This window comes from Macaca nemestrina, chromosome 3 (genome assembly GCF_043159975.1).
Source record: "Macaca nemestrina isolate mMacNem1 chromosome 3, mMacNem.hap1, whole genome shotgun sequence".
Taxonomy (NCBI): domain Eukaryota; kingdom Metazoa; phylum Chordata; class Mammalia; order Primates; family Cercopithecidae; genus Macaca; species Macaca nemestrina.
Genome location: NC_092127.1, coordinates 146,180,285 through 146,302,180, shown reverse-complemented (window position 1 = coordinate 146,302,180; position 121,896 = coordinate 146,180,285). Strand labels below are relative to the sequence as shown.

Here is a 121,896-nt window from a genome sequence, read left to right as displayed (position 1 = left end):
TATTTAAAATAGAATACCACAAATTTAACAGAGATGAATATTATTGGATCCCAATTAAAGCAAGCAAGCACATCCTTCTGAAGCAATCAACCCTATAATTAACATGATTCTAATATAGCAGCTAAAATGTTTGTCTTATTTTCATAGTTATTCTTCTTTCTAAATTTTTTTTAAGAGACAAGGTCTCACTCTGTCTCCCAGGCTGAGGTGGCACAATCAAAGCTCACTACAGCTTCAAGCTCCTAGACTCAAGCAGTCCTCCCGCCTCAGCTTCCCCAGTAGCTGGGACTACAGGTGTGCACCACCACACTTGACTGATTTTTTATTTTTTGAAACTGGGTCTGGCCCAGGCTGGAGTATAGTGGCATGATCTCAGCTCACTGCAACTTCCGCCTCCTGGGCTCAAGTGATCCTCCCACCTCAGCCTCCTAAATTGCTGGGATTACAGGTGTGGGCCACCATGCCTGGCCAACTAACTCTTTTATTTTATTTATTTTTTATTTATTATTATTTTTTTGAGTCAGAGTCTCACTCTGTTGCCCAGGCTGGAGGGCAGTGACACAATCTTGCCTCACTGCAACTTTGGCCTCCTGGTTTTAAGCAATTCTGCCTCAACTTCCTGAGTAGCTGGGATTACAGGCACATGCCACCTACCTGGCTAATTTTATATTTTTAGTAGAGACGGGGTTTCACCATGTTGGCTAGGCTGGTCTTGAACTTCCGACCTCATGTGATCCACCTGCCTTGGCCTCCCAAAGTGCTGGGATTACTGGCGTGAGTTGGGATTATAGGCATGAGCCACCACACCTGGACTAATTTTTTGTTGTTGTTTGTTTTTGTTTTGAGATGGAGTCTTGCTCTGTCACCCACGCTAGAGTGCAGTGGTGTGATCTCGACTCACTGGAACCTTCGCCTGGGTTCATGTGATTCTCCTGCCTCAGCCTCCCAAGTAGGTGGGATTACAGGCACCCACCACCATGGTCAGCTAATTTTTGTATTTTTAGTAGAGACAGGGTTTCATCATATTGGCCAGGCTGGTCTCCAACTCCTGACCTCGTGATCCACCCATCTTGGCCTCCCAAAGTGCTGGGATTACAGGCATGAGCGACCGCACCTGGCATAATTTTTAAAAAGTTTTTGAAGAGACAGTCTTGCTATGTTGCCTAGGCTGGTCTCAATCTCCTGACCTCAAGCCATACTCTCTGCTCAGACTCCCAAAACACTGGAATTACAGGCATGAGTGACCGTGCCCAATCTTTTTTTTTTGAGACAGATTCTCTGTTGCCCAGGCTGGAGTGCAGTGGAGGGATCTCGGCTCACTGCAACCTCCACCTCCCAGGTTCAGGTGATTCTCCTGCCTCAGCCTCCCAAGTAGCTGGGATTACAGGCGCATGCCACCAGGCCTGGGTAATTTTTGTATTTTTAGTAGAGACGGGGTTTTGTCATGTTGGTCAGGCTGGTCTCAAACTACTATTTCAGGTGATCTGCCCACCTCAGCCTCCCAAAGTGCTGGGATTATAGGTATGAGCCACTGTTCCCGGCCAGGTATTTATAGCAGTGCAAGAAGGGACAAATACACTCTCCCATGAGTCATTCTTTAGCATACAAAAACCAGTAAATTCCTAAGGTTTTAGAAGCTTCCACGCCAGGAACTCAGGACAAAGATTAAATATTTATTTTCTTTTTTACTATACTACAGACAAATCCTTGATCTTTGACCACTGATTCCTTTTGGCAAAGAATTATAAGAGTTAAAAGACAGTGGCACATTTCTAAAACCCCATTCAATCACTAATAATCTGTCCAGTCCATCAGCCTATCATATGAAAATGTCTCCCAGGGTGTAGCCACTCAGGCTTCCATTTGATCTTTTCAGGTTTCAAAAGCAGAGTTCTTAGCAATATATATCTTCATTATTTCAGGCATCTGATATAATTAAGCTAAGAGACAATATCTTGAGTTTCTTTGGAGATCTTAATGAATATTGGATTTCCCTCATTATATAACCCATTTACTTATTCCTTTACTCTCATCTACTATTTCTCCTTATCTCCACTCACATCCAAGCTTTTTTGGCTTTGGAAGGAGTATTTGGTTCAGCTACTGTGCTGCTCTGGGTTGCAGGCAGTAAAACTAGTGATGTGGTTCAGGACACACTACTCCAAAATATAGCACCTGAGCATTTGAGAGATCATTTTCATCTTCACCTCACTCCTTTTCCTCCGAAGCAGGTCATAAACCATAGAAAGAATACTCTGGCCATTTCCCTTGAGGCAGGTCATAAAACCCGGTGTCCTTCCCTGAAGTAGGTCATAAGACCGTCATTTGAGAGGTACTCTCCCCTTCCATAGAGAAAAGGAACATCCTTACCTCTGAAGACCCCAGGACACAGAGAAGAAAGAACCTGAACAAACAGTCCATTCTAAGTTCCCCCAGTTTGTTACCATTACATCACACTCCCTTTGTGTAATCATACTCCTGCACGACTGTCCACTCTTTATCAACGCTATGACAATTGTCTTCCACCCCTTCATTGAAATTTCATTATCTACTGACTGCAGCAAGAAGATTGAAAGTCAAACATCAAACCTAGAGTACAGAGGAACTTTGTCGGAAGCTATTGACTTCTGCTTGGGCTCATCCAACTTCCACAAAGAATCCTTTGCAAGCAATCGTCCATCTCTCAAGCTCATCCAAAGAATCATTTGTGACCCTCAAAATTACTTACATTCCTCCATCTCCCTCTCCCTTACGAAAAAGTGTACATAAGCATCTGAACCTAACTGGGTTATGGGGTAATCACTCTACTGTGATTTTCTCCAGGGCACATTAATAAATTTATATGCCAGCCAGGAGCACCTGTAATCTCAGCACTTTGGGAGGTCAAGTGGGGGGGGGGGGGGGCAGATCACCTGAGGTCAGGAGTTCAAGACCAGCCTGGCCAACATGGTGAAACCTTGTCTCTAACAAAACTACAAAAAAAATAAGCCGGGCTTGTTGGCATGTGCCTGTAATCCCAGCTACTCGGGAGGCTGAGGCAGAAGAGTCACTTGAACCCGGGAGGTGGAGGATGCAGTGAGCTGAGATGGTGCCACTGCACTCTGGCCTGGGTGACCGAGAGAGACTCAGTCTCGAAAAAATAAAAAATAAAATAAATTCGTATGCCTTTTTCTTCTCTTCATCTTTTATTTCACTCCAGTGAACCTTCAGAGGGCAGAGCTTTCCCTTCACCGCTACAAAATGAAGGCAAGAAACTCAATTTTAGGGAAAAATATATAATCATTATATACGTATGTACTGTGAGTTATGCAGCCACAGACAACTGCTGGACAACAAAACCCACAAATGTGCCACACTAATTCAGTAGTCTGTTATTACGCTTTCAGTCATGTAAAAAACATAGGTTTACGTGTGCGTGTATGTAAAATATATTTGCTAAGCCCTGGTCCACTCATCTTACCATTTACATTAAATGAAGCAGCACACTATGATTATGCCCATCATTAAACTGTCAGAACATTAAAAATCCATGTATTGTTTAAATTAGGCTTAAGTTTTCTAAAAGCAAGGGACCACACACACGCACGCACACACACACATATACACACAAAGAGCATGGCTTCAGAGTTCTAGCAGAGACAATACCCAAATGGTTATTAGTATTCTAGAAGTTTCAGTGAGTGAAGGGCGCTAAAATGCAGTTTGAAAACCAAAACCGTGGCATATCCAATGTGGTATCGTAATGTTGCTCCTCAACTCTTTAAATCTTGTAATCATTGCTGGCCTTAAAACGATCCTGTCAACCGTGTTCATTTTGATAGCGTTGCATCTTTGTGAAAGGTCGCTCAGCAGCCGCAGGACACCAAAAGGCAATTCGCGGCCCTCTGCAGTAGTACCGGCACCGAGCGGCCTTCCGGGAGAGGTAGGCAGCGGACTTGAAGGAGGAGCCGAGAGCGCGGCTGGGGACCCGCCCACGCTAGCCCTCAGCCCCCTCGCCCGGCCCCTCCGCGGAGCGTGCAGCAGCCCGTGCGCCGGCGCAGGCCCCGCCTCCTCGCTGGGCCCCGCCTCGCCGCCACCACGGGATCCGGGCCCCGGGTACCCCGCCCTCGTCCTCTTGTGGAGCCGGAGGCGACGGTAGCATGGAGGGGGAGAGTACGTCGGCAGTGCTCTCGGGCTTTGTGCTCGGCGCACTCGCCTTCCAGCACCTCAACACGGACTCGGACACGGTGAGCCGAGGGACGGGGCGGGGTCCGGCGTGGCCTGGGGAGAGCCCTGCGCGCGGCCTGCCTCCCCGCTGTTGCCCCGGTCCCCCGCCCGCTCCCCCGACGCCGCCGCGCCTCCTCCCTGCCGTCGCGGCTCTGCCTTCTCTCCCCCTCAGCGGTCCCTAAGGTGCCTCGTGCCCACGAAGTCTTCTCCAGCATTAGCCCTCCCTCTGCTATCCTCCGTTGATTTCCCTTTTCCGACCAGTGTCCCACACGCTCCCATCTTTCCTCGGCGCCCCTTTCGCTGTGGAAACTTGGGCGTGAAAAGATGGAAAGTTCATGGAGCGTCTTCCCGCTGCTCTGCGGAGCCTGCGGTCAACTTTCCGTTTCTCGCGACGTCCGACAGGCGTTTGCAAAGCCAGGCGGACTTTGTCAGGCAGAGCAGCGCCTGTGCGTGTTTGTTGAGATGGTAGGATGGTAAGGGAATAAAAATAGATGTTAGTGGATGGAACAGCTTAATCTGGTATATCAGATATCTTTTTATTTGCGTTATTAAATTTGTAAAACAGTTTTAAAAAGTACGTTGCCTATTTTCTAAAAGTTCTATGAAATTAAAGGAACACTGTAAAACGTTGAGCTCGGAAGTAGTTAATGTCCTGTAGTACTTTCAGTAACTTGCAGAAAGAACGTCTAAGCATCTAAAATAACCTCCCTGCTGTGTGGTACAATTCGGAGAATACCCTGCTGAACAATGCCTAGTAATTTCTGCTAAGTACATTTTAAGATAACAACACCTGTTTTACTCTCAAAATTGCCTTAATATAGGCCGGGCGCGGTGGCTCACGCCTGTAATTCCAGCACTTTGGGAGGCCGAGGTGGGTGGATCACCTGAACCCACGAGTTGGAGACCATCCGGGACAACCTAGTGAGACCCGGTCTCTACGAAATCTAAACACTACAAAATTGCTTTTTAGCACAATCCTAATAAAAGTCGGAATTGATATGTTTTATGTATATAATTTTAGATAACCTTACACATTAATACCTAATAAAAACAAATATATGACCATATAAAATATATGTGTAGCTGTGGAAATTATTTTGGAATGTCTTTAGTGTAGATAGAGTGGGACCTTAATTCCTCGGTAGCTGAAAGGATTAGCCCTTGGGAAATACCTGGGTGCTAAGGAGGCCCCTGTTTCTCAAATCTTTTTCCTAAAGTCTTTATAGGGTGCACTTGGGTTGCCCCTGCTTCCCTTCCCTGAGTTCGTCTTTGGGAGTATCAAAATCAAGAACACTAGATTCTGGATATTCCCCCGCGTGATTCCAGTAAAGACTCACATTATGGAAATAATCCTTTTTTACTTTTAGGGGAAAACATTATTAATTATTAAGAATATAAAATATTCCTGTAATCCCAGCAGTTTGGGAGGTGGAGGTAGGAGGATCATTTGAGCCCAGGAGTTCAAGACCGGCCTGGGCAACATAAGGAGACCTCATGTCTACAAAAAATTTTAAAAATTAGCCCGGTGTGGTGGCACATGCCTGTAGACCCAGCTACTTGGAAGGCTGAGGCGGGAGGATTGCTTTGAGCCCAGAAGGTCAAAGGAGCAGTGAGCAGTGATTGCACCACTGCACTCCAGCCTGGGTGACGACAGAGCTAGACCTCTTCTCAAAAAAAAAAAAAAAAAAAAAAATATATATATATAAATATATATATATATATATATATATATATATATATATATATAAAATCTTCATTGTCAAGCACATTGGGTCTTTAAGTGTACCTAGAGAAATTGAATTCTCCAAAACTCAGATGAATTACCACTGGGGTGGCAGAATACAAGTAGATTAAAAGAATTGGGCTCACAGCACTCCTTTTAGAAAAGAGACTCTGAAATTGAATTTTAATCTTTCATATTGTGCATGAGTTTTAATCAGAAAACACTAATCATGTCATTTCGTACCTTAGAAGCGTTCTGTAACTCCCAGAAGCACATGTGGTTAAATCCAGAGTAGTCATTCAGGGTGTCCCATTATTGGCTCGCTCTAATTTACCTTTGATTTCCTTCTGCTCCAAGGCATAGTGCTTTACTCATTCCTTGGTGTGTGCTCATTTCTGGCTTTAAGTCTTATATGCTTCCAAGTGTGCCGAGTTCTCCATGCTCTGCTTACACAAATACTGCCCACCGCTTTAGTCTAATCTGTACTTGCCTCCCCAGGGCCAACTCTAATTATTTCAGGCCAGGCTAATCTCTCCCTTCCTCTCCTCTTTATTTCTTTATTTTTGTTTCTTTTGAGGCAGAGTTTCACTCTATGGCCTGGGTTGGAGTGCAGTGGCATGATCACAGCTCACTGCAGCCTCAACCTCCTGGGTTCAGGTGATCCCAAGTAGCTGGGACTACAGGCATGTGGCACCATGCCTAAATAATTTTTCTCGTATTTTTTGTACAAACGGAGTTTTACCCTGTTGCCCAGGCTAGTACTGAACTCCTGGGCTCAAACCATCTGCCCAGCTTAGCCTCCCAGTGCTAGAATTACAGGTGTGAGCCACCGTGCCTGGCCTCTTCTCATTTTTATTTAACTCTTCATCTTTCCCAAGTAAACTAGAAGCATCTCAGATCTTTCTTGTGCCCCCCGACTGGTAGCACATACTTGTATACATAGTAAAATACTCAGAAAATACTGGTTAGTTAAGTGTCTGAACAGTAATTCTATCAGTGTATTCTATATACTGCCTCTTTATCTTCATAGGAAGGTTTTCTTCTTGGGGAAGTAAAAGGTGAAGCCAAGAATAGCATTACCGATTCCCAAATGGATGATGTTGAAGTTGTTTATACAATTGGTGAGTTATTTATTTCTCCTATATTTGAGTCATTTGTGTCTCCCATATTTGATAGTGTATGCTGAAAGGGGTCAGCATAAGTTATTGTTTTTAAATTAAGAAATATAGATGCTGGCCAAGGTGGCTCACACCTGTAATCCCAGCACTTTGGGAGGCTGAGGTGGATTACCTGAGGTCAGGAGTTCGAGACCAGCCTAGCCAACATGGTGAAACCCGTCTACTAAAAATATAAAAATTAGCCAAGTGTAGTGGTGCATGCCTATAATCCCAGTTACTTGGGAGGCTGAGGCCCAAGAATTGCTTGAACCCGAGAGGCAGAAGTTGCAGTGAGCCAAGATCGTGCCACTGCACTCCAGCCTGGGCAACAGAGCGAGACTCTGTCTCAAAAAAGAAAAATAAATTAAGAAATATATATTGATTTTAAAATAATTTAAAAGGATATGTTGTACTCATTTTGCAGTTAAAGTTATGGCCATCGACTGGTCTAAAGTAAGAAATAGTATGAGAGTTAGGAAGCAGATAAGATTACTGCCAGGGAAACAAGGATGAAACACTTGCTGTTTAGTTGGCAGGAAGATGACCCAGCAATAGGAAGACCAAGGAAAAAGATAAAATGTTAAATGCTGCAGAAAAGTTGGAAGATGAGAACTGAGAAAATGCAGTAATTGGATTATTAGATGACTGAAAACCCTCAGTAATTTCTGGAGTGTAATGGGGAAGAGACCAGGCTGCAAAGGGTTTGAGGGGTGGGTGGTAAAGCAGTTATAGCTGGTGGCAGCTTTTCTGTCAGGGAAAAGCAGGGGAGAACCTTTAAAATGTATAGGGAAAAAAATGTTTAAAAGAAATAAAATGTATAGGGAGTTTTCTGATTGTCTAACATAGTTTTTCTCTATATGTGTATATATATTTTTAAACAAAATTGGTAGTGTACCTTATAAAAGGTTCATCATATTGTGTCATGTTCACTTTCCAGTGTTGCATAATGCATAATCCTCTACAATATCATTTTTCTTTTTTTTTTTTTTTGAAGCAGAGTCTCACTCTGTTTCCCAGCCTGGAGTGCAGTGGTGCGATCTCAGCTCACTGCAACCTCTGCCTCCCGGGTTCAAGCGATTCTCCTGCTTCAGCCTCCTGAGTATCTGGGATTACAGACGTGTGCCACCACGCCCAGCTAATTTTTTGTATTTTTATTAGAGATGAGGTTTCATCATGTCTCAAATTCCTAGGCTCAAGCAGTCCTCCTGTCATGGCCTCCCAAAATGTTGGGATTACAGGCATGAGCCGCTGTACTGGGCCCATCATTCTTTCTGCTAGCTGCATATATCCTATTGTATAGATGTACCATAATTTATAATTTATTTAACCGTCTAAGAATGATTTTCTGTGTTTTTGTTAAACAGTATTACCATGAACATTTAGTATTGTACGTATCTTTGTGCCTTTGAGTGTATATTTGAAAGTCACATTCCTGGAGGTAGACTAGCTGATTGCCTTTTGGAAAACTTAGGCCATTTTAGGCTTCTCCACAGTATCTAAAAGTGCCTAGGTCCCCATACTCCTTATTTTTTTTGAAATGGAGTCTCACTCTGTCACCCAGGCTGGAGTGCAGTGGTGGGATCCCTGCTCACTGCAACCTCTGCTTCCCGGGTTCAAGTGATTCTCCCTGCCTCAGCCTCCTGAGTAGCTGGAATTACAGGTGACTGCCACCATACCCAGCTAATGTTTGTATTTTTAGTAGAGACAGGGTTTCACCATGTTGGCCAAGCTGGTCTCGAACTCCTGACCTCAGGTGATCCGCCCGCACCGGCCTCCCAAAGTGCTGGGATTACTGGCCTGAGCCACCATGCCCGGCCCCCATGCTCTTGCCAACACTAGGTATTATCAAATCTTTTAATCGTTGCCAATTTGATAAGTGAAAAAATAGCATTTTAATTTGCATTTCGTAATTACAAAAGAGGTTAAGTATTTTTTCACACTTTTTACTTTTTTTCTTGGCCTTTTTATTTGAAAAGGATAGGCCTATCCTATTCTTTGGCTGCATTTGTACTATTTTGCTTTTAGTGATTTGTAATCACATTACTTAAGGAAACTGGGCTTTTGTCATATGTTTTATACATATGCTAATGCAGTTTATAATTTTTTTTCTGCCAATAAATACTTTAATGAGAACCGAGGTCTATAACATATATAGCAGTAACCACCCTGGCCTATGCCTTCTGCTCTAGCCCAAGTCTGGGGCCCAACCAATTACATTTAACCCACATTTGGAAAGCAGGCCATTTTCAGTGTCATCCGTCAGTATCCATCTTCATAGAACGTACCAATCTGAGGCTAGAGTGTCAATGTTAACACTTTCTCTCAGGGAAAAGTTAACATGGTAACCCAAACATATAAATAACTTTGAACCATCCTACTGTTCTTCCATCAGGAGGCCCTTAGGAGACCAACAGTTTGGTAAACACTTAAAACTTTGCCAAAATACATTAGAACACGGGAAAAGGGAAAAGCAGTAGAAAGGCTGGCAGGGCTGGGCTCACATATAATTCAGTCCTTAGAGTTAAAGCCTCTTGAGCTGCTCATATGTAATTTAAAAAATAATGTTCCAGGGTCCAAGCCGAAGCCACTTTGGCCAAAATCCTTTATAGAGTGCAAAAAAGCCCTCATGTTTCCACATCTTTAAAATACCATCCAAAGTACACTTACAGAGATCCACATATCCCACGATTGCCCTCTGGTTCATCATACGAGTGCCTACCACATCACCCGGATTAGAGGTAAGAGCTCCAGCTAAACTACACGTAAAGCTGGAAACAAAGCAAGTTAAAGTTGTGTCTTCCATCATTCCTGACAATATTAAATACTTCTTAGTAATATCATAGACTGTAGCTCTACTCCCACAACGATGGCAGCATGCTCAACAGTTGGAACCACACCCCTCCACAGAGCCCTGGTGCCTTTCTGTTGGTACATATCAATGAAGCTGCCAATCATGTTCCCTTGGAACAGACTTCCTTGAGCCTGCATTCGAATCTTTAGAACATTGGTGGGATTGGCTATATTGGAAAATACCACTCCTGACACCAACCCACAGATCATGTTAATTGAAAGAGTTTCATCTTCTAAACGTTCTACAAATAATTGCTTCAAGCTTTGGTAAATCCCAATTTTAATGGTGCCATATGATGCTTGTCTTCGCAAACAGAAGCAATTCCTTAATACAGAGCCAATACACCTTCCTCTTTGTAGATCCAAAACAAAGCTTGAAACATCCGTCTATATTTTATTTCTTTGAAACAGACATCAGTGCTTTGGCCTTGAACCTACCTGAAGTGTGTTTTGGTAAGGTCCATGGGGAATGTTCCAAACTCAGCAATGATAGAGGCAAGGCCGCCATATACAAAGGGTTTCCAATTCAGATCAGGCATCTCTTGGCTGTGGTACTTTGCTGCTGCTGCTCAGGCTCATCGGGCGACTGGGAAACTGAGGCTCCTACAGTCAGAAATGCCACTGCAGTGCCAACCCGGAAGCACTGAAACCCTGTAGTTTATAATTTTACTGTAGTTTTTTTTTTTTTTTTTTGGTTCAGACACTTGAGTTTTAAAAGCAAGCCCTTTATAGCAATACAAGATTATTTTTTAAAAATTAAAAAATAAAAGCAAGCCCTTAGAGCGTATTTTTTTCCCCCTAATTGAAATTAGCGTGCCACCCAAAGTGTCTAACATAGTTCTAGGCATTCGATTTAATTAAGCAAATGTTTACTGAGCAACTACATTGTGGTATTAGGTACAGTGCTAAGCTCTAAGGTATTTGCTCAAATTATTTTAAATGTTGGATTATCACAGATGTTTAAACACGTAAAATCCAACATCAACATATTATTCCATTGCTTTGGTTAAGAAGATTTTCATCATTTTAAATTCCTTTAACAGGTGATTTTATTAATTGGGTAAATTTAGAGCACAGCATTTTTAGAACTCAGTGAAAATGTGGCAACTTTGAATTTATCTTTTGTGTTGGACTTGTTAGACCATTATTTAGAGGAAATATAGTATTGTGGTTCCAGGTGAGGTTCTGGGTTTTGAACTCTGGCCCTACCACTGGATTGGGCAAGCCACCTGTCTCTCTTTGCCTGTTATATCATCTTTGAAAGGGGAATAATGATAGTATATGTCTCAGATTTGTTGTGAGGATAAACATCAGATGATCAGTGGTAAGATACTTCCTGGCATGAGGTAAAGGTTCAATATGCAGTATTCAAATGATTGTGAATTGAATTAATGTAATCATAACTAAAAAATCCTTTTCTTCCAGACGTTCAGAAATATATTCCATGCTATCAGCTTTTTAGGTAAGTAGTAGTGCTAGTAAGTAAATGATCCATTGTGAAAATTACTCTCTGCAAGTGAAATAGTTTTTAAAACTAACAGATTATCTTAGTTATCACCTATACATGGTGGTACTGAGTAGAATGGAAAGTTTTTTTTAAATAGCTGAAAAAAATCACTTGTGTATTGTCCACCCTAGTAGTTCTTTCTCTGTATTTATATTACTTTAAGCTGATCTTCATTACCTTTCCCAAGCACCAGTTTACCTTGAGAATTGCTTTTCCTTCTCACACCCAGTCACCTCATTGCATATTATAAACTCAGTAAATGAAGTGTTCTTGTATATCATCAATAGCAGCCCTTTTTTCTACCCTTTTATTTCAGCATATTTTAGCAACTGGTTCCTTATTTATATTTTTTAGTGTTATCTTTTATCTGTTAGCTGGTCATGTTCTTTTTCTTTTTGAGACAGGGTCTCACTCTGTCACTCAGGCTGGAGTGCAGTGGCGTGAACACAACTCACTGTAGCCTTCATCTTCTGTGCTCAGGTGACCCTCTCCACCTCAGCCTCCCAAGTAGCTGGGACCACAGGCACCAGCCACCACACTCGGCTGATTTTTGTATTTTGGTAGAGACAGGGTTTTGTCATGTTGCTCAGGCTGGTCTCAAACTCCTGGACTCAAGCCATCCTCCTTCCTCGGCTTCCCAAAGTACTGGGATTACAGGCGTGAGCCACTGCACTCAGCTGGTTATGTTCTTTAACCTGTTTCCTATTTTCTAGGATGAACGCTTGCACTCAGTCCTACAGATAGTCATAGTACTGTTAACTCTAATACATTGTGTATTTTTTAGCTTTTTATTGAGTATAGCGTACACGTAGAAAAGTACACAAATAAATGAATTTTCACAAAGCAAACACATGTAATCATGTAACCATAGCAATGTGTAATTTTAATGAAATAGTTTTATGATTTATATAAACTATGCAAGAAAAATCAGCACAAACAGCCTGGGCAACGTGGTGAAACACTGTCCGCACTAAAAATACAAAAATTAGCCAGGAGTGATAGCATGCGTCTGTAGTCCCAGCTACTGGGGAGGCTGAGGCAGGAGGATCACTTGAACTCAGGAGACAGAGGCTGCAGTGAGCTGAGGTCATGCCACTGCACTCCAGCCTGAGTGACAGAGGAAGACCCTGTCTCCAAAAAAAAAAAAAAAAAAAAAAAAGATCAGCATAACTATCTTACAGACTACGTACTATACACATCTTTAAAGTTATGTAAGAATTACAGTGGAGCATATGGTTAAGGTGAGAAATAACTGTAGGAGGAGAGCAGAAAAAAGGAGCTTAGCGTGGTCTTAAACTGCTATACCAAGAAAAGGTATAGCTTCTACACTGCCTTATGTGTAATGGATATGCAAAAATATTTGTTAGATAACTGAGGAACTCTTAGTGGAGACTCATAAAAAGGACTTTATTGAAGGATCTTCTGGACCAACAAAGGATTTAAAGGAGGAGCAAAAAGTGATTCAGTACCTTTTTCAACCACATTAATAATTAGACTAACTTAATAGAGGCTGAGACGTGAAGAAACCATCTATTTCAGTGATGAGAAACCAATGCCTGAGTCTTTTAGCTCTTACAGGATTAAAGCAGAGTGGAAAGGCATTAGGAGAGGCATGTGAAATACTTCTCATTCAGAGGGTAACTGCATATGTCATTAAACAACACAATAATAGGCCTGAAAAGTTCATGATTTAACCAAGGCCACAGATCTAGTTAATGGCAGGGCAAAAATTAGAAGAATAAGGATTTCTTGAGCTCTAATCCAGCATCATACTATGCAGTTTCTTCCTCTTCCTGCTCTGATACAGAGGTTGCTAAAATAGAGCCCCATGATGTATTTTTATATAGCCCTCAATCTGAGACTGTTTACTACTGTGTTTTTTTTTTTTTTTTTTTTTTTTTTTTTTTTTTTTTTTGGAGACAGAGTCTTGCTCTGTCGCCAGGCTGGAGTGCAGTGGCTCAGTCTTGGCTCACTGCAACCTCTGCCTCCTGGGTCCAAGTGATTCTCCTGCCTCAGCCTCCAAGTAGCTGGGACTGTAGGCGGGTGCCACCACGCCTGGCTAATTTTTTTGTATTTTTAGTAGAGACAAAGTTTCACCATGTTGGCCAGGATGGTCTTGATCTTTTGACCCCGTGATCCGCCCGCCTCGGCCTCCCAAAGTGCTAGGATTACAGGTGTGAGACACCCATGCCTGGCCTTGTTTACTACGTTTTTTAAGGGTTGTAAAAAAGGAGGAAAAATATGCAATAGAGACTGGATGTGGCTGTCAAAGCCTGAAATATTTTCTATATGATCCTTTACAGAAAGTGTGTTAACCTTGCACTAAATACATTGTGATGCAGACTTTTCCACTGAAATACACTGATTTGGTTACCTCAGAAATCTGGAGGAAGTACCTCCGAAATAGCCTACTGAAACTTAGTGTATGGATGGATAGATAGAGTTTTTTTTCTTTCTTTCTTTTTTTTTAGACAAGGTCTCTGTTGCCCAGGCTGGAATGCAGTGCTGTGATCTCAGTTCACTGCAACCTCCCAACTCCAAGGTTCAAGCGATTCTCCCACTTCAGCCTTATGAGTAGCTGGGACCACAGGTGTGCACCGCCACACCTGGCTTTTTTTTTCTTTTTTGTATTTGTAGAGATGGGGGTTTGCCATGTTGGCCAGGCTGGTTTCAAACTCCTGACCTCAAGTGATCCACCCACCTCAGCCTCCCAAAGTGCTGGGATTATAGGCATGAGCCACTGTGCCCAGCTTCTGAAACTTAAAGTCACTTTTTAAAAAATTATGCAGGTGGGTCACGTCTATAATTCCAGCACTTTGGAAGGTGAGGTGGCTGAATCACTTGAGCTCAGGGAGTTGGAGACCAGCCTGGGTAACATGGCGAAACTGCCTCTCTACAAAAAATACAAAACAATTAGCGCGGTGTGTTGGCGTGCCTGTAGTCTCAGTTTCTAGGGAGGGTGAGGTGAAAGGATTGCTTGTGAACCGAGATCCAGCCCAGGTGACAGAGCGAGACCATGTCTCAAAAAAAATTATGCAGTTTGACATGACTTCTGCATGATACATCAGTTTCTACATAAAATGCCACCCCATTCATCTTCTCCCCAGAAACTTCACATAAACCTAGTGCTTCCACAGATGATGTGCACTGTTATCCTGTTGCTAATCTTACCCTAATATACTGCTTTATGCTCCGATTTGAGCTCAGAAGTGGACCATTCTAGGGAAATATAGGAATAAATTCTTGTATTTAGAGAATAATTTCTTGTATTTTGATATTGGAACTGTAAGTAGGCAAATACTGGAAATACAATTAGATGACAGAGTCTGCTCTGTTGCCCAGGCTGGAGTGCAGTAGAGCCATCTCATCTCACTGGAAACTCTGCCTCCCAGGCTCAGGTGATCCTCCCACCTCGCTCCCTCTAGAAACTGGGGCTACAGGCACACACCACCACGCCCCAGCTAATTTTTGTATTTTTTTGTAGACAGGGTTTTGCCACATTGCCCAGGTTGGTCTTGAACTTCTGGGCTTGAGCCATCCACCCCCCTCAGCCTCCCAAAGTGCTGGGATTACAAGTGTGAGCCACTGTGCCCTGGCAAAAATTATTTATAAAGGATTTTGTATAACATATTTAACCATCATAGAAAATATTGTTGATCTTAATGAATGGTAAAAAGAAGAAAATATTATTTGCAGTCTCTGTTATTGGAAGAGAAAGAAAGCTGGAAGTAGACTCTTTTATCTTTTAATTCTTCCTACATCTTGGATATTCCAACTCCTGAACAAAGACTACTATTCTAAACCAAACAAAACCTATTCCCTTCCCCCAGCCCAAAAAACCCAGCCACCTCCTAAAATACATAGCTTTTGTAACTAGCAGTGAATAATAAATTGACCTTTTGTTATTGTGCTTCATTACTGGTTATACATTCTTTCATATGTATCAATGTTGTAAAAAATATAAATGAGTAAACTGAATGAATTGTGAACCGGCTATGTGAACTTACATTATAATACCTGTATTTCATGGATAGTTTATTGTTTTAGGTTCAAAAAAAAAACGATTCCCAAAACTTGTCTCTTAAGTTACACCTTTTTCCTTTTCATTGCTTTATGGACTTTATGTTTCTACCACTTTAAGTCAGTTAATTTGAGAACTTTCTCTACTATTTGTTTTAGGACTTCATCTGACGAGCAAATAGGTATATGGGCTTTGGGTATTGGGTTAGGAATAACTAAAATTTAAAATACTAATAAAATTATTTATATTTTTAGCATATTTGAAATACCTTTAATTTTGGCTTTTACAGCTTTTATAATTCTTCAGGTGAAGTAAACGAGCAAGCACTGAAGAAAATATTATCAAATGTCAAAAAGGTATTCTCTAATTTATCTTTCCTTTTTTTGGTATTACTTGCTTTGTTTTTGGTTCTTAAAAACACACAGTACTTTGACAGAATTTTTAAGCAGTGTTTGACACCATGGTATCCTGTAAAGTCGGTAAGAAAAGGTTTGTTCTTCCCAGAAATTCAAAGCGGTTGCTCTGAAAATAAAATTAGTAATTACAAATATTAATTTTGTTCTCATCCTTTGACTAATATAGTTAACATTTATCTCTTTCTCTTGTGTTTCCACCATACCCCTTCCCGCTACCATTTATTCTGTGACCTAATCAGTTCTGTTATTTTACTTGGCTGTAGTTTTTTGGGTTTTTTTGCTTTGTTTTTTTGAGATGGAGTCTTGGCTTTGTCACCCAGGCTGTAGTGCAGTGGCATGATCTCGGCTCACTACAACCTCTGCCTCCTGTGTTCAAGCGATTCTCCTGCCTCAGCCTCCCGAGTAGCTGGGATTACAGGCACTCACCACCACACACTGTGCCTGGCCTCAGTTATTATTTTTGATAGATACTGCAGGGATGTTTCCTGTATAGCACTGAATTTGGATCCTCTACAACATACTTCGTGTTTGGTTAAAAGTTGTTGAATGATCAAAATGGATTTTTCCCCCAAATACAAAATTTTTTCAAGGCACTACTTTTTCTCTTAAAACTTTGATTTGAAAATAAAAATAGATTAATTGAAAGATGTTTCTTGGCTGGGCGCAGTGGCTCACGCCTTTAATCCCAATACTTTGGTTGGCTGAGGAGGGTAGATCACAAGGTCAGGAGTTCCAGACCAGCCTGACCAACGTGGTGAAACCCCGTCTCTACTAAAAATAGAAAAAAAAAAAAAAAAAAAAGCTGGGTGTGGTGGCGCATGCCTGTAATCCCAGCTACTCAGGAGGCAGAGGCAGGAGAATCAGTTGAACCCGGGAGGCAGAGGTTGCAGTGAGCTGAGATCATGCCATTGCACTCCAGCCTGGGCAACAGAGCCAGACTCTGTCTCAAAAAACGAAAAAAAAAGATGTTTCTTTCAAAAAATGTGTTTGGCTGAAAATGATTGTTCCCCCCCCCCAATCAATTTGAGTATTTAAAAATGTACCTATAAAAATACCTTATTTTTAAAAACTAATTTTAATTTCCTCAATTTAAATGTGCAGATATAAAATTTAGTTGCTGAAACTCATAGATCTATAAGCAAAGTGGTTGGTGTTCTCTTTGTCTTAAGTAAAGGAGAATTATTTTCCGAGTTAAAAAAAGGTCTAGTAATATAAACACATTTGCTTAGTATGTTGTAGTTTACAAAACCCTTTAATCTGATCTTAATCTTGAAACCAATTTTGTCAGGTAGGTGATATCATTCCCATATAAATTTTAGGTAAAAGCTGTAGGGTTCAGTTTAACTTATTTAACAAACCAAGTGTCCATCCAGGCAATTAATTTGTTTTCAGGGAGTGATTGCCTTTTAAGTGAATCATTGGCATTGATATTTTTTTCATTTAAATTTTGGCTAAAGATTAAGATTGCAAGATAGCAAATGCCATAAAAGAAACTACAGGAAGTCAAGAATTTACTTCTCCCTTTTAATCTATATTGATCAAAATTATACGCTTTTAAATGAATGGAAAGTAAGTCAGTTTGTATATTTTTTTAAGCATATGATTAAGTGTATTCTTTGTTTATATATGCCCAAAATCTTTCTAAATATTAAGAAAACCATTTTAAGGTTGTTTATTTTATTTAATTATAGTAGTAAGACATATTGTAACTATTAAGATGTACATTCTTTTTTTTTCTGTATTTCAGAATGTGGTAGGTTGGTACAAATTCCGTCGTCATTCAGATCAGATCATGACATTTAGAGAGAGGCTGCTTCACAAAAACTTGCAGGAGCATTTTTCAAACCAAGACCTTGTTTTTCTGCTACTAACACCAAGTATAATAACAGAAAGCTGCTCTACTCATCGACTGGAACATTCCTTATATAAACCTCAAAAAGGGTAAATGTTGGCCAGTCATTGGCTGTATTAAACTAATAGAAAAATATATCTAGTATTTAGTAGTTTTTGCAGCTTACAAAGTGTTCTCATATATTGTTGCATCAGATTGTCATAATAACCCTCAGAAGTAGATCTTACCATCTGTTACTTTATAGGTGGGAAAATAATGGTCAGATAAGGAAATTAGAAGCCTAGTGTGGAATGATGACTTGTATTCTGGCACTGAAGATTTGCTCTTATTTACTATTTAAGGTGGAAAAAAACTTTATATTGATTGATAAAGGGTATAATTTAGAATTTAAGCCTAGATACTTGAGTAGCTTTTCTATAACTGAGCAAAGAAACAAAGTAGCTCTTGATGGTCCACTAAAATGAGTCTAACCAGGGACTCCCTACAGGTTGTATATAGTAAACTACATTTTCATAGAATATGAGAATTACATTAAAAGAGTACCAACTAAGAATAATTTTATTGTTCATGGAAGATAGGGTAAATCTCAATGTTAATACTGCCTATTTACACATGTACTAATCCAAGGAGCCATTAAACTGCTTTTCCACACCATTATACTAAGCACATTTCACAGCTTTACATGTCACCTGGGCCCAGTGTGGTGACTCACACCTGTAATCCCAGCACTTGGGAGGCCAAGGCAGGAGGATCACTGAGCAACATAAGGAGACCTCATCTCTACAAAAAACTTAAAAATTAGTCGTGTGTGGTGATGGGCACCTGTAGTCCCAGCTACTTGGGAGGCTGACGCAAGAGGATTGCTTGAGCCCGGGAGGTTGAAGCTGCATTATTGAGCCATGATTGCACCACTCCATTGTAGCCTGGGAGACAGAGTGAGACGCTGTCTCAAAAAAAAAAGAAAAAAAAGCAGTTGTCTCAAGTCAGTAAATTCTATTTTGGATAAGCAGTAAAGAATGGGTTTTGGGGAGCATATTTTTTAAATCTTGTAGGGGACAAGTAGTCTATTCTAGCAGGTAGATACTAATCTTTCTTTTCATTCTAAATTTATAAAGTTTTATTTTGTCAGACTTTTTCACAGGGTACCTTTAGTGGTTGCCAATCTGGGCATGTCTGAACAACTAGGTTATAAAACTGTATCAGGTTCCTGTATGTCCACTGGTTTTAGCCGAGCAGTACAAACACACAGGTAAGATTCAACTGCTTTCTCACAAAACTTCTATTCACCTTTGAAATTAATTTTCTTATTTCTCAAACAACAGCAGAATAAAAATGAAAGGGAAAACTAATCCATTACTCAAGTAAACTAGGCTGTTTTTTTGTTTTTTGTTTTTTTTTTTTTGAGACGGAGTCTCGCTCTGTCGCCCAGGCTGGAGTGCAGTGGCACGATCTCGGCTCACTGCAAGCTCCGCCTCCTGGGCTCACGCCATTCTCCTGCCTCAGCCTCCCGAGTAGCTGGGACTACAGTCACCCGCCACTACACCCCGGTAATTTTTATTTATTTTTATTTTTTTATTTTTTTGTATTTTTTTTTTTAGTAGAGATGGGGTTTCACTGTGTTAGCCAGGATGGTCTTGATCTCCTGACCTCGTGATCCGCCCGCCTCGGCCTCCCAAAGTGCTGGGATTACAGGTGTGAGCCACCGCACCTGGCCAACTAGGCTGTTTTTACCTTCCTCATCCCCTCCTGTTAGTGCTTGTCTACTTACAAGATACAAAAAAGGTGGTGGTTAGTCCAGGCATGGTGGCTCACACCTGCAATCCCAGCACTTTGGGAGGCTGAGACAGGAGGATCTCTTGAGCTTAGGAGTTGGAAACTAGCCTGGGCAACACAGCGAAACCCCATCTCTACAAAAGAAATTAAAAAAAAAAAGTACTGGGAGGAGCTTGTTGCATATCCTGTTAATTTTAGCGTATCTATTCTAGGTGAGAATAAGTATATAGCCTAAAAATTATAATTTTCTAAGGCAGTGGTTCAGATTAAAGGCTTCGAAATTAGATATTTGTAAAAATCAGACTTCACCCAAGACTTACTCATACTATAGGCTGCTTAGATATAACTTTCTTTGTGGCCATTAAAGAAGTAATGTCAAAAACAGCAATACTGGTAGTATAGGATACCTACTAGAGTGTAAACTTCGAGATTAAGGGGTTAGGTTTTACTTACTTACTTTTGTGTCCCCACAGTGCTACCAGTTTAAAAACTGAATACCATATTTCTTTGATTCTGAGGTACACATTTTCCTGTTTTTTTTTTTTTTTTTTTTTTGAGACGGAGTTTTGCTCTCGTTGCCCAGGCTGGGGTGTAATGGCATGATTTCAGCTCACTGCAGTCTCTGCCTCCCAGGTTCAAGCGATTCTCCTGCCTCAGCCTCCTGAGTAGCTGGGATTACAGGCATGCACCACCATGCCCAGCTAATTTTGTATTTTTTTAGTAGAGATGGGGTTTCTCCGTGTTGGTCAGGCTGGTCTCAAACTCCCGACCTCAGGTGATCTGCCCGCCTCGGCCTCCCAAAGTGTTGGGATTACAGGCGTGAGCCACCACACCTGGCGAGATGCACTTTTTTCATATTTATCTCTGACATTGGGATGTCTTACGAGTCATGCCTTCTTAGAATTACTTTTTTCCTTATTTCATGGATAATAAAATAATGATGTCTCTTTCAAGTAAAGGTAACTTGAATTCAGTAAAATATTTAAAAAATTGACTCTGGTTCCCATTGCCAATAGAGACCTTTTTTCCTTCCTTCAATTTTTACCTATTTTTATGCAATCTTCCCCCATCCCCTGCCCATCCTCGCCTTTTTGGGAGACCTGTCAATAGTACTTAGGAGGCTAAAATGTTTGCTAATGTGAAGATCAATGAAGTAGGTTTTGTGGTTGGTTTTTCTGCATACACATAGATTGACAAAATTATGGTTCCTACAAAACCAGTAAAAAGAATCTTCCATTGCTCCTTGACAATAAGTTTTTCACCTTATCATGAAAATGAGTTTTGTGTATTTGCCTGAGGAAATGGTAATTTTTTACAGCTCTAAATTTTTTGAAGAAGATGGATCCTTAAAGGAGGTACATAAGATAAATGAAATGTATGCTTCATTACAAGAGGAATTAAAGGTAAGTTAACAGATCAAACACTTCACTTCTAGATAGAGTTCATATCAAGTTAATGACTGACATTTTTTAGGGATAACCTGACATCTTGATTAGATTTATACAGTTATGTGTTGCTTAACGAGGGCTATACCTTCTGAGAAATGTATCATTAGGCAATTTCATCATTGTGCAAACATATACTTACACAAACCTGTATTTTTACTTTTTAGTTTTCACAGGGAAAACCAAATGTCCCCAAATTATTGAATATCAATCATTTCCCCTATTTGATCTGTAATGCCAATATCACGTGCTGTATATCAGCTTTCTATATGTGCTCCATTATAATCTTGTGAGACCCCATCATAGATGCTGTCCCTTGTTGAACAAGATGTTGTTATTCCTTTAGCTTCATTGACTGAGACATATTTCTTTAGCTGTAGTAACAAAGATTGCAATCTCAGTGGCTTACAACAACCATGGTGTGGTCTTGCTCACATTATATCTTGGCTGTAGCTCTATTCCTTTTCTGAATGTCACCTTCATCCGGGATCCAGGCTGAAGGAGCAGCCCTTATTTGGGACATGTTCTCATGGCATAAGGCAAACAGTAAGAAAGGTAGTGGAGCCAGGCATGGTGGCTGACGCTTGTAATCCCAGCACTTTGGGAGGCTGAGGTGGGCAGATCACGAGGTCAGGAGATCAAGAGCATCCTGGCTAACACAGTGAAACCCCATCTCTATTAAAAATACAAAAAAAATTAACCGGGCATGGCTGCGGGCGCCTGTAGTCCCAGCTACTCGGGAGGCTGAGGCAGGAGAATGGTGTGAACCCGGGAGGTGGAGCTTGCAGTGAGCCAAGATCGTGCCACTGCACTGCAGCCTGGGTGATAGAGCAAGACTCCATCTCAAAAAAAAAAAAAAAAAAAAGCTAATGGAAATTCACAACAGCCCTGAAAACTTTGCTTAAAATGGCCATGTCACTTCCACTCACATTTCATTGACCTGAACACATCACATGGTAATAGGCAGGGATATATAATCCTTCTTACAGAATAGAGGGAAGTATATTTGATAACAGTATATACTTCCCTCTACTTCATGTATCAGTTCTACTTCATGTGTCAGTTCAGGTCCTTTGAGAACTAGATGTCAAGATGGGATTATAAGTGCAGGAGATTTACTGGACCTGAGAAGGATAAAGAAGAGGAAGCAATAACAGGCATGAAGAGCCTTCAGACAACACTGCAAGTCTGACCCCTGCGAAAGGAGAGGGGGTAAGAGGACAAGTAGTTAGGAAGAGCCTCAGACTGCAGTGCCATTTTAAGGAAGTTCCACTAGGCTGATGGGGAGTGTTTGAGCAAAGTTGCCCAAAAATTGTTCTATAGGCATGGACTTGCACTAATACCTGCACTGTGCTTAGTCATTGGCTAGGAACAGCCCAGGGGAAGTGTGGCTTAAGAGCAAACACACTGGTAGATCCAAAGCTGGGGCTGTTAAGTCGACTATGCTTTCCCCAGTTGGAGATCTTAGTAAGGAGTATATTTCCATGGCCACCATACTCATCAGTAGAGCACACTAACAGAAAAGCAGTTAAAATATTTTGATTCGTATTACACTACTTTTTTCATATGAAACAGGAATTTTAGATGGTGAAAACATCCAGAATCTCACCCTTTTATTTATTTTTTAGAGACAGTGTCTTGCTCTGTTGCCCAGGCTGGAGTGCAATGGCATGATCTCAGCTCACTACAACCGCCACCTCTTGGGCTCAAGTGATCCTCCTCTCTCAGCCTCCAGAATAGCTGAGACCACAGGTGTGCACCACTATGCCCAGCTTTTTTTTGTACTTTGTGTAGAGACAGGGTTTCACCATGTTTCCAGGCTGGTCTCCAACCCCTGAGCTCAAGCAAGGCACCCTCCTTGGCCTCCCAAGGTACTGAAGTACTGGGATTACAGGTGTGAGCCACCACATCCAGCCTGGACTCTCACTATTTTAACATAACTATTTTCACTCTGCCATGTGCTCCAGTTTTTCCTTAATATATGTATACTTTGATATAGTTGACAGTCACAGTGACATAAATTTGTGTCATGATTTTTAAAAAATTTGATACATCAAACATTGTTCCTGTTGCTACATATTCTTTAGTTGTTTTGTTTTTGCATTTTTTTTTTTTTGTTTTTTTTGAGACAGAGTGTCAGTATGTCACCCGGACTGGAGTGCAATGGCGCGATCTTGGCTCACTGTAACCTCTGCCTCCCAGGTTCAAGCGATTCTCTTGCCTCAGCTTCCCAAGTAGCTGAGATTACACACACACACCACTATGCCAGGCTAATTTTTGTATTTTTAGTAGAGACGGGGTTTTGCCATGTTGCCCGGGCTGCTCTCGAAACCCAGACCTCAGGTGATCCACCTGCCTCGGCCTCCCAGAGTACACAGGTGTGAGCCACCATGCCTGGCCTCTTTATTTTTAATGGCAATATATTTCATAGAGCAATGTTATGGAAAAATATCAACTTGGGCTAAAATAGGGAATGTAACGTAGAGGTATATCATAAGAACTGTAAGCAGAAAGCAGCTGAACTTTAGGAAGGAATTGTAACCAGGAGCTAGAAAGCCAATAGAACTTTCTGTCTGCACATTGTTATCCTGCCAGACCTTTTTGTTTCTTCATCCACTGGCAGGCCAGAAAACAGCCAACCTATAGCTCCTGCATTTAGATGTCTTCTAGAGCATAAGATTTGCCAATTGGCTATGTGATACCTCCAGATTGCCAGGCAAGAATCTAATTGGTTCTGTTTGGGTCAGCTCGGGTGAAAGATGGGTACAGGGGTAACTGGCAAAACTCTTATGTCAAGGCAAAAAGTTTGTAAAAAGTAGGCTTGGCAGACATCCTAAAAAGTGTCCACTAAAACTGGCAAAACAACTATTAGCCTACAATTGGAAATTAGTTTTTTTTTTTAAAATGTTCTCCCCTCCCCCAGTTGTTTTATGTTATACTAAGAAACATCATCTTATATTTTTGTTGTTATTAAGATATATTCCCGAATAGAATTATGGCATCAAAAGTTATTGGTATTCATACTTTTAAAACTAAAGACACACAGAACTGATCTGCTTTTCAAAAGTAGTGTGTCTTACAGGAAAAACTCTTCAATAGTATCCTTTCATAATAGTAAAAGTCACTTTGTTTTCACTTACTGTGAGTTTCTTAGTGTTAAATGTATGCAGTAACTCTGCATCTGTATTTTTTGTTTCAAAGTTTTTTTGTTTTTTTTTTGAGACAGGGTCTCACTGTATTGCCCAGGCTGGAGTACAGTGGTGTGATTTCGGCTCGCTGCAACCTCTGCTTCCTGGGCTCAAGCAATTCACGTGCCTCAGCCTCCCGAGTAGCTGGGACTACAGGCATGCATCACCACACCTGGATAATTTTTTATATTTTTAGTAGAGACGGGGTTTCACCATGTTGCCCAGGCTGGTCTCAAACTCCTGAGCTCAGGTAGTCTGCCCGCCTCACCCTCCCAAAGTGTTAGGATTACAGGCGTGAGCCACTGCAGCCTGGCCCATGAGTTCATATTTCAGTTTATTTCTGTGTATTTTCAGTGAAATTAACTGGCATGATAAAAACTGTATAAATGAGAAGTTACTACCTCTGAAAACGCATTTTATAACATATAAGGCTTATTTATAACCTACAAGTACTTGTTACTGAGGTCCTCCAGAAAATAAAATGTATATAAAAGGCAAATAGTTTTCGGTATTATATACCACCAATGACTTTATATTATTTGTGAATCCAGACTATATTAGTACAGAGCTTGAAATCTTAACCTATGCCCTTAAATTATTTTATTTTGCAGAGTATATGCAAAAAGGTAGAAGACAGTGAACAAGCAGTAGATAAACTAGTAAAGGATGTAAACAGATTAAAACGAGAAATTGAGAAAAGGAAACGAGCACAGATTCAGGCAGCACGTAAGTAAACAACACGTCTCTACTTTCTGTGCTAAAAATTTTTATTTTTTATTTTTTTGAGATAGAGTGTCGCTCTGTCACCCAGGTTGGAGTACAGTGGTGTGATCTCAGCTCACTGCAACCTCTGCCTCCTGGGTTCAAGCGATTCTTCTGCCTCAGCATCCCAAAAAGCTGGGATTCCAGGTGCCTGCCACCATGCCTAGCTAATTTTTTTGTATTTTTAATAGAGACAGGGTTTCACCATGTTGGCCAGGCTGATCTTCAACTGCTGACCTCAAGTGATCCACCCGCCTCAGCCTCCCAAAGTGCTGGGATTATAGGCGTGAGCCACTACGCTCGGCCCTTCCTGTGCTTTTAAAGAACATAATACTACAGTAGCTATATTGCTGACATGAAAGAACACAACTTTAATTTTGTCTTAGAATACTGTGGCATATAAATTAGAATTCAGAATTATGTATGTTATTCTCACTTTAGATAATAAAACTGTTAAAATCTTTTTGACTTAATTTTACAATAGTTAATTATAAAAGCTTTGTAGAAGAAATGTTGTATGTTGAACTGTTACTCTATTTTGTTTAGGAGAGAAGAACATCCAAAAAGACCCTCAAGAGAATATTTTTCTTTGCCAAGCATTACGGACCTTTTTTCCAAATTCTGAATTTCTTCATTCATGTGTTATGTCTTTAAAAAGTAGACATGTTTCTAAAAGTAGCTGTAACATCAACCACCACCTCGATGTAGTAGACAATCTGACCTTAATGGTAGAACACACTGGCATCCCTGAAGCTAGTTCAGCTAGTACACCACAAATCATTAAGCATAAAGCCTTAGACTTAGATGACAGATGGCAATTCAAGAGATCACGGTTGTTAGATACACAAGATAAACGATCTAAAGCAGATACTGATAGTAGTAACCAAGATAAAGCGTCCAAAATGAGCAGCCCAGAAACGGATGAAGAAATTGAGAAGATGAAGGGTTTTGGTGAATATTCACGGTCTCCTACATTTTGATCCTTTTAACCTTAAAAGGAGATTTTTTTTATTTGGCCGATGGGTAAAGCCAAACATTTCTATTGTTTTTACTATGTTGAGCTACTTGCAGTAAGTTCATTTGTTTTTACTGTGTTCACCTGTTTGCAGTAGTACACAGATAAGTCTTAGTGCATTTATTTCACAAAGTGCTTTTTCAAACATGAGATGCTTTTATTTCCAAACCTTTTTTTCACCTTTCACTAAGTTGTTGAGGGGAAGGCTTACACAGAAACATTCTTTAGAATTGGAAAAGTGAGACCAGGCACAGTGGCTCACACCTGTAATCCCAGCACTTAGGGAAGACAAGGCAGGAGGATTGAGGCCAGGAGTTAGAGACCAGCCTGGGCAACGTATTGAGACCCATCTCTATTAAAAAAGAAAAAATTGGAAAATCAACAATAGCCTTATTTTCACAATATGGAAGGAAATTTATATGAAAAAAGTACGTTATGGCTAGAGTTGCCAGATAAAATGCTGGATACCATGCAATAAATTTGCAAAACATCATCTAAAATTTAAATTTGTCCTACATTTGTACTTGCTAAATCTGGCAGCCTTAATTATTACACAACTATAATGCAACACAAACAGTAATCTCTCCCCTAGAGTCCTTTGCACGAAATTTAGCAAATCCATCATTTTGAATACAGTACAAGCCTGGTAATCAAGTGTATTTGGGATAGGCCAGTGGAACTCAGAATTGGTACATATATACATACATGTCTATCATATTCAATGTCTATTAGGTGTAAATCATCTTTATGTAAAAGACACTACTGGTTTGAGGATAGACTTGTCTAGGAATATTTTGTCCTCCTGTGACAACACCACTATCCATCCCAATGTAACATTTCTACAAAGGGAAGATACCTTAACCAAGCATACTTACATTTGCTAGTTGGAAAATCATTCTGAGCAGTTTTAATTCCATTCAATTGAATGGATTATTGTATGAGCTATTTGGGAATCAGATATAAATGAAAATCACACAGAACCACTTTTATTCAACATATGTAAAATGTGATGAGTGTTAACATTTTAAATAAGCAATCTGCTTAATGGACATTGGTATGAAGGGAAGTGTCATTTTTTTTTTTTTTCTTTGAGACTCAGTCTGGCTCTGTCGCCCAGGCTGGAGTGCAGTGGCCGGATCTCAGCTCACTGCAAGCTCCGCCTCCCGGGTTTACGCCATTCTCCTGCCTCAGCCTCCGGAGTAGCTGGGACCACAGGCGCCCGCCACCTCGCCCAGCTAGTTTTTTGTATTTTTTAGTAGAGACGGGGTTTCACCGTGTTAGCCAGGATGGTCTCGATCTCCTGACCTTGTGATCCGCCCGTCTCAGCCTCCCAAAGTGCTGGGATTACAGGCTTGAGCCACCGCGCCCGGCTGTAAGTGTCATTCTTTACCTCACTCCTCAAACACTTTTCTATCCAAAGTTTGGTTTGAGTCAATATTGGCATCATACAACCACTTACTGTAAAATAAGTTTATTGGTGGAAATGTGATATAATTTATTCTCGATATCTGATGTTACAAACTTTAGGGTCCTTGAGATATGCAGGATCCTTGTATGTAACTGGCATAAACCCTGTAAAGAGATAATTAAAGTTCTTGAGAAAACATAATGAACAAAACTTCAGCTAGCTCAATTCAGTTGTTGAGGTGTTCTTTCTTACCCAGTATTTGAGCTCTCTTAATTGCTTTTGTGATTTCTTTCTGTTTCTTCCCACAAAGACCTGTAAAATAAAAAGCTTTCTTATTCATAAAAAATGTCAATATTTAAAGTTTGCAATTTTTTTTTTTTTTTGAGACAGAGTCTCGCTGGAGTACCTCTGCCACCCAGACTCAAGCAATTATCTTGAATCAGCCTCCTCAGTAACTGGGATTACAGGTGTGCCCCACCACACCCAGCTAATTTTTTTGTATTTGTAGTAGAGACAGGGTTTCACCATATTGGCCAGGCTAGTCCTGAACTCCTCACCTCAGGTGATCCGCCCACCTCAGCCTCCCAAAGTGCTGGGATTACAGGCGTGAACCACCACACCCAGCCTCAACAAGTTTTTAAGTCAAGGGTTGGTAAATCATTTTTGTCAAGTGCTAGAATAATAATATTCTAGGATTTCTGGGCCATACAGTCTCCATCACCACCACTCAACTCTGCTGTTGTAGCTCGAAAACCACCATATGGCACTATGTAAACAAAACTGCAAAAACAAGTGGGGTTGGGCACAGTGGCTCATGCCTGTAATCTCAGCACTTTGGGAGGCCTAGGTGGGTAGATCACCTGAGGTCAGGAGTTCAAGACCAGCCTGGCCAACATGGAGAAACCCCATCTCTACTAAAAATACAAAAATTAGCCAGGCATGGTGGTGCATGCCTGTAATCCCAGCTACTCGGGAGGCTCAGGCATGAGAATCGCTTCAACCCAGGAGGCAGAGGTTGCAGTGAGCCGAGATTGTGCCAGTGCACTCCAGCCTGGGTGACAGAGTGAGATTCCATCTCAAAAAAAAAAAAAAAAAAAAAAAAAAAAAAAAAAAAAGGTGGCATTTGTATATGATGAACCTAATCAAGATAAAAAGGGGGCAGGTCGGATTTGACCTATGGGCCATAGTTTGCTGACACCAAGTTTAAGTATCAATCTAGGAATGATTATAGGATCTTCCCAAACACCAACAAGTTTTGTAAAGCCCAAGTTTTCTATATAGTTAACTCTGCATAAGACAGCAAAATAATAATCCCCTTGGCCTAGGAGGCTTTTTCATAGTAACTAGCTCTAGTCCCTGTAGTATCTGATCTAGTAGTAATTTATAGCACAATTTGAAAATTTGACAGTTTTCTTAAATGACAGAAATACATTGATATAATTCTTATCTACATATATATTCCCATGATAAAAAACAAAATACCTGTAATGTGCCTTCCATAAATGCATCCAGTAAATGGAGAAACAAACTGGGACAAAAGCTGTTTTGGAGTTTTATTCGGAGGGGAAAAAAAAGTATTTGTTATTTATTTCTGAATATGTAAATTTCAAAAAACAACCTTCAAGTTATATAAAGCTTTACTACATTTCAGACATATTTCATGAAATATGAGAAAAAATAGTTATCCATCCTGTTACCTTTTAAATATTTTCTAGTGTGTCAAAAGTCTATATATAATTAAATAGCAGATTAATCAGCATATTCATTCAATGTTAAATCTGTTTTCTTGACCTCCACAGATACTTTTCTAAAATATTGCTTGAAACAAGCTACTAAAAAACTTCATCTATCATGACAAGCTATCACATTACCCTCTGATAATAATTATTAAGATAAATTATCAGAGGGTACTGAGATTTTCCAGAGGTACAAGTACACCAGGCATTTGCTATAATTTATGTTTTATTTAAATACTTATTTAGAACTTTCTAGGTGCCAGTCATTATTCTTGGCACTTTGCATAATCTTCCTAGTATGTGTGTTTCTGTAATTTCTTGGTTCTCTCTCAAAGGCAGCTATCACCTTATACTATTATCAATATACAGAATTTTTTTTTTTTTTTTTTGACAGTTTCGCTCTTGTCACCCAGGCTGGAGTGCAATGGCACGATCTCGGCTCATTGCAACCTCTGCCTTCTGGGTTCAAGCAATTCTCCTGCCTCAGCCTCCCAAGTAGCTGGGATTACAGGCATGCACCACCACACTCAGCTAATTTTTGTATTTTTAATAGAGATGGGGTTTCACCACGTTGGCCAGGCTGGTCTCAAAATCCTGACCTCAGGTGATCCGCCCGCCTTGGTCTCCCAAAGTGCTAGGATTACAGGCGTGAGCCACCGCGCCCGGCCAACATACAGAATTGTAGCGCTATTCACTTGCCCCAAATTTGCAACTTCTAACTTGCTGAGAGTTAGACAAGAGATAAGTAATATGTGAATCAGTGATATGGGTGGTGAGGTAAAGAGATCAGCTTCACCATATGAGCTTTTTCCAAAGTTCTGACCCTCTCCAATTGAGAATTTTGACAGAATTGTAACTCTGTCAAAAAAAAAAAAATTACAGTGAGCTATTAAGATGTTTGGTGTAGTGAAAAACACAGAGTGGAAATAATAGTAAGTGGGGAGAGCCAAGGTGCTTTTACTTGAATAAAACAGAGATATGCTTATACATAGAATTATAACCAAATTTGAAATTATGAAGCTGCTAAAACAGTTACCTCTACAAAAGCCTGCTATAAACTGACTTGATTCTCTTTAAGCAGATCTATCAGAAGAAAAACCCTAAAATATAGTGAAGTAAAACCAGATCTCACCTGTACATTCTTATAATCTACACGCTTTCCACACAAGATACATTTCTTAAGAGGTTCTTTATAAGGATTTTCCATTGTAATGGGCTAGGGAAAAAAACGAAAAGTGTGATAATAGGATGTGTTAATTCTGAATTTTAAAAGGTTACTATTCTACATTCAAATCCATTCAAAGGATTAGTTATACCTTTCTTACTGTGTACATATTTTATATAAGCACTTTATTTTGTTTCAGTTTAGCCTACAAATGAACTCATGGGAAGATTCTGGAATAAAGTACAATCTTTGTAGAATAAAAGAGTTTACGGCAGAACAAAAATGATGTCTGATAAGAAAGTGATTGTTGCAATGCTTTGCTCAGATTGTAGATAATGAAAAAATTTTTAGATTTAAGAAAACTTGTAACACAATAGATAACATACGGCATTCTTAAATGAGTGCAATCCCTAATTTATCCATCTCCATGTCTCTATCAAGTATTTTTTCACTATTTTTATACATAATGGCCCATGACTTACTGTAATAAAAGGTTGTTTTGACTTTATCACCCCAGGCTACTATATAAGTTTGCATTAGCCTTTCTGGCTTTTCTGTTACCACCACTGCCCTAATGCTTCTGCTACAGTGCCTCCCTCCTACTGTCAGTATGGCTGTCTCCAGGATAGAGGTTCTTAATCTAGAAATGGCTCTGAAGCCCATGACTCCCTGTAATCGTATGCAAAAAAATGAATGGAACTTTGTGCCTTTTTCTGTGGAGAGGGTCCATAACTTTGATTAGAGACAAAGTGGGATTTATGAACTAAAAAAGGAATAATGTCCCTTTACTTTCTTAAAGTATGGTGCATGGATTAGATTACCAAGACAGATGCTCAGAGAAACTAGACAAGTTCTTTTGTTTTTTCCAATTCTTCAAACTTTCCAATTTACATTCAGCTCACGTGACTACTATTCAGCTCTGTGCCAAGTGCTTTGTATGGTCTGATTAGTGTCAAAGTACCTTTGCATGTAGTAAGAACCTGTGCTTTCAAGTCCATGCTAATACTATAGCCAACCTATAGCTAAGCTTTGTACAGTCTCTTTTCAGTTATCTAAAATTCTACTCACCCAAACTACCTTTTAAAATTCCCAAATCATTTGCTTATAAAGGGCTATGTAAAGAAACCGATTCCCAAATCACATATCCTTAAATTTAAGATCTAGGAAGAAAAATATGGTATTATAGCAGCTTTGCTTCTAATCTAGGAATTCCCCTAGTTCAAAACTCAACTGACTACAATCAATTCATCATCATTTCTGAACTCAGAGTAATTATCTAATTGTTTTGTCCTACAGCAGAACTCTATTCAAGTAGCTAAAATAAAAGATGTTAGAGTCTAATACCAGTTCTCGTTTTAAAAAGAAAAAAAAATTTGGTCATATTTGCAAATGCCTTACTAATAGAAAAAAAAATTCTTACCAGGTCCTCGTTGCTGGATACCTGTTTATATTGTGAACAACCTCTTCTCCAAAGCACTGTGATTAAACAGAAACAGCAATTAACTTTATTTTTCATAGCTGAATAGCTAAATATTTTTGTTTTTATGGAGACAGGATGAACTAAGGGACACGATATTAAAGGTTTTGTATTCATTATATTCAGAATGACTGGTTAAAAACCTTTATATTTGGGACAGAGTAAGACTCAACATGGGTGTGCTTTCCAGGGCTTTGGGGCAAAAGCACGTATTTTCCCACCCATACCTGCTCTCTTTCTGACATTGATTTTCCCTTCATTCCATGGTTAGAGAAAATTCTTAATGCAAATTCTTACAGGAGAAGCAACAGGCACTATCATACAAAAAGAAAATGAGTAACAGACCCGTCCCAGAGAGAATTTATAGAGAAACACAGAGAAGATAAAATGGCAAAAATTACACAATTTTGCTCTGTTTGGGGACCTTAGACAACTGGAATTTGCTACTGGGCGACTCTGGAAATGCCCCTTCCTCACTAAGATTATCCGGAGATCTTAGGAAAGTCTCTGCTTTTTAATTAAGAACCACTCTAGCTTCCTCATACGTTTAAAGAAAGGAGTGGATTAGACGACTCTAAAACAGTCAAAGGCGATTACAGATTCCCAACCATCTTGGAGAAAATTGCCTAGAAACTAGAGTCGTTTTGCTAACAGGGACGACTCCACCAACCATTAGGACTAAGGTTAATGCCTGCAACGCTACAACGGAGCATAGAATATGGAGACTTTACCCGTTTGAGTCCCGAGATGTGTAAGGCTGACAGCAGCCGTTACCAGGCGTGTCAACTTCTTCCTCCCTAGACCACCGCAAACAGCAACCATAGCCGCCATGGTTCCGCGTTTGTTCCACTTCCTTTCGCTCCGAATCGTTCCGAAAGGCCCCTTCCTCTGCTTTTCCGCTGTGGACTCGAGTACGCGGTTCAAAGGTTCCGCAGGAGAACGCTGAGGACCCGCGAGAGTAGGTGAGGTTTTTCAATACGCATGCGCAGCACCTTTCTGTTCTAGCCCTCGCTACGCTGCAGGTCACGTGAGGCTTATGATTGGAGAAGGAGAACGTAGAAGTTTATGCTTGCTTCCGGTCCGCGAGCCCAGAGCACTAACTTGGGGTCTTTTCCCAAGGTGGATGTAGAAGCGGGCGCTGGCCTCCCACTCTCCTTTCCATTTGGGCTTAGCTTCTGGGTCACTGAGAACGACGTCTGAATAGGGCCCTGGATCCTTGCCATGGATGAAGGTGGTTCCCGCATCCGCCGGCGGGTGTCTCTCCCCAAAAGGAACCGTCCAAGCCTGGGGTGCATTTTTGTCGCTCCCACCGCGGCCGAGCTCGAGCCCGGAGATGAGGGGAAAGAGGAGGAGGAAATGGTGGCTGAGAACAGGCGGCGGAAAACCGCGGGCGTACTGCCGGTCGAGGTACAGCCCCTTCTACTCTCAGATTCCCCCGAATGTCTCGTCCTTGGAGGTGGTGATACAAACCCGGACCTCCTACGTCGCATGCCCACTGACAGAGGGGTGGGAGACCAGGTACGAAGGGCTTGGAACTTGAAACTGCAAACTTTTGACATCCTTCCCAGATGCAAAGAGTTGACCAGTTTTATCGCCTTCGTTTACTTTTCTCTTCTTTACCACTGTTAATCGGCACTTAGGAGGTATTGATTGCCTCTATATAAATATGAAATGTAAACCCCGAGACATAAAAGTTGTACACGCAGCAAATAAGTGGCTGACGGAAACACAAATCTAGGCTTCCAAATAACTGCAGCTCCTACTGTACAAATAAAATCTGCTGTTTATTGAAGACCCATTATGTTAAACTAGTTACATTGTCTAGATTTTACAATAGTAATCAGGCCCTGAAAAGTTGAGATACTACAGTTCTTGCTCCAAATCCTGTTGTAATCACTTTACTATATTGCTGCCTCCAGGTTTGTTTTTCTAATGTGTAGTAGACCACTCCAAGTCAGTATTCAGATTATCAGTCTCAATTCCAAATTCCTAGGAACTCCTTGGAGTGTCTAGGGGTACAACCATGTTTCTGTTACAGGCCAGTCTCTGTAGATTGTAGTCTGAGAGGGAAGCGCTGCAGTTATCAGAAACTTGGAATGCACTGACATTTCAGTAGACGTCTACCAGTCTTCCTGCTGTTTTAGTATAGCTTTAACAATTAGAATCTGGCCAAGTGCGGTGTCTCATGCCTATAGTCCCAGTGCTTTAGGAGGCCGAGATGGGAGGATCACTTAAGCCCAGAAGTTCGAGTTCAAAACCAGCCTAGGCAACAGAGACCCAGTCTCTATTAAAAAAAAAAAAAAAAAGTTTTTTTTTTAATTAGCTGGGTGTGGTGGCCTGCACCTGTAGTCCTAGCTACTTGGGAGGCTGAGGCAGGAGGATCACTTGAGCCCAGGATGTTAAGGCCTCAGTGAGCTGTGATCTTCCAGCCTGGGTGACAGAGCCAGACCTTGTCTCAAAAATTAGAATCTCAGTATCATCGTAACACTCCTAAACCTGCTGTTTAGCCAAGTAATTTAACCTCTTTGGGCCTCTATTTCTTCAGCTGTAAATTGGTGATGATATCTATTTACATATAGGTCTATGATCCATATGTGACCATATAATTATATACTTGGTACAGCCCTAGGCTGAAGTGTTTTTTGGGTTTTTGTTGTTGTTGTTGTTGTTGTTGTTGTTGTTGTTTTTGAGACAGAGTCCCACTCTGTTGCCCAGGCTGGAGTGCAGTGGCACGATCTCGGCTCACCGCAACCTCTGCTTCCCAGCAATTCTCATGCCTCAGCCTCCAAGTAGCTGGGGCTACTGGAGAGTGCCAGTGTGCCCAGCTAATTTTTATATTTTCTGTAGAGACTGGGTTTGACCATGTTGGCCAGGCTGGTGAAGCTTTTATTCTTAATGAAACTGGAATTGACCATAAGCGTGTTTGTTCTCTTTGCAGCATAATGACAGTGAAGAGGACATGTTTGGTGACTATGATAGCTTTACTGAAAACTCCTTTATAGCTCAAGTTGACGACCTGGAACAAAAATATATGCAACTTCCTGAACATAAGAAACATGCTACAGATTTTGCCACTGAAAATCTTTACTCAGAAAGTATCAAAAACAAACTCAGCATTACTACCATAGGCAACCTTACTGAATTACAAACTGATAAGCACACAGAGAACCAGAGTGGATATGAAGGTGTCGCTGTTGAACCTGGAGCTGATCTTTTGTATGATGTACCTTCCTCACAGGCCATATACTTTGAAAATTTACAGAAGTCTTCAAATGATTTGGGCAATTGTTCTATGAAAGAAAGGGATTGGAAGTCATCCTCTCACAACACTGTGAATGAGGAACTGCCCCATAATTGCATAGAGCAACCCCAGCAAAATGATGAGGCCTCTTCCAAAGTCAGAATTAGTTCAGATATGAACAGGAGAAAAAGTATTAAAGATCATCTAAAAAGTGCCATGACTGGAAATGCCAAGGCCCAGACACCAGTATTTTCTAGAAGTAAACAGCTCAAAGACACTCTCCTATCTGAGGAAATTAATGTTGCTAAGAAAACAATTGAGTCATCATCAAATGACCTTGGTCCTTTTTATTCATTACCCAGCAAAGTGAGAGACCTTTATGCCCAGTTCAAGGGAATTGAAAAGTTATATGGTAATGCTTTTTGCTGGAATAAAAAAATTTTTTTCCTATCATTACCATAATATTGGTGCAAGTCAATAGAAGCGAATGCTTTCATGGTCCATACTAGTTCTCATTTTGAAAACAAAATACTAGTCATCTCTCAACCCCTTCCATTCCTACCTATCCTGCTACCACTGAACCTCTTTCCTTCCCTCACAGTCACATTTATCAAACCAGTTATCCTTTCTGTCTGTTTCCTTACCTCACATAATTCCTCTAATTCCTCATCTATAAGAAAGGGATAATAAATTGTTAGGCAAGTTAGATTCTGGTTCAAAGACATGCCAAATTAGATGTTGGTAATGATTTCCAATAATTATGTTGGTAGCTTCTAAGTAAGAACTTTAGTAAATTACCCCACTCTAATTCTGGGTTCTGTGCTCTCACTTAAGATCTGATGACTAAGACGTGTTACTTTTAATGTTTACCTTACCTGACTTCTCAATAACTTACCTGACGCTGTTGACTACACCCTTCGTGAAATTGTTTCTGGATGTCCTTACAACCACTCCTGTTTTTTGACTCTGATTGTCTAGTAGATCCTCAGTTTTCTTAGCTTGTATTTCCTTGGCTGGCTCTGTCTTCTCTACCAAAACTTAGCTGTTGCAGTATGTCTTGGATACTCACATGTCTTGAGTGAAAGAAATCCATATTAGTAATACTGTTGATTAAACCAAACATCATTCCCCCCTCACCAGCAGCCGCAGCCACCTCTCTCCACGGGCACAACCCCACCACCACCCAGATGCTCTGCCTTGTGCTGCCTCTCCCAAAACTAGACATCGTTAAAGACAGCTGCAATTAAGTTTTAAGTCAGCGATGTCCAATCTTTTGGCTTCCTTGGGCCACATTGGAAAAAGTATTGTCTTGAGCCACAGTAAAATACACTAACGATAGCTGATGAGCTAAGAAAAAAAATTGGAAAAATAAAATCTCATAATGTTTTACAAAAGTTTACAAATTTGAGTTGGGCCACATTCAAAGCCATTCTGGGCCTCATGAGGGCTGTGGGTTGGACAGGCTTGTTTTAAGTGCAAAGAAACAGTACTATTAAGAAGGTATCTTGTTTTTAAAAAATCCAGGGTCCTTGCATATATTTCAGAAACGTGTCATTTTAGACAAATAAGGGACAGTTGCTGCCATACTGGAAAGTCAGCCCATCAGCCTTCCACTTCATGAGTTTTATGGAACTCCTGTTAGGATCTTTTGAATGATATGAAAACTTGGGTTCTTAGGGAGAAGACAGTCAGGTTGGAGCAGAGCTACAGGAAACAAAGTCTGATAAAAGACTCTACAAAAATCTAAATTGTGAGGTTCATGGTTTAAGAGCTAATGGTGTGTATTACCCTGGAAGTAGATGTTAACTTTCTTCTCTCTGCTTTTCTCCTAGCACCTTGCTTTTTGTTTAGTCTGCCAGAATGAACACCCTGAGGACAGGGCTCTATCTAACTTACCTTTTTCTTAACTAGCACTGTGCCTGGTACACTCTGGTAGGTTCTTAGCTGCTGGGGGTTGTCACTTAACAATGCAACTTTAGCACTCTGGGCCTAGTTCCTTGTCTATAAAAAGGGATAAATTTTTTTGCAAGTTAGAGGCTGTGTTAAGGACATGCCAAATTAGATGCTGGTAATGATTGTCAGAAATTATATTGGTAGCTTCTAAGTAAGAACTTCAGTAAATAACAACTTTTAAAATCTTTTTACCTTTAAATCTGGCTTAATAACATGACAGATTAAAGCATAAATACATGTGCTACTTTTTATTAAGCTAAAGCAGTGGTTCTCAAGTGTGGTTCCTGGACTGCAGCATCAACGTCACCTGGAAATTTGTTGAAGCGCGTGTTCTCAGACACTTCCCCAGACCTACTGCATCAGAACCTCTAGGAGTATGGCCTCGCAGTCTATGATCATGGCTCACTACAGCGTCAACCTCCCAGGCTCAAGCAATCCTCCCACTTCAGCCTCCCAAGTTGTGGGGACTATAGGCATGTGCCACCCTAGCCGGCTAATTTTTTTGTATTTTGTAGAGATAGGGTATCATTTTGTTGCCTAGGCTGGCCCTGAACTCCTCTCAGCCTCCCAAAGGGTTGGAATTATGAGCCATTGTACTTGGCTAATTTATTTTTTTGATGTGAAGATTATATTCATAAATATTATTTTGTCATGTTATACTTAAAAATCTGAATTGGATAAAATGTGGCTATGGTTACATTATATTTTGGCATAAACATCTAATTTGATAATTAGGGTGATACCAATCTGAAGTATTTTTCAATATTTATTCAATATTAAATTTAAGTATTTTTGAAATATTTTTGAAGAAAACATATTCACAGTCACTTGTAGTATTTGGGAATCACCCAAAAGCACAGTAAGTTAAAGTCACTTTTAACTGTCTTTCAGATATAACTTTCTTTTTTTTTTTTTTTTTTTGATAGAGATGGGCTCATCTTGAAATCCTAGTTGCAAGTGATCCTCCTGCCTTTGGCTCCCAAAGTGCTGGAATTACAGACGTGATCCACCACTCCGGGCCAATGATCTGCTTTTTTTTATATATATATATACTTACCTGTATATTGAACATACATAGATCCATCTAGTATTCATTTTTAAACTGCAGGGAATCACATTGGATGATTATACAATAATTTATTCAGCCTTTACCCCCGCCACCATGGCACTTTGTCACCTACCAACAATGCTGTGTGAACATCCTGCAAATAATCTTTATATGCTTTGGCTTCCGTTCTGTAGATGTAGAATCCCAAAAGTAATACTGCCAGATCAAAGGCAATGTGCAGTTCTATTTTTTATACGAGGTTACTTTCCACAAGGATTCTAGCAGTTTATGTTCTCACAACCATACATGAGAATGGCTGTTTTCCCCCACGTTAGTCAGCTCTGGATTTTACATGTGTGAGGCTTTTTCTTTTTTGGTAGTTATTTGTTTTTTATTTTAAAAATTAATTTTGCCAACCCAGTAGAGAACAGTTGAGCATCTTCTCATGTATTTATTGGCCATTTGCATTTCTGCTGCTTATTGACCATCTATTTATTGGCCATTTGCCATCTGCTGTGAGATGTCTTAAATTTTTTGCTCATTTTTCTAGTGATAAAACACTGAAGCACATTTTAAAAGACTTTTGATGATTTTTATTGTCAAATTATCGTACAGAGTAATTAATACTAGTTTTTACATAATATCTTGGATCTGATCTATTTTCATGAATCCTGCCTTGCCTAGTTGTGGGAATCCTAGACGTGCCAGTTAATAATTCTAGTCTTTTGCGGTTTAAACAGTCTTAACCATTTAAAATGGTTTGGACCCATTCAAAATTCAGGTCTCCATGAGAGCTAAAGTTTTTATTGGTTTGTGTAAAACCTGATAGGTTTGTTTCCCTCCTCCCCCTACTTCTCTGAGGTGGCTTTTGGCTGAATGAGGAAGGGAAGCTTACATAATCTCCTTGCAGAACATAAGAGGAAGACATTAGAATTCACATAGGTCCTTGTACTGTCCGTTTGTTCCTCTGATATCCCAGATGGCACTCCTTGTCCACGAGGCTGCTACCTGCCCTGCTGTAATATTGGACCCACGTCTGCAGCTGGTGAATAAATGGACTGGTTGCCCACCTTGTTGCCTAGGCCTGAACTAGGTTCACTGGCTGTACTACTTGCACATTTGGGATTTTTGACATGTGCCATTGGTTATAATTACATTTATCTTTATGAGAAGATTGCCCCACAGGAAGGGATTTGATTTTTTTCTTAGAAAACTTTTGAGTTTCAAAGTTTGGAAGGAGAAAATAATGCCTTTTTTTTTTTTTTAATTCCACAGAATGGCAACATACTTGTTTAACATTGAATTCTGTGCAAGAAAGAAAAAATTTAATATATTCATTGCCAACAAGTGGTGGAAAAACCCTTGTGGCTGAGATTTTAATGCTACAAGAACTGCTTTGCTGTCGGAAAGATGTTTTAATGATTCTTCCATATGTGGCAATTGTCCAAGAAAAGGTGTGTGTGTGTGTGCACGCGCGTGTGTGTTTTAAAACATGTTATTTGCTAATACTTTGACATTAAGATCTGAAAACTAGCCTAAATGTAGTAACTTTGTATTGTTGGGAAGTACCTCTTTTTAAAAAATTTTATTTATTTATTTATTTTTTGAGATGGAGTCTTGCTGTGTCACCCAGGCTGGAGTGCAGTGGCACAATCTTGGCTCATTGCAACCTCTGCCTCCCAGGTTCAAGCAATTCTCCTGCCTCAGCCTCCCGAGTAGCTGGGATTACAGGCCTGTGCCACCATGCCCAGCTAATTTTTGTATTTTTAGTACAGATGGGGTTTCACCATGTTGGCCAGGCTGGTCTCAAACTCCTCATCTCCAGTGATCCGCCCACCTCAGCCTCCCAAAGTGCTAGGATTACAGGCATGAGCCACTGCGCCCGGTGAGAAGTATCTCTTGATGGAGAATTAATATTTTTAGGATATATAAAAGTAGTATACACTACTTAAAATCTCTTCAAATACTAATTACCTGTTGCTGAAAGTTTTACATTTTCTGAACTATTGGATTAAACATCATCTTAAATGTTCTGTTACTATTTACCCTGCTTTTTCTTTTTTGAGATGGAGTCTCCCTCTGTTGCCCAGGCTGGAGTACAGTGGCACAATCTCTGCTCACTGTAACCTCTGCCTCTTGGGTTCAAGTGATTCTCCTGCCTCAGCCTCCCAAGTAGCTGGGATTGCAGACGTGCGCCACCGCACCGGGCTACTTTTTGTATTTTTAGTAGAGATGGGGTTTCATCATGTTGGATGGGCTGGTCTCGAACTTCTGACCTGAATTGATCCTCCCACTCTGGCCTCCCAAAGTGCTGGCATTACAGGTGTGAGCCACTGTGCCTGGCCTTTCCTTGCTTTTTCAAGCAGAAACTATTATTAAAATGAGTTATTCTGATCCTTTTTTTTTTTTTTTTTTGACAGAGTCTTGCTCTGTCGCCCAGGCTGGAGTACAATGGCGTAATCTCAGCTCACTGCAACCTCTGCCTCCCAGGCTCAAGCAATTCTCATGCCCCACCCCCCACCCAGTAGCCAGAATCGCAGGCACACGCCACCACACCCGGCTAATTTTTGTATTTTTAGTAGAGATGGTGTCTCACCATGTTAGCCAGGCTGATCTAAAACGCCTGACCTCAAGTGATCCACCTGCCTCAGCCTCCTAAAATGCTGAGATTACAGGCATGAGCCACCATGCCCCTGATGCTTTTTGACATCAAAGGAGACAGTTGAAATTTATTTTCATGTGTATTTTAGAAGTTGCATTTGTTTTACAAAGATCAAGACATTACATCATTTCTTATGTATGTGTTACCTGTGACCTTGTTCCTGTTGATGGGTATTAAACACTACTTGATGGGTATTAAACACTACAAGCTTTTTTGAACCCCATGAACATCTAATGGAGTTTTTATATGTGTTTTTTGGTTTTATTTATTTATTTATTTATTTATTTATTTATTTATTTATTTATTTTTGAGTCAGGGTCTTGCTCTGTCGCCCAGGCTGGAGTGCAGTGGCATGACCAAGGCTTACTGCAGCCTCAATTCCTTGGGCTCAAGGAATCCTCCCACCTCAGCTTCCCGAGTAGCTGAGACTACAGGCCTGCGCCACAACGGCCAGCTAATTTTTTATTTTTTATAGAGATGAGGTCTCACTGTGTTGCCCAGGCTGGTCTCACCCTCCTGGGCTCAACTGATCTTCCTGCCTCAGCCTCCCAAGGCACTGGGATTACAGGCATTGGCCACAATGCCTGGCCTGTTTTTCTTTATTGTAACTAATATTCTAGATTTCAGGTTTGTCAAGTTTTGGTGTAGAACTCGGTTTCTTTGTTGAAGAATATGCTGGAAGCAAAGGAAGATTTCCTCCAACTAAAAGAAGGGAAAAGAAATCACTATATATTGCCACTATTGAAAAAGGACATAGCTTGGTGAACTCGTTGATTGAAACTGGAAGAATTGACAGTCTGGGTCTGGTTGTTGTAGACGAGGTTGGTTAATACTTTTGTAATTTGTCAACATTTTTTTTATACTAAATATTTATTATTCTGGTTATTGTGTGGATCTGCTTAGTACCTTAGAACCTCTATAAAAATAAATTTATTTTAACATATAGACAATATAGGTGAAGACATTCTATGCTTGATAATCTTAAATTTGGTTTTGTGTCAAGTGTTTCTTAAAGTGTGAACACGTATATGTGTAGTATAAAATTTTATAGGCCAGGCGTGGTGGCTCACACCTGTAATCCTAGCACTTTGGGAGGCCGAGGCAGGTGAATCACTTGAGGTCAGGAGTTCAAGACCAGCCTGGCCAACAGATGAAACCCTGTCTCTACTAAAAATACAAAAATTAGCTGGGCGTGGTGGTGGGCGCCTGTAATCCCAGCCACTCGGGAGGCTGAGGCAGCAGAATCACTTTAACCCAGGAGGTGGATATTGCAGTGAGCCAAGATCGCACCATTGCACTCCAGCCTGGGGGTCAAGAGCCAAACTCCATTTCAAAAAAAAAAATTTTTTAATAGTACTTATGAATCCCAGATTTATAAGGATTTTGTACAAAAAGCTCATTATCCTAAATACCAGTGAAATAATATACATGTATTATAGTTGTTATATTCAAAATACTTGAGAGTTATAAGCAACTCTTTACAAACAAATTTTATATGAATATATGCATGTTTTATATGAGCATTATATGAAGATTTACTTCTCTGCCTTTTTTTAAAAAATCTCGAAGTTGCACATGATTGGTGAAGGAAGCCGTGGAGCTACACTGGAAATGACCCTAGCAAAAATCCTCTACACTAGCAGTAAGTGTTTTTTAAATGAGGTCATGAATTGATTTATAATCAAGAGACTTATAAAACACTTAATTGTATCACTGGCTGCATTATGTAACCTAAAGCAAGATACTTAAGTTTTTTGCCTTTGTTTTAAAATTTCTAATGAATAGAATTTTGAAGGTAAATGAAATTGGTATTTGAAGAAGTCCTCTATTATTATCTGCCACTTAACAGCTATGTGTGCCCAGGCACATCTCTCAACCCCTGTGTTTCTAAAACAAGGATAATAATGGTACCAGCCTGATGGAATTGTTGTAAGGATTGTGTGAGTTAACACATGTATTGCATTCAGCAGTGCTTAGCACACTGCATTCAGTAAGGGTTTGCTGCTGCTACTGTGGCTATCTTCATCACCACCATAGTAATATATATAATATAAATATAATAATAATATTATAAAGCACTACACTTAAATAGGTCACTTTAAGGAGCTATTTTACAGCATCAAGTAGTCTTTAAAGTATATGAAAAATTTATTCTAAATGTCATAACCTACTATTGATATGCTATTGCAATATTTACCATATATATGGAAAATTTAACTATAAAGGTCAAATCTTAAAAAGTATTTAAAAAATTTCAACAGCAATAATATTTAAGCAGGTTATAGCATTTTGTAATTGTTCATTCAAAAAAATATTGATCACCTACTGTGTGCTAGGCACTATTTTAAGTGCTAGGGATACAGCAATGAATAAAACAGTCCCTGCTTTCATCAAGCCTGTATTTTAGGGCATTCCTATTTGACTATTCTATGAACAACTAAGCCTAACTAAGGCTTAGTCTGAGCCCAACTCATTGCCTTCAAAGCCATTCTTCAGCCTGAATTCTCAACCACCACTCTCCAGCCAGCCAAGCCAGGATCCTACATATTCTATCAGCAACCAAATCCTATCTGGTTTACCTCATAAATATATTTTTACTTCTCTCTCTCTCCTATCCCTCATTACCACTAAGTCTTTAGTTCAGTACCTCATCCTTTCTACCTGAATTGCCACAGAAATCACCAAGTTCTTCTGTCTACCCACTGCCCTTCATCCACCAAATCCATCTTTCTTTAGCGCAAGTAGAATGATCTTTCCCAAAATATAAATCCTATTAGTTTATTTTACTGTTTACCATTCTTTAATAGCTTCCCTTTGCTTTCTGCATAAATCCCTAATTTCTTAGTACAGCCTTTCTTGATTTGGCCCCATGCCCACCTCTTCAGCTTCATAGTCTATCCTTATGGAATGAGAAGGATATTCCCAATTATTTCTCTTTCAGCCAGTTTCTTGAATGACTATTTCAAGACATAGGAGCAATGAAGAAACATTTGCAAAGAAGGCCTATTTGGGTGTTCATTCAATAGCTAAGTCTATAGAAAATATCCATTTTATATTGCCCAGGATGTCATATGGCTTCATAAGCTTCACTCCACCTTTATTTAAAGCAATAGCATCACCAAAAACTGTAGTCCCAGCTACTCGGGAGGCTGGGGCAGGAGAATCGCTTGAACCCAGGAGGTGGAGGTTGCAGTGAGCCGAGATCCTGCCACTGCACTCCAGCCTGGGCAACAGAGCAAGACTCTGTCTCAATAAATAAATAAATAAATAAAATTAAAAGTTAGCTTGATAGCAAGATCTCATAAAGGACTTTTCATGGGCCAAGAGTTGGAGACTCATTTAGCCCTCTATCCTACTAACTGTACGTCTGTCTATAGCCATACCTGTGGAACATATCATGCTTTTCGTAAAGGGGATCCAGATAGACAGTTAAAAGCAAATTTATACTCATTATTATTGTTTAGAAGCCTTAATATCCTACTTCTTGCGAAGTTTAAAACTCGATAAACTTCTAAGTAGTAACTTTCAGGATACCTGAAAAATTTCATTCTTCAAATGCCAGATTAATACTCTGGTAATATATTTGTAGTTTTCTTTTTTTAAGAGGTCAGGTCTCACTGTTGCCCAAGCTGCAGTGCAGTGACACGATCATGGCTCACTGCAGCCTTGACCTCCTGGGCTCAAGCAATCCTCCTACCTCAGTCTCGTAAGTAGCTGGGACTACAGATGTGCACTACCATGCCGAGGTAATTTTTAAGTTTTTTGTTGAGATGAGGTCTTACTGTGTTGCCCAGGCTAGTGTTGAAGTCCTGGCCTCAAGCGATCTTCCCAGCTCAGCCTCCCAAAGTTGGCACCCAGCTATTTGTATTTTTCTTACTTACTTCTCCCACCCCTTTCCTAAATCACTCAGGAAGAATTCAGAGCACAAAAGATTTGCTAAAATTACTTTATGATATATTACATAATATATTTTCCTTAACACTTTGGCTTTTGTTTGTTTGTGTTTTAGGAACAACTCAAATTATTGGTATGAGTGCAACATTAAACAATGTTGAAGACCTACAAAAGTTTCTTCAAGCAGAATATTATACCAGTCAATTTAGACCAGTATGTACCTAAGGTTTGCACTGTATTGATTTGTTTTGTATTCATCTAACTTAGAAATGAAAGTAGTAAACATAGGATTTAAATAATTCTATAGAGTACCAAAGGGGCATATTTTACTTACCATGACGATATACCAATAAGAGGTTGTGTATAGAGAATTTAAGAGTTTGTGTCTAGGTCAGGGATCTTGGGTTGGGTCACTAATGTATCTATAGCCTGGCCCACAGGCCCTCAGTGAACATTCATTGAATGAGTTTTCCCAGACCCCCATTTTATTTTTTCACTCCTTATTCTTTAAACTACATTTTTTTATTTGGCAAAATTTTAGTGAGACATGTTTTGAGTTATTGGCACATTAAAAAATTTATCTTAAAATTTAAATATTTTAAAATATTTATATGTTAGTAGTTATAATACTTTTTTTAAAAGTAAAGGCTTCACATGGATTTACGTGTAAACTCCTCAATAGCAGCATTCTCAAAATGCTCGAAGAAAGTAAACAAATGTAATTTGTAGTTATTTGAAAATAGCTTGTAATGTGTATATATTTGTGTGCAGTACTAATGTGTATGTTTTGTATCTAAATAGGTTTTCAGTGTCTAAGTCGGTTTTCAGAAAATAATTTTTTTTAATTGCCAAATTTTAATTTGAAATTTGATGTTTTAGCCGGGTGCAGTGGCTCAGACCTGCAATGCCAACACTTAAAGAGGCAGGGGCAGGAGGATTGCTTGAGTCCAGGAGTTTTAAGACCAATCTGGGCAACATGGCAAGACTCCCATCTCTACAAAAAATTAAAAAATTAGGGCAGTTGGGTGCAGTGGCTCACACCTGTAATCCCAGTACTTTGGGAGGCCAAGGCAGGCGGATCATGAGGTCAAGAGATTGAGACCATCCTGGCCAACATGGTGAAACCCCGTCTCTACTAAAAAGTACAAAAATTAGCTGGGCATGGTGGCGCATGCCTGTAGTCCCAGCTACTTGGGAGAGTGAGGCAGGAGAATCGCTTGAACCTAGTGGGGTGGAGGTTGCAGTGAGCCAAGATTGCGCCACTGCACTCCAGCCTTGCGACAGAGAAAAAAAAAAATTAGGGAATAGTAGTGCTCACATATAGTCCTAGCTACTTGAGATGCTGAGGTGGGAGGATCACTTGAGCCCAGAAGGTCGAGGATACAGTAAGTTGTGTTTGTGCCACAACACCCCAGCCTGGACTACAGAGTGAAAAAGTTTTATCTCCAAAAAACAAAAAGAAAAAAAAGGTGTTTTTACATTTGTACCAGATATGAACATTTTCGAGAGAGATTTTTTGAACTTAATTGCCACATTAGACATTGTTATTGTTATTAATAAAATGCAATGAGCTGTGTTTACAAACTGTTTTTGTCTACAAATACTGAAAATGATGTGGTGGTATTTAGAATTAAAACTGATTTTAGAATTAAAACTGATGAGTAATAAGTAATCCTTGCACTTTGAAAGGCTGTGGTGTGAGGATTGCTCAAGCCCAGGAGTTCAAGACCCGCCTGAGTAACATAGAGGCACCCTATCTCTATAAAAATTAGCCTGGTGTGGTAGTGCATGCCTGTCATCCGAGCTACTCGGGAGGCTGTGGGAGGATAGCGTGAGCCCTGGAGGTTGAGGCTGCAGTGGGCTGTGATCATGCTACTGTACTCCAGCCTGGGTGATAGAGTGAGACTGTCTCAAAAGAAAAAAAGAAAAAAGACGAAGTTTTAGATCTTGAGACATAAGACAGGTAACACCTTAGTAAAAGATAAGAACACCAAGACTGACACTTTTCGTGACAAATACAGAAGTGTGTGGTTTCTTTTTGGATATGATGTTTACTTAATTCAAACATATTTCTTCAAGGATATTGATCCTATTTTGATTTAAAGGGAAAAAGAGACCAAAAAAGAAGAAGAACAAGAAATGCTAAAGCAAGAACTTTTAAGTTGAAGCATGTTTTATATATCTTAGAAAAGCTAAAATCTTTTATAGCTGTCCTTTTTTAACCTATTTTATAACATTTAAAACTCTGGAAAGAGGAATTTATATGTGGTATTAATTGCAAATGTCCTTTTAATTCAAGGTTGAATTAAAAGAATATCTGAAAATAAATGATACAATATATGAAATTGACAGCAAAGCTGAGAATGGCATGACTTTTTCACGCCTCCTTAATTATAAGGTAACGTTGATAACCTTTAAATTCCAGGTTACCAGACTTTGTGTCTGGGGCACCACAGAAGTTTCCAGTGGGTTCCGTAGAATAGTTTAGATTCTTGCAAGACACAGCTGATGCTTGACATTTGTTGGACACCATGCAGACTACCAGTTCAAGATAGCTCATTTCCAATTTTAACATTAGATCACACCATATTCTTTTCTATGACATCATATCTTTGTGAAGTTGGGATTTTTGCGGTTGCTGTAAGTACTGTGTGACAATCAATCTGGAACAGAAAAGAGTAGCTGTGTCCAGTCTTATTCCAGAGTTTGAAAGACAGTACCAAGTTGTGCACACATCCCATTAGTGAGCTGTTGTGGTTATTTAAAAATGAAATAAAAATATTTTTTCATTCAACTGATATGTATTATTTATTCTAACAGCTACTAAGTTGTGATGAACTACATATTTATTAAGTTGTTTGGACCTCACTATTTAATTAACAAAACTGTTAAGTATTTCTTTTGGCATTGGGGCTGTGAACCAAGAAAATTTGGAAACCTCTTCTGTAAATGCTTATTCATTTAACAACAACAGAAGAATAATTTATGGACCATGTGGTTCAGATATTGGTGTATTAAAATGTTAATGTCTACTATGTAAATTTTAGTGTTTTATGACTTATATGAAGGATATTACAAAGGGGAAGAAGAGATTATATAGTAGTTTTAGAATTCTCTGAAGGTATGTTATTCTAAAGCTATGTCTTCATTAGTTTTTAGTAAAGTTGAAGAAACAGATTTTAAATAACTTCACATTTTTTCTTCATGTTCTTTGTGTTCCTGGTGTCACTACAAAAATTGTTATAATTCAATAGTATGATTGAATCTGTGTTTTTGAAAACAGGCTATTATTAGGACCAATTTGTGTTTCTCTCTGTGGGACTTTTTGTTCTGCTGTGATGGAGATGGGCATGTAGTGAGGCTATTAATAACTAACTATTTTCACTTCTTTAATTTTCTTTAATTCACTTCTTTAATTCTAGTTTTTTTAGACTAACTAGACCTAAGAAAATCATAATAACCTAAAAAAAAAGTGAGATTGAACATTTTGATTCTTAATATAGATTTCATCTTTTAAATGATCAGATTATTAAATTAGAAGTTTAGAATTATAGATGGTTTATTTACCTTCAAATCACACTGGTAAAAAATTGACAGGGTTTCATGTTTACTAACCACCTTGTTCCTACATCCTGTTGTTTTGCAGTATTCTGATACCCTAAAAAAGATGGATCCTGATCACTTGGTAGCATTGGTTACAGAAGTTATTCCCAATTATTCCTGCTTAGTTTTTTGTCCTAGTAAGAAGAACTGTGAAAATGTAGCAGAAATGATATGCAAATTTTTAAGCAAGTATGTTAATTTTTTTTAATATCCTGTTTTATTTTTATTATGAATTACAGACTGTGTATTATGTTGATTGGGCAAACACTAATTATGCCTCGCAAAACATCATATTGAGTTGTTACAGTATACTAAAGGCCTTGACCTTGAAGAAAGAAATTTTAACTGTGAAAATCACATGTGAAATAGCCAGAGAAATGGGTTCTAAGGTAGCTGGGTGCCGTGGCTCATGCCTGTAATCCCAGCACTTTGGGAGGTTGAGGCGGGCGGATCACTTGAGGTCAGGAGTTCAAGACCAGCCTGGCCAACATAATGAAACCCCGTCTCTACTAAAAATACAAAAAATTAGTTGGGTGCGGTGCCTTGCACGTGTAATCCCAGCTATTGGGGAGGCCGAGGCATGAAAATCTCTTGAACCTGGCAGGCGGTGAGCTGAGATCGCACCACTACACTCCAGCCTGTGTGACAGAGCAAGACTCCATCAAAAAAAAAAAAAAAGAAAGAAAAAGAAAACTCTAAGGTAACATGTAAGAGAATGTTAAGTAATATAATGGCTTAGGTCAGAGGTTCAAAACCTTGGCTGCATAGTGAATCATCATGGAGGCTTTTAAAAATTCCAAAGCCCAGGCTACATCTTAGATAAATCAGAATTTCTGGGAGTGATACCCAGATATCATTTTGTAAAGCTCCCCAGGCAAGTCCAACATATAGCCAAAGACAGGAACCACTGGTTTAGTCAGTCAAAGGACTAATCGCTGTTTACCACTGTGGAGATGAATTGTATCTTCCATTGCCTTTTTTTTTTCTTTTCCTTTTTTTTTTTTTCCTGAGACAGAGTTTCACTCTGTCACCTATGCTAGAATGCAGTGACACAAACACAGCTCACTGCAGCCTCCATTTCCTGGGCTCAAGTGATCCTCCCACCTCAGCCTCCCAAGTAGCTGGGACTACAGGCACACACCACTACTCCCAACTAATTTTTTGTAATTTTGGTAGAGATAGCATTTCACCATGTTGCCCAGGCTGGTTTTGAACTCCTGAGCTCAAGCAATCCGCCCCCCATAGTCTCCCAAAGTGCTGGAATTACTGGCGTGAGCCACTGTACCTGGCCTGCCTTTGTTTTCTTAGTAAACTTCACACTTAAGTTGTATGGACATTTGGATATAATTTCCTGAGTAAGAAATGTGTTGGCTTGTAATTTTGTAGTGTCTTAATATTGGCTCTGTCATATTCATAGAGATAAGTATGAAGTTACTTTAAGTACTAACAGTTCAGTTTTTTATGCACCTGTTTGTCTCATGTGTGGTTTTATCATCTTCTGAAATTTCTTTCATCTCCTTAGCTAATGCTGTATCACTATTCATAGTCTATTAACCTGAATGCTAATCTTGTCAACCTCTACCTCCTCTTTCAATCCTACTGTCATGGATTGGTCTAAGATAGACTTAAATTTATTGAATAGCAAAAGATAAAATTGTTTGGGATAACAGGAAGGAGTCATTCATTTTGGTAACAGTCTGCTTTTACAACGATTTTGATTATAAAAGCTTAAGGACATTAAATTATTGAAAAAAGTATTCTCAGTAAATCATTCATTTTCTTAGAATAATTCAAGGTAGTAAGATGGAGACACTGGCTAAGTGATGGAAACATTGCAGGATATGAATGAAGTTTCTAAAGTGCTAGTGTTTAGACAGTGTTTTACCATAGAAGTATGATTTAATAATATATATGTTTCCATCTTCAGAGAAGAAAATTTATGTCTTAAAAAAACTATTCCCTATAAAGACATATATTATAAAGAAAAAACAGCTATAACATCCAGAGCAAAGGTCTAAACCTGGTGTCCATGGATTCAAAGGAAGTACAGGAATGAATTTCGGGAAATCCACAAACCCTCTGAAATTATATGTAAAGTGTTATATTTATGTAAATTGTTGTATTTTTCCTTTTTTTTTTTTTTTTGGACAGGGCTTTGGCTTTGCTCTGTCACCCAGGCTGGTAAGTTCATAGCTCATTGCAACCTCGAACTCCTGGGTTCAAGCAATCATCCCACCTCATCCTCCCCTGTAACCTGGGACTACAGGTGCACGCACCACCGTGCCTGGCTAATTTTTGTTGTTTTTTGTTGGGAGGTGGTCTCACTTCGTTACCCACACTGATCTCGAACTCCTGGGCTCAAGCAATCCTTCTGCCTCCACCTTCCAAAGTGCTGGGATTACAGGCGTGAGCCATCGCACCCCACTTTTCCTTAGTTTTGATAAGATTTTCACAAGGTTCTGTAATCCACAGAAAGATTGAGAGACTGCCTAGTAGTTAATGAAGTCAGAATCAAAATTCTAAGAACATTTAATGTACTTAATGAAAATAGTACATTAAAGAATGTTTACATTAACATCTACTAAAATGAAAATGGTAGGAATTTTGTCACTAAAAGATCAAGGGTTCATATTTCTAACAGATCTTTTTCATAGGGAATATCTGAAGCACAAGGAGAAAGAAAAATGTGAGGTAATTAAGAACTTGAAGAATATTGGCAATGGCAACCTGTGTCCTGTTTTAAAGCGCACTATCCCATTTGGAGTTGCCTATCACCATAGTGGCTTAACAAGTGATGAAAGGAAACTCTTGGAGGAGGCCTACTCCACAGGAGTGCTCTGTCTTTTTACCTGCACATCTACCCTAGCAGCAGGTGTCAACCTACCAGCTCGAAGGTAAGAGATAAGTAAATGTTGACCAGGCTCAGAACTTTTCCATCTCTAGCTTGCAAGGAGTTTTGTTGTTTTATGCTTTCTCCATAGTGGCTGAGAATTTACCAAATGTTCTTTTAGCATATGCTGAGTTGATTGGTTGGTTTATTTTCTTTAATATTTTAATGAATATTTAATGAAATATGTGATGAAAAATAATGTTAGTAGATTTCTTGATTTAGAATTCCATCCTTTTATGCTCTTTATATCTGGTTTTGATGTTAGGGTTTATTAATCTGGTTGTGTAGAAATAGTTGGCAAATGTTTCACCTTTTTTATAATCTGAAAGAGTTTATTTAACGTAGAGATTTCCTTGAAATCTTGGAGAGCTGATCCATAAGGCAATTTGAGTCTAATATATATATTTTAAAGCAGACCCTTGATTACGTTTTCAGTTACTACCAAAGGTATGGGCCTGTGTAATTGACTTATACCCTTTATAGTTTATGATCCTGGGGTATTTTGCTAATAAATGATCAACTTTTATAAACTTTCCATGAGTGTTTAAAAAATATGTATTTTCAGTTGAATATGCAGTTTTATACATCTCATTGAGATCACAGTTGTTCATTGTGTTTTCAGCTTCTCTATTTTCCTACTATATTTGATTCCTTGGTCTATCAATTTCAGAGAAGTGTGTTAGTTTCCTACTTAAATTATGTAGTTGTCAGTTTCTCCTTTTTGCATTTCTAGAAGTCATTACTTTTTATATTTCAAAACTATTTAGATATACAAAGGTTTACTTCAAATATTGCTGAATTATACCTTTTATCAATACAATAAGTACTCATTTTGCTCATTTAATAATTTTGCTTTGAATACCAGGACTTATTTTTTTTTTGCCAAGTATGTACCTTTTTCCACTCTTTTATTTTCAATTTCTGTCTCTGATTAAGTTTTCCATTTTTCAGACAATCGAATAAAAAAATGAAAGTTACATATCCTATTTCTGTTATTCCAGTGGTTACTCTTAAAATTTTAAGTTGTAATCAAACATTTGTTATTACTTTAGAATTAATCAATAACTATCCTCTCCTGAACATAACAAGAGGCTTAGCATGTCCTTAATGTGTTCTACTCTGCCCCATGAATGTTGCAATTACCTGGAATTTTAGTGCCAGGTTTTAAAATTTTCTTCCATCTTATATAGTGATTCTTTAAACTTGCCTGTAAATCATACTTGTTTTTTGCTTACCACTGCCTCTTATATCCCACATCTTTCTTCTCTGATTTTTTTTTTTTTTAATTTTGCCTTCCTTGAGTAATCCTTTTTAGAATGCTGCTTTGGGGTAAAACATTTTGACTCTCTGCATAGTTGAAGATATCTGTATTTTGGCCTCACACTTTAACACACACTTCACTAGCAAAAGAATTCTAGATTCAATTTTTTTCCTTTAGGGACTTTGTAAATATTGTTCCATATTTTCTAGAGGCCAATGTTGCTCATTTTTGTCTCTGCATGGATTTGCTGTTTTGCTTTTCCAGAAGCTTTTAGACTTTTCTCTTTAACCTTCCAATTTCCTCATGGTGTATAATAATAGTTGTAGTTACTACATTCCCCTCCCCTTCATGTAGTAACAACTTTACATGCATTGACTTCAGGAAGCTTCACAACAACTCTGAGAGGAAGGTCATATTTTATTACATACCTATTATAGAAGGGGAAACTGAGGCACTGAATAGTTAAATAACTTTCCCAACTTTATATGCAACAAATGAGTTTTAAAGCCAAGGTTTGAACCCAGGAAGTTTGATTTTACAATCCCAACATTACTACTTTTCATTCATAGGGCTTTACAATCCCAACATTACTACTTTTCATTCATAGGGCTTAGCACTTGGGTGGATACTTTTAATCTAAGCTTTTTGCCTTTCCTCTTTGAGTAATTTTTTTCGATTATTTCTTTTTCTTCCCATTATCTCTGTTCCTTGCTTTTATAATTTCACTTAGACAGGATTGAGGCCTCTTAGATTCAGCTTTCATATCTTTTCTTACACATTTTTCATAGTGTGTGAGAATGTAAGCACATGTTTGTGCCATGTGATTTTTTTCAACTTTACCTTCCATATTAAAAAATCAGTTTTTGTAATCCCAGCACTTTGGGAGGCAAAGGTGGGAGGATCACTTGAGCCCAGGAGTTTGAGACCAGCCTGAACAACATAGCAAGAACCTCATCTCTATTAAAAAATTAAAAAAATTAGCCGGGTATGGTAGCATACACTTGTGATCCCAGCTGCTCGAGAGGCTGAGGTGGGAAGATTGCTTGAACCCAGGAGATTGAGGCTGCAGTTAGCTGTGATTGTACCACTGCACTCCACCCTGGGCGACAGAGAGACCTTGTCTCAAAAAAAGAAAATCAGTATTTAACTGTATCCATGAACTATTCTCATTCATTATTCAATTCTTCAATATAATTTTCTTTTTTCTTTTCTTTCTTTTTTTTTTTTTTTTTTGAGACAAAGTCTCGCTCTGTTGCTTGGTGCCCAGGCTGGAGTGCAGTGGTGCGGTCTCGGCTTACTGTAACTTCCACCTCCTGGGTTCAAGCGATTCTCCTGCCTCAGCCTCCCAAGCAGCTGGGATTACTGGTGCCCACCACCACACCTGGCTAATTTGTGTGTTTTTAGTGGAGACAGGGTTTCACCATGTTGACCAGGCTGGTCTCGCACTCCTGACCTCAGGTGATCCACCCACCTCAGCCTCCCAAAGTGCTAGATTTACAGGTGTGAGCCACCACACCCGGCCCTTCAAATTTTTTATGAATTTTTAAATTAATTTTTTTATTTCTAAGAACTCTCTTTTGTTCTTTCCTTGTAATAGTCTACTTGGTTTGTTTTTTTTTTTTTTTGGATTTTTTGAGACAAAGTCTCACTCTGTCACCAGGCTGGAGTGCAGTGGCATGATCTCAGCTCACTGCAACCTCCGCCTCCTGGCTTCAAGCGATTCTTCTGCCTCAACCTCCCAAGTAGCTGGGATTACAGGTGTGCGCCACCTCTCCCAGCTAATTTTTGTATTTTTAGTAGAAACGGGATTTCACCATGTTGGCCAGGATGATCTCGATCTCTTGACCTCGTGATCCACCCGTCTCAGCCTCCCAAAGTGCTGGGATTACAGGTGTGAGCTACCGTGCCCAGCCAAGTCTACTCTTATATTGTGGATATAATACTCTTTGGAATTTTCTGTGAATGCTAATTAGGATTTTTTTTTTTTTTTTTTTTTGAGATGGAGTCTCGCTCTGTCGCCCAGGCTGGAGTGCAGTGGCCGAATCTCAGCTCACTGCAAGTTCCGCCTCCCGAGTTCACGCCATTTTCCTGCCTCAGCCTCCCCAGTAGCTGGGACTACAGGCGCCCGCCACCTTGCCCAGCTAGTTTTTTGTATTTTTTAGTAGAGACGGGGTTTCACCGTGTTAGCCAGGATGGTCTCGATCTCCTGACCTCGTGATCCGCCCGACTCGGCCTCCCAAAGTGCTGGGAAGGATTTTTAAAAGTTCTCTTCTGTTCCCTATAGTATCTGGTTTTTGTGGTCATTTATTCTGTATATTCATGTTATATTTCTTTTATGTTATTAGTTTTCTTCAAGTATTTGGTAATCTTTTCTGCATATTGAGATTTATAAATAAAGAGGAAGTTGATTAGTATAGGTAAACAATAGATTTTTTTTCTTCCCTTTGGATAGGAAAGCTGACTAGCTGACTATAGACTTCTGTATATATGAACATAGTTGAAATCACGCTTTTTTTTTTTAAGAGATGGGGTTCCACTCTGTTGCCCAGGCTAGAGTGCAGTGATGTAATCACGACTCACTACAGCTTCAACCTCCTTGGCTCAAGTGATCCCCCCACCTCAGCCTCCCAAGTAGCTGGGACTACAGGGGCACACCACCATGCCCAACCAGTTTTTTGTTTTGTTTTGGTTTTGGTAGAAACTGCATCTCACTGTATTGCCCAAGCTGGTCTCAAACTCCTGGACTCAAGCGAACCTCCCACCTCAGCCCTCCAAAGTGCTGGGATTACAGGCATAAGCCACTGAGCCTGGCTGAAATCACCATTTTTGTAGGTCAAAACCAGCTGAAATCTGCAATTTTATATGGTTCAAAATAACAAGAATTCATAAATAGTTATGTATAGGTTAATGGTGTATGGTCACTTTTTTTATTTATGAAGTATAAAGTCAAAACACTTTGAAGACTACTGCTACAGATTGATCGTAGGCATTGCAACTAGGCAGACTTGAGTTCAAATGATAGCTCTGGTAATTACTGATTTTTTAGTTTAGGTTAAGTCACTTAACTGAGTTTCATTTAACTCCTTTATAAAAATGTAATTAAAAAGTATATTATTACTATGAGTTTTGTAAGAATTATAGATAATATATGTAAAAACCTAAGAAATCATAGATTCTTCATAAACACTAATTACCTATTATTTTGTGTTAGTATGTCATTAAATTTAATATCACAAATATATAATGAAATTAAGAATTTTTCAAATTGGTGCTGTTTATTGTAGTGTTACTTTTAATTAATTTTATTAATTCCACAGAGTTATTTTAAGAGCTCCCTATGTTGCTAAGGAATTTTTAAAGAGGAATCAATATAAACAGATGATTGGCAGAGCTGGTCGTGCTGGAATAGATACTATTGGGGAGAGTATCCTCATACTGCAAGAAAAAGACAAACAACAGGTAATACTCAGTTTGGTTGGTTGGTTGTTTTTGTCTTTTTCTTGGTCTTTGGTCTAGCCCTTTTATGAAATAATCTTTTAAAAATTAATTATTAATTTTCTTTAAATGATGTTTTCTTTCCTATATGGTTAAGAATTAGAAAGAGTGGTTTGAAAATGTATATATTTCAGACAATGAAAAAATATTTTTCCTATTTGTTTCTCATCCTTTTTTATGAGGACAGATGTTAAATTCTTTTGTCTTTATTTTTTTGGTCTTCTTCTGGCTCCACAAGATTTATGTAAAGTATAAAATATTTATATTAAATGCCATTTATTTTTAATAATAACACAAAGCATGGTGTTGCTTTGACCTTTATAGGTATTGGAGTTAATAACTAGACCATTGGAAAACTGTTACAGCCATCTTGTTCAGGAATTCACCAAGGGAATCCAAACATTATTTCTCTCTTTGATTGGTTTGAAGGTATTTTTTTAAATTTTTTTGTCTTATTACTGTTATCTGAGATAATCGAAGTGAAAAAGTTATGCAGTAACTTTATATGTACAGCTGCGTAGATTTTACACTAATTTTTTATTTAATCTTTTTTTTTAAATTTTGTTTGTTTTCTCATCCACTTCAGTGATTAAGGTAAATAATTTTGAAAAGATCATGGAATGGTCAGGTGTGGTGACTCACACCTGTAATCCCACCACTTTGGGAGGCTGAAACAGGAGGATTCTTTGCGCCCAGGAGTTTGAGACCAACCTGGGCAACACAGCAAGACCCCATCTCAAAAAAAAAAGATTACTGAATCCTAGTGCTTGGCATGTGGTTGGCACTTAATAAATACTTGAATTAATGAAATTGGCTTTTTTTTCTTAGCAATGGGGTCTTGCCATGTTGGTTAGATTGGTCTTGAACTCTTGACCTCAAGCAGCCCTCCCACCTTAGCTTCCCAAAGTGCTAGGATTATAGGCATGAGCCACTGCGCCTGGCCTGTTTTTGTTTGTTTGTTTGTTCTTTAACCTGGGATATGGTGATGAAATTAACTTTGGACTGAGCGTGGGTGAACTTACAAGTTGGGGCATCAGTGGAGATCTGGCTTTGAGAAGCCAAAAGCAGAGGCTGGCCCAGTGGGTTTCAATTACTATGTCAAAAACTTTCTCAGGGAGGGATAGAAAGATGACATGATGGTAAATAGAGGGATCAAGTAAAGGTTCCTCTGCCCTCCTGCACTCTTCCAGTGTTAACTCTAATCATTTAGGTAGGAAATAGTACAAAAACTAAGTACATTAATAATCCAAAAACCAAGTATCACTTCTTAAATATCTTAAAAGTATAATTTTAGCTTAATTGAATACTATATTAAGAATGATTTTTATTAAAGTGAGAAGAAGAAATAGAAAATGTCTGTGCCACATAATATTTTTCTTACCCCTTATATTGGTTTAACATGAAATTATGACTTAAATTTTCCAGCTGAAATAGCATCAGAATTGTAAGAGAGAGAAAGATACTTATTGATTGACTATATTTTAGTATAACATGCTGATTTCATTGAAATTGGCTAATAAAAATTATTCTAATTCAGAGCCAACTCTACATCTGAATACTAAATGGAGGGTTAAGTATTCCTTATGATTGCCATTGTAAGTTGTAAATAGCGAATAACAGCGGGAGAGAAAAAGGCAGTGAAAGAACAAGAAATGGAGATAGGAATATGAGAGACAAAATTAGGTAGAGATCAACTATTTTTAGGTAACATTTTAGGCAAAGTATTGTCTGACCCTGTTTTAGTGGAAATTGTTGTATTTTCCATGCTTTTTTTTTTTTTTAATGCAACTTTTAGAGCTAAAGGATGTTTTCACAGGTGGGTGGAAAGCAGTGCAGGGAAGAGGCTGAGTGAGAATTAGTGAAAATTGGTTGGGGAGTAAATAGCACAGTTTTGGAGATATTGTGAAAAATTATTTAAAGACTTATTCAAAGGAGTTTTGGAATGAAAAATGTGTACATATTTTCATAAAAAGCATGAATATATTAACTATCATCCCCCTATATTTTTTGTTAATTTTAAATTGCTATTATCAATTTATATATGCAACTGTGTAGATTTAATACTAATTTTTTATTTAAATAGCTTTGAGGTATGGAAATGAGTTATCATCTTGATTAATATGCATTCAAGGTGATGCCTTGAGTTAAGGAAAATGCTCCAGTGACGTCCTGAATTGTTTCAGATTGCAACGAATCTTGATGACATCTATCACTTCATGAATGGTACATTTTTTGGTGTTCAGCAAAAGATTTTATTGAAAGAAAAAAGTCTTTGGGAAATAACTGTTGAATCACTTAGATACCTGACAGAAAAAGGACTCCTACAAAAAGACACTATTTGTAAGTCTGAAGAGGAGGTCCAATATAATTTTCATATTACAAAGTTGGGACGAGCTTCATTTAAGGGTAAGAGTTTACCTAAATCTTATTGATCACAGGAAACACATTGGAAAAAATGAAAATTAAATTCTACTTTCTTTAGGCTGGACAGAGTGGCTCACGCCTGTAATCTTAGCACTCTGGGAGGCCGAGGCAGGCAGATCACCTGAGGTCAGGAGTTTGAGACCAGCCTGGCCAATATAGTGAAACCCTGTCTCTACTAAAATACAAAAATAAAATTAGCCAGACATAGTGGTACATGCCTGTAGTCCCAGCTGCTCGGGAGGCTGAGGCATGGGAATCGTTTGAACCTGGGAGGCAGAGGTTGCATTAAGCTGAGATCATGCTAGTGCACTCCAGCCTGAGCAACAGAGTGAGACTCCGTCTCAAAAATAAAAAAATAAAAAATTATACTTTCTTTAAGTTGCATTTATAATTTTATATTAATTGCAGTAATCTTATTTTGTAAGCTGATAAACAACTTCAACTTTCAAAAGTTGAAAAATGTTTTGAATTATAAGTAATTAAAGTACTACAGAAGTATATAGAGAATAAGGTGGGCATCCCTCCTTCATGCTCCCCTCCCCAGCAACCATACACCATGCTCTGTTGCCAAGGCTGAAGTGCAGTGGCACACTCTCAGCTCACTGCAACCTCTCTCTCCTGGGCTCAAATGATTCTCCCACCTCAGCCCCCCGAGTAGCTGGGACTACAGGCGCATGCCACCATGCCTGGCTAATTTTTGTCTTTTTAGTAGAGGTGGGGTTTCACTATGTTGTCTAGGCTGAGGCTCTTTTTTAATGAAAAATAATACACGTCTGCTGGTAAAAAAAAAAAAAAACAACCTAAGAACTCAGAATTATGCTAAGGAAAATGCCATACTCCTCTCCCATTTCTATTCTCTCAGGAGCTACTGCTACCAGTTTGATATGTATTCTTCCAAATATTTTTATGCATGTATTTTTCAAATGGAGTCATCATTTAAATATTTTTTTCCAAATTGCTTTTCTCATGTATAAAATATCATGAACATCTTATCAGATGAATCTCTTTAAACCTGTCTCATTTTTCTTTTAATACTGTAGTTATCTGTAGTGTGGATGTACCATAATTTATTTAACCATTCGATGTTGATGGACATTTGCATTCTTTCTGATTTTTTGTTTGTTATAAACAAGGCTGCATGGACATCTCTATATATTTTGGGGTACATATGGAAATGTTTCTCTGGGTTAGAGTCCCCAAAATAGTTGGATCAGAAGATATGTACATATTAAATGTTGATGAGTACTATCAAAATGACCTCCAAAATAGTTATATAATAAGATGTTATAAGAGATTTTGAAGACTTTTTGCTATATTTAAGCAATTTCTACACAATACTTTATTTAAAACCATGTCTTTGCCCCTCTGATAATTGTGAAAGATTGAATATTTGTATCTTTCTTTTAGGAACTATAGATTTAGCTTATTGTGACATTCTCTACAGAGACTTGAAGAAAGGTCTTGAAGGACTTGTGCTTGAAAGCCTTCTTCATCTAATCTACCTAACAACCCCCTATGATCTGGTTTCACAGAGTAACCCTGATTGGATGATATACTTCAGGCAGGTGAGAATATAACGTTTTTCAACTTAGGCTACTTCGTTTGTTAGTTATTACATGCTGTTTTGTTTTGTTTTGTAGAGATGAGGCTTTGCCATGTTGCCCAGGCTGGTCTCAAACTCCTAGGCTCAAGCGATCCTCCCACGTTGGCCTCCCAAAGTGCTAGGATTACAAGTGTAAGCCATTGTGCCCGGCCTATTATATGCTTTTTATCAAGTGATTATTCACTTTTTTTCTCTCTTAAAATATATTTGGAATTGGATATTTTTTCTTTCAGTTTTTAAAAATTGTAATCTGGCAACAGCATTTATGGTTTGTTTAACTGAAATGTTACTTTTCTCTTAAATATAAACATATTTGTTATTGAAAAAATAAAGGTTAAGAAAAAAGGATTATCGATGGTCCTGTTTCCCCACAGAAAGTTAACGTTATGATCACTGCATTTTATAATGCCTAGAATGCAAAGAAAACAGTGAAAACCATCTCCGCTGATTGAGAGTTTAATTATATGAGAGCTCGGTCAGAGCCAGGTATGATAATACATTAAACCCAATGATATTAATAACTGAAAAGGAATATTTATTTTACAACCCATCACAAAGTAGAACTGTCCATACTTATTATAAAGCCAAGTGGTAACATACAGTATATTATGATTTTACTGTGAACAGGCTAGCTGTATAAATGTACATTAGGGCTGGGTGTGGTGGCTTATGACTGTAATCCCAGTACTTTGGGAGGCCAAGGTGGGAGGATCACTTGAGGTATGGAGTTCGAGACCAGCCTGGCCAACACGGTGAAACCCCGTCTCTACTAAAAGAATACAGAAATTAGCTGGCCATGGTGTTGCACACCAGTAGTCCCAGCTACTCAGGAGGCTGAGGCAGGAGAATTGGCTTGAACCCATGAGGTGGAGGTTGCAGTAAGCTGAGATCACACCATTGCACTCCAGCCTGGGTGACAGAATGAGACTGTCTCAAAAAAAAAGCAAAAACAGAAACAAAAACATTTATTAGGCAGAGGTAATGTACATCTTTTAATTGCAGGAAATTAACTTTATTTTTAATGTCATATTTTTAAATCATTACTGTTTGTTTTTTTTTTTTCTTCATCTCTTCTCAACTTGCTGAGTTTACATTACTCAGGAAGTTGTTTTTAAGTGGTACTATATAATGCAATTACTCTCAAAACCTTTCCTTCTCCTTCCCCTCAGCCATCCGTTATTAAACATAATCACATAGTCCATGGAAACCAGTAGTTGTGGCCATGCCTTTAAGTAATTCTAGAGTATGTTATATTCTAATGATACAACTTTAAAACTTGCAATATTTACAAATATATTTATCTTGTTTTTTTGTGTCCTGAATCATGAGAATGTGATATCAAAAGAAATACTGGATTTGGTTCACATGATGGATTTTTTTATGTTTCCATCTATTTGCTCTTTTTCCATGTAGTTTAGCCAACTCAGTCCAGCAGAACAAAATGTAGCTGCCATTCTTGGAGTCTCTGAAAGCTTTCTTGGGAAGAAAGCATCAGGTCAAGCCATCAGAAAGGTACCACATTCTTTTTTTCTTTCTACATAATAAGTTCAATCAACACTTAGTTCACTCACTAAGTTCACTCAACAAAATTAATACCATGATATTGATCTTTTTTGGTTTACATTTTTTCCTTTAAATTAGTATAATTCTCATTTTACTACTTAAAACATACCTGAGCACCCAAAATGTATGAATATTTTTAAACAACATTTATTTCTGGGTGGTGTGGTGGCCTTTTTTTGGGTAGCATGAAATGTTTTCATAATATTACACAATCCTGATATAAGTTCATTTCAAAGGAGGAAATACATTTTCTAGAAACTTCATGTTAGGCTTTCTATTTGGTATCAAGGATTCTAAGATATGGCAGGTCTGGGTTTTTTGTTATTGCTTTTGTCATCCTCAAAGAACTCCTAGTCTAGTACTTATATTACATAAAGCATTTTAGAAGGTTAAAGGGGATAAGCTAATACTCATATATTTTGGTGTTTTGAAATTCAGCCAGCAGGCATGAAGCAAGTTATCAAATGCATACACTAAGAGAAGTTGAAGTAATTCTTTGGTAACCATATCTTCAATTTCCTTAAGAGAATGTTTTTTTCTCCCTTGTAATACACTTTTTTTTTCATTTAAAATTTTCTTTGGCAGTTCAACTTACATTGAAACCTAATTAGCTACCATTTTCCCCCACACCTGTTTTTTTTTTTTTTTGAGATGCAGTCTCACTCTGTCACCCAGGCTGCAATGCAGCAGCGTGATCTTGGCTCACTGCGACCTCTGCCTTCCAGGTTCAAGAGATTCTCCTGCCTCAGCGTCCTGAGTCACTGGGATTACAGGTGCCCGCCACCACACCTGGCTAAGTTTTGTATTTTTAGTAGAGACAGGGTTTCACCATGTTGGCCAGGCTGGTCTCAAACTCCTGACCTCAGGTGATCCACCCACCTCGGCCTCCCAAAGTACTGGGATTACAGGTATGAGCCACTGCGCCCAGCGTCCCCTATACCTTTTAAATTTGCATAGACAGTACAGATTTCATTTTGTAAAATGGGAAGATGACGTTTACTTACACTTAAATTGATGGTGCGGTGTCCCATGCATCACTGTGTCATAAAATCAAAAATATCCTGCCGGGCGCAGTGACTCACGCCTGTAATCCCAGCACTTTGGGAGGCTGAGGAGGGTGATCACAAGGTCAGGAGTTTGAGACCAGCCTGACCAACATGGTAAAACCCCGTCTGTACCAAAAATATAAAAAATTGCCGTGTGTGGTGTCGGGTGCCTGTAATTCCAGCTACTTGGGAGGCTGAGGCAGGAGAATCACTTGCACCTGGGAGGCAGAGGTTGCAGTGAGCCGAGATTGCGCCATTGCACTCCAGCTTGGGCAACAGAGAGAGACTCTATCTAAAAAAAAACAAAATGGAAAAAACCCCACAAGCCCAGCACAGTGGCACACACCTATACTCCTAGCTTCTCAGGAAGCTGAGGCAAAAGATTTACTTGTACTCAGGAGTTTGAGGCTAACCTGGGCAACACAGTGAGACCCTGTCTCAAAAATAAAAATAAAAGTATCTGTAGTACTTAAGCATTCACATTATCACAATTTTTAGATTGGGTCTTTTACTTTGGAAATGGCTGTGTTGTTTAGACCTTCAAAATACTGAATAAAAATATTTCTTAAAACAAACCTTTTATATCAAACTCTAAAATGTAAAATAAAAACAATATTATTAATTTGGAACTCATTATCAAATAATAAACATGCAAAAATCTTATTAGAATAATGCATCTTTTTAAGCTTGAATCCAGAGTTTATTTATGTTACATTTAATGTAATATAGTCAACAAATATTTGCCAAATTGATACATATTTAAAATAGTATGAATATGAATTTATCTTTATTACAAATGGATCGATTACTAGTTTAATGTTTTGGAGGTATAATTTTTTAAAACTCTACAGAACATATTTAAATGCTTAAAATCTAATTGATTTCTCCACATTGAAAAAGAGCCCCCCCATCCATCTTTTTTGAACATTTCTTGATTTCTTGCAAAAGCTTTGTTTTTTTTTTGAGATGGAGTCTTGCTCTTGTCGCCCAGGCCGGAGTGCAATGGCACGATCTCAGCTCACTGCAACCTCCACCTCCCAAGTTCAAGCGATTCTCCTGCCTCAGCTTCCCAAGTAGTTGGGAGTACAGGCGCCCGCCACCACACACAGCTAATTTTTGTATTTTTAGTAGAGACGGGGTTTCACCATGTTGGTCAGGCTGATCTTAAACTCCTGACCTCAGGTGATACGCCTACCTCGGCCTCCCAAAGTGCTGGGATTATAGACATGAGCCACCTATAATGCCCTGCCACAAAAGATCTTGAAATTGGCATAAAGCATTATGTTTTGCCATATAATAATTATATCATTTTTCTTGGCTTAGGAAATACATTCTAAGCAAAAACCTACATTGACTCAAGTTATAGTTAGTACTGAATATGCATTAAAATTGGGAAATTAAATAGCTTTCTTTTCCTACTTGATATTCAACTGTCATACTTTTTCAGCTTAATGCTTTTAAAAAAGTGATCCAGTATCAACCCGCAGAATCTGTAACTCATACATCCTTCAATATATCACCGTAAGTTCTCATCTCATTCTTTTACTATGATGGAGGATATAATTTTATATTTTATTGTATTTTTTATTATTTTACAATTTTTTAAAAAATAGAGACAGGGTTACACCATGTTGCCCAGGCTGGTCTTGAACTCCTGAACTCAAGAGATCCTCCTGCCTTGGCCTTCCAAAATGCTGGGATTACAGGTGTGAGCCACCACTCCCAGCCTCTAATTTTATTTTTTATATCTGCTTTTTCTAAGTTCATCGTTTTTTCCTCAATTTTAAGAATTAATTAGTTTCTAAGCTTGATACTAGCTATGAAATCCTTTATGCACAAATATGGTCATTAGGCACCACAGGCAAAAGCAGGTACACAGAATCAAAATCATCAACTACAGGAAGCATTTTTCTATCTCTTTCAGGTGTTTTAGCTTGGACCATGTGGAAATAATAGGATCTAATATTTACTCTTAGTTTATAATATAGACAAGCTTATTAACATATTTATCTAAAGTGCATTTGTCTAGTTTATACTAATAATCACACACATATACAATTTACAAATACCAAGTAACTGTAAAGGTCTCTGTCCCCAATTCCCTCCTGTCCTGTATTCATTTCCTACAACTGCCGTAACAAATTACCATGAGTGGTTGGCTTAAAACAACAGAAATTTATTCTCCCACACTTCAGGAGACGAGAAGTCCAAAATCAAGGTATTAGCAATGTTGATTCCTTCAGGAGCCTCTGAGAAAAAAGCCATCCGTGCCTCTCTCCTAGCTTCTGGTGGTTACTGGCAGTCCTTGGGTTCCTTAGCTTATAGATGCGTCCCTCCAATCTCAGCCTCCATCTTCACATTGCTGCCTTCTCTGTGTCTCTCTGTGTCTTCTCCTCTTATAAGGACATTAGTCATTGAATTTAGAGCCCACTGTAAATCCAGGATGATTTCACCTAGAGATACTTAACTAATTGTATCTGCAAATATCTTGTTTCCAAGTAAGATCACATTCACAGGTACCAGGGGTTAGGATTTGTACATTTCTTTTTGTGGAGTGATGGAGAGGGGGTACAATTCCTTCCCTGTAGAAGGAAGTATAATTTATATTGGAAATAATTTGGTTTATCTTTTAACTTTTATTTATTTTTATTTTTATTATTTTGAGACAGGGTCTCACTCTGTCGCCCAGGCTGGAGTGCAGTGGTGCTATCTCGGCTCCCTGCAACCTCTGTCTCCTGGGCTCAAGTGATCCCTTAGCCTCCCAAGTAGCCAGGACTACAGGTGCGCACCACCACACCCGGCCACATTTTTTGTTAGTTTGTCTTTTTGTAGAGACAGATTTTTGCCATGTTGCCCAGGCTGATCTCAAACTCCTGGGCTCTTGCAATCTATCTGCCACAGCCTCCCAAAGTGCTGGAATTACAGGCATGAGCCACTCTGCCTGGCCTTATCTTTCTTTTATAGTTGGAAAAATGATAATAAATTTGAATTAATCTGAAGTACATCTGTTAGAAATTAGTTTTGTTTCTATGGAATTATTCTATCCTTGCTATTCTGTAATACAACTTCAGTTTTCCTTTTGTCCAATTTTAATAACATACATTTTTAGCAGGTCTAGTAAACAAATTTATTTGATTGTGTCTTTCTAGAAGGTGGACAAGGACATTGTCAACAGGCTATATCTGTCTTTTGTTCTTTATACCTTGCTCAAAGAGACCAACATTTGGACTGTATCTGAAAAATTTAATATGCCTCGAGGATATATACAAAATCTTCTCACTGGAGCTGCCTCATTCTCATCTTGTGTGTTACATTTCTGTGAGGTAATTTCATTGAATATATGATATGTACTTTGTGCATCTTCTGGTTTTAACTGTTACTAAACTAATAAGCCAGTTAGTATGTCAGCATTTTCTCCTTGTTGACATATTCTGTTATTACGGAGCACTAAAAAACTATTTAAAATGTACCTTTGTCTGTATCTGTTTATGAAAGTACTATTATGTACTTATGGTAACAATACAAAAATTACTGAGTCAACTAAAATACATAATGAAAAGTGTATTTTTAACCTAGCTGTTAAAGCCACCATTAATAGTTTCAGGTATTTGGAATTAACTGTTAAAAACAACCTATTGATGTAGATTCCATGTGAATGTCTTTCACCTGAGTAATAAAAATGTCAGGTGTTTGGTTACTAAGTTACCTATATCCAACAGCTACCTGTGACTATGTAGTACCATATTCTCTTTTTAAAAAAATTTAGGCTGGGCGCGGTGGCTCACGCCTGTAATCCCAACACTTTAGGAGGCCGAGGCAAGCAGATCACAAGGTCAGGAGATGGAGACCATCCTGGCTAACACGGTGAAACCCCGTCTCTACTAAAAATACAAAAAATTAGCCAGGCGAGGTGATGGGCGCCTGTAGTCCCAGCTACTCGGGAGGCTGAGGCAGGAGAAGGGCGTGAACCTGGGAGGCGGAGCTTGCAGTGAGAGGAGATCGTGCCACTGCACTCCAGCCTGGGCGACAGAGCGAAACTCCGTCTCAAAAAAATAAAATAAAAATAAAAAAATTTAATTTCGACTGGATGCCATGGCTCCCACCTGTAGTCCTAGCACTTTGGGAGGCTGAGGCAGGTGGATCACTTAAACCCGGGAGTTCGAGACCAGCCGCTTGAGCAACGTGGCAAAACCCTGTCTCTACAAAAAATAACAAAAATTAGCCAGGCATGGTGGCACACACCTGTGGTCCCAGCTACTTGAGTCTCACTCTGTTGCCCAGGCTGGAGTGTAATGGAGCGATCTAGGCTCACTGCAGATTTGACCTCTGGGGCTCAGGCGATCCTTCTGCCTCAGCCTCCTGAGTAGCTGGGATTACAGTCACACAACACCACTCCCAGCTAACTTACGTATTTTTAGTAGAGATAGGGTTTCACCATATTGGCCAGACTGATCTGTTCAAGTGATCCACCCGCCTGGGCTTCCCAAAGTTTTGGGATTACAGACATGAGCCACCGCGCCCAGCCAGTTTTTAAAATTTTTTTGTACAAATGGGGGGTTCTCACTATGATGTCCAAACTGGTCATGAACTTCTAGGCTGACGTGATCCTCCAGGTTGGCCTTCCAAAGTGCTAGGATTACAGGCATGAGCCACCACGCCTGGCCCCATATTCTCTTGATTGCCACTGTAATTTATTATATTTGCTTCCGGTGTCAGGCAACTATTTAAAGTTTTTACATCAAATGTGTATTTTATAGAACAGTTTAAGAAGAAAACCTTATTCTGGCCATATGCATTTGTGATGGATTTAAGACTTTATTAAAATAAGCTTTCAGAATTCCTTTAAATAACACAATAAAGCTTACCAGACATTTACATCCAGATAATTTTTTGTGTGTTTATAATATAAGCCATTTTTGCTGCATTTAAATTTCTTCTTATTGGATAGCATAATAATCCTTTCCATATTTGTTTCCAAGTCAATTTTTTAAAACTTTTTCCCATGAATTGTTTTCTAAACTTAAAATTTACTTCATTTTCCCTTTCTTAAACCTTCATATTCTGTATATGCATATGGCAATTAATTCTATCATATGTGCTAATGAAGGGAGTAAATAATTCAAAAATACTTGACTTTGGATTAAATGATAATTGTTCTAACAAATTTAGCTTTCTAAGTGTCTTTTACTTGTGCTGATTTTTAAATGTTGGTTTATACCCCCTGAGCACATGCTAGTTAAACAGAAGACAAAAATTATGGGTAATAAGAAAAAACTAGCCTTTAAAATGTATTTTCTTAGGTTTTCTATGTGTGTGGTTTTTTATATTTAAAGATGCTCTCCCTAATATTTTTTCCCTTTGTTTTCATTGTGACTATGAGGACTTGAGCCTTATAGAATTGTTCAAGTAAAAAACTCTATAAAGCATCAAGAAACACAGCAATAATTTGATGGCTAATCCTAAGAAAAACCTAGCTGACAATTTGTGCTCTAATTAATTTACTTCATTTTTATATATCATAATTATAGAATTACATATAATGTAAATATTATGTAATTATATGATATATATTACATGTATATAATATTTCAAATTATTATCAATAGAGACAGGGGTCTTGCTGTGTTGCCCAGGCTGGCCTCAAACTCCTGGACTCAAGTGGTCCTCCCACCTTGGCCTCCCAGAGTGCTAGGATTACAGGCATGAACCACCACATCTGGTCTACTTTCAGTATTTCAAGACAGAGGTGTTCAATCTTTTGGCTTCCCTGGGCCACATTGGCAGAAGAATCGTCTTGAGCCACACATAAAATACACTAAAAATAGCTTATGAGCTAAAAAAAAAAAAACTCATGATGTTGTAAGAAAGTTTACAAATTGGTTTTGGGTGACATTCAAAGCCATCCTGTGCCGCATGTGCTCTGTGGGCCACAGGTTGAACAAGCTTGTTTTAAGGTATTTTTTATTTTAAAAAGTTATAAATGCCGTGAAATGGTACATTAATTGTCTTAGCTAAGATGCTTTTAATTACAAGTTACAGAAAAACTCATCAAGGTTTAAAGAATAAGAAAAAGTAATTATTTTATTTAACAGGCATGCCAGAACTAAGGCAGCTTCAGGGTTGATTGATTCAATAGTTCTGTTCAAGGTTTTCTTCTTTTTACTCTACCATCTTACGCTGATTTCTTTCTTTTTATTTTTTATTTTTTTGAGACAGAGTCTTGCTCAGTCGCCCAGGCTGGAGTGCAATGGCACGATCTCGGCTCACCGCAAGCTCTGCCTCCCGGGTTCACGCCATTCTTCTGCCTCAGCCTCCTGAGTAGCTGGGACTACAGGCGCCCGCCACTACACCCTGCTAATTTTTTTTGTATTTTTAGTAGAGACGGGGTTTCACCATGTTGGCCAGGATGGTCTCGATCTCCTGACCTCATGATCCGCCCGTCTCGGCCTCCCAAAGTGCTGGGATTACAGGCGTGAGCCACCGCACCTGGCCACGTTGATTTCTTTCTTAGTGGTCACAAGAGGCTAGCTAAAGCTGTTCCATTCGTGTACTCTCACAGTGATATCCAAAGGCTAGAAAGGGATCTTTAAAATAAAATAAATTACTATAATAGAATATTGCAAATATATTTGACAGAATACTATATTGAATTCTCATTTATCCATCTAACTTGAACAGTTACTGACTCATGACTTCCAGTATTTTTATTATTATATTGTTGCATTGAACATCATGTTATATTTGAATATTTCCATATTTAATATTCATCTTCAGGATAAATTCCCAGACGTAGGAATTGTTTTTAGTCACTTGGGAAAGAAAAACTGTGCATTTGCTTCCAGGTATTTTGATTAAAATGACCAGAACTTTTTATTGACTTATTCTTCAATTTTCAGTCTTGTCCTCATCCTAAAACCAGTTCCTCAAATTCCCCAGGGTTCTTACCATGTTTCTTCACATCCATTCTGCTTAGAATCATCTTTCATCTGTGGCTTAACTCAAGTTCCATAACTTACATAAGGAACATTCTCTCTGAGCCCCCTATCACACAAACCAAACTTTGAAATAACTTATAAAATTTAAATTTTATATATTTCTTTGTGTTCTATAGGAGCTTGAGGAGTTTTGGGTTTACAGAGCCCTTTTGGTAGAACTTACCAAGAAGCTGACTTACTGTGTAAAGGCAGAACTAATCCCTCTCATGGAAGTTACTGGAGTTTTAGAGGTCAGTAGCTTGCGGTTTCCCAATTGAAATTATGTCAATTAATACAGAAGCCAGGTTTTATTGTTTTGTGAAGTCTTATTACAGGGGAAGTGATAGCAAGAGCCTTATTGCTCATTTGTCATGGGAGTCTTTTATTTAAAACAAATAGCTGCTATGGCCTTCCAGAAATCCACTGTTATTAGATGGCATACCTGATGAAAAATCTCAGTTGTAAAAAAAAAAAAAAAAAAAAAAAACCATAACAGGAAGGGTGGGGGTGACTGTCTCCAAGTATGTTGTGCTACCAGTTGTCCTTAACACTTGTTCCTTCCTCCAATCCTTTGAAGAATTACCTTCTGTCAGTTTGGACTCAGTGCTTGTTTAAGGTAATGGTGATTCAGTGGCAGCAAGGGTCATTTGTATTTTTTCTAAGAGAGTAAGAAGAAAGGGTTCGCAACTGGTTTTCTGGCTTTCTATTTTCAGCCAACCTTCAACTTCAGTTTATTCTCTGTTATTCAGTTCTTGAGTCAGAGGAGTTCTACTTAGGATACACACACACACACACACACACACACACACACACACACACACACACACACAGAGACACCAGTGGTCCCCTGAGTAGATGGTGAGAACATTGAAAGATATTGGACTTGGCCTGATGAGGTGGCTCCTGCTGTAATCCCAGCACTTTGGGAGGATCACTTGAGGTCAGGAGTTCAAAACCAACCTGGCCCACATGGTGAAACCCCATCTTTACTAAAAATACAAAAATTAGCCAGGTGTGGTGTCATGCGCCTGTAATCCCAGCTTCTTGGGAGGCTGAGGCAAGAAAATTTCGTGAACGTGGGAGGTGGAGGTTGCCATAAGCCAAGATTATGGCACTCCAGCCTGGGCAACAGAGCAAGACTCTGTCTCAAAAAAAAAAAAAAAAAAAAAAGAGAAAAGAAAAAAGAAAGAAAGAAAGATACTGGACTGGAACATTTTACTTGAGAATATGAGATGATGCCACCAACGTAAGTGCCTTAATGGGCTTCTATTGTTGATTGCAGCACACATCAGTTGACTCAAGCTGGATAGAACTATAGTTATCTTGTGGTCAGTTTGGAACCACCCAAATGCATTTTTAAAAATTCCTCAGAATTCTCATGTCTTATCTCTTCATATTTACTTTATTATCTTAGTTTATCCTGGTCTCTTACATGCAGTTTTTGTTCTTTTCAGTAAAGTGCTTACTTTTCTTTTTTCTAATCCCAAATTATTATCCTACTGATTTTTGCAACACTTTTCAGGGTCGAGCAAGACAGTTATACAGTGCAGGTTACAAAAGTCTAATGCACTTAGCTAATGCAAATCCTGAAGTGCTCATAAAGACAATTGATCATTTATCAAGACGTCAAGCCAAGCAAATTATTGCGTCAGCAAAGGTAAGCAAACCATTTTTTAACCTTAATAATCTTGTGTATTGTTATTTGCTTGTGTTGTAGACATCAGAACAAACATTTAACATTGCATAACTGTTTATTTCTATTGATACAAAAGTACATACTCATATTTGTGAGTAAAAATAGTGCATCTGTTATGACACAAACCTTGCTAAACAGAGAAACGACTTGCTAAAAAATAAAGAAAATTTCAATGGTGGCTCATGCCTGTAATCCCAGCTCTTTGGGAGGTCAAGATGGGAGAATGGCTTGAAATCAGGAGTTTGAGACCAGCCTGGGCAACATGATGAGACTCTGTTTCTGCAAAAAAATTTAAAAACTAACTGGGCGTGGTAGTTTGTGCTGTAGTTCTAGCTATTCAGGAGACTGAGGCAGGAGGATCGCTTGAGCCCAGGAGTTCAAGGCTGCAGTGAGCTAGGGTGACAGAGTGAGACTCTGTCCCGCCCCTCCTCTCCAAAAAAAAAAAAAAAAAAAGGCTGGGCATGGTGCCTCATGCCTGTGATCCCAGCACTTTGGGAGGCTGAGGCGGGTGGATTACCTGAGGTCAGGAGTTCGAGACCAGCCTGGCCAACATGGTGAAACCCCATCTTTACTGAAAATACAACAATTAGCTAGGCTTGGTGGCACATGTCTGTAATCCCAGCTACTCAGGAGGCTGAGGCAGGAGAATTGCTTGAGCCTAGGAGACGGAGGTGGCAGTGAGCCAAGGCCATACCACTGCACTCCAGCCTGGCCAACAGAGTGAGACTCTGTCTTAAAAAAAAAAAAAAATGGGCCGGGCGCGGTGGCTCAAGCTTGTAATCCCAGCACTTTGGGAGGCCGAGATGGGCGGATCACGAGGTCAGGAGATCGAGACCTTCCTGGCTAACACAGTGAAACCCCGTCTCTACTAAAAATAATACAAAAAACTAGCCGGGCGAGGTGGCGGGCGCCTGTAGTCCCAGCTACTCGGGAGGCTGAGGCAGGAGAATGGCGTGAACCCGGGAGGCGGAGCTTGCAGTGAGCCCAGAACGCGCCACTGCACTCCAGCCTGGGCGACGGAGCGAGACTCCGTCTCAAAAAAAAAAAAAAAAAAAAAATGGCTGGGTGCAGTGGCTAATGCCTGTAATCCCAGCACTTTGGGAGGCCAAGGGGCAGGTGGATCACTTGAAGCCAGAAATTTGAGACTAGCTTGGCCAACATGGTAAAACCCTGTCTCTACTAAAAATATAAAAATTAGCCAGGCGTGGTGGCCCACACCTGTAATCCCAGCTACTTGGGAAGCTGAGGCACGAGAATCACTTGAACCCAGGCGGTGGAGGTTGTAGTGAGCTGAGATTATGCCACTGCACTCCAGCCTGAGTGACAGGGTGAGAGTCTATCTTAAAGAAAAAAGAAAAGACAATTTCAAGGGTTCATTGAAGTACAAAGAACCCTGGAAGTCACTGAGCTCTGCCTCCCAAAGTTCTCGTCACAGGAATCCTTCCCTCAGCATCCCGACATCTGGTCTCTCCACCTTTGAGCACCACATTGACAAGGAGCTTGTTCATCAAAAATTAGGTGGTTCTATTTTTGTATGCTCTTAGTGTTACAAAAATTATCCTGATACACCGAGGCTAAATTTTGCCTTCTTAAAATTTTTACCATTGCATCAGAGTACCACGTCTGGAACTAGACTCTTTTTTTGTTTGTATGCTGTTTTTCACATATTCAAAAACAACTCTTATTGCCCCCAAGGGTTTTTCTTTTCTGTTGCTTTTATCTGTATTAAATAATCGAGTTTTAGGCCATTCAGTGTCCTAGTTACCCTTTGCTACATGCAACCCAGTTTGTCATTGCCTTCTGCTCCCTGTGGGTAAAGCTATTCCACAGCAATTTGAGATTATTTCCTTCTTGATCTCAACTATAGTTCTAAGTCTGAAATTGCTTGGCTTCTTTGAAACTTCATTGTTTTACTATTTTCATATATAAATCAGAATTAGCTAAAAAGCAAATTTCCATCATCTTTTAATGGTGCTCACATTGCTTACATTACCTTAATCGTTCTTTACAACAAACCTATGAGGTGGACAAAGTCAGTGTTACCCTGAGTTTATAGATGAAACCACTAAGACTGACCTTGTCCTGTTAAATTAGGAGTTCTTGGGGTTGGTAGGGATGAAGTTATAGTCATTTCCTTTGCTGTAGCATCTAAAAAAAAAAGTTCATTAAACTTTGACACACTTGTTTCAGCATTTACTAGTGATGTTTGTCTAACTCCATTATTTCCATGTTTATCAAGTGGTGATTTTCTAACTTCATTATTCCTTCTGGATTTATTTACTGATGTTTTACTATGAGGAAAAGCTTTTCCTTTATTTATTCATTTATCAGTACATGCTTATAGGTTTAGACATATTCAATGGGTTATAACCCATTAATAACGTTACTTATTTTGGTGATCAAATGGCCTCAGATTTGGCCAGTGGAAGCCCCTGAAAACTGGTTTGTGTGGCTTTTTGACCTTCATCATCATTCTTGAAGTATTTTCTTACTTTCTGGCTGTGTCTGTCAGCATCTAATCATTAGGAGGCAGAAACCACATAGTAATTTGAACAGGCCTCTAAGGGGTCAACAGAACGTTGAAGAATTCAGGAAGGAATACATTTGAGAGGTGGTCCACCCCCACCCCACAGCACCCCTATGGATGGGATTCAGACTTCATTGCCACTGGATGCTGGGAAGTTTGTTGTGGTTCTACAGCCAAGGCTAATAAGCAGAAACTGCCCACTGGAGTGCTGACAAAACTGCCAGGAAGCTGCCTACAATGTACTGTTGAACTTGCCCAGAAGCCAGCTCTAAGGCCCGTGGAACTAGGGCACTAGCTAGGAACACTCTAGCTGATGTATGTCTATGCATTCTTCTATACTTATGTGTAAATTACTGAAGGCCATGAGCTCATACTGATAACCCTAATTCTGATTTTTCCAGGTACATACGCTGTATAACAGAGTCTAGCTCCAAAACTTAGTGGCTTAAAACAGCCATCTTATTTTGCTCATGTTTTTGTAGATTAGGAATTCTGGAGGGGTGCAGCTGGGTGCTTGTCACTTGGGTCCCATGTAACTGTAGTCAGAAGTTGACTGGCGCTATAGTCACAAGGCCCAGCCGAGCTGGATGACTCAGGTGACTCACTCACATGACCAACAGCTGATAATGAGAGGCAGCTGGGGCTTTTCAGCTTTCAACTGGAGCAACTACATATGGCCTTTCCATGTGGCTTCAGTCTTTATGGCATAGAAACTAGGTTTTCAGAGGGAATGTCCAGAAAGTGAGCATTCTAAGATATCCAGGCAGAAAATGCAAGAAGTCTTTGGAGCCAACCTCAGAAGTCATGCAGTGTTGTTTCCACTGCATACTGTTGGTTACTAGAAAACCATTAAGACCTAGATTGAAAGGAAAGGGGATCAGACCACCTCCTCATGAGAAGAGTGTCAAACAATTTGCAGTCATCTTTAAAATCTGCCCTCTGCTCACAAATTGTTTCTGTTCCTCCCACATGCAAAATATATTAACCCCCAAAAGGCCTTTCCATTATAGCTTCTATTAGGAAAAACTCAGTCTTTTTTGTTGTTGTTGTTCCCCCACTGAACACTCAACAAACACAACACAGACAGAGATTTCTGTGACCAAATGTGAGGGATTTCTTCCAAAAAACAAACAATCATTTCTGCAGCAGACATCAGCTGGGTGTCCTGACACTATCTAGCTGGAGTCTAGGCTTCTAAAACTTCTTACCAACCACCTTCAAGTTGGGGTTCCCACAGCCTCTTCTCTGGGTTCAGTCAGCTCACGAAACTCAGGAAAACATGTATGTAATAAAGGATATCACAAAGATACAGATGAAGAGATTCATAAGGCAAGATATGGGGGAAGTGGCACAGAGCTTTCATGTCCTCGCTGGGCACATCACCCTGCATGTGCTCAGCTGTCTGGAGGCTCTGTGAACCCTATACTCTTAGACCTCTTATGGAAACTTTATTGGGTTGGCATGATTGACAACCATGTAGAAATGTGACTGGACCGAAAGGGTATGATTTATTAATAATACTAACAGACCGAGTGGGGAAACCCAGCAAGACCTGTCTGTTCAGATGCTTCTGGCCTCCCTGTGCAGCATTCTTTTCTCCAGAGTATGGGGCAGGACACTCTGGGATGAGGGTCTTTTTACTTTTTTTTGGAGACAGGGTCTTGCTCTGTTGCCCAGGCTGGAGTGCAATGGCACAATCATAGATCACTGCAGCCATCCCCTCCCAGGCTCAAGCAATTCTCCCATCTCAGCCTCAGGAGTAGCTAGGAATACAGACAGGTGCCACGCCTGGCTAATGTTTTTAATTTTTTTTGTTGGTTTGCTTTGTTTTTTTTGAGACGGGGTCAATGTTTTTAATTTTTAATTAATCTTTGCTCTATTTAATAGAGACAAGGCTATGCTATGTTGTGCAGGCTGGTCTTGAACTCCTGGCCTCAAGCAGTCCTTCCACCTTGGCTTCCCAAAGTGTTGGGATTACAGCATGAGCCACTGCACCCAGCCTGGAATGAGGGTTTTAAGACCCAATGATCAGAGTAGAGTTCTGCCTTAGGCGAAAGGAGGGCAGAAGAAGGTCAGAGACAGAAATTCTGTTTCTTGAGGTCTAAAGTGCTCCAACATTGTAACAAGGGCTGTGGGAGTTATGAGCCAGGAACCGTGGATGAAAACCAATATATGTATATCATAATATCACAGCCTCAGACTCAGATCCAGTATTCTAAATCAAGTCCGGGTGTGAGTGATACACCTTCAGTACAGTTTCACAAGTTACAGTTCCTTTTACTCTGAAAACCAGTGACCTAAAGAGACACTACATAAAATAGTGAAACCAGAAATAGGATAACCAGAGTACACTCTCATTCATAAAGAAAGAACATGGGTAGGGCATAACAGCAGTTCTGAAATCCAGCCAGCCACATGTGGCCAGTTCTTTAATTATGTCCCAGTTCTTCTCTCGGGATGATTTTTCTTGGCTTTGGGTTCTCTCATTTGAGTCATTCTCCCTTTTCCATAAACAATAAGCCCATGTTTGCTGCTAGGTAGCTTTCTCAGTGTGCTTCCTATATGCAGTTCAAGAATACTGAAGTTCAAGTGTGCAGGGTCAGGTGTAGTGGCTCACACCTTTAATCCCAGCACTTTGGGAGACCAGGGTGGGAGAATCACTTAAGGCCAGGAGTTTGAGATCAGCCTGGGCAACATAGCAAGACCCTGTTCCTACAAAAGAAATTTTTTTTTTTTAATTAGCCAGGCATGGTGATGTGCGCCTGTGGTCCTAGCTACTCATGAGGCTGCAGTGGGAGGATCGCTTGAGCCTGGGAGATAAAGGCTGCAGTCAGCTATGCTCAGGCCACTGCACTCCAGCCTGGGTGACAAAGCAATGTTATCTCTATTTTAATTTAATTTCATTAATTAATTAATTTTATTTATTTATTTATTTATTTATTTTGAGACAGGGTCTCACTTTGTCACCCAGGCTGGAGTGCAGTAGCATGATCTTGGCTTGCTGCAGCCTCGACCTCCCAGGCTCAAGCAGTCCTCCCACTTCAGCCTCCCAAGTAAATGGGACCTGGGACCACAGGCAGGCACCACCATGCCCAACTAAATTACCTTTTTAAATTTTTTTTTTCACCATGCTGCCCAGGCTGGTCTCCAACTCCTGAGCTCAAGCGATCCACCTGCCTCAGCCTCCCAAAATGCTGGGATTACAGGAGTGAGCCACCATGCCTGGGGGAGACCCTATCTCTAAATTAAAAATATATATGTATGTTCAAAGGCACTTGATGTTTTGTATTGTCTCTGTCTCTTTTTAGTCAATCTGGTATAATATCTTTTAAAATATTGCAGTTTCTTATTTATCTATTTATAATCTCTATGTTGCTTGACTTTCTCTTTTTTTTTTTGAGACAAGGTCTCCCTCTCACCCCATCTGGAATGCAGTGGCACAATCTTGCCTCACTGCAACCTTAGCCTCCCAAGCTCAGGTGATCCTCCCACTTCAGCCTCCCAAGTAGCTGGGACCACAGGCATGCACCACCACACCCAGCTAATTTACATTTTTTTTTTTTTTTTTTTTTTAAGAGAAGGGGTTTCTCCATGTTGCCCAGTTTGGTCTTGAACTCCTGGGCTCAAGCAGTCTGCCCACCTTGGCCTCCCAAAGTGCTGGGATTACAAGTGTGAGCCACCTTGCCTATCCTAGGCTTGGCTTTCTTACAGTGTGGATGCTAGGGTCTGAGAGGGAGAATTCACATGACCTTGGATTGATTTCATTTCAAGACCCCAAGGCCTTTTTTAAACTGAGCCCTGTCATGCGGCATCATTTCTTCTGCATTCTATTAGTTACAAGTGAATCACAAAGGCTAGCACAGATTCAAGAGCAGAATTAGATCCCATCTCTCAATGAAGGTGTCAAAGAATTTCCAATCATTAATTTGCCACACTAATCCCATACAGGACTTGCTATAGTCTTCCTCTTTTTCATATTTGTACTTCCTTTCTCCAATAATGAGAAACCTCATCCCTGTGTTTATTAATATATTTCTCTGTTTTCCTCAATCTTAGAATGCACTGAAAGTAACTGCAGAATTGTTAAATTATACCACTCCAAAAAAAACAAACAAATTCAGTATTTATTTACAGCACTTTTTGTCTTCATTCTGAGAGTATATAATTAAAACAATGTGTTAAAATGTTATTTGGTTTGGGGTTTAAAAAAAAAATCTGCTTCAGTGTGGCTGCTACACATTTGAAACACAGATTCTACTGGTATTCCATTTTACTTCTTCTCCTTCCCTCACGGATATTTTTTTAGGTGGAGGGGGAGGAACTAGGTCTCTGTTACCCAGGCTAGAGTGCAGTGGCACCATCATAGCTCGCTGCAGCCTTGAACTCCCAGGCTCAAGCGATCCCACCTTAGCCTCCTGAGTAGCTGGGACTATAGGTATGGACCATTCCTGGCTAATTTGTTATTGTTGTAGAGGCTTGGTCTCACTATGTTGCCCGGGCTGGTCTCTAACTTCTGGCCTCAAGCAATCCTCCCACCTCAACCTTCCGAAGTGCTGGGATTATAGCTGTGAGCCACCATGCCCGGCCTGTCTCATTTTTATTCTCTTCATTGTTTTCCTGCTTTTTAAATTTTTTTCAGTAGCCCTAATTAGGTTTTTTATTTAAATCTGTTTTTCTATGGACACCCAATTATTTAGTTATAGTTATTAGTTTTTATTTCTAATGTGATTTTGCCTTTTTCTTTTATTTCGTTCCTGAGCTCAGTCAACTTTTGTATCATTTCTTCCAGTTTTTGTCCATGTCGGTTCTTAGTTTTTTAACTTCTTATTCAGTGAGCATTTCCACTCCTCCTCATATCTCCAGATTTTTATTTGAGAATATTTAATCTTGTTTGGAGTGTTGTGTTACAGTTTTTCTGCTTCATGGTTTGCTTTCAGGGAGGGAAATTTTTATGAGCTGAAGAGTTGGGTTATTTGTATTCTTTTTTTTTTTTTTGAGACAGAGTCTCACTCTCTTGCCCAGGCTGGAGTGCAGTGGCGTGATCTCCACTCATTGCAAGCTCTGTCTCCCGGGTTCATGCCATTCTCCTGCCTCAGCCTCCTGAGTAGCTGGGACTAAAAGGGTGTGCCACCACACCCAGCTAATTTTTTTTTTTTTTTTTTTTTTTTGTATTTTTAGTAGAGATGGGGTTTTACTGTGTTAGTCAGGATGGTCTCGATCTGACCTCGTGATCCGCCCGCCTCGGCCTCCCAAAGTGCTGGGATTAGAAGCGTGAGCCATCACGCCCGGCCTTGTTTTCTTTTTATATAGTAGTTTTGTATAGATGAGAACTGCTTGTGCCTCTGCATATCTTGGACAACACAGTCATTTGGAATGGTTTATGAGATCCCAGTTCAAGAGTGTTCTCTTCTGAGTAGCAAAGTATTTTTCTTTAATGGATGACTTGGGGTGGGAGAGGAATGCAAGGAGGGTTTGTGTCCTTTGTTGTCTTTTTTTTTTTTTTTTTAATTTCCTTTTGCCATACAAGATTATCCATTTTTTCCTTTTTTCCTCTTCCCCTCGTGTCTGAGCTTCCAAAAGGCACCTCCCTTTTCACCCATTCTCTCCCCTAAAAGCATTGTCTTTTGAAGACTACCTCCTAGAGTCCCACATGCATGTTAAATATCTTCCTATAAACAATGCTTTAATCAATCAACATTCTTTTTTCAGCATTTTTATATTTGGGTAGGCTTTTTCTCTCTGGAGGTGATTTTATTTCATTTTAGACCCTCTGTTTCCCTCTTGTCTTGTGCTTTTTTTCTCAACCCCATCTAGATCTCTGCAAACACTTGGGTGGGAGCTCAAGAAACTGGTTTTGGCTGAGTGTAGTGGCTCACACTTACAGTCCCAGCATTTTGGGAGGCCAAGGCAGGAGGATCATTTGAGCCTAAGAGTTTGAGAACAGCCTGGACACATAGGGAGATCCAGTCTCTACGAAAAAAGCCTTTTAAATTTTTTTTAATTTAAAAAAAAAAAGAGGCTGGGCACGGTGGTTCACACCTGTAATCCCAGCACTTTGGGAGGCCAAGGCAGGCAGATCATGAGGTCAAGCAATGGAGACCATCCTAGCCAACATGGGGAAACCCCATCTCTACTAAAAATACAAAAATTAGCTGGGCATGGTGATGCATGCCTGTAGTTTCAGCTACTCGGGAGGCTGAGGCAGGAGAATTGCTTGAACTCAGGAGGCGGAGGTTGCAGTGAGCTGAGATCACGCCACTGCACTCCAGCCTGGTGACAGAGTAAGACTCCGTCTTAAAAAAAAAGTAGAGGGGCGGGATTTGTTCTTCCAGAAATTGGTGGGCTTTTTTAAACAACAAGTAATTTGAGGTTGTTGATACTCTCTGTGTTATAATAATACTGACACAAGGGTTTTGTGTAGTTTACTTATTATTCTTATTGATCTATATAGCTTGTTATTTGGCAAAAATTCGTTGACATCTTTTATATGCCATGTTTGGAAATACTTTTTTTGCTCATTATGTTGCTTTTGAAATTAACAGTTTTAAGTTTAGGAACTTGAATAAAACTTTTATTTGAAATACTGGTAGCTTTTTAAAAGCATACTAAATTTTGAGGAATAATAAATTGCATATATATAAAGGATAACATTTTCAGGAGCTAATTAAATTTTTGCAAAATTGTCTTAGATTTTATAGATTAAAAGTTAATTTTTAAGTGGCTGAGTCTTCAATAAAACAAATCTTTGGGAGAATTAAAGCTTTATTTTTGGTATACTAAAAGGCAGTGATCAGCTAAAATGGTTTTAACTAAATGCCTCCTCTTCATTGACTATAATCGTTTATTCTTAAGTGGCCATTTTTCAATCTCATTATAGTTTTAATGTCTAGATTTCTGATGTGTAAGGATTCAGGTGTTCCATGGACAGTGGTAAAATTGTTGGCAATTCTCTAGCAATGCATATTTTGGCCTCACGTCTTAATTTTTTAATGTAGATGCTGTTGCATGAAAAAGCAGAGGCCCTGCAAGAAGAAGTAGAAGAGCTACTAAGATTACCTTCTGATTTCCCTGGTGCTGTGGCGTCTTCCACTGACAAAGCATGAAGCTATCTGATGAGCATTTTCACATATGAATTATTTATTGTACATGTGTTTTATTAAAAATAACTTATACTTTATAAATGAAAAAATACATTTTAAGTATGCATTAAGAACTATGAATAATTGAATATACCTCTTCTCACTAACAATTCATTCTTTGGAATACTTATTTCTCTGCTGAACAGTCTATAGTGTCCACCACAAAATGAAATTCAACTTCATCAACATTGTGCTCAACCTTGGTATCCCGATCTTTCATTATTCTCTCACCCATTTCTTTCATCAAATTGGACTATTTGAAATCCCCAGAATTTTCCTTAGGATTTCCAAACCGTCCATTTCCTAACTGCTTTTTGTTATTTCCAGTGCATGAAAATTATCTTTAAAATGTACTAATACTTCAAGGAGTAACTAAAAAATGCTACAATACTGTCTCCTCTATGAAATTATTCCAGGTTCATCCTCACCCCTACCCCACACCTAGGTGCTCTTTCCCTCCTATAAGCATCATAGACCCCGCATTTATGCCCAGGTCTTTTTGCTGCCACTACTTTATAATCTGGATGTCTAAGTCCTCCATGTGTGTATGCGACCAACACCCACACACTTAAGAAGTAGGAATCTCAGTGAAGAATGAATACTACCCACAATTAACAATTGGAAGCTTTTCTTTAAACACAATTTAAATATTGCCGCTCCCTTTTCACAATCATAGCTCAAATGTAGATGACACTAGTGCAAGAAAAAAAGTGTTAACTAGCAATATTTATGAGTACTGAACTTGCTTGATTAACGATCAACCCACCTGTCTAAGAAACATCCTTTGAAAACTTTGCAAATAAATCCATAGTCTAAGTTATTTGTGCCTTAACATTTTAGGCCATTATAATCTAGTAGTCATTTACCTAGAGTACTAGGCAAATACATAGAAAATATCTATGTGCCAGGAACTCTTGTAAGTGCTTTATATGAATTAACTAATTTAATTCTCATACAATAGTATCTGTAAGACAGGTACTATTATTATCCTCATTTTACAGATGAATAAACTGACACACAGAGAAACTAAAGTAACTTTCCCAAGGCCATGAACTCGTCAGTCACAGAGCAAGGATTCAGACCCATGCAGCCCCAGTGTAACGTCCACACACTTAATCATTATACAATAATGTCTTGGTAAATTTGTCCATTTTATTCCTTCCTAAGTGTTCCTTATTCCTGTCCTTGATTTTATCTTTAGTATTACATTCCATCATCCTTGCCCCACTCCCATCCCTGCATTTCCTTACACAAGTCAAAGTACGGCATCCTGATGTCCTAGCAGAATTCTGGGCTTCACCGCACATGTTCCATTTGTTGCAGTTAAAAAGATTTGTAAAACAGCAGCTGGCTAGCCTGCTGGCTGTTTGAACCAGCCTCTGAATTGCATTCACAATGGGCCATAATCCAGTCTTGAGGATTTTTTTTTAAGTCTAGAAACCCCAGGTTTACTAGTTGGCCCAATTAAGTAAAGCTCTGTCTTTTTTTTTTTTTTTTCTTGAGATGATGGGGTCTCGCTCTGTCACCTAGTTCAAGGCTTACTCCCGGGCTCAAGTGATTCTCCCACCTCAGCCTTCCAAGGAGCTGGGACTGCCCAGCTAATTTTTGTAGAGAAGGCATTTTGCCATGTTGCCCATGCTGGTCTCGAACTCCTGGGCTCAAGTGATCTGCCCGTCTTGGCCTCCCAAAGTGCTGGAATTATGGACATGAGCCACTGTGCCATGCCAAAGCTCTAATTCTTGCTAACCAATTTGTGAAAGACTGATTTATAATCCAAGATTAATTTATTAATTTAAGATTAGAGTTGAGGGGGCGGGGAGAAGGGTACCTTTATAGTAACTTGAACACCTGTATCTGCAGTTCAGGACGATCTTCACACACACACACAGACACACACACACACACACTCTCACTCTTCTATCAATGTTTCTCCAGGTCAATCTCAATGAAAGGTTGTATCAAGTGTAATGGTGGATGATTAGCCCTAAAAGATATTCAAATATAAAGAAACTGAAACAGTTTAGTTCTAGAGAAGCAGACAAATGGGAAGGAACAAAGTAGGGAATAGAAATAGACCTAAATACGTTTAAGAATTTAATGTAATAGACTGGGCGCAGTGGCTGATGCCTGTAATCCCAGCAATTTGGGAGGCCGAGGTGGGAAGATTGCCTGAGTTCAGTAGTTTGAGACCAGCCTGGGCAACATGACAAAACCCCATCTCTACTAAAAATACTAAAAAATTAGCCGGGTGTGGTGGCACATTCCTGTAGTCCCAGCTACTCAGGAGACTGAGGCATGAGAATCACTTGAACCCAGGAGGCAGAGGAGGCAGCGAGCCAAGATCGCACCACTGCACTCCAGCCTGGGTGACAGAACAAGACTCCATCTCAAAAAAAAAAAAGAATTTAATAAACATGGTTTTTCAGTTTTGAGTAATAGAAATGCAAGCATATGTAGCTTAAGCAAAAGGGACATTTAGTGGCCACGCTCTCAAACAGTAGGCAGCAATAGAATTGGCCTTAGGGCAGCTAGAACCAGAGAATCCTAACACCATCCATACTCACCATCTCTTGTCGGGCAGCACCAGACTTGCTTCCTTATGGCTTCAAGATGAAAGCAAAAAGAGCTCTCTGCTGCCAACTCTAGAAAAGTCTCCAGGAAGGGTTCTCATTAGTCCTTTGTGGGTCCATTTCCCATCCCTGTGAGCAGGATATAGGGTTTAGGTTTGGGTTTTGGTTTTTCAGAAGACAGAGAAGTGGGGGTAAGCAGAGAAAACAGCTAGTACAGATGACACTTCAAGTCACAGTGGAAAAGATGGATAACTCAGTGAATGGAATTGAGACAAATGGCTACCACGCCATTTAGAAAAATATTAAGCTTAGCCTGGGCAACATGGCGAGACCCCGTCTCTACAAAAAATTAAAAAATTAGCTAGGCTTGGTGGCGCATATTTGTGGTCCCAGCTCCTTAGGAGGCTGAGGTGGGAGGATCGCTTGAGCCTGGGAGTATGAGGCTAGAGTGAGCTGCACTCCAACCTGGGCAACAGAGCAAGACCCTCTCTCTCCTCTTTCTCTTTCTACATACATATATTTAGCACTCTATAAAATGTATTTTATATTATAAATAGAGAGCTGATTTCTACCTATTGGTTTAAACCAAATTAAACTTTAGGCAAATCAAAGATTCAAATGTGGAATTTTTGAAGGTGTCATCTATGCTGAAGCATCAAAGAACATATCTGCAGTTCCTTCTTCTAAGGCTTCAAAACAGTAAAATGTCGGTAGTTCCAGTGTGGTGTCAGGTTTTATTTTGTTTTCTTTATAGATTCTTTTCAAGCTACGAGCCAGCTGGCCCATTTCTAAGATGCTTAACTTCAAGATCTTTCTAACATCCAAGCCTCTTCTGCTTTGCATTATACCTTCAAACAACTACCCAAAAGAGGCTTTTCTGTTGGAGCACACCCATGTTTTGGTGAAGTGTGAGCATTTTCAAACCTAGCCACCCTCTCCTCCAATCTCCACACTGGTATTTTTTCAGGAAGGACTAAGGTAAGGCCCTCCCTGACTTCATGCTTTCATTTGTGAGAGCCTTTCCACACAAGCATCACTGCAGCTTTTGAACTCCATCTCACTGTGACAGGAAGTAACACCAAAAATATATAAGCATTGTTATACTTGGTTTTATTTAACAATTTCTAGTAATTTATAATCATGTTTGTAAGTGTGCTTTTTTTTTTTTTTTTTTTTTTGAGACAGGAGCACAGAGTTTCCCTCTTGTTGCCCAGGCTGGAGTACAATGGCACAATCTTGGCTCACCACAACCTCCACCTCCCAGGTTCAAGCCCTTCTTCTGCCTCAGCCTCCCGAGTAGCTGGGATTACAGGCATGCGCCACCACGCCCGGCTAATTTTGTATTTTTAGTAGAGATGGGGTTTCTCCACGTTGGTCAGGCTGGTCTCAAACTACCGACCTCAGGTGATCCATCTGCCTTGGCCTTCCAAAGTGCTGGAATTACAGGCATGAGCCACCGCGCCTGGCCTTTTTTTTCTTTTTTTTTTGAGATGGAGTCTCGCTGTGTTGCCCAGGCTGGAGTGCAGTGGCGCAATCTCAGCTCGCTGCAACCTCCATCTCCCGGGTTCAAGCGATTCTCCTGCCTCAGCCTTCCCAGTCACTGGGACTACAGGCATGTGCCACCACACCTGGCTAATTTTTGTATTTTTAGTAGAGACAGGGTTTCACCATGTTGTCTAGGCTGGTCTCGAACTCCTCACCTCAGGTTATCCGCTCACTTCAGCCTCCGAAAGTGCTGGGATTACAGGGGTGAGCCACTGCACCCAGCCAAAAGTGTAATATTTTCTTGTGTTATACTCAATGACAATAATAAGGGTGACAATAAACTACCATGTTTTGAAGGTTTGCCAAGTGCTGGCACTATGCTGAACACTTTCATGCTTTGTCTAGATGGTTCCTTGCAGCCATCCGAGATGCTGTTTTTCACCTCACATTACCAGTGTGAAAAGTGTGGCTTGCCAGGATCACCCCATTATCAAGTGACAGAGCCTAGACCCATCCCTGATCACACTGATAATTCTGTTTTTGATTGTGTTCATTTGCAGCACAAGCTACTCTACACGTGTTTGGAAAGGAGTGGATCAAGATGGTAGACTGAGCATATGTGTTTGCCTTTCGTCTTGCCTAAAATCCCATGAAATGATTTAAAATAGAGATTTGGGCCAGGCGTGGTGGCTCATGCCTGTAATCCCAGTACTTTGTGGGGCTGCGGTGGGTGGATCCCTTGAGGTCAGGAGTTTGAGACCAGCCTGGCCCACACGGTGAAACCCTTTCTCTAATAAAAATACAAAAATTAGCCAGGCGTGGTGGTGGACGCCTGTAATCCCAGCCACTTGGGTGTCTGAGGCAGGAGAATCACTTGAACCCTGGAAGCAGAGGTTGCAGTGAGCCAAGATCACACCATTGTACTCCAGCCTGGGCAACAGAGCGAAACTCTATCTCGAAATAATAAATAAATAAAATAGAGATTTGAAAATAGCCTAAGTATATAACAGCACAGAAAAACAGTGACGACTGGCACTAACACATAGGATCATGATGATTAAAAAGCCAAATGGAGCATCCTAGGCCAGCAGGCTTTTCCTACTCCCTCACTGATGCAGAATACTACACACTAGTGGCATTTCCCACAAAGCTAAAACAGTATCCTACAGGATCCAGCAAGGAGTGAAAGATAGAAGATAACCTCCACACACCCACAAGAAAAGCTACTGGCTCAAACCCTCAGCATGTTACCACAATCTGGTAACAGAAAACGCAGAAAACAAGGATTCTCAGGCACTAAGTTGCTCAGAGAACCAAGAATGCCAAATGTTTGTGAGTAAGTCAACACCATAAAATAGAGACAGCAATTCAGCGAACAGAAGAATTACAATCGAAGGAGGCAATTAATAAGCAACAGATCAAGATTTTAGAAAACCATAATTAATATTTTAGGGTGGATGCTAAATAGAAGGCAAAGATCAAATTAACATATCAGAAATTAATATTTTGATCAAAATGAAAAACTCAGTAGCTGGCTGGGCACAGTGGCTCACGCCTGTAATCCCAGCACTTTGGGAGGCAAAGGCGGGTAGATTGCTTGGGTCCAGGAATTCAAGACCAGCCTGGCCAACATGGCGAAACCCCATCTCTACTAAAAATACACACACACACACACAAAAATTAGCCAGGCATGATGGTGCATGCCCGTAATCCTAGCTACTCAAGTGGCTGAGGCAGGAGAATTGCTTAAACCCAGGAGGTGGAGGTTGCAGTGAGCCTTGACTGCACCACTGTACTCCAGCCTGGACGACAGAGTGAGACTCTGTGTTTAAAAAAAATAATAAATAAAATGGTGGATTAGATAGCAGGAATAGTCAGACCTGGAGAGCCAATTCGTGATTTCCAAGTTTGAGTTGAAGAATCTTTCTGAGCTGCATAACCATAGAACAAAAAAATTGCTAACTATGAAAGAAAACAATGAAAGGCATGGAGGAGAGATTCAGACATCTGTATGTCTAAAAAGCATACCAGAGGGAAAGAACAACCACACACAAGATACATTTCCCTGGAGCTGATGAAAAACAGATTGAAAGGGCCCCACCAGATCCTGGCCAATACCTAGACACATGGCAATGAAAAATCAGAACGCTCAGGATAAAACCTCTAGAGAGAAAAAAATAAGAACAGATTACAGTCCAAAGGTATGAGAATTCTATTAATACCTCTTTACTCCTGTGCTGAAAGACAGTAAAGCCATATCCTCAGAGGTATAGAGAAAAGACCCTAGTAATCTATGCCCATCCTAGTATAGAGACAAAATAAACACCTTGAGACACGCAAGAAATTACAGAACTAGACATTCTCTCTAAGACTTCAGGCTTTTTGTGAGAGAGAATTTAATTTATTTAAGCCATTTAAATTTGAGGGGGCACAACAGTTTATCCTTTTTTCAAAGGATGTAACCTATTAGAACCCTGTGGCTTCATTGACTGTAGATGTCAATACAGCGAGAGCTACTTTAGCACAATTCAGAAAGATCAGAGTCAAAGGAAAATATCTAATATGTGACTCCACCTTTCATACCTAACCTGGAATAGGAAGATGTCAGTCTCGTAGAAAGGTTCTGATGTTAGCTTTGTATCTGTGAAGCAGTCTTCACTCTCTAAATACAATGGAAAATGTCCAGGTTGAAGCAAGGTCAAGAGATAAATTAGTATTTTTCTTCTACTTTTAAAACATGTAGGTAGGTGTGAAGATTACAAGAAATGCAATATTGACAAGCAACAGTGATTTTTAATGTTCCTTTTGTGAAAATGTAGGATCTGTCAGGATATTATATGATGGATTCACTCAAATGTTCTTGAAAGACATTAATACATATGAAAAAGGACAGTGGGTTAAAGCTGTATTGCACCAGACTAAATAAAATGAGTGGATAGTTTTCTGAGAGCCATGCCCTCCAGACTGGAACAATCACACCAAAATATTGGGCAGTTGTTTTCTGCCACTGACTGCACACCAACAAGGGACTCTGCACTGCATAGTAGGGAGGTATGATCTGCCTTCCCCACTGAGCTGGTGGCTTTGAGCTCTCTGTTGTCCTTTATGATTATGTTTAGAATGTTCTAAAGCAAACTTGGAGGAGAAAACTGAGTATGATGAATTAGTGGGCTTCATTTCCTTCATTTTTCGTTGTTAAAATAGTCCTTCAATCCTTGTCTTCAGAAGCTATGGAAGTGATATGTGACCACTGGAAGTACTTTTTGAAGACATGATAAATGTCTTTCAAGATAGCACAGGTATGCAATATATAAAAATTTTGCTATTCAGAATAGGTATTACTCTGGAGGAAATAACTGGATTTTGCTTTAACTGAACCACATGTATTAGATGATCAAACTCCCTGCCAAAATGAGGTATCTGCACATCGATGGCAGCAGAAGTTTTCGTCTAAGGTTTGTGCTCTAAGAAACAAGTGACCTAGCAGCACAAGTTAATACACTGGTAGACTCTGGTGTTTAAAATTCAGTACATTGCCTGGGCACAGTGGCTCACACCTGTAATCCCAACACTTTAGAAGGCCAAGGCTGGAGGATCGCTTGAGGCTAGGAGTTCAAGATCAGCCTGGGCAACATAGTGAGACTCCCCTTCTCTACAAAATATAAGAAAATTAGCTGGGTGTGCTGTTGCACACCTGTAGTCCCTGCTACTCATGAGGCTGAGGGAGGAGGATTGCTTGAGCCCAGGAGCTCGATGTTACAGTGGACTGTGATTGCACCACTGAACTCCAGCCTGGACAACAAAGTGAGACCCTGTCTCCAGAAATAAAATAAAATAGAAAGCTGTACATTTTTAATTTGAGTGTGTGTTTTGTTTCTTCTAAATATTTTAAATAACCTGTTTTTGCTGTTTTAGAATTTGAACTTAAATCTGTGAGATACCTGAGGTAGTAGGCAGTAGAATGGCCAACCATAGAAGTTCAACTCCTAATGACTGGAACGTATAAACATGTTTTGTTACATGGCAAGAGGAAATTAGAATTGTGGATGGAATTAAGTTTGCTAGTCAGCTGACCTTGAGATGAAGAGATTGACCTGAATCATCTGGGTGGGCCTAATGTAATCACAAAGGTTCTTGTAAGTGAAAGCAGGAGACAGGCAAGTTAGTCAGAGTGATCTGACCTGAGGAAGACGCAGCCAGCCGTTGCTAGCTTTGAAGATGGAAAAGGCCTCAAGCCAAGGAATGCAGGTGGCCTCCAGCAGCTGGAAAAGGCAAGGAAGCAGTTTCTCCTCTAGAGTTTCCAAGAAGGACACAGCCCTCCTGATCCCTGTTGTTAGCCTAGAAAGACCTTTTTCAGACTTTTGACCTCCAGAACTGTAAGGTAAATAAAGCCGTGTTGTTTTAAGCCACTACATTTTTTACATTTGTTACAGCAGTAATAGAAAACCAATATACCTGAAAGTAACTCCTCAGCATCCTGGGGTTCTGTGGAACACAAATGGAAAACCACCATTCTGGAAGGTTCCTTCTGGATCTCAGCACATGAGTAATCTAAGTTAAATACCCATGACAGGATTATTTTATATTCCTGAAAACTATATAGAAGTTAACTGTGGCCAGGCGTGGTGGCTCACGCCTGTAATCCCAGCACTTTGGGAGGCTGAAGCAGGCAGATCATATTCATAAGAAAGAGATATGCATAAAGTTATGAAAATGTAGGCTAACAGCAATGAGAGTGTAAAGAACTAGCTATTATAATGCCTAATGCTAAACGTTTTTCCTTTGTGGTAAAATATAATATTAGTGTATGATCACACATAAAATTGGAAAAAAATCCATAGGCAATAGACTACCTACTCCATACAAAGTGCAGCAACACTAGTTTGATTTTGCATAACTTTGTAAGCATTTTGAGAGTTGTAATAAAAGTTTATTGTCCATCCTAGAAATGATGAAGGAATTCAGCGTCATTTTACTGAAATTTGTCAAAGCTATTGAAAGCTCATTTAAAATATTTAAGTGCATTTTACTGAATAGTTTCAATATACTTGCCTGATACTGGTAGAAGGCAGGAGGTGGAATACTTGGTCCTTATTTCTTCTAGGAGTAGCGAAATTTTGTTACCCACGGTAACAAAATGAGATATCGAGTATGCAAGATAAGTATTGTAGGCACCAGAGTGAGCAAAGTGGGAGGTAGAGTCTGGGAAGGACCTGTGGTAGAAGGGGACCATGAACTAGGTGCTAAAAGGACGGGAGAATTGGGGATGTCAGAGAGAAGGCATTTGGGGGAGCAAGAGCACAGGTACTCTTCCAGCTGAGGTGTACAAAGAAGAGGCTGTGAGCTGCACCATCTGTATGCTGGAGCTCTTAAGGCAGTAAAGAGAAACTAAATGAGCAGCAGCATGTGGTTTGTGCTGAGCCAGCACTACTTTCTCATCTGGTCTCCCTCGTGATCAATGGAAAGCATGTGTGAAACGCCTGACAGAGGTGCGCGCATGCCACCACAATATGGGCAGAGCCATCTGGAGGTCAAGTTCATAATAACCTTCGTCTCGTTAGCTCCATGGTCTGTCTGTCTAAACTAATCCGTGCTCCCTATGACAAAAAGAAAATGTATCTGACCTTTGTCAAAACAAAGTCAGACACTAGTAAAGTGCTAAAATAGACATTATTCTGTCATAACCACTACAATAGGGAAGAGATCCAGTGTGAACTGAGCTTACTTTGATTGTGCAGAGGTGACTGGGTGTCTTAAAGGGAGAATGAGGGAGTAGGATGAGGGGACCAGACCGAGCTTGAGCAGGGACTGGGTTTGTTCATTGGTGCTTATGTGGAAGAAAAGCAGATTTCCCCTCACATCTTTGTGACAGGAGATAGTGCTGCTGCTAGTTAGAGCGCAGTGGTCACCCTGCTGGGAGATCTGGTAAGGAAGGCAGAGTTATTTCCCTGAATTTTTGCATTTCAAAGAGATGGCCGGCAGGCGCAGTGGCTCATGCCCGGTAATCCCAGCACTTTGGGAGGTCTGGGCGACCAGATCACTGGAGGTCAGGAGTTTGAGATCAGCCTGGCCAACATGGTAAAACCCCGTCTCTACTGAAAATACAAAAATTAGCCCGATATGATGGTGGTAGCCTGTAATCCCAGCTACTCAGGAGTCTGAGGCAGGAGAATCATTTCAACCATCTCATAAAGAAAAAAAACAAGATGGCCCTCAGGTTCTTGAGGAGGCAGTTGTGGATGGTGGAAGATCAACATCACAAAGACGGAGAGAAAGCATCTACACCTGCAAATCTAAAGGTACTGCTCAAAGGCAGGCAGGTGAAGGGGCCTATCTGCCTATTACTAGGTTTGGGCTGGAACAAACAGTAATTCTCCAGCAGCCTTGAGCATTCCCAGGCAGGCACTTTAAGAGGAGTGAGGGGTCATCCTAGGGGTTCAGCCTTAACTGTTAGAGACTATGTTACCGGTGGTTCAAGTCTTTTAGTGGGGAAGAGAGAGTGTGAATGAAATCATTTGTTCTGAGAGTCTGTAGTTTTTATAGGCCAAAGTTGAGGCCTCATCAAAAAGAGGGCTCAGAGGAGTCTTTCTGAAGTTTGAGCCAGGCGTGGTGGCTCACGTCTATAATCCCAGCACATTGGGAGGATGAGGTGGGAGGATCACTTGAGTTCAGGAGATTCAGACTGCAGTGAGATATGATCATGCCATTGCACTCCAGCCTGGGCAACAGACTGAGGCCCTGTATCTATTTTTAAAACAAAGTAATAAATAAAGTTTGGTCAAGAAGAGAGTTTTTGTCACCCTCCAATATTTGTTCAAAATGCTCCACTTAGCTCGTTTTTAAAAATACCATCACTAAGCTTGACATTTGGTTGTTATAAAACCTGGGTCTTGGTCTTTAACTTAATTTTAGTTCTTGGGTTTTTTCTCAGTATGATCACAGGGGAGTAGAAAGAGGGTTTTTACATAAGTTATTTCAGCCCTTTGCATAGCTCTTAAGTTCATCTTTCAAGACTCCTGCTGCAGGAGGAAGCCTTTAGAAACTGGAATGACCTTGAAAAGCTTCTTCCATCCATCGCTTGGGCCTGAGCAGGTGCAATTCAAAATGACCTCAAGGGGGGAGTTGAGCTTTTATAGGCAACAGGCTGCACTTTAGTTGTCCCAGCCTGTGCAGACATACTAAATCAAAATTAACTGTTAATGATGGTGGTGTCGGTACCACTCTGCTGGGGAAACTAAAAGGCAGAGAAACGAGGCTCTAACAGCTGTCAGTAATTGGGTCACTGCCTTCCCCTGAGCCCCGGCTGCCTACATTTTTGCCAGCACCTACTATCATTAATGGCCCTGCTGCCAAAAAAACTTGCCTTTGCCAAGATGTTGGGCTGGATGAACACGTGTTCTTTCAGGAGGAGCCGAAAGTCCTTGAGAGAAGCACAAAAGTAGGACATGAGTCCACGCACAGAAAAATGTGCAAATGGTCTGATGCATGGTCTGATGCCTCACTGAATAGTACCATGGGCAGAACACACTAACGGTGGCTGCATCCGCACTTCTGTTACTGTGGGCAGAGTGAACGGCAGGTGGAGGCTGGTTTCCCTACAAGTTTCATGTGTCCTTTTTTGTTGGCTTTTCCTGAAAAATGAGCAGGCACTGTCAAAACTTCTTCATTATCAATTCAGCAATGAGAAAAAGTATTTCCCATTATTTATTCCAAATGCACAATTGGCATGTTACTGATTCATAATGGCGAACGGTTTCATCCATAAATAATGATCAATTGAGTTCCTGTGTCTGATACAGACCACTAAGCAGACTGAGATCAGAGAAACCCACTCAAGAGTTTGCTTTTCCTTAGTGAACGTCAATGATCTGTTGAATGAGAGACTTGAGTCCCACCTTTGGTAACAGATGTCCTGGCTGGTCTCTGCTAGAATTGCAGATAAATGTTCCACAGGTAATTCAAGTGGCTTGGAAGGAAATGAGTTCCACTCCTTATCCCTGGGAACACTTGCCACATCTATATTGTGAATTAAGAAGGTTCAGAGTGTTATTGGGGTGTTTTATTTAAGCACTTCAGTTTGATGTTACTTAACAAACCAACGTAAGTTAGTAGTTACATGTAGGCGACTGTGGAGGGCGGTGGAGGTCTCTGAGATTAAAAGCTCTTCTTGCTTTTCAGGCAGTACCATCAAGATGGCAATTCAAGGAAAGCCGGAAGTGAACTGCTGGGCTTCCTGTCTGGGGGTGGGCAGTGTTTCCTGCATGGTGGAGTACTCCAAAAGGGGCAATGGTGGAGCTACATCACCAGTGACCACAGAAAAAGAAATGAGATGACTATTTATTTGTTCTCAGAACCATCCGCTGCTGTTTTCTTCTCTGAATTGTAGGGGCCAGAGCCTGGACATTTCCATTTCCCAGTCTTCCTTGTTAACCTGGTGCTCAGTTAAGTTTAGTCTGTGAGAACCCACTTGGAGCTCCAGAGTTGGTATTGTGAAAGATGTCAGAGTCAAAATGGAGTCATGGATGTTAAGAAAACCCTGACAATAGAGCCCGGGAAGGCCATGAAGAGAGGGTTTTCATGCTTGTATGCCTGATCATGAAAAAGACTCTACAACTAAACACAACTTTGCACATAAAATACTTCTGCAAGGACTTCTGCCCAGCAACTGCCAGTCCAACCTTGGACTGGTGCCACCATTATTATTGATCTTCATAGCCAAGGATAATTATTTCACAACAATTACACAATCCTCATTTTTTCCTTTAAAAACCTTTGTCTTCCTTTACCTCCCTAAATACGCACATAGTTTACTATGGTATGTGCATTCCTATTGCAATGTTCTATTCCCAAATAAACATCTTTTCTTTAGAGGGCCTCTCTCTGTTATTTAAGTTGACAATATAAAGATTATTTTAAGCTGAAGACATCTGAGATTCAACAGATACAGAAAGGAGCCCTCTCAGAGCTTCCTTTCTCTGATAAAAAGCAGAAACTTCTAAATGAGGGTGCCATAAATTTCCTCTTTGGAGCAGATTTCCTCCCATGAGAGAGACCAAGAGTTAGCCTACAATAAATCCCCCCTCCAGTGTGGTTTCATGGCCAGGAAGAAGACAGAAAGACTACTAACAGACAAACATTATTACAAACTTTCTTGTCTCCTGTTTTTTGTTTTTCCCCTAAAAACCTATTTGTCTTTCCTAAAGAAATCTATTTGTTTTTTCCTGAGGAAACTGTTCTCCTTTCTCCCTTTCCCCTACGAAGTTAGGAATGTAAGCCCCAAATTCTAACCACCACACCACACCCAGTGACTCCTCACTGAGCACTCATGTGTGCATTGCACACACAAACTGTCTTTTCTCCTGTGACTCTGTCTTTTGTCTGTTAAATTCACAGGCCCTGAGCTACTGAATGTAAGATAGAAAAGGAAAAGTTTTTCCTTCTCAATAGGCCAGTGGGAGCCACTGGCAGGAGATATGGCAGCATCTCTGGCTACATCTCCTCTAAGATCCCAGCTTCTGTGAGGCAGCCCCTCCGCAGCCTCAGCTCCTTGGGCAGGCTCCAAAGTGATTAGCTCCCCCCAGTGGTGGTGGTTCTGGCTCCTGGCTTCCCAATACCACCTTTTCTCTTGCTCTTTCTAGTCCTATGGGTAGTAGCAGCCTCCTGCTGTTGCTAATATTTGGCTTGCCTCCTTGTCCTTTGTTTGACTTCTCAATTCTCTCAACACTTTTCTATTTGGTTCCCTACATCAAATTCCCTCAACGAAATTATCTGAGATGGGATCTGTTTTCCAAACAGGACACTCTCTGATAAAAGAAATAGCCATGGCTTGGTCTTCCTCATCACCATCAGGGCCTTTCCAATGCCAGTCTTCCTTAAATTCTTTATAGGAACAGGAAATTAGTTAGTGTTTGGGGGATATAGAGAAGAAAATCTTTTTCCTTCTATCCTCCTAGCTTCAAGGGCTGAGGCCCGCAAATCAAACTGATAAAGGCAGACAAACAAGGAAGAAAAAACAGCTTAATTTATATATGTACAAATGAGAGAAAACGTGACTCAAGGAGGTAGCCAGATGCCTGACGCTTATATACAGACTAAACTACACAAATAAAAGGGGGCTTTGGGCTCCTGAGCAGAGGAAGCAAGTTATGGGAAGGGGAGGGGGGAAATGTAAGGTAAGGAAGACTTGTCCTGTTATGCAGATAACACTCTCTGGGGGCGGGAGGGGGTGGAGGGGATAGGACTGATCTCCCTGGAGTGGCTCTGTCCTTGGTGTGGAGACATCTTTACAAATGGAAGTGTCCTTCAAAAATATACAATTTTTTACAAACACAATTTACTCACTTTGTGGTACGGTTTGGATTTGTGTCCCCTCCCAAATCTCGTTGAATTGGAGGAGGGTCCTGGTGGGAGGTGATTGGATCATGGGGGCAGATTTCCCCCTTGCTGGTCTTGTGATAGTGAGTTCTCAGGAGATCTGATTGCTTAAAAGTGATGTGGCACCTCCGCTCCTTCTCCTGCCACCATGTGAAGAAGGTGCTTGCTTCCCTTTCCAACATGATGGTACATTTCTTGAGGCCTCCCAGTCATGCTTCCTGTTAAGCCTGCGGAACTGTGCGTCAATTAAACCTCTTTTCTTTATAAATTATCCAGCCTCAGGGAGTTCTTTATAGCAGTGTGAGAACAGGCTAACACAGAAAATTGGTACCAGGAGTGACGCACTGCTATAAAGATACCTGAAAATGTAGAAACAATGCCGGAACTGGGTAATGGGCAGAGGTTGGCACAGTTTGGAGGGCTCAGAAGAAGACAGGACGATATGGGAAAGTTTGGAGCTTCCTAGAGACTTGTTGAATGGTTTTTGACAGAAGTGCTGATGGTGGTATGGGCAATGTAGTCCAGGCTGAGGTGGTCTCAAATGGAGATGAGGAACTTATTGAAAACTGAAGTAAAAGTCACTCTTGCTATGCTTTAGCAAAAAGTCTGGTGGCATTTTGCCCTGCCTTAGAGATTTGTGGAAATTTGAACTTAAGAAAGATGATTTAGGGTATCTGGCAGGAGAAATTTTTAAGCAGCAAAGCATTCAAGATATGACTTGGCTGTTGGTAAAATTGTATGTTCATATGGATGAACAAAGAAATTATCTGAAACTGTAAGCAGAGCATAAAAGTTTGGAAAATTTGCAGCCCAGCAATGTGGTAGCCAGCCATTTTCTGGGGAGAAATTCCAGCCTGTTGTGGAAATTTTGATAAGTAAAGAGGAGCCAAATTTTAATAGCCTTTTAAAACTTTTTTAGGAGAAAAAGTCTATAGGGCAATTCAGAGACCTCCATGGCAGCACCTCCCATCACAGACCTAGAAGCCTAGTAGGAAAAAATGGTTTAGTGGGCCAGGCCCAGGGCCCTGCTGCTCTGTGCAGCCTCAGGACATGGCATCCTGCATCCCAGCTGCTCTAGTTCCAGCTGTGGCTAAAAGGGGCCAAAGTACAACTCTGGTCATGGCTTCAGAGGGTGCAAGCCCTAAGCCTTGGCAGCTTCCACCTAGTATTGGCCTGTGGGTGCACAGATTTGGAAATTGAGGCTTGGGAATCTCCACCTAGATTTCAGAGGATGGATGGAAATGCCTGCATGTCCAGGGCGGACGTCTACTGCAGGTGGGGGGGTACCCTCATGAAGAACCTCTTCTAGGGCAGTGCAGAGGGGAAATGTGGTGTTGGAGCCCCCACACAGAGTCCCCACTGGGGCACTGCCTAGTGGAGCCGTAAGAAGAGGGCCACTGTCCTTCACACCCCAGAATGGTAGATCTACTGACAGCTTGCACCGTGTGCCTGGAAAAACCACAGGCACTAAACTCCAGCCCTGAAAGCAGCCATGCAGGATGTACCATGCAGAGCCACAGGGGCGGAGCTGCCCAAGGCCTTGGGAGCCCACCTCTTGCATCAGTATGACCTGGATGTGAGACATGGAGTCAAAGGAGATTATTCTGGAGCTGTAAGATCTAATGACTGCCCTGCTAGGTTTCAGACTTGCATGGGGCCTGTAGCCCATTTGTTTTGGCTAATTTCTCCCATTTGGAATGGCAGCATTTACCCAATACCTGTACCCCCAATGTATCTTGGAAGTAACTGTTTGATTTTACAGGCTGATAGGTGGAAGGGACTTACCTTGTCTCAGGTAAGACTTTGGACCGTGGACTTTTGAGTTAATGCTGAGATGAGTAAAGAATGGGGAACTGTTGAGAACAGATAATTGTATTTTGCAATGTGAAAAGGACATGAGATTTGGGAGGGGATGGGGCAGAATGATATGGTTTGGATTTGTGTTCCCACCCAAATCTCATGTCAAATTGGAGGAGGAGCCTGGTGGGAGGTGATTGGATCATAGCGGCAGATTTCCCCCTTGCTCCTCTCATGATAGTGAGTGAGTTCTTATGAGATCTGGTGGTTTAAAAAGTGTGGGGCACTTCCACCCCACTCTCCTGCTGTCATTTAAGATGTGCCTGTCTTCCCCTTTGCCTTCCACCATGATTGGAAGATTCCTTAGTCCTCCCCAGCCATGTGGAACTGAGTCAATTAAACCTCTATTCTTTATAAATTACCCAGTCTCAGGTAGTTCTTTATAGCAGTGCAAAAACAGACTAATACGCTTTGTTTTCAGGCAGTCATCAGGAGATGAAAATCTTTTCCTGTATCTGCTGGCTCTTATTGTCTTTAGCTCAAAATAATTCATAAGCCAAAAAGGCATATTCTGGGGTGAGATATTCTGGTACCCTTTAAGGACAATGGGAACTGGAGAAACAGTTGTTGGCCAGCAAAGGAAGGAACAATAGAGCTGTTTGGCCATGGTGTGTTTCCATAAATATGAGCAAGAAATGATACAGAGAAGGGAAAGACGAAGTCCAGAGAGCTAAGGGGGAAGAAACGGGCCTCGCTTCCAGAATCTGAACGCTGCAGAAAACCTTTCTCTCATTTTACTGTGGAAACCAGAAAGCCATCAATTTAAGACACAGGTAGATTACAGTTTGGTTCCTGTTTGAAGTTGTTTCATGACACCCATACTTTCTATTGAGGGTTTGCTGTGTGCTACAGAGGATATAAAGGTGAATCTAACAGGATGCAGTCCTAACGAAACATGCAGCTTAGCAGCAGAGATAAGGCACCCTCATAAATAACTGTATCAAAAGTGTTAAGAAGAGGAATTGAAGAGGAGAGGTAGGAACATAGTGCTGGGGGAGATTAGAAGAGGATGTTAAAGGCGTGTGCTTCCACCTCCACCTCACCGACCCGTTCGGAAAAAGGACGGCATGGGTGTCAGAGGCGATTGAACCAGAGTGACTTTATCTTGAATAAGGGATGGATAAAATAAGGCTGAGATATACTCTGCTGCATTCCAATAGGTCAGGCATTCTTAGTCACAGGATGAGATAGGAGACTGGCAGAAGATAAAGGTCACAGAGACCTTGCTGATAAAACAAGTCATGGTAAAGAAGCCAGCTAAAATCCACCGAAACCAAGATGATGATGAAAGTTACCTCTGGTCATCCTTACTGCTCATTATATGCTAATTACAATGTATTACCGTGCTAAAAGACACTCCCACCAGTGCCATGACAGTTTACAAATGCCATGGCAACATCAGGAAGTTATCCCATATGGTCTAAAAAGGCGAGGAACACTCAGTTCCAGGAATTGCCCACCTCTTTCCCAGGAAACTCATGAATAATCCACCCCTGTTTAGCATAAAATCAAGAAATACCTATAAGTATACTCAGTTGAGCAGCCCATGTCACTGCTCTGCCTATAGAGTAGCCATTCTTTTACTCTTTTACTTTCTTAAAAAACTTGCTTTCACTTTACTGTATGAACTTGTCCTGAATTCTTTCTTGCAGGAGGTCCAAGAACTCTCTGTTGGGGTCTAGGTTGGGACCCCTTTCTGGTAACAAGGGAACCTATGAGTGCTGTATACCAGTGGCACACTAAGTTCTGCTAGAGAAAAAATTATTTGATGATCCTTGTTAAAACATAGGAAGTGACAGGGCTCAGGACATACCACTCCAAAATATGACTGCCAGAGTCCAGAATATGCCACCCCAAAATAGGCCTCTTTGGCATAAGGTTTATTTTGAGCTGGTTATTTTGAGAAACTGCAGACACAGGAGAAGTTCTGGAAAGTTACCCTTTTGTGTAAGAGAAATTTGAAGCTATAAAGGCAGTCTCCGTTTTTAAGTGTGCCTCCCTCTCTGCACCAGGAAGAGAAGGAAGACTAAGTCTCTAGAGATGCTTAATCAATAAAGAAGGAAGGCATCAACTTAAATCTGCATAACAAATGTACCTTTATTTAAGATGCTTTTTCTGGCCATCTTATCTTAGCTGGCCATTCTCTCCATCCTTATTTCTGTGTTTCAGAGAATAACGACGTTCAAGCCTGAGGTTTTAAAATCTTTCTTTGAGATCTACTCTAGAGATTTACTCATTTCTCTGGTTATCTCCCGTGTTACAGGAGGTACACATGTTATTAAATTTCCATTTGTTTCTCTCTTGTTAATCTGTCTTTTGTTACAGGGAGCACCAGCTAAGAGCTCATGAAGGTTGGAGGAGAGCATTATTTTTCCTCCCTACATAAAGAGAGGCAAAATGCCCTCAGGATTTGTTTTTTTCACCCCACAAGCTGAGAACTCTATTGACATAAGAGGGATCAACAGGAGAAAAGCATACGAAAAATTTAGTACAGTTTTACATGGCACAGGGGACTTCATAAGGAAATGAAAATCCAAAGACATTGCTAGAGATGAACACTTATATACAGAATTAAACAAAGAGTAGTAAATTGTGAAAACGTGATGCAGCAAAGGGTATTGGGTAGTGCAGTGGCTAGGAAGATTGGTCTATGAGATTGGTTTGTTCAGATTCCCCTCAGCTTCAACTTCCCATCCTTGATGATAAGAATGATACTTTCCTTCTGGAATAGGCAGAATATCCCACATGTGGGAACTTCATCTCCTGCTTTTAGGAAACAGAAGGAAGGTCAGAGTGATCTTCTTGCATCTGCCATTTTTTGAGTGCCTCTAACTCAAAAATACTCAATCTGCCAGAGCATATTGTGGGGTGGCATGTTCTTAACCCCTTCATAAGGCAGACTTTATTCAGGACCATTCATATACGTTTAGGGACCACCGTAATGGGATTTTTCAGTAGGGGAGAGAGATTGGGCTCAACTCGAAATATACCATGGGCAAGTGGGAATTTAGAGCCAAGGAGCAGGGCATGGGTCAGCGGATGGAAAATTATTGAAAGAAAACATGCAGGGTAAGGGGGGTTCTGGCTAAACCAGTCTAACAGGATTCTTGCTGAAGTCAGGCCAGGGTCATGAGACATCATCTGGGGGTGTTACAGAACCAAACTGGGGTTGCCTGGCACAGCAAAGCCAATCACTGAAATTAGTAGAATGGCATAGGGGAGAAAAAGTAATTCTCCTCACTTGTTGTAAGGTTCACAGTTGACACCCCTATAGCAAAAACAGGCCAGGCATGGGGGCTCCTAGCACATAGGTGTAATCCTAGCACGTTGGGAGGCTGAAGTGGGTGAATCGCTTGGGCCCAGGAATTCGATTTCAGCCTGGGCAATATAGCAAGATCCTGCAAGAAAGAAGAAAGAAATGAGAAGGGAAGGGAAGGGAAGGGAAGGGAAAGGAAAGGAAAAGAAGAAGAGGGGAGGGGAGAGGAGGGGAGGGGAGAGAAAGGGAGGAGCAAAGGAGGGGAGGGGAGGAGAGGAGAGGAAAAGGGGAAGGAAAGTAGAAGGAAAAGGAAAGGCACCTGGAAAGGATTTTCTGAACTTCCCCTGAAGCAGATCATAAGACCTTATATATGAGAGGTACCCTCTGTACACCAGGAGAAATCGAACATCCTTATTTTCAAAGACAAAGAGACACAGAGAAGAATCTGAAAAGCAAGACTTGCTGTTTCCCCTAGTTTACTACCATTAGATCATACTCTTTGCTCTATTATATTTCTCTATGACTGTCCACTCTTCATCAAACCTAGCATAAAAATACTCAGGTTTACTCCATTTCTTTAGGTCTTCATTTCCTTGTGAAGGCTCCTCTGTCATGTAAAACTTATATTAAGTAAATTTGGATGCTTTTCTCTTGTTAATCTATCTTTTGCTACAGGGCCCCCCAGCCAAGGAACCTAAGATGAGGAGAAGGAAAGATATTTTTTCCCCTTTACAGTGCTAAGGTTGAAAAACCCTGGCCTAGGCAATTAAGAAAGTGAGTATGTTTCTGCTGCTTTGCCAAAAAGGAAAACTGTATCCTTGACATTTGCTGAATTACCTTTTATCCCTCATTATCTAACACGAATTCAGTTGATTAACTAACCCCAGAGTGTGTGTAATGGTGAACAAGAAACTTAATTCTTCCTGTTGAAAATAAGAGACCCACCTCTCTACTTTGCCCTATCTTTTTTTTTTTAAGAATTTCTCTCAGCCCTTTTCAAATGTATGTAAGTCTTTTAAATAGCTAAATAAGCCTCTTTCCAGGCTCATGATTCAGGAATGTTTTCTCAAGGACCTGGGAGTCATTTCTTTGAAAGGTAATCATCAAGGAAGATAACACCCTATCTTCCCAGTCTCCTGGGAGGAGATGGGCTAACTGGCTATCACCTGACTCCAATTTGCAAATCACCTGCCTAATGTGATGGGTTATGTCCAGCTAGCTGTATGTCAGTGGATTTCTTTCTGTCTTGCAATCTCTTTAGCAGATTGTCTGAGCTGAGCATCACATTCTGGTTTAATGCTTATTTAATCATAGCACTGTTTTCTTTCTTCTCTTTGTAGAGAAGTTTTCTGAAATAGGAGATTTTTAAAAAAATTTTTACTTATATTGCCCAAACAAATGCCATTTTACTTACAATGGTTAAAGCGCAAGATCTGTCAGAGATGCGGACACACACATTTCTTCATGGTTTCATGATGGGCTCTTTGACCAAATTATTATTTTTTTTCTTTTTCTTTTTCTTTTCATTTAACAGATGAGGAAACTGAACACAAAGTTATTCTTATTTTCTTATTTAATCTTGATTGGTTTAAGATCAAGTTCTCTGTAGTTTAAATGTTCTTAGAAAGCTATTATATTATGTAAATGTTCTTAAAGAACTATTATATATAAGAAATGAAATGTACATATAAATGAACATATATATAAATGTTCTTAGAAAACTATTATATACTAGCTCAGAAAGCTACTATAATTTGGTTAAAGACCAAATTATAATATATATTAGTACTATTTTCAAATAAATTATATGTGATCTTAAAATCACCTTTGTTTTAAAAAAAGTGGCAACTGAAGAATGATGAGGTTCATAAGTATGGAACGAAGAGCTTTATTTTTCATAAACGGTTGCAGCCTGCAAGTGGCCATTTTGATAGGCTGAAAAGCATAATCTCCCATCAGAAGCCAGGAACAAGCACTTCAAGGGTGAGAAGAATAAGACAGGAATTTATGCTGAAGTGGGTGGCCAAATATACATATTCAATAAGCTATAGGAGGAGTCATGAATATTTATAAAATGAGAAACGCATGTGCAATTGACCTTCATGCCTCTTGTCACACCAAGTGTCAGGTTCCAGCCCATGCTGAGGTCCAAGGGGAGTGGGTGGATGGGTGGCAGATAGCTGAAAGAACACTCAGGGGGCTGTAGGCAGGTAAAATATGGTTTTATTCAGCAGCTCTCTTATACTGTTCCTTTGTCTCAACTGTCTGCTCCAGCTGCATCCCTTTTCAGCAGTCAGCTCTGCAGCTCTTGTCACTCCTGCACTTATAGCTGCATTCCATGGCACACTTGCTGGTTTCTGGCTCCCCCCATGTCCATCTGCAAGATGGTTGGCTCTCCCTACAGGGTCAGGAGCTTCACTCTCTCCCTCTGAGTGTATGCCCCATGTACAGTGTCTGCAGGGCAGCTGTAGCTTTTACAAACAATAGTGGCTTTAAGCCAAGTATAAGCTTACGCACATGCGTTATACAACAAGTGGAGTTGTGTGCCTGTGCTCCAAACTTGCTGAGTCATGCTGGCCTGCATGTCTGCCTCGGCCTACTCTTGACCAAAGCACATCCATTTACCTTACACCTCTCCATGAGACCCATGTTCAAAAATGGTGGCCTTAGCATGATCCCAGGGTGAAGTTTTTGGGCCTCTGATGTCAAAAGGTGAAACAGGCCAGATGTGTTGGCTCAAACCTGTAGTACCAACAATTTGGGAGGCCAAGATGGGCAGATCACTTAAGCCTAGGAATTTAAGACCAGCCTGGGCAACATGACAAAACCCATTTCTACAAAAAATACAAAAATTAGCTGGGGAGACTGCAGTGAGCTGTGATCATGCCACTACACTATAGCCTGGGAAACAGAGTGAATGAGAACAACAAGAAAACAAAAAAACCAAAAAAAAAAAATGTGAAGCTGAGACATGAAAATCCTCACTGCACATCCTCCTTAGGCTGGCAAGAACCACCCCATGGTGGAAGCCAACTTCTGGTGCTGTGTTTTCTCACCAGGTCCCTGTGACAAGGAAGTGGCAGTGACGGCCATGACACAGAAGCACTACCTTGAAGCTTCAGAGCAGGAACTGCACAACAGCTGCCAGGGCCAAGCCTGCTATCTCCTATGATAAGAGCACTTTTGAAGAAACATGTCCATACTGTTTGCAGTTGTTGATTCTGGATAACTTTTGAGTGTGTCTCAAACACAAAGCCACATTGACACCCAAAATACAGAAACTGATTAATCGAGAAGGATGAAATTATACACTCAGTTTTAAAGAAGCAAAAATTGTGAAAAAGTTCAGAGACTCCAAAAGTGTATTGTTGATTACTTGTAAAACATGCCACAGAACAGTGAAACATCATGGTAAGAGCAGAAGCTTTCTATTAGCATTGAGGAGCAATCCTAGTACTCCTACAAGTAAACTCAGCCTGAAGACACCAAAGAGAAGGACTGCAAACCCAAATCATGAGATGTCTGATTCCAAAGGCAAGAGCCCAATATTGATTTCAGAACACCTACGTCTGGAGAGTTAGTATCTTCTTGCTCCTCAAAGAATGTGAGCAAAACAAAGAAACGTTTCTCTCAATGAAATGTTGGCTCCCTCTTGGCTCCCTCCCATTTTGGGGAAATGCTTTTCTACATAATTCCAGGTTTTTCTTGTAAAAACTATTCCTTAGTCAGAATGAATCCCAAAAGAATCCATAGGTAGACTTCAGAAATTTCTTATCTTCTCTGAAGGGTGGACTTTGACAATAAGAAATGCCTCATGTCAGTCAGTTCTAAAACTAAAGTTAGTGAGACAACTTTTTAAACTTTTATTTATTTTTTGAACACATGGAAACTTGATCTGAGTGAAAAACAACAAAAAAGAACCAGCCCATGGTTGGTGATCTCTTATCATGAAGGAATGCTGGTTTGTTGTTTTGTGGAAACTGCAAAAGGGACGGTCAGTGTCAGGGTGTTGGTTAAACGAAGGGTGGAGTGAATCTTTCCAAAGGGCTGGTTTCTGTTTACTCCTTAGGGAAAAAATTCTAATGGTTAGCGAGGGAGGGGGTATAATGAGGCATGATATGGTTTGGCTGTGTCTCCCCACCAAATCTCAACTTCAATTGTATCTCCCAGAATTCCCAGGTGTTGTGGGAGGGACCCAGGAGGAGGTAATCGAATCATGGGGGCCAGTCTTTCCCATGCTATGCTATTCTTGTGATAGTGAATACGTCTCACAAGATCTGATGGGTTAATCAGGGGTTCCACTTTAGCTTTTTTTTTTTTTTGAGATGGAGTCTAGCTTTGTCACCCAGGCTGGAGTGCAGTGGCACAATCTCGGCTCACTGCAACCTCCACCTTCCGGGTTCAAGCAATTCTCCTGCATCAGTGAAACCCTATCTCTGCATATTTTTAGTAGAGATAGGGTTTCACTATGTTGGCCAGGCTGGTCTTGAACTCCTGACCTCATGATCTGCCCACCTTGGCCTCCCAAAGTGCTGGGATTACAAGCGTGAGCCACTGCGCCCAGCCCCACTTTAGCTTCTTCCTCATTTTTCTCTTGCCACCACCACGTAAGAAGTAACTTTCACCCGCTGCCATTATTCTGAAGCCTCTCCAGCCATGTGGAACTGTAAGTCCAATTAAACCTCTTTTTGTTCCCAGTTTTGGGTATGTCTTAATCTGCAGAATGAAAACAAACTAATACAGTAAATTGGTACTAGTAGAGTGAGTGGGACATCACTGAAAAGATACCTGAAAATGTGGAAGCAACTTTGGAACTGGGTAACAAGCAGAGGTTGGAGCAGTTTGGAGGGCTCAGAAGAAGATGGGAAAATGTGGGAAAGTTTGGAACTTCCTAGAGACTTGTTGAATGACTTTGCCCAAAATGCTGACAGCAATATGGAGAGTAAGGTCCAGGCTGAAGTGGGCTCAGATGGAGATGAGGAACTTGTTGGGAATTTGAGCAAAGATGACTCCTGTTATGTTTTAGCAAAGAGACTGGCAGCATTTTGCCCCTGCCCTAGAGATTTGTGGAACTTTGAACTTGAGAAAGATGATTTAGGGTATCTGGTGGAAGAAATTTCTAAGCAGCAAAGCATTCAAGAGGTGACTTGGATACTGTTATAGGCATTCAGTTTTTTAAGGGAAGCAGAGCATAAAAGTTTGGAAAATTTGCAGGCTGACTGTACAATAGAAAAGAAAAACCCTTTTTCTGGGGAGAAATTCAAGCTGGCAGAAATTTGCATAAGTGGTAGGGAGCCTAATGTTAATCCCCAAGACCTTGGGTAAAATGTCTCCAGGCCAGGTCAGAGACCTTCACACAGCCCCTCCCATCACAGGCCTGGAGGCCCAGGAGGAAAAAACGGTTTTGTGGGCCAGGCCCAGGGTCCCTGTGCTGTGTGCACCCTATGGACTTGGTGCCCTGTGTCCCAGCCATTTTAGCTGTGGCTGAAAGGGGCCAACATAGAGCTCAGGCTGTGGCTTCAGAGGGCAGAAGCCCCAATTCTTGGCAGCTTCCATATGGTGTTGAGCCTGCAGGTGTACAGAAGTTGTGAATTGAGGTTTGGGAACCTCCGCCTAGATTTCAGAAGATGTATGGAAATGCCTGGATGTGCGGGCAAAAGTTTGCTGCAAGGATGGGGCCCTCATGGAGAACTTCTGCTAGGGCAGTGCAGAAAGGAAATGTGGGGTCAGAGCCCCCATGCAGAGTCCCTACTGAGGCACTGCCTAGTGGAGCTGTTAGAAGAGGGCCACCATCCTCCAAACCCCAGAATGGTAGATCCACCAACAGCTTGCACAATGCACCTGGAAAAGCTACAGACACTCAGTACCAGCCTGTGAAAGCAGCCAGAAGGGAGGCTGCACACTGCAAAGCCACAAGGGTGGAGCTTCCCAAGACCATAGGAACCCACCTCTTGCAGCAGCATGACCTGGATGTTACTTGGAATCAAAGGAGATCATTTTGGAGCTTTAAAATTTGACTTCCCTGCTGGATTTCAGACTTGCATGGGCCCTGTAACCCCTTTGTTTTGGCCAACTTCTCCCGTTTTGAACAGCTGTATTTACCCAATACCTGTACCCCCATTGTATCTAGGAAATAACTAGCTTGCTTTTGATTTTACAGGCTTATAGGCAGAAGGGACTCACCTTGTCTCAGGTGAGACTTTGGACTGTTGACTTTGGGGTTAATGCTGAAATGAGTTAAGACTTTGGGGGACTGTTGGGAAGGCATGATTGGTTTTGAAATGTGAGGACATGAGGTTTGGAGGGGCCAGGGGTGGATTGATATGGTTTGGCTGTCTCCCCACCCAAATCTCAACTTGAATTGTATCTCCCAGAACTCCCATGTATTGTGGGAGGGACCCAGGGGGAGGTAATTGAATCATGGGGGCCAGTCTTTCCCATGCTATTCTTGTGATAGTGAATAAGTCTCACAAGATCTGATGGGTTTATCAGGGATTTCTGCTTTAGCTTCGTCCTCATTTTTATCTTGCCACTGCTGTGTAAGAAGTTCCTTTCACCTGCCACCGTGATTCTGAGGCCTCCCCAGCTAAGTGGAACTGTAAGTCCAATTAAACTTCTTTTGGTTCCCAGTTTTGGGTATGTCTTTATTAGCCGCATGAAAATGAACTAATACAAGGTGTGTCTGACTTTCCATCCTGTCATGTCCAGGAACTCAATGTTCAAGGTTTCTCTGGGGTCCTCTTGGCCAAAAGAGTGTCCATTCAGTCAGTTGGGGGACTTAGGATTTCTTTTTTGTTTCTCAGTTATAAGACCTTCATGTGACAGCCAGAGAAATGGAATGAAGACATGGAGACACCAAGATAAATCTGAACACAAAGCCCTTGTTAAGTCCCCCAGTTTATTACTGTTAGATCATACCCCTTATCCAATCATGTTTCTCCATAAGTATCCACTTTTCATCAAACCTAAACATAAAAATACACAGTTTCCTCCATTTTGGGGGTCTTCATTTCTGAAGGCTGCATGTCACATAAAACTTTGGTTAAATAAATTTGTTACACTTTTCTCTTGTTAATTTGTTTTTTGTTATGGGGTGTAAGCCATGAACCTTGCAACAAGCAAGGAAAAAATATTACTCTTTCTTCCCTACACCATTGTACTAATTTCTTTTTTAAAAAATTATTCTATCCTTCATGAATAGGAGCTATGCCTAATAAAAATTCCCATAGCTGAGCTTACATAACAAGTAGTGATTAGCTGTGCAGATGCAAAACACTAAAATAAAATAAGCTCTGATTCAGGTTGGGAAGCAAATGTTGGACCCCTGCAGAGACTGCAAAATCCCAAAGAAAGACCTTCCCTTCTGCTACCTACATAGCCATCCAAAGAGCAAGGAATGCTGAACACGTGTAAGTGCTTCAACAGCAATGTCAAATCTGAACCGAAGGTTAAAAAAGACAAAAATACTAGCAAAAGAGTGATCTAGAGGATATTGCTGTCTTGTAACTTTTAATTTTTTTTTGTTTTAAAATTAATATTTACTGGGAGGAATGAGCTTTCTTATCATAAAACTAATATTCACTGCCGAAAAAGTAGAAAAGAAAGAAAAGCCAAAAAAAAAGGTTCATGAAAACGTTTCCTCATCAGGAAATAATTCATGCTAACCCTTTGGGATGCATTCTTTCCACATACACATTTTAATTGTAGTGTGATGCGTTCCGCACCAGGTTACTGAAGGGTGCACGCCTACTGCTTGAACCTTGAAGACCAGGTGGTGAGTCAAGGCCATGGTGTGCAGCTGAGGAACAGGTATCCCTGAGAACCTAAGCATCTTGGAGAGTGTCTGAGAACCTACCAAGAAAAACAGTCTCATCACTCAAACACAGTAGGCAAAGAGCCAGAAAATTAGCTTACAAATAGTTTAGAGATGGGAGGTGGCACAGATCTCTAGAGCAGTCCTGCTGCTGTCCAAGAGTGCCCTGTATGTAAATCTTAACAAACACATCTACTTGCCAAGCTGGACTTTTCCAAATAAAATTCTTTTATCTCTTGGCTCCCTCCCACTTTGAGGGAACATTTTTCTAAACAATTCCAGGTTTTTCTTGTAATATTAATGCACTTAAATATGCTGTTTGTTAGTCATGTGTAAAGGAGACAGGGTCACTGTGGACTCCTGTGGTTCAGACGTAGCACAGAAGTTGCTAGAAGCTGATGAGAGTAATAGTAATCATACCATTCTTGGCATGATTAGCAGGAGAAAAAGCGGCCGGGTACAGTGGCTCACACCTGTAATCCCAGCACTTTGGGAGGCCGAGGCAGAAGGATCACTTGAGGTCAGGAGTTTGAGATCAGCCAGGCCAACATGGTGAAACCCTGTTTCTATTAAAAATACACAAATTAGCTGGGTGTGGTGGTGGGCACCTATAATCCCAGCTACTCGGTAGGCTGAGGCAGGAGAATCGCTTGAACCCGGGAGGTGGAGGTTGTAGTAAGCTGAGATTGTGCCACTGCACTCTAGCCTGGGTGACAGAGCAAGATGACTCTGTCTAAAAAAAACAGGAGAAAAAGGTTTATTTGTATGCACCCAGAAGCCAATAAAAGGAGTAGCTGGCTTATCAAATGGTTAAAGTTAAAGGCTTATATACCTAAATTAGCAGGGGAACAGGAGGGAAGCGAAAAGGCTTCTATGGGAAAAAACAATTAGGTTTCTTTAGGAAAGACAAATGAAGTTTTAGGAGAACAAATAGGAGATAAGAAAATTTGTGATAATGTTGCCTATACAGGCAAGCGGTGTTTCCAGCTTCTTTGGGGCCATAAAACTCCCCAGAAGAGGTAATTTATAGTAGATTTACTCTTTCTCTCTCTCCTGGGAGTGGAAGCCACCTCATGAGGGAATTTATGGCAGTCCTCATTTCTCAGAGGTTTCTGCTTGAAGTCAGATAAGAGAAGCTCCAAGTAGGTTTCTTTCTGCATCTGTTGAATCTCAAATGCCTTCAGCTCAAAATAATCTTCGTATCAAATCTGGGGTTCCAAATGGGTCTCACACCTTCAAAGGGGAAAAGCCACCAAGGCATGGAAGCTAATGCTTTTTGAATCATGCCAGTGGGCTGGGCTCTTGACTCACCACAGTTCCATGAAAGTGTGACAGGAAATGGGTCCTGATCCAGACCCCAAGAGAAGTTTCTTCGATCTTGCACAAGAAAGAATTCAGGCCGAGTCCATAAAGTGAAAGCAAGTTTATTGTTTTTGTTTTTGTTTTTTAGAGAAACGTTGTGTTTAATGGTAAAGCTTAGTACACCCCAACACCAGGAATGGCGTGGAGTCGCAGCGGCAACAGGCAGGTGACCCCCATGGAGCCTCACATGGCGAAGAGGATGAGGAAGGCGACCATCAAACAGAAGAGCCCCATGGCCTCAGACAGGGCAAAGCCCAGAATGGCATAGGAGAAGAGCTGCTGCTTGAGAGATGGGTTCCTGGCATAGCCAATGATCAAGCTGCCAAACACCGTTCCAATGCCAGCCCCTGAACCAGCCACACCAACTGTGGCTGCCCCAGCACCAATAAACTTGGCTGCTGTGTCAATGTCCCGGGAGACAACACTGGTCTGGAACTCCCGTCTGGCCACCTGGAGTGGGAAGCTGCTGTAGGAAGCCTGTTTAGATGAATTCACTGGGCTATTCAGGAAGGAGGCAGACACAGGCCTGATTAGACCCCTGGTACAGCGGATCAGAGCTGGAGAAATGAGTAATGCCCCGGTAGTCTGCATTTTTTCAGTCTCCCAGCTTTAGCCCTTGGTCTCAACTCTCAGCTTCCCCCACCCTGAAAGCAAGTTTATTGAGAAAGTAAAGGAACAAAAGAATGGCTACTCCATAGACAGAGCAGCCCCGAAGTCCGAAGACCGCTGGTTGCCCATTTTTATGGTTATTTCTTGATGATATGCTAAACAAGGGGTGGAATATTTATGCTTCCCCTTTTAGACCATATAGGGTAACTTCCTGCCATTGCCATGGCATTTGTAAACAGTCATGGTGCTGGTGGGAGTACAGCAGTGAGGATAACCAGAGGCCACTCTCGTGGCCATATTGGTTTTGGTAGGTTTTAGCCAGCCTGTTTACTGCAACCTGTTTTATCAGCAAGGTGTTTATGACCTGTATCTTGTGCCAACCTCCTATCTCATCCTGTAAGTTAGAATGCCTTAACCATCTCGGAATACAGTCCAGTTGGTCGCAGCCTCATTTTATCTAGCTCCTATTTAAGATGGAGTTGCTCTGGTTCACACGTCTCTGACAAAAGTGGAAGCATTCTACTTTTATTCCACAAGCATTTAGTGAGTGAACCCTAAGTGGAAGATTTTACAACCAGGCATTGAGGATGCAAAACCAAATAATCTCAGCTGTGATCTGAGCTACTCAGGAGGCTGAGGCAGGAGAATCGCTTGACCTGGGAGGTGGTAGTTACAGTGAGCCGAGATCGCATCACGGCACTCCAGCCTGGGTGACAGAGTGAGACTCTATCTTAAAAAAAAAAAAAAAAAAAAAGGGTTAAAATTTCAGGATCCTCTAAATTTATTACGCCCAGGGGAAAGTTAAGCCCTGGAGACTGAGACACAAAACATGTTTACAACTTCTGTTTCTTAGATTATAGATTAACTCTTTTCCATAAATGTTCCATTAATGACTAGAAAAGACCAGAAACCAGGCCCCTCCCCTTCCAATCACTGGTTTTTGTTATAGATTAACTGCTTCCTTCATTGTCCCATATCTAACACAGACCAAATGACGCAGAAGACCCCGTGACTGTTACCTCTTCAGTGTGGAATGTTAAATATACCTTTCCTGAGAAAAAAGACCACCTCAACGAATCCAATCATTGTAACTATGCGCTAAGCCTCATGTAGAAAGGTACTGAAATTCTGTTATGCTTCTCTATCTTTTGTCTAAATAAACAACCCTAAACTTCTACACTTCAGAACCGTGACTTTCATTCTTTGCAATCTGTTTTCCGAGTAGCTGTCCTCAAACTTTGCATTTGAACAAACTCTTTTTTCTTGAAGGCATTGCAGTCTAACGGAAATCAAAGTGGGTTGATGATTGCTGTACACTGTGGCTGGTGCTGTGATAGAGATGGGCATTCTGCACACAAACAGGTGCCACAGAAACACAGAGGAGGAACACCTGCATCTGCTGGCTGCAGCCCTCTGGCTGAATCTGAACCTGAGAGGTATCTTATTTGACCTATGCAGTTGTTATGGGTTGAATTGTTATGGGTTGAATTGATATGATGGAAACTTAACCCCCTGTACCTCAGAATATGATCTTATTTGGAAACAAGTAGTTGCAGATGAAATTAGTAAAGATTCATACTGGAGTAGGGTTGGCCCCTACTCCAATATGACTGATGTCCTTATAAAAAGACTGTAAGCTGGGCATGGTGGCTCATGCCTGTAATCCCAGCACTTTGGGAAGCTGAGGTGGGCGGATCATGAGGTCAAGAGATCGAGACCATCCTGGCCAATATGGTGAAGCCCCATCTCTACTAAAAAGTACAAAAACTAGCTGGGTGTGGTGGCGTGAGCCTGTAGTCCCAGCTACTCGGGAGGCTGAGGCAGGAGAATTGCTTGAACTAGGGAGGCGGAGGTTGCAGTGAGCCCAGATCATGCCATTGCATTCTAGCTTGGCAACAGAATGAGACTCCATCAAATAAATAAATAAATAAATACTGTAGGCCAGGAACAGTGGCTCATACCTATAATCCCAGCACTTTGGGAGGCTGAGGCAGGCGGATCATTTGAGGTCAGGAGTTTGAGACCAGCCTGGCCAACATGATGAAACCCTGTCTCTACTAAAAATATTTTAAAAATTAGTTGGGCGTGGTGGTGCATGCCTGTAATCTCAGCTACTCCGGAGGCTGAGGCAGGAGAATTGCTTGACCAGAGATGGTTACAGTGAGCCGAGATCGCATCACGGCACTCCAGCCTGGGTGACAGAGACTCTATCTAAAAATAAAATAAAATAAAATAAAATTTCAGGCTCCTCTATATTTATTACGCCCAGGGGTAAGTTAAGCCCTGGAGACTGAGACACAGAACATGTTTACAACTTCTTTTTCTTAGATTATAGATTAACTTTTCCATAAATGTTCCATTAATGACTAGAAAAGACCAGAAACCAGGCCCCTCCCCTTCCAATCACTGGTTTTTGTTATAGATTAACTGCTTCCTTCATTGTCCCACGTCTAAAACAGACCAAATGACGCAGAAGACCCCGTAACTGTTCCCTCTTCAGTGTAGAATGTTAAATATGCCTTTCCTGAGAAAAAAGACTACCTCAACGAATCCAATCATTGTAACAATGCGCTAAGCCTCATGTAGAAAGATACTGAAATTCTGTTATGCTTCTCTATCTTTTGTCTAAACGATCCTAAACTTCTACACTTCAGAACAGTGACTTTCGTTCTTTGGAATCTGTGTTTTCTGAGTAGCTGTCCTCAAACTTTGCATTTGAACAAACTCTTTTTTGTTTGTTTGTTTTTTGTTTTTAGAGACAGGGTCTTCCCCTGTCACCCAGGCTGGAGTACACTGGCATGATCACGGCTCACTGCAGCCTGGAATCTCCTGGGCTCAGATGATCCTCCCACCTCAGCCTCTTGAGTAGCTAGGACTGCAAGTGTGCACCACCACACCCAGCTAATTTTTGTATTTTTGGTGGAGACAGGGTTTCACCATGTTGCCCAGGCTGGTCTCGAACTCCTGAGCTCAAGTGATCCTCCCACTACGGCCTCCCAAAGTGCTGGGCTTACAGGTGTGAACCACTATACCAGGCCTGCACAAACTTTTTAAACTAGATTCTGACCCTTTGGATGATTTTTAGGTTGACATGATGATGTGAAGACACAAAGGGAGAACATCATGTGATCACAGAGGAAGAGACTGGAATGATGTGTCTGAGTCAAGGATGTCCCCACTGACACTTCAGTTTTGGAATTCTAACCTCCAGAATTGTCAGAGAATACATTTCCATGGTTTTAAGCCATCCAGTTGGTGACACTTCATTACAGCCACCCTAGGAAATGAATACAACAGTGTCACATTGTTAGACACTGTGATCCTTCGTCCCCTTTCCTGATGTTCTCTTTCCTGCAGCTGAGGTGTGCTCCACAATCATAATACCCCTGCCTCTCCCTCTCACTGCACTCACTCTTCCACAGCAGGAGAAGTAAATTGTGATTGCTGAGTTTGGGATACAGGAACAGGGCTCTTGTCCTAGCTCTGTCTTATCCCATTGTCCTCTTTGCTCCTGCCCTGAGGGTCTCCCTTCTTTCTGCTCAGTTCTGCCATGCTCTTAGAGCTTTAACTGTATTTGGGTTCCCAAGAACCAAAGCCTGAGATGAAAGTTCTTGTTTCAGTGCTTCACTGGTGGATGCTCTCAGGAGAAGCAGAGTGAGGAATGCAGGATGGCATGGAGGTTAAAGCTAAGTGAGAAAGTGGTCTCAGCTGCATGTCTTCACTCTAATCCTGTGTCCGGAATTGGTGGGTTCTTGGTCTCACTGACTTCAAGAATGAAGCCGCGGACCCTCGCGGTGAGTGTTACAGTTCTTAAAGATGGGGTGTCCGGAGTTTGTTCCTCCAGACGTTCAGATGTGTCTGGAGCGTCTTCCTTCTGGTGGGTTCGTGGTCTCGCTGTCAGGAGTGAAGTTGCAGACCTTTGTGGTGAGTGTTACAGCTCTCAAAGGGAGCGCATCTGCAGTTGTTCGCTCTTCCCGCTGGGTTCATGGTCTTGCTGGCTTCAGGAGTGAAGCTGCAGACCTTCGCAGTGAGTGTTACAGCTCATAAATGCAGCGTGGACCCAAAGAGTGAGCAGTGGCAAGACTTGTTGCAAAGGGTGAAAGAACAAAGCTTCCACAGTGGGGAAGAGAACCCAAGCACGTTGCTGCTGGCTAGCTTGGGCAGCTTGCTTTTATTCCCTTATCTGACCCCACCCACATCCTGCTGATTGGTCCATTTTACAGAGAGCTGATTGGTCCATTTTACAGAGAGCTGATTGGTCCATTTTACAGAGCGCTGATTGGTCCATTTTGACAGAGTGCTGATTGGTGCATTTACAATCCTTGCACTAGACACAGAGTGCTAGATAGAAAAGTTCTCCAAGTCCCCACTAGGTTAGCTAGACACAGAGTTAGCTAGATACAGAGTACCAATTGGTGTATTTACAAACCTTGAGCTAAACACAGAGTACTGACTGGTGTATTTACAAACCCTGAGCTAGACACAGAGTGCTGATTGGTGTGTTTACAATCCTTGAGCTAGACATAGAGTGCTAGACAGAAAAGTTATCCAAGTCCCCACTAGGTTAGCTAGACACGGAGTTAGCTAGATACAGAGTACCAATTGGTGTATTTACAAACCTTGAGCTAGACACAGAGTACTGACTGGTGTATTTACAAACCCTGAGCTAGACACAGAGTGCTGATTGGTGTGTCTACAATCCCTCAGCCAGACTTAAAAGCTCTCCTAGTCCCCACCAGACTCAGGAGCCCAGTCGGCTTCACCCAGTGGATTTCTCACTGGGGCTGCAGGTGGAGCTGCCCGCCAGTCCCACACCTCTCCCTCCACATCTCCCCGCAAGCAGAGGGAGGCGGCTCCAGCCTCAGCCAGCCCAGAGAGGGGCTCCTACAGTGCCATAGCAGGCTGAAGGGCTCCTCAAGAGCCACCAGAGTGGACGCCAAGGCCAAGGAGGCACCGAGAGTGAGGGCTGCTAGCACATTGTCACCTCTCAATCCCATGAAGGTGCTCTGGAACACAAATGGCCACACAGAGTCAGTACCTTTGAGAAGAGGGGGATGGCCTTTTTTTCCTTTCCTGTGAGTCAGTCATCAGACCAGGGGCAGATGGATGAGAATGTGGCAGAGCCTCCTGGGCAGGGCAGGTCCAAGGCAGCTCCTATGTGGCTGAGGGCAGTTCTCCAGCAACAGGGCAGCTGTGGAGTCCATCAGCCCAGAGTCACAGCAGCTGGGAGGCAAGGGTGACGGGAGCACCTGATGGCAAAGGGGATCTGGGCCTGCAGGTACCTCATACCTCCACCACAGAGAAGTTGTTATATTGTTCAGTGCTTCTCCTGCCTGGGGGTTACATGAATGGAAGAATCAGAGCCAGAAGTCCTTTCTTCTTGCAGTGTCCTTCTTGCACCCTCTATCGACAAAACCTAACAAAGTGCTTGCTGTTAAGGAGAACTGCTTATAGGGTCCAGCAGGTTAACACAGAGCAAATAGCAGAGTAGCTTTTAAGCTGAGCAGTAATACACTGATAAGTGGCACACTCATTAAGATCGCATTTATGAAACCCATCTAATTGTCCCATAGAACTGATGTTTAATCGTTTCTTTTGAATAAACATAGAAATTTACCCTCCCAGTCTTGAAACTTAAGAAAGTTACATTTCTCTTATGTGAGTTCCTTTCTCAGGAAACCAACCATCAGGTCTCCCACATACTATCTAGGAAGTGAAACTTACCAGATCACTACATCTGGACAATGAGACACCAGACCCCTCATCTATCATGATTGCATAAGTGACCACCTACTTCCTATGGATGAACTTTTCCTTAGCCCTCCCTAATTCCTGTTTTTGTGCATGAAGTTACATTTCTTCTCTGCTATATAAACCCTTAATTTTAGTTGGTCAGAGAGATGGATTTGAGACTGATCTCTCATTTCTTCAGCAGAAGCACCTGATTAAAGCCTTCCTCCCTGGCAATACTCATTGTCTCAGTGATTGGCTTTCTGTGTGGCAAGCAGCAAAACCTAGACTAAACCCCTGGTGTTTCTGTGACATTTACACACTAAACGTTCCTTTGTGTTTCTTCTTTTTCTTCCTTTTTAAAATCTTTTTGTGTGTTTATAATAGCAATACAAAAATTAGCAAAAGAGCCTCTCCTGTCTTGTTCCTTTGCTCAGGCCTGCAGGTGGGCAAGTGTCAGGGTCTTTGAACTACCAGGACTGAGTGCTGTAGTTATTAATGGGATGAGAAATGTCATGATAAACATACAAGGAGACCCATCTGGGCACAGCCCTTAAGGCCAACCCCTTTGGAGGCACTTCCCATGCAAAGGGAATTGTGCTGGTAAAGTAGGAATTAAAGCCAAGCAGCCTAATTCAGCAATGCATCTGTTCAGGCAGTGATGGCTGCTCAAACTTTAATGAGAAAAATGATGAAGGCTGTTGGATGTGGCTACAGAGAAGTCCCCAGTATTCAAAGACACCACAATGTTACCCAAATTACTTACCTACACCTTACCTCTGGTGGCTAGATTCGGTCACAAAGATCATGCTGTTGGTGACTTCCCTGGAGTCAGCCTTTGCCAAAGGAGCCAGTGCTTCTCTTTTGAGAGACAAGAAAAGGCCAAGATCTTAAGTTTTGATGATGTTAACACGGCAGTAGTACATTTTCATAAAATGTACTTATCATATTATATTTATATTTTATATATTTTTATATTAAAATATATTTTAAGATAAGCCTGGGCAACATAGCGAGAACTCACTTTTACCAAAATTTTTTTAAAAATTAGCCTGGTGTGGTGGCACACACCTGCGGTCCCAGCTACTTGGGAGGTTAAGGTGGGAGGATCATTTGAGCCCGGGAGGTTGAGGCTGCAGTGAGCCATGATTGTGCCTGGGCAACACTTTGTCATATATATATTCCAAATGAAATAGCCAAAGAAAATAGAATCACATTGTATTTTTCATGTTTTTTCCATTATAGAACACATTGTCATTGTTATACTGAGAAGAGATAGAGAGGAGACCATGCAAAGCACCATAAAAAGTTTTTTCATGTTCTCTTGTCCGTGTTGATTGACCTCCAAAGTTAATTTCAAATAATGTGTTCAGCATTTACATGTGACTTTAGAACTGAGCAAACCCATCAGGCACAGAGCTTATTTATACTCCTGAACCTTGCAAAAAAAAAAAAAAAAGAGTCTGAACCACTTGCTATATTATACACTTCCTGTTCCCGTATACTAGGAAATAGTTTTACATTACTTGTATTGCAGGATTTTTTTTTTTTTGGTGTTTTAATTGTGCACTTACATGTATTAGAAAAGCTATTTTTCTAGTGATCAATAGAAAAATGTTCTAAAAATCATCAATTGCCTTCATCTTTATGGGGTGATTTTAGAAATTATTATTATTATGTTCTTCCATTTCTGGGAACATTACCATTTAGAGGATTAATGGTAATTAGTGAAAAGCATAATACAGTATATTTAATGAAAGATACCATTAATGTTATTCTATTTATGTCAACTTTTGTGAATGAAAGAAATGCTTTAAAAGATTTGTCAATTTGATAGGTAAGTAGATTGGGGAACACTGTGGTGTCTTTGATACTGGGGACACTTCTGTAGCCGCATCCAGTGGCCTATTCTCAGTCCTCATTCTCTCTGACCTCTTTGAAATGGTGAATTCTGTCCATCAGGCCCACACTCTTCTTTATTCTTTGGGGCCTAAAAGGCACTGAGCCGCCTCTTCTCTGTCCACTACTCCATACCTCTGTTTGCTCTTCTTTCCCTCTGACCGGGGGGTACATCAGACAGTCCTCATTCTCCTCCTCTTCACTGTAATTATAGATTAAAAGACATCTTGCTGGTCATACATTCCAAATTCTTTCCCCCAAATTACCTGTCTTTAAAGTTTTCCATGAAAAAAACATGAAACTCTCATATCCATCTACATGCTCACAGCTAGGTCTCTAGAAGAACAGAACCATGAATCAGAAAATATGGATTCAAACCCCATATTTATTCGCTCCTTGTGTGAACCTGAGGGTGCCACGTTGCCTCCATGAACCTCAGATTCCATATCTGTAAAATGGAGATCTCTGCAGTACCTTGCTGTGGAGGTCACATGGGAAGATAGACACGAAAGTGCTTTGTAAGGAATAACTCCTTCAGCAAGACCTTACAAAAATGCAGGCATGACTGAGGCAATCTTACACTTACTATTTCATTTGATTATAACAACAATCCTGTAAGTATATATTATTATTATTATTATTATTATTATTATTTTACAAAATGAGAGAAATTGGGGCTTAGAATGCTTGAGTATCTTGTCAAGGCCACAAAGCTAGTATGAGAGCTGTGATTAGAACCTTCTGTGTTTAATTCCAAAGCTCCCCCACAAGGTTCTTGGTTGCAGGTGACAGAAACCGACTCTGACAATTCTAATAGGAAAGTGGAGGTTTACAATATTGGCCAGAGGCCTGAGGACCAGACTTGGAAAATTAGCTGGAACAAAGGCAGCTCCAGAGAACAAGGGAGGAGAAAGTATATAAAGTCTTCTTTTCACCATGAGAGTCGAGAGGGACACTTTGACAACAGATACTGCTGTCATCTCAGTAGTGTCACTACAGTGGTCATGAACAAATCCTTGGTGTCATGTGGTCCAGATTCAAAGTGCCAAGTGAGCATCAGATTGATAGAACTTGGAGCATACAACCCGACCCTGGCCACAAAGGGAGGCGAGAGAGGTGTCCTCGCAATTCCCCTTCCATAATAAGGAGGAGGACACTGTGACATGCTAGGCAAGGCCCTTTCCAGTTTCTGAACATGCCCCTCTGCCCCCCACATATACCCTCACACACTCACACACACTCTTTCTTTCCTACCCCCTCAGAAAATGAAGTATTTTCTCTCTTGTTGAAAGCTAATATTTTTTAAAATCTCTTTTTGAAGCAGATATCTTCCCTCTTTCTTCATCTCTCCCCTGATTTTAACCTCTCTACTTGTCTTCAATTCATGAACAAAGGAGTTTGAGTCTCTCCAACAGCTACCAACGAGATTCACACAATGAAGCTGCTGGGTTCCACCATAAATTCTTAATCCCCAACCTCAAATGGGCCTCAGCCCTGCCCAGAGATCACACACGTTTCTCACATCACCTCCCTTTTCCACTCACCAGAACAACGGCTTCACGTCTCCATACCTGTCAGATCCCTGAGGATGTGAGATCGGTTGCCCTCCAGGTTGGAGAGGGAAACCTATCTTCCCTCTCTCAGAAGTGAACAGTAAATGACTTCACAGCCTCAACTAGGAGTGGAAGCAAAGTGGAGTGTGGACTCTGGGGCACAGGAGAGGAGATCAGAGCAAGGAAGGAAGTAGATTTGCCTAAGACCCTCCTAAACTGCTTCCAGATGGGCTGAGACATGACCCAGCTGAGAATGTAAATAAATGTTTTGCAGTTCTTTCTGGTAATGGTCTGAATCTATATCTTTTTCCTGGGGACAAAGTCACAAAGTTACATAAGAATACAGTTTCTATAAAGGATGTATCATCATGTGTCAGATGAAGAAAGGAGGGCACGTTCAGAAGGTGGTGTTGGAATAATTAGTTTAAAATTCAGATAAATAAAAACCGTTTAGGTTCTTACCTCAATAATACCAAAATAAGCTCAAGATACTTTAAAGATATGTAAATTACAAGAACAAAAATTAATAAACTAAACTATAATTCAAAAAATGAGAAACTATAAGTTGAAGCAAAGTTGACAAACTCTAGGGCATACTTAACTACATTTAAAAAATTTAACTCCTATTTATAAAAATATAACTAGAAATGGGCACAGTGGCATGTGCTTGTAATCCCAGCTACTTGGAAGGCTGAGGGGGGAGGATTGCTTGAGCCCAGAGTTCAAGGCCAGCCTGAGAAACATAGCAAGGCTCACTGCAACCTCCATCTCCTGGGTTCAAGCGATTCTCGTGCCTCAGCCTCCCAAGTAACAGGGATTACAGGCATGTGCCACTACGCCTGGCTAAGTTTTGTATTTTTAGTAGAGAAGGGGTTTCGCCATGTTGCCCAGGCTGGTCCTGAACTCCTGAGCTCGGGTGATCCGCCCGTCTCGGCCTCCCAAAGTGCTGGGATTACAGGCGTGAACCACCGCGCCCAGCCGGTTAAGTGTATTTTTACCAAAATTGCCACATAAGTATGGTATGAAAAATGCTGAGAGCAAAATAGTTTCATTGGCAAAGGACACTGTTGCAGGCTGAATTAGGTCCCCCACAAATTCATTTGTTGAAATCCTAACCCCCATTACCTCAGAAGGTGACTGTATTTTGAGATATGGTCTTTAAATAGGTAACTGAGGTTAAAAGAAGTCACGAGAGTTGACTTCAACACCAGTCACGTTGACTAATCCAACATGACTGACGTCACTCTAAGAAGAGACTAGGGCACAGACACACACAGGGAAGACTGTGTGAAAGTGCAGGGAGAAGATGACCATTTACAAGCCAAGGAGAAGAAATCACACCTGCCCGACACCTTAATCTTGGATTTCTAGCCTCCAGAATTGTGAAAATTTTCTGTTGGTAAACTCCTCAGTCTGTGGCACTTTGTTATAGAAGCCCTAGCAAAGTAATACAGACATAAATGATAGTTTACAGATGAGAATACAATTAATAAATAAAAGTAGGTATTCAATAAGCCAGGAGGGAAATCTTCACAAACTTGGTGACATTTGAGCTTGATCCTGAAAAATAAAGAACTGCTGACAACCAATCCTCCTGTAATTATTATTCTGTGTTGGTTTGCTTGTTTTTAAAGAAAATACCGCTGGGCATGGTGGTTCATGCCTGTAATCCCAGCACTTTAGGAGGCCAAGGCAGGCGGATCACCTGCGGTCAGGAGTTTGAGACCAGCCTGGCCAACATGGTGAAGCCCCGTCTCTACTAAAAATACAAAAATTAGCTGGGCATGGTGGCAGGTGCCTGTAATCCCAGCTACTCGGGAGGCTGAGGCAGGAGAATCATTTGAACCCAGGAGGCGGAGGTTGCAGTGAGCCGAGATCATGCCATTGCACTCCAGGGTGAGACTCCGTGTCAAAAAAAAAACAAAAAACAAAACAAGGAAAAAAAAGGAAAAAAAAAAAAAAACAAGCAAAAAAAACTTCACATTTTGCCAAAGATGAGTACATTTGAAACACGAAACTTAATTTTGTAATTTTGTATATACAAAATGATTACAGGCAAGAAACTCATTTCAGGCTTGTTCAAATAGGAATGTGTGCCAGATACAATCTAAAAGTCATCTGCATTGCTTTGATAGGGTTTTGTGGTGAGCTAATCTTAGGGCAAGAGATGACAAATAGATTGGATGCTTTGAATGACCATTCGCTGTTGCTGTGGCATTTTGGCCATAGTCAGCGCTGGGTCTGCAGCTACCCCATGGGGGTGGATGTGGTGGACAGCCACACAGCTGCCATCCTAACTCCCTTCTAGTGTGCCCTCATGAACTGCAGAGTTGGGAAAATCAAAACCCACACTTTGCTTCCCTGACTTCCTTGCAGCCAGGTTCTAGACATGAAACGGATTAAGCAATGAGCCGCATGCACCACCCTATGGCTTCTGACCACCCAGATCACCTGGAGATGCTTGAATTTGCCTTACCTCAGCTTCCATGTCTGCAAAACGGGGATAAATAACAGTATCTACCTCATCTTTTTTTTTTTTCAGATGGAGTCTCACTCTGTCAACCAGGCTGGAGTGCAGTGGCGCGATCTCAGCTCACTGCAACTTCTACCTCCCAGGTTCAAGCAATTCTCCTGCCTCAGCCTCCCAAGTAGCTGGGACTACAGGTGC

The 121,896-nt window shown here is 40.6% G+C and overlaps 3 protein-coding genes, 1 long non-coding RNA gene and 3 pseudogenes across 23 annotated transcripts in view; 4 read left to right on the top strand and 3 right to left on the bottom strand.

Moving 5' to 3' along the window:
- Positions 1-4,031: 4,031 nt before the first annotated feature.
- ABRAXAS1 (abraxas 1, BRCA1 A complex subunit) lies at positions 4,032-27,675 on the top strand. 4 transcript variants are annotated; one of them, XM_011767518.2, is made up of 9 exons: positions 4,033-4,226; positions 6,960-7,050; positions 11,362-11,398; positions 15,754-15,820; positions 17,628-17,821; positions 18,862-18,981; positions 20,824-20,908; positions 24,750-24,864; positions 25,447-27,675. In XM_011767518.2, exons 1-9 carry the CDS (start codon positions 4,140-4,142, stop codon positions 25,878-25,880), a joined length of 1,230 nt encoding a protein of 409 aa, XP_011765820.2. In that variant the 5' UTR covers positions 4,033-4,139; the 3' UTR covers positions 25,881-27,675. The 4 variants fall into 4 exon arrangements, with proteins under 4 accessions (XP_011765821.2, XP_011765820.2, XP_024653382.1 ...); XM_071093603.1 differs by lacking the exon at positions 4,033-4,226 and adding an exon at positions 4,340-4,389; XM_011767519.2 differs by lacking the exon at positions 18,862-18,981 and having other exon boundaries at positions 4,032-4,226.
- LOC105496873 (brain mitochondrial carrier protein 1 pseudogene) lies at positions 9,546-10,475 on the bottom strand (annotated as a pseudogene).
- On the bottom strand, positions 27,371-32,662 carry LOC105496872 (mitochondrial ribosomal protein S18C). The gene is made up of 6 exons (XM_011767517.3): positions 32,433-32,662; positions 31,645-31,700; positions 30,192-30,275; positions 28,806-28,863; positions 27,576-27,635; positions 27,371-27,487 (listed from the first exon to the last, which is right to left on the bottom strand). The coding sequence occupies exons 1-6, from the start codon at positions 32,530-32,532 to the stop codon at positions 27,411-27,413; spliced, it is 435 nt and encodes a 144-aa protein (XP_011765819.1). The 5' UTR covers positions 32,533-32,662; the 3' UTR covers positions 27,371-27,410.
- A 63-nt stretch (positions 32,663-32,725) lies between these two features.
- On the top strand, positions 32,726-81,497 carry LOC105496870 (helicase, POLQ like). Of its 14 annotated transcripts, none has more exons than XR_011621297.1 (18): positions 32,726-33,219; positions 34,640-35,354; positions 39,219-39,397; positions 41,226-41,426; positions 42,175-42,247; positions 44,615-44,712; positions 46,799-46,897; positions 48,146-48,291; positions 50,757-50,996; positions 55,571-55,712; positions 56,073-56,177; positions 57,932-58,154; positions 59,580-59,737; positions 61,189-61,287; positions 63,832-63,905; positions 65,534-65,707; positions 70,881-71,015; positions 80,577-81,497. XR_011621297.1 is itself a non-coding variant. In XM_011767510.3 (18 exons), the coding sequence occupies exons 1-18, from the start codon at positions 32,923-32,925 to the stop codon at positions 80,682-80,684; spliced, it is 3,306 nt and encodes a 1,101-aa protein (XP_011765812.2). In that variant the 5' UTR covers positions 32,726-32,922; the 3' UTR covers positions 80,685-81,489. The 14 variants fall into 14 exon arrangements, 10 of the variants coding, with proteins under 10 accessions (XP_011765812.2, XP_011765813.2, XP_011765815.2 ...); XR_011621298.1 differs by lacking the exon at positions 80,577-81,497 and adding an exon at positions 69,496-69,609 and having other exon boundaries at positions 70,881-71,001; XM_011767510.3 differs by lacking the exon at positions 63,832-63,905 and adding an exon at positions 69,496-69,609 and having other exon boundaries at positions 80,577-81,489.
- Positions 81,498-103,353: 21,856 nt separating this feature from the next.
- LOC105496869 (UPF0711 protein C18orf21-like) lies at positions 103,354-104,060 on the top strand (annotated as a pseudogene).
- Positions 104,061-109,530: 5,470 nt separating this feature from the next.
- Positions 109,531-110,100, bottom strand: LOC105496868 (ATP synthase F(0) complex subunit C1, mitochondrial pseudogene; annotated as a pseudogene).
- Positions 110,101-111,029: 929 nt separating this feature from the next.
- Positions 111,030-121,896, top strand: part of LOC105496866 (uncharacterized) — an 11,699-nt gene continuing 832 nt past the window's right edge. The window contains exons 1-4 of one of the 4 annotated variants that reach the window (XR_011621293.1): positions 111,030-111,163; positions 111,316-111,482; positions 113,132-113,408; positions 121,771-121,896. The exon at positions 121,771-121,896 is cut by the window's right edge and continues 832 nt beyond it. This is a non-coding gene — a long non-coding RNA (uncharacterized lncRNA). Of the gene's footprint in view, positions 111,164-111,315; positions 111,483-113,131; positions 116,953-121,770 lie in introns of those variants that run through there. The other 3 variants (XR_011621294.1, XR_011621295.1, XR_011621292.1) reach the window with 3 other exon arrangements.

What these genes read in the sequence shown, in the direction of transcription:
- ABRAXAS1 (XM_011767518.2), top strand. Translation starts at nt 4,140, where the DNA reads ATGGAGGGGGAGAGTACGTCGGCAGTGCTCTCGGGCTTTGTGCTCGGC. An exon ending in TATTATCAAATGTCAAAAAG is followed by an intron (nt 15,821 to 17,627) that starts GTATTCTCTAAT and finishes TCTGTATTTCAG; the next exon opens with AATGTGGTAGGTTGGTACAA. An exon ending in CGAGCAGTACAAACACACAG is followed by an intron (nt 18,982 to 20,823) that starts GTAAGATTCAAC and finishes AATTTTTTACAG; the next exon opens with CTCTAAATTTTTTGAAGAAG.
- LOC105496872 (XM_011767517.3), bottom strand. Translation starts at nt 32,532, where the DNA reads ATGGCGGCTATGGTTGCTGTTTGCGGTGGTCTAGGGAGGAAGAAGTTG. An exon ending in ACATCTCGGGACTCAAACGG is followed by an intron (nt 31,701 to 32,432) that starts GTAAAGTCTCCA and finishes GTTTAATCACAG; the next exon opens with TGCTTTGGAGAAGAGGTTGT. An exon ending in TTATGGAAGGCACATTACAG is followed by an intron (nt 27,636 to 28,805) that starts GTATTTTGTTTT and finishes TTTATTTTACAG; the next exon opens with GTCTTTGTGGGAAGAAACAG.
- LOC105496870 (XM_011767510.3), top strand. Translation starts at nt 32,923, where the DNA reads ATGGATGAAGGTGGTTCCCGCATCCGCCGGCGGGTGTCTCTCCCCAAA. An exon ending in ATATGCAAATTTTTAAGCAA is followed by an intron (nt 48,292 to 50,756) that starts GTATGTTAATTT and finishes TCTTTTTCATAG; the next exon opens with GGAATATCTGAAGCACAAGG. An exon ending in GGGACGAGCTTCATTTAAGG is followed by an intron (nt 58,155 to 59,579) that starts GTAAGAGTTTAC and finishes TCTTTCTTTTAG; the next exon opens with GAACTATAGATTTAGCTTAT.